Source organism: Pecten maximus, chromosome 9 (genome assembly GCF_902652985.1).
Source record: "Pecten maximus chromosome 9, xPecMax1.1, whole genome shotgun sequence".
Lineage (NCBI taxonomy): Eukaryota > Metazoa > Mollusca > Bivalvia > Pectinida > Pectinidae > Pecten > Pecten maximus.
The window spans coordinates 22,883,497-23,026,658 of record NC_047023.1 but is presented as its reverse complement, the minus strand read 5'-3'; the positions used below and the strand labels follow the sequence as shown (position 1 = coordinate 23,026,658).

General features: G+C 35.1%; 6 protein-coding genes across 9 annotated transcripts; 4 read left to right on the top strand and 2 right to left on the bottom strand.

Moving 5' to 3' along the window:
* Nucleotides 1-3,127: 3,127 nt before the first annotated feature.
* On the bottom strand, nt 3,128-26,410 carry LOC117335018 (putative ammonium transporter 3). Its single transcript, XM_033894909.1, has 9 exons — nt 26,080-26,410; nt 24,494-24,807; nt 13,170-13,719; nt 12,729-12,800; nt 7,505-7,564; nt 6,788-6,864; nt 5,738-5,886; nt 5,109-5,276; nt 3,128-4,111 (listed from the first exon to the last, which is right to left on the bottom strand). The coding sequence occupies exons 2-9, from the start codon at nt 24,624-24,626 to the stop codon at nt 3,725-3,727; spliced, it is 1,596 nt and encodes a 531-aa protein (XP_033750800.1). The 5' UTR covers nt 24,627-24,807; nt 26,080-26,410; the 3' UTR covers nt 3,128-3,724.
* A 24,328-nt stretch (nt 26,411-50,738) lies between these two features.
* On the top strand, nt 50,739-56,603 carry LOC117334041. The gene is made up of 2 exons (XM_033893462.1): nt 50,739-50,843; nt 53,741-56,603. The coding sequence occupies exons 1-2, from the start codon at nt 50,841-50,843 to the stop codon at nt 55,682-55,684; spliced, it is 1,947 nt and encodes a 648-aa protein (XP_033749353.1). The 5' UTR covers nt 50,739-50,840; the 3' UTR covers nt 55,685-56,603.
* Nucleotides 56,604-68,681: 12,078 nt separating this feature from the next.
* Nucleotides 68,682-69,899, top strand: LOC117333934. The gene has a single exon (XM_033893352.1). The coding sequence runs from the start codon at nt 68,682-68,684 to the stop codon at nt 69,897-69,899; it is 1,218 nt and encodes a 405-aa protein (XP_033749243.1).
* A 2,722-nt stretch (nt 69,900-72,621) lies between these two features.
* On the top strand, nt 72,622-73,626 carry LOC117333933. Its single transcript, XM_033893351.1, has one exon. The coding sequence runs from the start codon at nt 72,622-72,624 to the stop codon at nt 73,624-73,626; it is 1,005 nt and encodes a 334-aa protein (XP_033749242.1).
* A 9,455-nt stretch (nt 73,627-83,081) lies between these two features.
* Nucleotides 83,082-100,352, top strand: LOC117334040. Of its 3 annotated transcripts, XM_033893460.1 has the most exons (4): nt 83,082-83,172; nt 86,668-86,785; nt 96,357-96,418; nt 97,050-100,352. In XM_033893460.1, the coding sequence occupies exon 4, from the start codon at nt 97,117-97,119 to the stop codon at nt 98,632-98,634; it is 1,518 nt and encodes a 505-aa protein (XP_033749351.1). In that variant the 5' UTR covers nt 83,082-83,172; nt 86,668-86,785; nt 96,357-96,418; nt 97,050-97,116; the 3' UTR covers nt 98,635-100,352. The 3 variants fall into 3 exon arrangements, with proteins under 3 accessions (XP_033749351.1, XP_033749352.1, XP_033749350.1); XM_033893461.1 differs by lacking the exons at nt 83,082-83,172; nt 86,668-86,785 and adding an exon at nt 86,897-86,915; XM_033893459.1 differs by lacking the exons at nt 83,082-83,172; nt 86,668-86,785 and adding an exon at nt 95,065-95,159.
* Nucleotides 100,353-116,893: 16,541 nt separating this feature from the next.
* On the bottom strand, nt 116,894-141,793 carry LOC117334039. 2 transcript variants are annotated; one of them, XM_033893458.1, is made up of 2 exons: nt 141,643-141,793; nt 116,894-119,983 (listed from the first exon to the last, which is right to left on the bottom strand). In XM_033893458.1, exon 2 carries the CDS (start codon nt 119,907-119,909, stop codon nt 118,662-118,664), a length of 1,248 nt encoding a protein of 415 aa, XP_033749349.1. In that variant the 5' UTR covers nt 119,910-119,983; nt 141,643-141,793; the 3' UTR covers nt 116,894-118,661. The 2 variants fall into 2 exon arrangements, with proteins under 2 accessions (XP_033749349.1, XP_033749348.1); XM_033893457.1 differs by lacking the exon at nt 141,643-141,793 and adding an exon at nt 126,222-126,460.
* Nucleotides 141,794-143,162: the final 1,369 nt, after the last annotated feature.

The window sequence follows — 143,162 nt, the reverse complement described above, 5'->3', positions numbered from 1 at the left end:
CACAAACCATCTCACACACACAAACCATCTCACACACAAACCATCTCACACACACAAACCATCTCACACACACAAACCATCTCACACACACAACCCAGCGCACACACAAACCATCTCACACACACAACCATCTCACACACAAACCAGCACACACACACAAACCAGCGCACTACACACAAACCCAGGCACACACAAACCAGCGCACACACACAAACCAGAGCACAACCCACAAACCAGCGCACACACACAAACCAGCGCCCCACACACAACCAGCGCACATCACAAACCCAGCGCACACACACAAACCATCTCACACACAAACCATCTCACACACACACCATCACACACACACAAACCGCGCACACCACAAACCAGCGCACACACACAAACCAGCGCCAACACAAACCAGCCACAAACCCCCCCACCAAACCACCACACAAAACCCCACACCACAAAACCCCTTACCAAAAAACCACCACACCAAAACCATTTACACACACCACCCTCTCACACCACAAAAAATTAAAAAACCAAATCTCCCCACACAAACCTCCAACAAAAACCCCCCCACACAAACCAGCACACAAAAAAAAAAACCAGCGCACACCAAACCCCGGAAAAAAAAACCAACAACCCCAAACCAAGGCACACACACAAACCAGGCACACCCAAAAAACCCGCCCAAAAAAGCGCCACACCAAAAAAACCAGGGCACACCAAACCAGCCACACAAAAAACCAGGCACACACAAACCGCGCACAACACCAAACCAGAAACACAAAACAGCGCAACACAAAACCGCGCACCACACAAACCAGCCAAAACACCACAAACCGCGCACAAAAAAACCCGCCAACAAAAAAGCGCACAACAAAAAACAGGGCAAAAACAAAAACCCGCGCACACACAAACCATCTCACACACACAAACCATCTCACACACACACACCATCTCACACACACAAACCATTTCACACACAAACCCTCTCACACAAAACCATCTCACACACAAACCATCTCACACACACAAACCATCACACACACAAACCAGCTCAAACCAAAACCACCAACCCCCCCACAAAACCCCCAAAACACCAAAAACCACCACACACAAAACCCCCACACACAAAAACCACACACAAACCCACTCACACAACCAAAACCCCCAACACAACCACCACCACCAAAACCAACCCAAAAACAACACAAACCACCCACACCAAACCACCCCAAAAACACCCACAAAAACCAAAACCCCAAACCACACACAAAACCACCCACACAAACCACCAAAAAAACCATTACAAAAAACCATCCACACACAAAATTAAAAAAAACCTTTTAAAAAAAAAAGGAAACCCCAAAACCTAAAAAAAACCAAAAACAAACCAACAAAAAAAAAACCAAAAACCACAAAACCAACCCCCCACCACAAACCAGCCACACCGACACAACAACCCGCCAACCCAAACAAACCCTCGCAACCCAGACCAAACTCAACCCAAAAACCATTCTCACAACACAAACCATTCCCCACAAAAAGCTCAAAAAAAAAAGGGACAAAAAACCCCAAAACCAAAACCATAACAAAACAGCCACAACAAAACCTCCAACAAAAATCCACCCAAAACTTTTTACCCAAAAACATCCCACAAAAACCAAAATTTAAAAAAAACCCATACACAAACCCCTCCCCCCAAAAACCCAAAAACTTACCAAAAAACCCTCCACAAAAAAATCTAAAAAAAAATCCAAAAAAAAATTACAAAAAATTTTCAACACAAAATTCAACACCCAAAAAATTAAAAAAAATCTAAAAAAACTCCAAAAAAACCAACCCCCAAAAAAATTCACACCAAAAATTTTTTCACAAAACAAAAACAAAAAACATACAACACCCCAAACCCCAAAACCAAAAACCCCTTCAAAAACAACCCCTTTAAAACCAAACCGAAAACAAAAAAACCCACACAAAAAAAAAAAATAAAACCCCCAAAAACCAAACCCCCAAAACCCCGGAAAACCCATTGACCCCCCAAACAACAAAAAAACCATCCCATCATTTTTTTTTGGGGTTTCAACAGTAAAGCCAAACCAAAAAATTAACAAAAACCAGGTTTAACGAAACCGGCCCCACCACAAAACCACGCAAACAACCATTCCAACACACCCAAAACCCCCAAAAACCAAACCACAAAAAATTTTTTTTTTTTTTTTTTTTTTTTTTTTTTTTTTTTTTTTTTTTTTTTTTTTTTTTTTTTTTTTTTTTTTTTTTTTTTTTTTTTTTTTTTTTTTTTTTTTTTTTTTTTTTTTTTTTTTTTTTTTTTTTAAAAAAAATTTTTTTACCCCCGGGGGGTTTTTTAAAGGGGCCCAAAAAAAAATTTGGGAATTTTTTTTTTTTCCCTTTTTCCTATTTAGATAAAAAAACCCAAAAAAAAACATTTAAAACCCAAAAAAATTTTTTAAAAAAAACGTAAATTTTTTTTTAAAAAAAGGAAAAAAAAAAAATTTTTTTTTTTTGAAATTTAACCCCCTTTTTTAAAAAAAATTTGTTTTTTTTTTTTTTTTCGGGGGAAAATTTGGTAACCATGGTATTCTACCTATTGATACGAAATCAGCAACACAAACATATATCATCTTTGGGCGTTAGTTTCAATTGCTATAGATATTTGGCGTGGACTACTTGTCGAAGGCATAACTTTTTTCACGTTTGTATAGATCTTATTCGTATTTCATGTAATTTTCGTTCCCGAATTTCATTTATAAAAATATTAGTACCAGGTGAGCGATTCAGCCCCTCTGGGCCTCTTGCGTGATGATGAATTTAAAATCCTAAAAATTGCATATAGAGCAAAGAAGACCGCATGCTATGCAAAGTTGAAATGCTTTTAATTAGTAAGAATGGGGAGAAAAATTTACTTTAAAGGGGGTTATAATGAAGGTTACGTTTCGGTCGAAACAGGGTCAAAAGCGTCATAACATTGCCTTCTGAACTTACTATTGTTTGCAGCCAATTGAGAATGGATAGAAGGGGTATCTTCAAATAGGCTCCACGTCTTATTATCATTTACCTTTAAGTCAATACAAAATGTTGTTTTCTATGGGGCACCGTTTTACTTTTTATTCCCATTTAGTTGCATCGTGTCAAATTATCAAACTCGTTTTATGAATTACATATAACATGGACACGCAAGATCAACCATGTAATGGAACATATACAAAGTAATTAAACATGGTATATCTGTATCGCAGTACAGATGAAGGACACTTTTTAATCTAGTGTGGATACTCACACAGAAAACACTTACTATCCATACACAACCATCCATCAGGACCGTTTTGCCATTTTGTGATTGAAACCGCTTGTTTCCAATTGGTGAGTCATCAAGTTTGAGTTTAGAAGTGCTGCATATGATCTTACCCGTTTGTGGTGCTTCAATTTACTACTATGTTGATGATGAGAGACACGTCCTTTGTGCTAGAATAACACTGTAGTCAGTAAAATATCTTTACACGATGTTCAAATCGTATGTGAAAAGGAATTGGGTCACGTGCCCTTTACGATTTTCTCACTTTTTAACACGCACACATCCAAACAGCATCTGGGTTCGTCCGTCCAATTCAAGCCAATCAAACGTAATTGTTTTAAAAATAAATATTACTTTAGCATTTGTGGAATATTTCTCTTCCTCTGAAGATACCATACACTTTAAACATTAGCGTGATTACGAATTGATAACTAGTGTTCGATTCGTATGCTTGCAGCAAAAACAAGCAATTTGTGGACATTTACGTTTTGGTGTACTGTCAGTTGATATGACGGCCTGATTCTCGGCAGATTCGATGCTTTCCTCAAGGAAGTCAGTTATTGCAATAACATCAGATACCGAGGTTTCAGTATCCGGAATCACGTGAGTCCTCTCACTTGTTGACATTTGATCACAGACAACACTGTTTAGGTTAGTTCTACTGGCTAAGATTCGATTACGTGCAGTTGATGGACGAGAAAAGATGATATTGGTTTCCTTATGTTTTATGTTATGCTCTACATAGTCTGATCCGAGGAGCTCTTCGTGTGGAGATAAACGGATACCAATAGTCAACTTGATGGGCTGAAAAACAGAAAATGCAACGGACTTAAACTGTACATTTTTTTTCTGAGATGTGTAGTGTGTCGTCACACTATGTCAATATTCATGTAATTGCACATTTGTAACTACAAAGAAGTAGTTTGAAGGCAAAGTTACATAACAAACAATACATATATGTATGAATCATATCAATACAACAACCATTGAACAGAAATTCTGTAAGTACATGAACAATATCATTTAGGCACGCATCTTATACTTTTTCACTCTCCCCAATTCTAGGGACTGTTTAAAGAGTAAGCAAGAGTCCACTATAAGCTGCAGTTTATCCGAAGACAGGATTCTCGTCAACACGTTTAACAATCCTCGGCTTTTTATACAGAGGACAGTTAAAGAAAACATTTCTTCAATTTCATCAAATCTACATTTCTTACAGTCAAAGCTGCATCATGCAGCAATTTCGTCCGTCAAGGACCTGTCAGTGATGCTCGAGGAGGGGAAAATCTAGAAAGTGAGTAGGTGAAATCAAGATGGACCTAAACAATTGTTAACAGAGAAGCAGAAGACTGGGAGTAACTAAGTGTAACACGCGGGCTCTATCTGCAGAGCTTCCCATCCAACAATCTTCTTGGACTTTACAAAATCATGAATGCAGCATTGTCAAAATGAATGAAAAGTCGGGTAAGGTAAACTACAATAATGTTTCAGTGATGTTCAAAGATACCTTTTGTTGAAAAATGCATATAAGATACAGATTAAATAAAAAATTGTATCTCCAAAAATTGCGAATAATTTGCTGCCAATTGCTGTTATTAGTATTGAGTATTTTCTTCTTAAGTATTCGCTCTCTGTGGGTTACTGTGGATAAATTAGGGGGTAAATACATGGGTTAACCTATCCGATAAGGAGTTCTTTGCTGAAAATCTAACATTTTGAAAACATGGATTTGTAACTGAACTTATTATAAACCAGTACTTCTCCTTATTGTAAAACAAACGGTCTGTATTAAACAGCTTACCATTAGGAGAAGAAATGTGCAGAGGGATGCCCATAGAGCGAGAATAAGAGCTGCTAAGATTTGAACTCCCAACAGGTAGAGACCGCCCCCATGAAACAGGCCGCTCCGTCCAAATGTCAGGTTTTCTAAGTGATCATTTTCCGTGAAAAGTCCTACTACCAATAGACCCTGAAAAATAATGAACAATGAAGGATAAGAAATCAAACACGCTTCTCAAATAATACCCCAATACTTGTAATATTTACGTCATGTCTATTATACGATGTTAATATATTAGACAAGGAAAGCACAGTGATAAAAATAAAACGATATTTAAACGAATCCGTAATTCGAAATAATATAACTGCGAAAATATGGAGAAAAAAAGATTTACATGGAGACGCTTCTATAGTGCATGGATATTAATACCATATCATCCGGAAGGGTAAGCGTCTTCTGTTTCAGCGATGACGTCATGCATTTAAACAAACTTCGTTGACAACACCTGTCATTTTCCGTGTATCACATGTTTAATATAAAATCTTACCTTTATTTGTAGAAACACGACTCTGAAGCGTTAGGAGCAAAAGAAATAATATATTCATGGTAATTAGACAACAACTAATTACGTTGTTAAAATGCCATGTTACCCATATACCGACGACTCCGTGGATGGACACAGCGTCCACTGGATCATCTACCCTCATCCAGTTGATCAGTTTAGGTGCGTATATCGCGATTAGTCCCCCAATGGCTCCGGCGATAAGGGCCTCCCACGGTCTGATGATGGCACAAGAAGCTGAGCAATATTAAAAAAGGTACGACTCATGTATTGTATAATATAAGTGTCTCCTTTACATGTTTCTATATAAAACAATGGTTTTGATTATATACAATTCGAACAATATATTGAGATTTGTAATTACATTGTAACCTTCCTAAGCCAAACAATACTTAAAACAATGCTTAACATGTATCTCTGCTTATTATGAGCTTTATTAAAATAATCGGATTTCGCCCCGCTTTACTTCCAAAATGTACATCAATTTTTCCAATTAAATAACTCTTTTTGGTTCGAATTCAACTGCTCGGTCATTGAAAAAATAACGTAAAATAGAAAATAATAAAATATACAAAAACCTTGCATCTAAAAAGAATTTTGGGGAGTCTAGCATTATTTTCATTGTTGTGATCGATACATCAGTGTTAGATATACATGTATAGGTAATAAGTCTCCTGTCCGCAGGTAACAATGTGTCCCTATTGTTGTTCCAGGTTAATGGTATTGTGTGTAGGCGAAATAAAATAGCGTATTTGATATGGTATAATGTGTACTAGACATAAAATAGTGTATTTGATATTGTATAATGTTTACGAGACATAAAATAGTGTATTTGATATGGTAAAATGTGAACGAGACATAAAATAGTGTATTTGATATGGTATAATGTGAACGAGACATAAAATAGTGTATTGATATTGTTTAATGTGTACTAGACATAAACTAGTGTATTTGATATGGTATAATGTGTACGAGACATAAAATAGTGTATTTGATATAGTATTATGTGTAGGAAACTAATATATAGTGTATTAAATATCTGTGGTGAAATGATATTGTCTTCATTGTATTGTTTGATAGAGATGGAAACATACATTTAACTTTAATAAGATATGATATGTTAATTATCTTTAATTACCTGTTATCGCAACGAGGCCTCCGAGAATACTGTTTACTATGTATTCTATTTCAAATTTGCCCTTTCTTGTGAAGAAACTATAAAAACAAGAAAAACAATTACTACAGAACAAATACATTTAAAAAAAAAGCCATGTAGTATTGATTTTCAAAAGTTTTGCCTAGAATTTTTTTTGTCATATACTGATGAATCTTATGTTATGGCAACCGTCAATATTTTTTATCAAGATGCACAATACCAGTGTGGGTTGATATCGATTTTCTATAGCCATCAATCATCTTGTTTACGTGATACTGTCTGACAATAGCTATCGTCAATCTCATTGCAATGTAATAACTACCGTGAAATTCGTTTTTATTGTCCTAAAATAGCTACAAACGAACCTTGTTACCTTGAAGCCATTTGGGTCATTAATAACTTAAGATATCCCGATTATATTTTATACATACTTTTTTTCTGTCGGAACGTAGTTTTAATTACTTCGGGTAAAACATGTGCTTCGAATTATCAGAGTTCGGGAATTCAATCTCATTTTACATAATATTGATGTTTGACAACCGTCATTGTTCAATGTGTGTGTAGGTAATACTTTCATTGTTGATTTACATGTGGGTTTAAGCTGTTCAAATTATTAAACCAAACATGGGTATCAGAATCATTTAGCTTCTCAAATAACGAATTAAATAAACATATCTGTATAAAGATAAATCAATTTACCTGACAGTGATACCAATCACACCACCTCCAATAGACCCCAATAATGTTACAATGGCACTTCTGTAAGATAGGAATAATGTCAACACGCAAAGTATATTTCGATATTGGTGCACGTACAGGGGAAGAGGAAAAGACATCATAGATGGTGTTGAGATAAAAACAGGAGAAACAAGAATAGGAGCAAAGAAGAAGCAAAAGCAGAGGGAACGATAACAACAAGAACAGGGGAGACACCAAAACATGGAAACGACAACAACAAGAACGGGGGAGACACCAAAACAAAGTGAACGACAACAACAAGAACGGGGGAGACACCAAAACAAAGTGAACGACAACAACAAGAACAGGGGAGACACCAAAACAAAGGAAACGACAACAATAAGAACAGGGGAGACACCAAAACAAAGGAAACGACAACAACAAGAACGGGGGAGACACCAAAACAAAGTGAACGACAACAATAAGAACGGGGGAGACACCAAAACAAAGTGAACGACAACAATAAGAACGGGGAGACACCCAAACAAAGGGAACGACAACAACAAGAACAGGGGAGACACCAAAACAAAGGAAACGACAACAACAAGAACAGGGGAGACACCAAAACAAAGTGAACGACAACAATAAGAACGGGGGAGACACCAAAACAAAGGGAACGACAACAATAAGAACGGGGAGACACCCAAACAAAGGGAACGACAACAACAAGAACAGGGGAGACACCAAAACAAAGTGAAGGACAACAACAAGAACAGGGGAGACACCAAAACAAAGGAAACGACAACAACAAGAACGGGGGAGACACCAAAACAATGGGAACGACAACAACAAGAACAGGGGAGACACCTAAACAGAGGGAACGACAACAATAAGAACAGGGGAGACACCAAAACAAAGTGAAGGACAACAATAAGAACGGGGGAGACACCAAAACAAAGTGAACGACAACAATTAGAACAGGGGAGACACCAAAACAAAGGAAACGACAACAACAAGAACGGGGGAGACACCAAAACAAAGTGAACGACAACAATAAGAACGGGGGAGACACCAAAACAAAGGGAACGACAACAATAAGAACGGGGAGACACCCAAACAAAGGGAACGACAACAACAAGAACAGGGGAGACAACAAAACAAAGTGAAGGACAAAACAAGAACAGGGGAGACACCAAAACAATGGGAACGACAACAACAAGAACAGGGGAGACACCAAAACAAAGTGAAGGACAACAATAAGAACAGGGGAGACACCAAAACAAAGGAAACGACAACAACAAGAACGGGGGAGACACCAAAACAAAGTGAACGACAACAATAAGAACGGGGGAGACACCAAAACAAAGTGAAGGACAACAATAAGAACAGGGGAGACACCAAAACAAAGGAAACGACAACAACAAGAACGGGGGAGACACCAAAACAAAGTGAACGACAACAATAAGAACGGGGGAGACACCAAAACAAAGGGAACGGCAACAATAAGAACGGGGAGACACCCAAACAAAGGGAACGACAACAACAAGAACAGGGGAGACACCAAAACAAAGTGAAGGACAACAAGAACAGGGGAGACACCAAAACAAAGGAAACGACAACAACAAGAACGGGGGAGACACCAAAACAAAGTGAACGACAACAATAAGAACAGGGGAGACACCAAAACAAAGTGAAGGACAACAATAAGAACAGGGGAGACACCAAAACAAAGGAAACGACAACAACAAGAACGGGGGAGACACCAAAACAAAGTGAACGACAACAATAAGAACAGGGGAGACACCAAAACAAAGGAAACGACAACAACAAGAACGGGGGAGACACCAAAACAAAGTGAACGACAACAATAAGAACAGGGGAGACACCAAAACAAAGGAAACGACAACAACAAGAACAGGGGAGACACCAAAACAAAGTGAACGACAACAATAAGAACAGGGGAGACACCAAAACAAAGGAAACGACAACAACAAGAACGGGGGAGACACCAAAACAAAGTGAACGACAACAATAAGAACAGGGGAGACACCAAAACAATGGGAACGACAACAACCAGAACAGGGGAGACACCAAAACAAAGTGAAGGACAACAATAAGAACAGGGGAGACACCAAAACAAAGTGAACGGCAACAACAAGAACGGGGGAGACACCAAAACAAAGTGATCGACAACAATAAGAACGGGGGAGACACCAAAACAAAGTGAACGACAACAATAAGAACAGGGGAGACACCAAAACAAAGGAAACGACAACAACAAGAACGGGGGAGACACCAAAACAAAGTGAACGACAACAATAAGAACGGGGAGACACCAAAACAAAGGGAACGACAACAATAAGAACGGGGAGACACCCAAACAAAGGGAACGACAACAACAAGAACAGGGGAGACACCAAAACAAAGTGAAGGACAACAACAAGAACAGGGGAGACACCAAAACAAAGGAAACGACAACAACAAGAACAGGGGAGACACCTAAACAGAGGGAACGACAACAATAAGAACAAGGGAGACACCAAAACAAAGTGAAGGACAACAACAAGAACAGGGGAGACACCAAAACAAAGTGAAGGACAACAATAAGAACAGGGGAGACACCAAAACAAAGTGACGACAACAATAAGAACAGGGGAGACACCAAAACAAAGGAAACGACAACAACAAGAACGGGGGAGACACCAAAACAAAGTGAAGGACAACAATAAGAACAGGGGAGACACCAAAACAAAGTGAACGACAACAACAAGAACAGGGGAGACACCAAAACAAAGGAACGACAACAATAAGAACAGGGGAGACACCAAAACAAAGGAACGACAACAACAAGAACAGGGGAGACACCAAAACAAAGTGAAGGACAACAATAAGAACAGGGGAGACACCAAAACAAAGGAAACGACAACAACAAGAACAGGGGAGACACCAAAACAAAGTGAAGGACAACAACAAGAACGGGGGAGACACCAAAACAAAGTGAACGACAACAATAAGAACAGAGGAGACACCAAAACAAAGGAAACGACAACAACAAGAACGGGGGAGACACCAAAACAAAGTGAACGACAACAATAAGAACGGGGGAGACACCAAAACAAAGGGAACGACAACAATAAGAACGGGGAGACACCCAAACAAAGGGAACGACAACAACAAGAACAGGGGAGACACCAAAACAAAGTGAAGGACAACAACAAGAACAGGGGAGACACCAAAACAGAGGGAACGACAACAACAAGAACGGGGGAGACACCAAAACAATGGGAACGACAACAATAAGAACGGGGGAGACACCAAAACAAAGTGAACGACAACAATAAGAACAGGGGAGACACCAAAACAAAGGAAACGACAACAACAAGAACGGGGGAGACACCAAAACAAAGTGAACGACAACAACAAGAACAGGGTAGACACCAAAACAATGGGAACGACAACAACAAGAACGGGGGAGACACCAAAACAAAGTGAACGACAACAATAAGAACGGGGAAGACACCAAAACAGAGGGAACGACAACAACAAGAACGGGGGAGACACCAAAACAAAGTGAACGACAACAACAAGAACAGGGGAGACACCAAAACATAGTGAACGACAACAACAAGAACAGGGGAGACACCAAAACAATGGGAACGACAACAACAAGAACGGGGGAGACACCAAAACAAAGTGAACGACAACAACAAGAACAGGGGAGACACCAAAACAGAGGGAGCGACAACAACAAGAACGGGGGAGACACCAAAACAAAGTGAACGACAACAATAGGAACGGGGAAGACACCAAAACAGAGGGAACGACAACAACAAGAACGGGGGAGACACCAAAACAATGGGAACGACAACAACAAGAACGGGGGAGACACCAAAACAAAGTGAACGACAACAATAAGAACGGGGAAGACACCAAAACAGAGGGAACGACAACAACAAGAACGGGGGAGACACCAAAACAAAGTGAACGACAACAACAAGAACAGGGGAGACACCAAAACAAAGTAAAGGACAACAACAAGAACAGGGGAGACACCAAAACAATGGGAACGACAACAACAAGAACGGGGGAGACACCAAAACAAAGTGAACGACAACAACAAGAACAGGGGAGACACCAAAACAGAGGGAACGACAACAACAAGAACGGGGGAGACACCAAAACAAAGTGAACGACAACAATAAGAACGGGGGAGACACCTAAACAGAGGGAACGACAACAATACGAACAGGAGAGACACCAAATACGAGGGGAAGGTAATACGAATAGGGATGGCACCAACACGAAGGAAAACAACAAAAACTGTTTTGATACCAAAACATAGAGAAGCAATAATCAATCCTTACAGACAGAGGCAAAACAGTGACCAAAAATGGTAACTATTTCCTATCCAAACACATTTAGTCGTATAAGATGTACTACCACAATATTTAATGCATCGTATATTATGACAAAATTGTTTTAAAATTGTAATTTGTTTTTATCTTAAATTAACACACTGTCAAATGATGTTGTCAATGAAATAGCAAATTTTTATTCCCCACTTCTTCGTCATTTCGTTGTCGTTACATGTAGTACAATACTTTCTGGGGGAAAGGACACGATGATAACCCTGAACACTGGTGTGGTATTAGTGTGCTTAATAACAGAGCGCTTTATCTCCACAGTTGTCACCGAACCGTGGTATTACGTATACAATAGTTGTCTATGTTATAGATACGCTGTTGCTAAAACAATTCTAATCCCGGGTTGGAGGCGTAGTGATTGATCCCAAGGGTAGTTTACCATATAGTGTTTATTTATCATTTCAATTGAGTAGCTGCTAAATACAACACTGTTATTATCAGTCTGACTTCATTAATAATCAAATAATTGCTCTTTATAGAGGAATCACTGATGTGAAAAGCTACGGACTATCTGGCATGGCTATTTTAACGTCACAGTCAACAATTATTTGACATACAAAAAGGTGTTGATGAGGTAGCTGACTAGATTAATTTTACAAATTAGGCTTTCGCTTAATTATAAAATCTATAAATAATTATGATAGTTTTTCAAACGACTTAATATCAGTAATAATTTTGGAACTAATATTAGCGTTGTCATTTGTCTTTTTTTAGGTCAATTGAACTCTAGGTGCACTTAATGACCTATTATACCTATTGATGAAGATAGGTAATATGTAAGCATAGCCAGTGTACCAACAGACCATATCGACTATACTTACTTAGCAGCCAGTTTCCACTTTGCACCGGATATACCAAACGTACTCCCACAGTTGAACCCCAGCCAGCCCCACCTATTGACCGGAAATTATATCACATTTGAAATTAGTAGACTTTGATTCATCAAATAAACATTATTATGTTACTGAAGAAAATTGATAGATATAGCATTGTTTCACATGTCGTCTCAGTCTATATAAAACGTTACGACACGTTCTAGTACCTGGCATGAATTTAGACGGTAGTTATTTCTTTGTAAGAAAAATATCTCGCGCGGGTTTGATATACACGTTTGCGTTCATTTTGAACAATACTTTAAAGTTATTTCATAAGAATACAGTATTGCCAAGTAACATCAAAACCTGTTTACTTCTGAATTTAAGTGTAAAACACACACTCTTTCTTAGAGTTTTGATATTTTATTCAACTATTACGGTACTAACCACAGCATGAATGTTCCGAGGAGTGAATTGACAGGATTTCCCATAGGTAGCGATTCTGTTCCGTGGTCATACCTCCCTAACCTGGGTTTAAGCAAGACTGCTGCCACAAACGCGGAACTACCTCCGATCAGATGTACACCGCCGGAACCGGCAATGTCTACAACACCGAGTTTGCGTAGGAAGCCAATTTCGTCCCATAGCCAGTGCGCAGGAATACAATACACCACTGTATTAACACAACTGAAGATGATATAGGATGAGAGTTTCGTTCGCTCCGCCATTGCGCCAGACACAATTGTTGTAGCGGTTGTCGCGAAAGAAAGTTGGAACACAAAAGTAGAAAATATGACTCCCATTTGATCATCGTCTGCGTCGACAAAGAAGTGTCCTATACCACAAAACAAATTGGCACCTTTGTCCTTTCCGAAACTGAGGCCGAACCCGAACGCCCAATACGTCAAGCCACCGAAAATGACGTCAGCTGCATTTTTGACCATTATGTTCACTTCGTTCTTATTGGTCACGGCTCCAGCCTCTAGTAAACCAAACCCTGTAATAGTAAGTTTTAATTTTCATACAGATAAACACATATAATCATAAAACACTTGATGTTATTGGTTTATAATTATTTCCGTTACGCAGAATTATTTTAAAATGTATAGTAGGAATGGCTCATATCTTTGTGAAAGTGTTGCTTTTTAATAGGAAAATGCTATTTTTTGCTAATGTTTTAAGAGGAGTGCCTGTTTTGGTCCTCTGTTGGAAATCGCTGATCACTGTTACTCTTATACATTTCGTCAAAATTGGACCAATCGGGAAATGAACTCCACATTATCCCCTCTTGGAATGGTCTCTGACCTCATCTTAATTTCATGTCATATCATGACCACATAACATCAAGGTTTTTATATACAAAAAAATAACACTTATCGGCGATAGCAACCATTGGGCCCAAACTGAGACTTTTACTGCCACGTGTTTAAAGCACCAGTCTACATTTGTATGATTCTATATATATCCACTAATTTTGACCTATGAGGATTAAACGTGGGAGAAGAAAATCCAAAATGTGGAATAGAATGTTTTACTATATCAAGACAGAGGAGAGACCAACAGCACAATGTTTAGGTACTTATATCATGTAGTCCATCCCTGTGTGTATGGACGATCAGACATTGTAATCAAATACCTTTCCGAACACACGCTGTTCTTACCAATGATAATGTTTGTAGTTGATGAATCATTATGTATCTGAATCACAAATCAATAGACTTTTTAAATCAATGCATATTATGGAATATGATCCATTTTTTGTTAATAAAAACATATTTCAAAAAATATGATTGAAGAAATAATGACCGTGGGCAATAAAAATACATATATTCATCGAGTACAACTCGGACAGGAAATTCAAATCTTTATCTTCGGATCACCAACACATAGTGCATATCATACATTGCGCTAATTATTTGATATATATATAATAGTAACACAATTGACGAAGGAAGACAATTTTATGACTCGTGCCCTGACCGGGCCTCGAACTCACGGCCTACGGCACCCAATCGCCTGGCCAGAAATACCCGCAGCTTATACCGCTGCACCACATCGATGTTCTTAAAAGAAAACGTTTCACTGGCGCAGTGATGGTCGGCCTGATACACTGACATGATCATACATATAGTAATACTAACTATAACAAGACTACGCACTAACTACAAAGTACGAATGTACCTAGGATGTAAATTACTTCATATATATATGTATGATCTATCAGCGATGTCCTATTTCAATACGTTAGATCCCCTTTTATATTCGTCAAAAATCGATCAAAAGTATTTCTGTCGTATTCATCATCATGTCGAACATTGACTTCTTTGATAAGTAAATAAATAAAAATAGTAACGGAAAACATAAAAATAGTAACGGAAAACATAAAAATAGTAACGGAAAACATAAAAATAGTAACGGAAAACATAAAAATACTAACGGAAAACTTAAAAAATACTAACGAAAAATACAAAAATACTGAGGTAAACCACAAAAATACAAACGAAAAACAATAAAATACCGATGTAAACCACAAATAATTCTAATGTAAACCACAAAAATGCTAATATAAACCACAAAAGTAATAATGTATAGCACAAAATATTAATGTAAAGCACAAAAATACTAACGAAAAAACACAAAAATATTAACCGAAAACATAAAAATACTAACGAAAAACACAAAAATACTGAGGTAAAATGCTCATTTGAACCACTAATTTCCTGTCGCCATAGTAACGGATTAAGTTTATATGTGAATATATTGTCCCGTCGTCATACTAGCTAATTATATTTTTGATAGTATATTGTCCTGTCGTCATAGTTACTGATTATATATGTGATAATCTATTATCCCGTTGTCATAGTAACTGATTTTTATTTTTGATAGTCTATTGTACTGTTGTCATACTAACTTATCATTAAATATGTGACATTCTATTGTCCTGTTATCATAGTAACTTATTAAATGTGTGATAGTCTATTGTCCCGTTGTCATAGTAACTTATTAAATATGTGACAATCTGTTGTCATGTTGTCATAGTAACTTATTAAATATGTGATAGTATATTGTGCTGTTGTCATAGTAACTTATTATATATGTGACAATCTATTGTCTTGTTGTCATAGTAACTTATTAAATATGTGACAATCTATTGTCATGTTGTCATAGTAACTTATTAAATATGTAATAGTCTATTGTGCTGTTATCATAGTAACTTATTAAATATGTGACAATTTATTGTCATGTTGTCATAGTAACTTATTAAATATGTGATAGTCTATTGTGCTGTTGTCATAGTAACTTATTATATATGTGGGCGCATTGTCTGTTTAATCTTGTTTGCCTATCTAATAAACCTTCGTTGATTGTGTTGTAGATCAATAGATCATGGTTTTGATGTGGATGCATGTTTTCAATTAAATATTAATATTCTCTGATCGATAACTAATTGATATACCTAGAAAAGTCGACATACCTTTGAATAATTTAAAGCAAATATATTGGAGATATCGCCCCTTAGTGATGGATAGGATCACCGAGTTATAACATGAGATGAAAATGTATATTACTTCATAAAACCGATATCACAAAGTGAGGGCTGATAAAAAGAAATTGGTAAGATGTCTATAAAATAAGGTACAAACTATATCATGTTTGATAAATTGATGATATAAACAATTGATTCTGTGACAACAAAGGCATTATCGACTACACCTCAATATAACAAAGCTGCTTAACAAACACAAAAGCATTATCAAAACGGAATCAATAGTCTGATCCGAGTATATAGATGTACCGAAGTAAACGAGAATTCAGCATATGGCTATAGTACTTGTTCATTTGGTATCCTACCAAATACAGTATTCATTTAAAATATCCTTAAATATTGAAATAAAAATACGACTTATTTCTCTTTATTTTATTTATTTTTCCCATTATCTTTCCACTTAACTATAAGTAATGAAGAGACCTGCGTCTCCTATTGCGTCGCTTGACCACCTCGACAGTCTTTTATAAGTATCAGGATTTTGTGGATGGATGCATCAATAGTGACCCAGGGTTTTCTAACAGACATGTTTAAATACACGCCGAAAAATAAAATGATGAAATGCTTATTGCTATCAAATGGAGTTTGATGATGTAGAAATGGCGGATTTGCGGGTATATTTCCCGGATGAAAAGTAAGGTCAAATTTATGATAATTTTGTTTCATTGTGTAATCAACGGTGGTCAACGGTTTGGTTGTTTCTAAACATAATAATATTATTCAACAATGCCTTCTTTACTGGGGTAAACTAAATAGTTGCTTTGTATTGTAGTTATTCTTAAATGTCATGTTGCATGTATAATGGCATGCATCCCTTCAAGTCTATGATACTGACAAATGGCCAGAAAACGCGGTCTGTGCTATTATTCAGCAACCTAGCTAGTGGAAGATCAAATTGCCTTTAAACTCATATCAAAAGGCAGTTTAATGTTTAATATACCAATAAATGTGATTTAGTTAGAATTGATTGAGATAGATGTTGCTGAATTGGTGGATTTACTTAAGGCATACGGAATATCATATTTGATAAATTGATGATATAAACAATTGGTTTTGTGACAGCAAAGGGATTATCGACCATACCTCAGTGTAACAAAATAATTAGATGTATAAATATCACCTCCAATAACGTATAATAAAAGGTCATTCCATGTCAGCCAAATCATGTCATACATCAATAAATATACACATTTCATTGATGAACCAATCTCTGCATTTAAAAAAAAAAATAATTGTTTATTTTGTAATGCATGTTATATAAACCCTTTCATAAATATTTATTGATATATGAATTATTGATTTTCTATTCCCTAGATCCCTACACTTCGTGCGAAAAAGAACTCGTCTATATTGAATTTATATTACTCTACCGTTTCAAAACAAATTATTGAAGTCATAAGCATGTCAAACAATGTTTCAATATGAAAATCATTTGTAGAGGCACAGTGATCTAGTGGTAGGACATAGGGCTACATTACCGAAGGGTCGATAGTTCGAGTACCGGCACGGGGGCTGTAGTGTATCATTGAAAAAGATACTTTACTCCGTTGTGTTCCAGTCGACTCAGCTGTAAATGAGTACGTGATATATCGTGTGTAAGCCGTTAGCGCCGAAATGGCAGCTCCGGGAGTCAAGAGAAGACTATGTTGCTGTGATACAGCAGTAATTATAACTCCAAATTATTTTTATTATTCACTTTTTGTAACCACATTTAACATTAATAATTTTTTATATTTATTCTTATTCTGACACTGGAAGAAAACATATATTTGAGAAGTGATATGTTCCTATTTAAAAAAGTATCTGCATATGAGTCTTACACGATGGATATATAACACACGTTCATGATATACAGTCGAAGTCATTTAATAAAGCATATAAAAACATCTAGGTATCCGTGTATTCGAGGTAACCGAGTCTATTTTACACATAATTTCCATCGTTGGAACAAAATATTTGAGATAATTTTGGTCTTCCAGTTATCAGGCCTCGAGATAACGATGGTTGACTGTATTTCCAAAATACGATATAGATTAAAATAACGGGCTTGTTAACACCTTTCCTTCATTGTTTAAACTTGTGTTTAGGTTCATTTTTATTCTCTTCTGGGCAGTTTTGATTTACAGCATTACTGATGGTACTAGAACAACTTTATGATGCAATTTGAAAAAAGGTATATTTGATTTGAAACATATACTGCTTATATGATATATCTAATCCTGTGACTAGTGTGTTTTACAGAATCATTTGAAACATATACTGCTTATATGATAAATATTGAATCATGTCACTTGTGTGGTTTACAGAAACAATTGAAATGTATACAGCTTATATAATATATTGAATCTTGTGACTAGCGTGTTTTTCAGAATCATTTGAAACATATATTCTAAATGCTTATATGATATATTGAATCATGTCACTTGTGTATTTTACAGAATAATTTGATACATATACTGCTTATATGATATATTGAATCATGTCACTTGTGTATTTTACAGAATAATTTGATACATATACTGCTTATATGATATATCTAATCCTGTGACTAGTGTGTCTTACAGAATAATTTGATACATATACTACTGAATTCATATATATTGAATCGCGTGACTAAAGCCAGTTGACAATGCGTCATAGGAGAAAAAAGACGCACTATTGATACGGATAACAATGGAACATCTGAAGTATATGTTTTATTGATCAGCAGCAAACAAAGTAAAAAGTGATGTTGACATCGATACCAGTGACATGTGCCTGCAGTACAACTAAACACCATCGATGAAGCATGTCTGTGGTTTGTTGTATCAAATTTATCAGTTCTGCTTAGCGAACCATAAATAGTTAAAGTAAAATCCAGGACAATTGGGTGATAAGTATGTTTGAAGTCATATCAACACATTTAGATGATTTCGGGATAACATTGGTAGTAAAATAGTATACAATTCAAACACTTCTATGATATACAATGTGGTTCGATTGGTGGAAAACTGTCAAGGAAAGCTGACATGTCTTTAATTGGGGATAAAATCCCGAAGGAAAATTGTACGTAGAGCTTGTCAGCGTGACAGAGCCAATTTCATTTCTGTGCAAACACACATCTGATGTAACTATACAAACAAGTAATTACATGACGGAGATTGATTAATCTTATTATAAGGTGTACCAAGATGTGAATTACAATCTTCATTTGAAATTGCTATATTTTTAAGGAACGGCGTTAACCTTTTGTAAAACTGGTTTACCATGCTGTAATATTGTGGTTCATTACGAGTGGAATGTTTTTATTGTTAAACAGTGTTTGCACCCCTTAAGCGCTTAAGTGTGTAAGCTGTTTTCAATACAAGGTTAAGGATAATATACAGCTAAGTGGATCAAAATATTATATAAGAAGGGTTGGCCTGATTGCGTGACAAAAATAAAAGTAAATGTAATTAACAATGTCAATGCTTATATTTCATTAAGTTTTGGGATTAAAAAATGTAAACTTTATTTATTTTACAACAAGAGCGAAACAAGCTACATATATATTAACTTGCATCAATCACTCTTGGTAGACGGATGGAAGTGTTTGAAGGAGAAAACTGGGGAAAAAACCAGTGAAAACCCACGTGGTCAGGCAGGTGACCTTTTCCGGTTCAATCGGGATTAACTTATCGTCAATATAACAATACATAACCAAACACGTAATACTAAATTTGTAGTTAGTATACAACTAGACCTAATACGAGACTCAATGACACATTCAAGATGTTTAACTTTTTTTTCTTAGTAGTAACATACCAGTCATCAGTGAGTTTTGGTGTTTTAATATCAAATGTATTTGCTAGACTTGGCTTTAAGCATATCATTTTCTTAGTTTCTTATGCAGACGTTCTTTATGTTACATACATTGTCTGAACGTCTCAGCTTTATATACAGATATCTGAGTCTTACAAATTTAATAACATCGTATTGTAAACACTTACAATAAGAGATTAAAAATGAAAGTGGTGCAGAAAACAAACCACGCAATATGTTTCTGTATATCAATACTGCCTTTTAACATGAAAATTTCTCTCAATAAAAAATCCACACTAGATTGATTTCAAAATTTTGTAAACACGTTATCGTGTTGTCATTTAAGGCCAACAACCACTAAACTTAAAACATTTTTATATAAATTTATGTAGGTATTTTTTCTGCAGATGATATCATAGCCATAACTAGACTGAAAAATGAGGCGTTCAATCAATGAATGAATCATACGGAATTGGCTGTTATATGTCCACTGACTAGAACCTGACTAGGTTTTAAAGAAATATGGATTATCACCAACATTTGAAGACCATATCAGGGTGGCTATCCGATCTGACCGGAAGGGTTTTTAACAGTTTATCAAACAGAGATATTGAATTTGGATGTCTGTCTACGATAGGGAATTATGAGTGACTGTACGTGGTATGTAGGGAATATGATCACTAATAAACTACATCACTTTAAATGGCATTAATTAACGGTAGAGATAATGCCATTGATACAGGTATCGTGTACGTGAACCATGCCTAGGGATGTATGGTAGATGTCGGCATACGGGTCCTCACCAGCGGGGATTAATAACTTCACTATCGACATGGACTAAGCACTTGTATAGATAGGATGATTAAGTTCATCAATAAGAAATAAGTCCATTTAATCTTATCTATTTCGAATCTCTCAATATTCATTTAGATTATGATTAAATTCTTGCCTGTTGTGTTAGATATTGTCTAGTCAGTCGCGCCGCGAAGTGTACAGAAACGGGTTCTATACTAACAATGGTCAAACACACTGCATCGAGATGTTTACGGAACTTGTTGTGGCCATAACAAAGTAAAGCAAAATTAAATTATGTGTGTTAACTAGAATGTAGAATAGTATATCTAGCTACTGAGGTTGAGGCTGAGAAAGCGACCTATAATACAGCTTAGATTACTGTATATATAACATTAGGTGTTTGATAAGGCGTATGGTAAATTTTTAAGATTAATTTATGAATATGTATCCCCATCTTTTTACTTATGGAATAAGAATTGTGCAATAAATATTTGAATTGAATTGTAATTATCTTGATGTTGGGACAGCGCATATAATTACAGAACCACAGTCTTGGTGTCGTTGGAAGCTTGGTTTCAGCTTATTGATGACATTTTTTTTTAGACATAGCTGAGCAATAGCATTGGGCATAATAGCTAGTATATAATACATAATTGTAGCTAAATTCTACACTTTCCCAAAATTATTTATTGCCTTTTGTTTAAGTAATTGTTTCGTTTCCCCCTTGTTGTATAGCCCAAGATAGCCAGTACCTATTTAACCGAAGAATGAAACTGGTGAGGATACTAGATTACATGGGTTACAAGTTCAAACAAGTCCTAAAATGATTATTTTCATTCGTCATATTTATTAAGTAATACTGGTAGAGTATATATAGGTAATGCAGACATCTGTACATGTTAAATCAATTACTAGCCACAGGTGCTGTCCATTACCTTGGGGGAAAGTGGTTCATCACCTGTTTGATTAAAGTGCACCTGGCCTATCTATTGTCTAAAACCACTCTAACCTTTGTGCACTACGATTTGTATACAAGGATGTGAATCTTAGTCACAACCATGCCTATACAATATGTATCGTGTAATTTTCACATGAAGTTGTTGAAATCATTGCTCCTATGCAATATGCATCATACAGGATTTTCTCTCTCTCTATGCAATATACACCATACAAGATTTATATCTCTCCCTAAAGTTATGTCAAAGTCGGCCGTGGGAGTAGAATGAATTGCATAACGAGTGAGGGAGGAAGGCGTGGCTGTCAATTAAATCGCCTCTATTAGTTTGTGAACAGGACACCTACAAAATGGTTACGTTAGGATGTATAATTTATATTCATTTGACGGAGTAATTAGCTAACTCGTTATGTCTCGTTGATTATGTAACGTGCTTTTCGTTATCGTCAACAGGCAATCAGATATGCATCAATGTTGCTTTTACTTTCAAATATGAACCTATTTCTGGTTAATTCTTTTTCTATTGGCTACAAGAGAAGCTGGTGAGTTTACTTGTATATATACATACATTTTAATCTTGGAGACCATAAAATACATTACCCGTAGTTCCGTTTCTATAACTGAGAACATCCTAATAGATACTTATTAACCATTCTAATTAAAATATAGATTTTCATTCTCACTACGCCACATGAACATCTAACGACATGGCATATATGAAGGGGTCACGTTCTGGTGACCTTTGTTATCTCAATATTGGACTTTCAGGTCGAATTGTCAATTTGTCGATGTCATCGATCTCACCCATTCGTCACATCATGCATCTAAGATAACCATTTCAGTACATAATGCATATAGCTATATGCTTCGTTGGACGTAATTACTTGAAACAGGTTGATTATGCAAGCTATGCACTCTAGTCATGCTATATCGCACATACGAAATTCAATTCCAAGATTGTGTAAATAGTAATTTGATTGGTTAATCCAAAAGGTCATCCTGACATGACCACTTATGCGAAGTCGTAAGATGTTCATGTAGCGTGGTGAGAATGAGCATCTATATTCTAATTATATTGGTTGATAATATACATAACCTAATGTAACGTGCTGAGAATGACCATCTAGATTTGAATTAGATTGCTTATTAACCCATCATTTATATCTTTATGTTTTTGATGGAGTAAACCATGTTTAATCCGAGGTCAGATCAATCGTATACCAGTCCAATATCTTACAGAACAAGAAGCATATACTGCCCTGTAGTATATCCTTGGTCGTCAAGATTGTTATGATAAACAATATATATACGTGTTTTATTTATAAGTCCGTGTCCTCATAACTGGTACATTTGTTTGTTTGTATGCTAGGTTTATCGCCCCACGAACAGCCATTGTCATCTTGAAGCGAGGTCCCATTGTAGTAGTTGGTGAGTACCACACTGAACAATATATACGGGATACCCGTCACATGCCACCCTGAGCAATTGGGGTAAAGTGTCTTGGCCAAGGACACAACCACGACAGCACAGACCGGCCCGTTCTGAGAAACACATTCGGCACGGAGAGGGAGAGTCGAACCACGCACTTCGGATCATCACCTGAGGTTACGTGGATGGCACTCTAACTGAGCTATCGAGGAGGATGGATCACATGAAAACGAACATTGGCAACACTGATGATCGCTTTTATTTCTTAGTGTCACCACACTGCAATGCCACACCTTAACACATTCCACTGACATGAAAATGCACGGAGTATGGATATGAGCATTTGATTTATTAAGGGTTTGAGGGTATGTCTCTCCGACAGGATGGGCCATTTAATGAGTTAATCATCATAATATCAGCTTTAATTATTAACGTTCATCAACGTGACGTTACATGGATTTGACGTAGAAATCAGGACACGCTTACTCTTCCGGATCACCTGGTCTTCAACGATCTTCATGATATATTTTGTTTATTGTTTGCCCTTCTTTTACCCCACTGTTTTTTTTATATCCCAAGTGATTTCATTCTTTTAAATATCTAGCATTGTCATCGCACTGTCGTCGTTGTCCATCAGGGAAAGTGGTGATCAGTAACAGATGTATAAAAGAGACAAACATCACCATGTTCATTTTGTATTTTGCGTAGGAATAATCAGACTATTTTCAGTTTCACTCTAAACTTAAAAATACATATTTATGATTTTTTACCAACGATCATATTTTAGCTTTTTATTAAAAGTGTATCATATTGAAAAAAAAACCCAACAGTTTCTGTATATACTGTATACATATCACCACGCTAACTCATATTCACCACGGTATCTTCAGAACTCCCTCATTAAGACCTCACGAAAAAAAAACAAATTAACATGGACCAATAAATGATGTCATTGTACTTGTAATTATCTTTCTCCTTCAGCATATGTTCATATATATCATTGCATACATTCTAAAAGAACAATTATCTACCTTTGTATTTAAAAAAAATGCAATATTTTCCAACATGATGTATTTTGAAGCTTGGATATGTATACCTTTAATTCTCCTATATTAACTTTGTGAAAAATAAAAATATGAGGTAAACTGGGAAAAGAGCTGAAATGTGGCTATATGTGGTGTTTGTCACTTTTCCTGAAGAGGGTCACACAATTCCTGACATTTTAAAAGTATCCTGGAACTGTGAGGGGTGACCACCCATACTTACCCGACTGCATGGTGAATATGATGAAAGAACTTGTAAGAATCCACGTAGCATCGTCCCAAGTTATTGCAACCTGGTCAGTGAAGGGGGCTGAAGTAGAAGTATTAGTAACAACCAATACATTGGAGGATGTCATTTTCAGACGATCTTTAACACAACTGATTGATCAATCATTGCCGTCAGGAATGACTTCATCAACCATTGTCTCCACAAAAATTAAATCCCATAACAACGATACAAGTAGTTTCTCTTTGTGACTTCAAGTCCATGTATGGCTCCTGTGATATTAGAGTTGCTTCGATTTTTATCACTTCTATCTACAATATGAAAGTGGATTCGAATTACTTCCACAATGTCGACAAAGAGTGCGCACACACACCCTTCCATACACACGCTTCATCGCATGCACATACACCCTCTCAAAGACACATCCTCTCATACACACCCCCTCCTCTCTCTCACACACAAGTACCCTCTCATACACACCCCCTCTCTCTCTCACACACAAGTACCCTCTCATACACACATCCTATCACACCCATCCTCACAATAACGAGTGTAGTCTACATCAAAGGTCAAGACAGTAACTGTTTATTTGTTTAATTGCTTTGTTATGGTCTATAACGTGAACAGATCTAGCTTTAATTTCATATCTGGGGCTCGTATTCATGAAACCGTCTTCGTGCTAAAATAGGAATGTTGTTTTCAGACTTAAATACGTTTGGTGGTAAATTTGACATATTAATTGGTCTTTAGTTTACCTGAAGGAATTTTGGAAAGAGTTCAGTTGAGTTATTATTTTTAACGTTTAGGTGTTTCTTTTATGTTTTAAGCGAGTTGGATGAAGCACAAATCTCATGCTTAAGCATGGTTTCATGAATACGGGCCCTATTTTCAACTCTCTTGAATGGACTCTTTCCTCTGAAAAATTATTACGCAGCTCTATTAGTCAATTAAGAGCAACGTTACAAGTAACGATGTTATGTTCATGTTATCGGGTAAAATATAAAGACTATAGTAAAATCTAAAGATTATTTACTTGTATTACTGAATGGTAAAAAGTGCGATAATCGGAATATTGCAATATTTTACAATATGTATTTTCCTTCTGTAATCTAGATATAAAATATTACAATACATTGACATGTCGCCTAAGTGAAACACTCGTATTATCATACTGTAATATACGATATCGAAATTCCACAAAACATGTACTAGTATTACGTATCGCATATTACTAGGTGTCACAAATAACAAATGTAATATTAAAATGTTTCACCATATGTCACTTTTATGTAACAAACGTAAATTCTGATATTGTGATGTATCACAAAATATCGCTACTATTTTAACAAAAGTGATATATTGTATCACAAGATGTCTATTTTACGTAATAAAAGTAATATATGATATATTTCTAGGTCACCATATAAGACAATACAAGAAATGAAGTATTTTGAAAGTATATTTTGTGTCTATATTTAAAACACATTGTTAACTTGGTACAACATACAATGGTGTTGTTTACAATGTATGACAATAATAAATTTCCTATTGTTTTAACACATTTTATTCTTATCATCACTTACCTATTGTATTTTTAGTGATTGCCATATCCCTTTTATCCATTTGTGTATCATTCCGCAGCAGTAGGACCAACATAGACTGTACAGCGTGCAGCTTAGGAATGGTAGCCAGCACAACTATCTAACACTTCTATAACACGTCGTGTGTATCAAAGCGCAAACAATTCCACAATGAAACATTCCCAGCTTTATACAGGTAAGTATATAAGTATGCATTGTTATTAAAAACGAATCAAATTGATAGGAACAATTACTCAGTAAATCGAATATACGAGATAATTATCTTAAGTATCAATTACGCGTTATTTTCAACGTCTAAACCATCCAATTATGAGAGAGTGACACAGGTGTGTAACAGATATGAGATCGATTTAGCATGTTCGTTATAGGAAACTGGTGATGGGAGCTATATACAAATCATACTCTGTATAGATATATGAATAATTTATATGCTTCTATCGTATATTAATATAGACAGTTGGACCAATGTATTAAATCATTAAATTCTATTCATCACATTGACCCATTCATATCTGTTTGCCAAACGAAACTTTGACAGACTATATTTTATCTATGACAAGGCATACAATATATATATAATACAATAGCATGTGATATTTACATGGTCTAAGCCTTCTTTTTTATGGTATAGGTATAAGTTGGGCTTTTTAAAAGTTGTTTAAGTAGATATATTCTCCTTAGTTACTAACCTCTGTTTCATCTGACATCAATTGTACATAAGTTTGAATAAGTCTTGGAAGAATTTCTCACTTCCATTTTATTTCTCATTTGAGCACATTTTAAGAACCTGGCCACCTGTCTGACCTCCATCGTTGTCACACGAAAAAAAAAAAATAAAAAAAAATAAAATAAAAAACCAAAACAAAATCAAATTTTAGGAGTTGGATACGGGGAAAAGTTGACTGATTTAACAATCAAATTATAATTTTTGTTACACGTTTAATTGCATAAATAAACCGTATCCGGGACTGGTTACAACACATGGCGCCAAATACTAGTACTTGGCCCAGGTACTCGAACCTTCCTACCTACAATGGCCACAGTGTAGTACTAACTCGACAGCAATCGATACTGCCTAGGAATACCCATGTCAATCGTTGGATGTGTATCCCTTTGTGCAGCCATACCTTTCAAATTGTAGATGTCAGTAATTTGTTCTTGTGAATAATTTAGAACAGTGTTGTGACATCTTCTGCCCCTTGAGATTTGGTTTGTGGGGGATCTCGACCACACAGGTCTCCTGTGTATTTTTAATGTTCTAATCAGGCTATGTGAGTTATTTTCTAGTCATTTTAGGTGCACGTGTCATCTCTAAGTACACTAGTCAGTTGAATGTTCACAGTAGTAATGTTTTTGATGCTTGTTCTAGTCAGGTTAGTGTTTCGTATTATTCAGTTGTCCGTTTTGCGCACATTAGTCATTTTTCATTGTTCTAAAAATTAATTTTGCTGGTCACCTTCTTGAATATTAGTCATTGTAAAGCGCATTAAGCTAATCTTGCTACTTAGCTTTTTTTTTGTGTATTATACATTTGTAAGTGTACAAAGCTTATCTTGCTACTTAGCTTTTTGTGTATTAGTCATTTAAAGTGTACATGGCTAATCTTGCTACTTAATTTTTTTGGTGTATTAAATATTTTAAAGAGCACAAAGATAATCTTGCTAATTGAACTTTTTGTATTAGTCATTTTAAAGTGTACATAGCTAATCTTGCTAATTAGTTTTTTGTGTAATTATAATTTTAAAGTGTACATAGGTAATTTCTCTAATTAGATTTTTGTGTATTAGTCATTTTAAAGTGTACATAGCTTATCTTGCTAACTAGTTTTTTGTGTATTAATAATTTTAAAGTGTACATAGGTAATTTCTCTAATTAGATTTTTGTGTATTAGTTATCATAAAGTGTACATGGTTACCTTGAGCATTGTACATTTGCTGAGGTAAAGCTCATTCATCAACAATTATTTGTTAGCACTCCATAAACTTTATTTATCAACAGATTTATATGAACCTTGCTACAAATATTCTACACCACAATAGCTCGAACAAGTTCGTATTACGGAATTTCGTGATTATTTTTGCCAGAGTCATGCCCCCTTTATTGCCAAATATTGGCATTGTGTAGAAAATGCAAGAAATTTTCTATTTCTTATTCAATTCCTCTAAGATTTTGTTCACTGCAACAAGAAGCAATTATGTTCAACATATATAAGGGGTTTTATACGCCCTGAAACGACGCTACAGTTTCCTGTGGTAGCTTTTCTAGTGACGGGCGTATCATGCTCCCGCTTGCGGAGCTCCTCCGTGAATTAGTCATTTTAAAATGTACATAGATAATCTTGCTAGTTAGCTTTTGCGAATTAGTCATATAAAAGTGTACAAAGGTAATTTTGCTATTTTTTTTGTATTAGTCATTTTAAAGTTTACAAAGGTTGTTAGCTCTTGTGTATTACTAAGTCATTTTAAAGTGTACATAGCTAATCTCGCTAGTTAGCTTTTTGTGTATTAGTCATATTTTAGTCTACAAACCCAATCTTGCTAGTTAGCTTTTTGTGTATTAGGCATTTAAGCTGTACTCTACATTTAGAAGTACTGTAATAATAATAATAATAATAATAATAATAATAATAATGGTTTTATTTGCACATTACAGGCCTCCAGCCCACAGTACCATTTCAATATACAATACATTTTTGACATCACATAAAATATATATACAATTGTAATATGATATAATTACATTTTCCAATGCTCAATATTTCATTTCATCTTGGAATTACACTGTACTTCAGTTAATTCATGCTATCTATAGACTATTCTGGTTTCACAAATGGATATTGACTTCTGTCTCTTAAAATGTCATATTAAGTTAAATGTTTGTTGTAATTGATCATGAGTAATTCCAGAATTAGTTATTTTACTGGCATAATGTCTGAGGACTATTATGTCATGGTTAATATTTCATATTTTACATCATTTGCCTTCTTAATAAAGATTGCAACATTTCTCAATATTAAGTTATCATCTGACCCGAGTAATTTCACCAAGTTACCTAGGGAAGGGTTTACATAGCACCAACGGGGAATGAATGCAACTCGTATATCCCTCAGTATTGGGCACTTCAACATAAAATGAAGTTCATCCTCCACCTCCTTAGAATTACAGATTTTGCACAGCCTCTCCTCACGTGGAATGCCTATTTTCCTACCTAGATCAATTTCTAGTCTGTGTGTGGAGCAGCGAAGATTGGCAAGGGCATACCTTAAGGTGAACGACATGTTACTTAAATATTGCTCTGTCATAATATATGGTTTGATTTTGCAGTAAAAATCACACTTTGACGAGTTATGAATGTATTCTGACCATTTTTGTAAATTGATGTCACAGAGTCGACGCCTGAACAACTCCATAAATGTTTTGACATCACCTACATATTGGAATTGCCACACTAATCCAAAACCATTGCTAAAAAGGAGGTGTTTGATTTTGGTGCACCATGTAGTTTTCCCATGTTGATCCAGGTTGTGGAGCATCATATAACATTGTTTAGGGAGACGATTTTGGTCCATTTTGAATAGACGCAATAAGTACTTAATAGGTTTACACATGTACTTCACACACAACTCGTGACGTCCACACTCTCCAATGGCTATATTATTATTGGTGTTGATACCAGTACATAGGATCCATTTACAGAATCTTTGATGGACAGCTTCTATGTCCTTTTGGTATTCAGTTCCCCATATTTCAGCTCCATAGAATAGGATCGGAGAAATCATGGAATCAAATAGTTTGAATGCCACCTTGGGATCTCTTCTACCAAGTTTCACGAGACAACTTTTTACCATATTTAATGCCTTGGACGCTTGTTGGGCAAGCGTTTTACATGCTTTACTCCATTTCAGACGACACGAGAAGAGAAGCCCTAGATATTTATAGTAACTAACATTTGTGATGGTGTTACCATTATAAAACCACTTTTCAGATGCTGAGAGATGTCCACCATTTTTAAACACAATCACATTGGTTTTATCCAAGTTGACCTTCATATTCCACTTCTTGCAGTATTTTGCCAGAATGTCAAGTTTTCTCTGTAGACCAATAACCGTATCACTTATCAGTACTAAGTCATCTGCGAATAGCAGGTGGGTTAAGTTTCGGAACACATCTGATACACAGATCCCTGTACGATACTCAAATTCCTCATTTAGCATGTGTGAAAGTTCGTTAATATAAATGGCAAATAGTAGTGGATTTAAAATACATCCTTGCCTCACTCCAGAACTACAATCAAATGGATGTGATAACGAGCCGTCAGACAGTTTAACTTCAGCCTTAACATTCGAGTACATGTCATGTAGCACAGATAATATCCGTCCATGTAGATTGTTGTGTATCATTGCATAGAATAATTTATTTTGGTCGACACAGTCAAATGCTTTGGCAAAATCTACAAATGCACAATAAAACTTATTTCCTTTTTTAGAAAGGTATTTCTGTACTAAAGATTGTAGATTGAATATTTGGTCCACTGTTGAGTAACCTTTGCGGAAACCGGCCTGCTCTTCCGGTAGAATATTGTTCCTTGCTGTCCAGTTAGTTAGACGTGCACATACAATTTTTGTAAATATTTTACTCATCACTGATAATAATGATATTCCTCTGTAGTTGCCAGTGTTATTGACATCGCCTTTTTTAAATAACGGAATAATGATACCTGTGTACCAAGCTTTTGGGACTTTGCCATTACTAAGGATAAGATTGAAAAGTTTACAAAGTAATTTGCTCATACCTACATGTAGAGTTCTTTTGTAGAATTCTCCAGGAATGGCATCCTCACCGGGTGATTTACTGTTTTTCAGACTTCTGACTGCGGCCGTTACTTCACCATCCGTTATATTGTCATTAAGTGGTGAATTTAAGTTGGAGGCAACACACGTCTCACAGTGTTGATTATGCTCACATAGAAAGTCTGACACACTCGTGGTGAATTCATCTTCAACAGATTGACCTACTGGATTCAGAAGATCTTTAAAATAATTTCTCCAATCACTTGGGTTGATATTGTTAGTGACAAAGTTCCCTCGTTTGAGAATACACTTTATTTTATTCCAGAAAACACAAGAGTTTTTGTTACTTGCAGATGTTATAAGCTCACTTTCAAGTGTTGCATTGTAGTCTTTGCGTTTACTCTGGCACATAGATTGATATGATTTTTTGGCATTGATGTACTTTTCAAGGAATTCCGGACTATTAGTCTTTCGAAAGTCATTTAAAAGTGTACACTTTCTATGTTTTAATTCCTCGCACTCTTTGTCGAACCACAAGGCATTTCGGACAGTAGGCTTAACCTTCGAACATTTCATTTTGGCTTTAGTACCCACATCCCAAAGTAATTCGGTGATTTCACAAGTCAGGGTATCTACATCTGTATCATTGCCTAGCAATACACTGTTAAACCTCTCTTTAAATTCATCGCTATTTACTTCTAATGAGAAGGTAACTGAATTTTCAGGTTTCCACTTAAATTTGTTGTATACAGTACTACCAGTGTCTGTAGATGGGTCATTATCTAGAGGACTGTCTGCAATTTTTATCTCAAAACATACAGGGAAGTGCTTAGAAATGTCACAAGACAATACATCTAATTTTTCAATATGCCTAAACAATGACCCATCCGCAAGCACATAATCTATCTGACTACCACTCGTGCCACTGATATATGTAAGATTTCCTTCGTTGTCAGGAGGGATTCTCCCATTTGCGATCAACATATTATGTACAGCACACATTTCAACTAGTTCATACCCAAAGTTATTTAGATGTGAGTCAGTATTGTTACGGATTGTACGCACATTTTGTGTGTCTGTATATGCATACTCTAGACCAGGAATATAGTCTGTATCATCATCAATAATAAAGTCTCTTAGGGTACCTGATCTGGCATTTAAGTCACCAGCTACTACAACATCATAACCACTAAATTCACTCTTCATATCGTTAATGGCAGTTTCAAGCATTGTTATACCACTATCACTTTGTTTATCATAATAGAACACTGAACCTTCAGGTGGTAAATAAACAAACCCAATAATAATGTTCGAAGTTGCACCAGTTCTGTTTAAGTCGATCTTTAACCATATCATTTCATCATATTTCTCAGGCTTTATTTGCGTCACAAATGGTTCAAGTTCGGATTTGATAAATACAGCCACACCTCCAGATGCTTTATTCAGATTAAGTTTTCTCATATTTTCAAAAGCAATACACCCCTTAAAGGCATTGTTAAGTTCCTTAGGTTTCTTTTGAAATGTTTCAGTGAATGCAAAGATATCTGTATCTTTTACCACTTCATTTAATTCATGAAAATGATGTTTGAGTTTATATAATAAACCTTCAATATTCCACACAATACATTTCAAACAGTTTTTATCCGAGTTAAAAGTAGCTGGTACTGCACTATTTACACACTTTGGACCTTGGCCTCCCCGCTATTTATCCTGCACATTTGACCGTTGTACTGGCACAATGTTGTCCGAATCCCTGCTGTACCTGTATAGTTTCCCATCAATCAATAGCTTGTCATAGCGCATTGCTACTTTAGATCCTTTCTCTCTGGCTTCTGCAAAAAACGGGCTCAACTTCCTCCTCTCCTCCTTTACTTGGAATGGGAAATCTTCATTAATTCTAATCTGAGAAGTACTGTACTCTACATGGCATGGTGTACATCTCTGTTCCAACTACACACTGGTGCACGAGTCATATTTTAGTTACACACTCGAGATTAATGTGAGCAGGCTTTTTTGTAATCACAACCAGAACTGTAATTTTATTCCTTGCGTTATGGTGACTACGCTCTCTTACCTTCATCTGACAAGGAAGCGATGTTCGGGAAATAAGAATTCAGAATCCGTCGAGTAAACGTTTACATTAGAACGGGCGTGTGTGCTATCCCTATAATGAGGTTAATTTGGTGTAGGTTTAGCTGGTGTACAGGTCAGAGTCTGCATTGAATTCCCCTTGGTGACAATGATGTTGATACACGGACACTTTTTATTTTATGTTACGTCCTTTTAACAGCCAGGGTCATTTAATCTTAAGGTAGTGCCAGGTTTTGGAGATGGAGGAAAGCCGGAGTACCCGGAGAAAAAACCACCGACCTACGGACAGTACCAGGCAACTGCCCCACGTGGGTTTCGAACTCGCAACCTAGAGGTGGAGGGCTAGTCATAACATGTCGGGACACCTTAATCACTCGGCCACCGCGGCCTCTAACACAGAAATTTTATTTCGATTTTATTAACATTTCAAATTTTTTATTTGATTTTCATTACATTTTATTGTCTTACAATCTATGAACAAGTTATCTTAATGTGGGAAGAAACCGGAACATTAAAAAAAACAAACCAAAAAACAAACAAACCTCACGTTGTCGGTATATATTTGCTGTATCGATCGATTGATAGCAGCATTGAACTATAAGCATGGCCACCATCATATACATCAGTTTACCTGCTACAAATCTATCTGTATAGACATATCTGGCATTGTATCTAATTTTGATGAGAAGCGAACCAAATAAAGCATATGCTAAGTGCCGTTAGCTTCATATTGAATACACATTACAATAGATGAGATTCAGACGTCTGTGACACTTAATCAGGAATATTCCGTCTATCCTATTTCGATCTGAACACCTAAGTGCACCCAAGAGAAGTTTTACCATAGTTTACCATTACACCTACAACCCTTGGGTGGTCGATACAGTAGTGACAAAATTCCCTTTTAACTTAGCAGTCTGTGTTCAATTCCCTGACCGGAAGTGAAAAGCTACGGGACCACTTGCCTGGCCACGTGGGTTTTCTCCCCAGTACTCCACGGTTTCCACCCACAGTAAAACAGGACGTAATGCTTCCATCCGGGCCAACAAGAGTGATTAATGGAACTTGTTTCGTAATCATTGTAAAATAGATTTACTTATAACCCTCCAACCTTACATACCAAGCAACTCACAGGAGAAATCCCTGATAAGGCATGGCGTAATTTGTGTATGACTCAATGTCACTACGTTCTAGAACAATATGGAAGTGTTATTAATGTCAAGTATGACAAGAAATGAGCCATGGAACCACAGCTACATGTTCTTGTTAGAAATTGTGTAGAATTATAATGGATATCAATAAAAGTCGTTAATGTCATTTACCTTATCGATCAAATTCAGTCTTTAAGGGCAAGACACTTTACCCTAATTGATTTGGTTGGCATGCGACTAGCATGCCGTATACTGTTCAGAGCGGTATTCATCAACTACTACAAGAAGACCCTGTCTCAAAATGACCCTTGCTGTTGACAGGGCGATAAACAAAGTAAACAAAAAAGTTAGCATAGTCTTTAAGATCGGTTATCTAATAATATTTGATAGATATATTCAAAAATGATCACACTGGAAAATTTTACTTACGTAGGTTACATGACCGTGCATATTCCTTTGTGCCTATGAGGTTTGGACATTGAGAACAGAACCACAGAAAGAAAATTACATGTTTTGGAGAATGACGATGACAGCTCCTTAGTATCATCCAAAGTAACGCTTATCCAAAGAGGGGACGTGAAACGGAATTTGACAAACCATCAGGACACACGAAGACCAATCGACACAATTTCGGATAGTACGGTCACGTGACGAGATGTGAAAGGCTTGTTAAGACCGTCTTATTGCACGGAACCAAAAAGGAAAAGAAGTGGATAGAAAAGGGGAAGGAAAGACAAGGAATTTACAGACATGAAGTTTTGCCCAACCATAAAGAAGAAGGCAGAAAGGCGAGAAGGATGGACAGAGCTGGTTGCCAGATCATCTGTGGCGACCCAACTGTCCATCAGATTACAGGATAGGTGAAGGTGTAATTAATTCAAATCAAAATAATAAAGAAAAAAAAATATCAATCAATCAATCAAAAAAATAAGCGGCTGATATATTGAAAGGTCTGTAGTGTTCTCTATTCCAAGATCTGTAGTATATATCCCATCGTCAATATGCCTATAATTCAAACTAAAACACTGCACAAGATGTTTGTTACTTGTGCTAATAAGCTCTTCAATGTAACAATACAGTCAGTCTCGTTTCAAAACAAAAACAATTCTGCAAACAAAGGGGAATACTCTTTTAGACAATCTATATAAATTATAGATATAACCTGACTGTACACCTAGAGCCTTAGTAATACATTATAGATATACCCTGACTGTATACCTAGAGTCTTAGTAATACATTATAGATATAACCTGACTGTACACCTAGAGCCTTAGTAATACATTATAGATATACCCTGACTGTACACCTAGAGCCTTAGTAATACATTATAGATATAACCTGACTGTATACCTAGAGCCTTAGTAATACATTATATATATAACCTGACTGTACACCTAGAGCCTTAGTAATACATTATAGATATACCCTGACTGTACACTTAGAGCCTTAGTAATACATTATAGATATAACCTGACTGTATACCTAGAGCCTTAGTAATACATTATATATATAACCTGACTGTACACCTAGAGCCTTAGTAATACATTATAGATATAACCTGACTGTACACCTAGAGCCTTAGTAATACATTATAGATATAACCTGACTGTACACCTAGAGCCTTAGTAGTACATTATAGATATAACCTGACTGTACACCTAGAGCCTTAGTAATACATTATAGATATACCCTGACTGTATACCTAGAGCCTTAGTAATACATTATAGATATAACCTGACTGTACACCTAGAGCCTTAGTAATACATTATAGATATAACCTGACTGTACACCTAGAGCCTTAGTAATACATTATAGATATAACCTGACTGTACACCTAGAGCCTTAGTAATACATTATAGATATAACCTGACTGTACACCTAGAGCTTAGTAATACATTATAGATATAACCTGACTGTACACCTAGAGCCTTAGTAATACATTATAGATATAACCTGACTGTATACCTAGAGCCTTAGTAATACATTATAGATATAACCTGACTGTACACCTAGAGCCTTAGTAATACATTATATATATAACCTGACTGTACACCTAGAGCCTTAGTAATACATTATAGATATAACCTGACTGTACACCTAGAGCCTTAGTAATACATTATAGATATAACCTGACTGTACACCTAGAGCCTTAGTAATACATTATAGATATAACCTGACTGTACACCTAGAGCTTAGTAATACATTATAGATATAACCTGACTGTATACCTAGAGCCTTAGTAATACATTATAGATATAACCTGACTGTACACCTAGAGCCTTAGTAATACATTATAGATATAACCTGACTGTACACCTAGAGTCTTAGTAATACATTATAGATATAACCTGACTGTATACCTAGAGCCTTAGTAATACATTATAGATATAACCTGACTGTACACCTAGAGTCTTAGTAATACATTATAGATATAACCTGACTGTACACCTAGAGCCTTAGTAATACATTATATATATAACCTGACTGTACACCTAGAGCCTTAGTAATACATTATAGATATAACCTGACTGTACACCTAGAGTCTTAGTAATACATTATAGATATAACCTGACTGTACACCTAGAGCCTTAGTAATACATTATAGATATAACCTGACTGTACACCTAGAGCCTTAGTAATACATTATAGATATAACCTGACTGTATACCTAGAGCCTTAGTAATACATTATAGATATAACCTGACTGTACACCTAGAGCCTTAGTAATACATTATAGATATAACCTGACTGTACACCTAGAGCCTTAGTAATACATTATAGATATAACCTGACTGTACACCTAGAGCCTTAGTAATACATTATAGATATAACCTGACTGTACACCTAGAGCCTTAGTAATACATTATATATATAACCTGACTGTACACCTAGAGCCTTAGTAATACATTATAGATATAACCTGACTGTACACCTAGAGTCTTAGTAATACATTATAGATATAACCTGACTGTACACCTAGAGTCTTAGTAATACATTATAGATATAACCTGACTGTATACCTAGAGTCTTAGTAATACATTATAGATATAACCTGACTGTACTACCTAGAGCCTTAGTAATACATTATAGATATAACCTGACTGTACACCTAGAGCCTTAGTAATACATTATAGATATAACCTGACTGTACACCTAGAGCCTTAGTAATACATTATAGATATAACCTGACTGTATACCTAGAGCCTTAGTAATACATTATAGATATAACCTGACTGTACACCTAGAGCCTTAGTAATACATTATAGATATAACCTGACTGTACACCTAGAGTCTTAGTAATACATTATAGATATAACCTGACTGTATACCTAGAGTCTTAGTAATACATTATAGATATAACCTGACTGTACACCTAGAGCCTTAGTAATACATTATAGATATAACCTGACTGTACACCTAGAGCCTTAGTAATACATTATAGATATAACCTGACTGTACACCTAGAGCCTTAGTAATACATTATATATATAACCTGACTGTACACCTAGAGCCTTAGTAATACATTATAGATATAACCTGACTGTACACCTAGAGCCTTAGTAATACATTATAGATATAACCTGACTGTACACCTAGAGCCTTAGTAATACATTATAGATATAACCTGACTGTACACCTAGAGCCTTAGTAATACATTATAGATATAACCTGACTGTACACCTAGAGTCTTAGTAATACATTATAGATATAACCTGACTGTATACCTAGAGCCTTAGTAATACATTATAGATATAACCTGACTGTACACCTAGAGCCTTAGTAATACATTATAGATATAACCTGACTGTACACCTAGAGCCTTAGTAATACATTATAGATATAACCTGACTGTACACCTAGAGCCTTAGTAATACATTATAGATATAACCTGACTGTATACCTAGAGCCTTAGTAATACATTATAGATATAACCTGACTGTACACCTAGAGCCTTAGTAATACATTATAGATATAACCTGACTGTACACCTAGAGCCTTAGTAATACATTATAGATATAACCTGACTGTATACCTAGAGCCTTAGTAATACATTATAGATATAACCTGACTGTACACCTAGAGCCTTAGTAATACATTATAGATATAACCTGACTGTATACCTAGAGTCTTAGTAATACATTATAGATATAACCTGACTGTACACCTAGAGCCTTAGTAATACATTATAGATATAACCTGACTGTACACCTAGAGCCTTAGTAATACATTATAGATATAACCTGACTGTACACCTAGAGCCTTAGTAATACATTATAGATATAACCTGACTGTAACCTAGAGCCTTAGTAATACATTATAGATATAACCTGACTGTACACCTAGAGCCTTAGTAATACATTATAGATATAACCTGACTGTACACCTAGAGCCTTAGTAATACATTATAGATATAACCTGACTGTACACCTAGAGCCTTAGTAATACATTATAGATATAACCTGACTGTACACCTAGAGTCTTAGTAATACATTATAGATATAACCTGACTGTATACCTAGAGTCTTAGTAATACATTATATATATAACCTGACTGTACACCTAGAGCCTTAGTAATACATTATATATATAACCTGACTGTATACCTAGAGCCTTAGTAATACATTATATATATAACCTGACTGTACACCTAGAGTCTTAGTAATACATTATAGATATAACCTGACTGTACACCTAGAGCCTTAGTAATACATTATAGATATAACCTGACTGTACACCTAGAGCCTTAGTAATACATTATAGATATAACCTGACTGTATACCTAGAGCCTTAGTAATACATTATAGATATAACCTGACTGTATACCTAGAGTCTTAGTAATACATTATAGATATAACCTGACTGTATACCTAGAGCCTTAGTAATACATTATAGATATAACCTGACTGTACACCTAGAGCCTTAGTAATACATTATAGATATAACCTGACTGTATACCTAGAGCCTTAGTAATACATTATAGATATAACCTGACTGTATACCTAGAGTCTTAGTAATACATTATAGATATAACCTGACTGTATACCTAGAGCCTTAGTAATACATTATAGATATAACCTGACTGTATACCTAGAGTCTTAGTAATACATTATAGATATAACCTGACTGTATACCTAGAGCCTTAGTAATACATTATATATATAACCTGACTGTACACCTAGAGCCTTAGTAATACATTATAGATATAACCTGACTGGATACCTAGAGCCTTAGTAATACATTATATATATAACCTGACTGTACACCTAGAGCCTTAGTAATACATTATAGATATAACCTGACTGGATACCTAGAGCCTTAGTAATACATTATAGATATAACCTGACTGTATACCTAGAGCCTAAGTAATACATTATAGATATAACCTGAGTGTACACCTAGAGTCTTAGTAATACATTATAGATATACCCTGACTGTACACCTAGAGCCTTAGTAATACATTATAGATATAACCTGACTGTACACCTAGAGCCTTAGTAATACATTATAGATATAACCTGACTGGATACCTAGAGCCTTAGTAATACATTATATATATAACCTGACTGTATACCTAGAGACTTAGTAATACATTATAGATATAACCTGACTGTATACCTAGAGCCTTAGTAATACATTATAGATATAACCTGACTGTACACCTAGAGCCTTAGTAATACATTATAGATATAACCTGACTGTGTACCTAGAGCCTTAGTAATACATTATAGATATAACCTGACTGTACACCTAGAGCCTTAGTAATACATTATATATATAACCTGACTGTACACCTAGAGCCTTAGTAATACGTTATATATATAACCTGACTAGTGAAGCAGAAGAACACTTTGAACCGTTGAGATATATTAGTAGATTGTAGACGGATAAAAGGATGCATTAAATCTACATAAGATATTTTCCAATTGATCACATCTATAAATTTTCTGATAATTATCACAAACGAGAAAGTCAGTACCAGTTATTTATCAGATTGAAGGACTATTTTACTGATTTTGCGTTGGCATGCCAGTTTCCCCGAATAATTTTGAACATAGTTCATTTATGAATTCGAATGTATGAGCTTCCTGGAGTCTTCAACCAGCCGCTCCCAGGCCAAAATAGCGATACAATTTAAACCATACATTATTCATGTCTATCACTTGCTGGTACACCTGTGTCAACAAACTGATAACAGGCAAAAAAAGAATAACGACTCTGTACTATGACGAGCGAAGATGTCATTTATTCATGGAGCAACGCTCCAAATCATATAAGATATTTTATATAATATATAAGATATTTCATAAAGAAATGATTATCAGATATATTATGTAATATGTAAGATAGCATACATTTTTGGTGAGATTTCTTATATATTATATAAAATATCTCATAAAAGTTGAATAATAATAAACGTATAAGATATCTTATATAAGGTAAAATACTGAATCAACATTGCTCCGCGAATAAGATTAATTAAGCTATTCAGAGTACAAAATGTAAAGGAACTGTGTGCTCTAGGAAAATATATACATGAAGCTACTAAATTAAGAAATTATTACTAAACCAAATCATTGATGTTATGATGTCTCATTCTCTATATGTTATGTACTGTTGTATACGCCGTGCTATAATTTATGTATTTCATGTACAATGTTTTTGTGACTGATAGGCCGTACGGCCGAAAGTAATAAAAGAATTGAATTGAATTGAATAAATGACAACTTGGCTTGCCATACTTTACAAATTAACTACTTTGATAATGCTGTTTAACTTCTCCTAAGCTGAAGAAGCAAAATATATTACAATGTGTGGTTAGCTCATTTAAATATGCTGCAGGGCCTACAATGTATACACTTTTTGTCACAAAAGTGTATCAATATTTCTAATTAACACCAAAAAATGATAACCTTTACACAATAAATCAAATATAGAGTCGATGTACTATAGAATTTATTCGAGATGCAATTAATAATTGATTTCTTTTGAGTGTAAAATATAAAACTAGAAGCTCAAACTGTCGGAAGGCGATGACAGCGAAAAGTATCAAACTTTGGTAATCTATGAAAATGTAACAGCCTGTTATTTTTTATAATTCTATATACTAGTATCTTTCAAAATTTCTCTTTTGTCTTCGAAGCAGTATTTGTGTATTGTTTGTTGTGCGTCATTTTATAGTAGCTCTTAAGGTAGCGTATAGATACACATAAAATCACACGAATCTTTACCTTCCCAGATCCTCACTCGGCAAGCTTGACGTAAGCAACTAGAGAAGTGCTTGAGGGTGTCACGTGACTGTTTATAACCGTCTAGGGTAAACAGATCACAGCTAGATGCGGTTACTAACTGTTCAAATATACGTCAGTAAATTAATTTATTTCTTTTTAGACTCGTTCATTTTAAACCACACAAAAACTAAACTGCTGTTTTCCTCGCTAATAACTACTACTTAATTAATAGCATGACAATTGTATAATAAAACAATTATGTGACAATATGTGTAATGACCCAAATGACCTTTTCATTGTTGTTGGTTCGTTGAAAATATAATAAACTAACGAGCAATGCGTTATACGAGCCATACGTTAGATGAGCAATGCGTTATATGAGGAATTATTTATATGAACAATGAGTTATATAATGGATACGTGATATTAGAAAAGAGTTATTTGAGCAATACGTTATATGAGCAATGAGTTATATGATCAATTAGTTGTATGAGCAATGCATTATATGAGCAATACGTTATATGAGCAATGAGTTATATGATTATTAAGTTATATGAGCAATACGTTATATGAACAATGAGTTATATAAGCAATTAGTTATATGAGCAATGAGTTTGATGAGCAATGCGTTATACCAATAACGATTTATATGAGCAATGAGTTTTATAATCAATGAGTTACATGATCAATACATTTTAATTTTTATTAACAATGAGTTATTTGAGCAATAAGTTATATGAGCAATGAGTTTTATGTTCAATTAGTTGTATGAGCAATACATTATATGAGTATTGAGTTATTTGAGCAATGCGTCGTATGAGAAATGAGTTAAATGAGCAATTAGTTATATGAACAATTAGTTATATGAGCAATAAACTATATTAGGAATGAGTTATATGAGCGATGAGTTATATCGTTGTCCAAAGCAAACAGCTTCCGAGCTGTACCATGAAATATATTTATATACTCCACTTCTTAGACGTGGGCAGTGATGTGTGATACTTGGTTTGTTTTTTTGTTTGTTTTTGTACAACGTCCTATTAACAGGTTTTGGAGGTGGATGAAAGCCGGAGTACCCGGAGAAAAACCACCGGCCTACGGTCAGTACCTGGCAACTGGTCCACGTAGGTTTCGAACTAGCAACCCAGAGGTGGAGGCTAGTGTTCAAGTGTCTGGACACCTTAACCACTCGACCAGCGCGGACCGCAGATGTGTGATACCAATAAACATCTAACCCGAGTTTCCTCTGGGCCTGACACCATTACCGGACATTGTACCAGAGCCAGAGGAAACTCGGTTAGTAAAATCCTTACAGATACTTCCTTCAACAACAAACAATAATTGCATATTTATTATTAGACAATAAATCAGTTCGCTGAAATTTGCTGTCCCCTGTGAGCAATTCTTATATATTTGGTCAAATGATATACTTTTGACTTTCTGTGTACAATTGGATTTAATGCTGCAATCGTGCACAGATGTCATTTTCACGACTTCATACTTTAAGCCTACAGGGATTGGTCAATCAACGGAAAAAACACGGAAACCCGCCACATCAGTAGATTATATAGTGTAACAGGCTTATTTCCTGTAAATATACATAATACCGCTGTAACATAACCGATTTAATGTGTTTCTGTTATACTCTTATATTACACAACTAAACCACAGGTCGACTAAGTGAATGTCTGTATACTGTTTATAATTGTTTAAGGGGTTTAACGTCCTCGCGACAGCTAGGGCCAGATTAGGAAGGGTGTCATGAAATAGACACCAACTGAGAAAAACAAAACACAGAAAGACAGCAATGGGAAAAGAAAGACAGGGCTTAAGATCTTAAGTATTGCAACGGGGGCAGAAGGTCTATTTTTAGTATCTTCAATGTCTCCTAAATAGAAGACACGGAGGAATCCATGATTCTTCCGGGGGACCACTTTTAGTCGCCTAGTCGCCCGGTACGATCTACAGACAGTAGGGTAGAGTGGGTCCCATTGTTTGGCTCTCCAATGTTACTGTGTCTGATCAGAAGGCTTTGGTTTGGTTTGTTTGTGTTTAACGTCCTATTAACAGCAAGGGTCATTTAAGGACGTGCCAGGTTTTTGAGGTGTAGGAAAGCCGGAGTACCCGGAGAAAAACGTAGGTTTCGAACTCGCGACCCAGTGGTGGAGTGCTAGTGATTAAATGCCGGGACCCCTTAACCACTCGGCCACCGCGGCCCTCAAGAAGGCAAAGGGGAGGAGGGGCACAGAACCCCTAACGACATGAGGTCTTTGTCAGGTCCTACACGTTGTTTTTTTTTCAAGTTGATATCATTTTTTTTTTAAATATAAATGCATATTCATAAACTTAGTAGATAACCTTTATTTTATCACGTACAAATGAAGTCATCTTCACCCTCGATATAACATGTTTACGGATATTGTAGCGGTACTCAATGGGCGTTGTTACTATGATTGTTATTGCTCTGGAGAAGGCATTGCCAATCCTTTTATCTGCAAAGTATCCGTCACAAAATAAACAAACAAAACAGAAAAAAAAAAAAAAAAAAAAATCTCGTCTGGAATACATTGGAGAATACAAGGGATGTGGGGTATTTTGTTTGTTTGTTTGTTATATAACCGTCTTACTTAACAAGTCTAATCGATTTGGTTTAGTTTGGTTTGTTTCCTTTTGTTTAACGTCCTATTAACAACCAGGGTCATTTAAGGACTAATCGAGTGCAGCCTTAGGAAAGTATTAGTTTAAACAGGAAAATGACTGACATGTAATACCTGAAAACAACTGAGTTACAAAACTGCCGCTGTGTCCTGCTTTTGTTTTATATATTAAAGGAATACTTGAAATAATTGTAACAGTATGTGTTCAATCAGGTTGAATTATGTTGATGAATTCAGCTCAAGAAAATGACGGATTAATTTTAAACAAATATATACATATTTTTCTCTTTATCTTAATCATATTATCAAGCGACAAGTTCCATCGAGTTCAATAAAACGATATACTCCTGTTCAAAGAAATTTCTAAGGAAATAGAAGGGTGCAAAATAAACAAGTTGTATATTATTCAATATGAGAATTGTATTGTTCACGATATGTAGCTATATAACACGGAAGCGGGAGTGTTTTCTCCTCACGAATCGCTTCACGGTTTGTTTAGAGTACCCTCTAAAGCGTTTTTGTGGTGTTTGTGTTTTTGTTTTTGTTTTATCGTTTTTTGTTTTTTTGTATCTCCGAAATATAAGAAATATTAAAGTTAGTCCTTATAGATATATAAAAAGCTAATCTTTATTTTAATCAGATTGACATGTAGTACATTGCTATCTATAGTATGTTTTGACCTGCCACAGGAACCTCTGTTGATAGCCGGGTTATATTGAGGCATACTACAGTAATTATCTGACACTATAATTGTGTCCATATCTCATGAGTTATATAACAATACGTACATTTATACAAAATCTATAAGATATTTCGGTAATATAGCCTCAATTATCAGCCAAACTATTCAGTCCATTTATCACTTTTCGGGAAATGTGAATTTTCAATATTGATGACCTAATTCGAGTTTTCCAAGAAATGCGTCTCTCCTTCGGACGCGCACGTACGACCAAGGGACGCGCACGTGCCCTATGCATGATACAACATGTGTCAGAGAAATTGACCTTGACTTTAAGTACATATTCAAAATAATTTAGGATGTAGCACAAGTGCCTACACGTACCATAATTTATTTATTTATTTGTTTTTTTGTTTATTTGTTTATATTTGTAATTTATTTTTTATAAAATTTATTTACATAATGATTTATTTGTTTTATCTATTTATTGATTGATTTATCTATTTATTTATTTATTTATTTATCTATTCTTGCTATTCGACTATATATTGATAATAATCTAAGTCCGTGATATTAATAATACAAATGAAATACATTAAAATGAAATGAAATATTGAACTGGAGTACATTATTTAATTAACATTATCATCATTTAGTCAATTAATTCTATACATTGGGTCATACTGGAGGAACAATGCGTGTAGATGATATGAAATTAATAAATACTCACAAAAAAATTAACATTCCAAATCAAAATACATTATATTTGATGAAGCAGTCGAACATTAATATTTCTGAATAATATAACATATTTGAAAATGTTTTGTTTAATTGTTAAGTTTTATAAGAGTTAGTGTTAAGAAATAGTGAATTATGTGTAATGTTTACGGGCGACGGCTTCAGAGAAAGTCCTCGACACAGTTTATATACAGTGTACATACATCATTATAACATGCGAACAGACAAGGACATTAGGCATATATATACGTCACTATTTTTAGTGGAAATAACGGATTGCTTGCATCACGTGTCAGTAATCTAATTAAAGCTTCACGTGAGCATCTCCGTATATACTGATGAGTAATCAATATAAGGTAGGATTAAGTACATGTAAACTAAGGTCCAGCCTAGATCACGTGACGTCACACACGGAATGCGGATATCAGCGGTGAGGAGAAAGTTTGAACGACGTACACGGGTTTACCTTGAAGGGCGAGGCATGACCTGTATTGATCCGTGTCTGGCTGGAATGTATGGACGAGTGGGCGATCGTGGCGGACAATGAAATCCACAGGGAATAAAAGTAAACTTGTCTCACTCCAGTGACAAATCAGAATATTAAAACAAAAGTAAATCGAACGAAAGCGTTGTATTGCTCCCATTGTGGTGTTTTTATGTCCTTTTATAACTTTGAATTTTCTTTTAAGTCTTTTTATATACATTTATGGTAGTTTGGCATATGAGTATTATTGATACCTCCTCCCCCCCCCCCCCCCCCCCCCCCCCCCCCCCCTTTTGTTTTTGTTTTACCATTTTACAAGGTTCAAGGTTTGTATTTTCTCGCAGTGAAGCTTACAAGAATTCAGACATAACATAAATATTAATAAAACTGTACAATTACAACAGGAAATTTAAATCTTTCACCTTAGGATCTACAACATATGGAACATATGATACATCGTTTGTTAATAATTAAATATTAGACCGTAGAGCATAATTATCAAAAACGACGAAGGAAGACAATTTTACGACTTGTATATAATTATTTACTTATATATAATCGATCTTATTGTTATCACAAAATTAATATATGGTTCTGATTAAAATTAAAATACCACGTGGTCCCTTAAATCCATGTATGATGTTTCATTGTAGTGATTGTAAGGTAAAATCAATTCTATAAAATCATGTGCAAACATTTTCGTAAGTACGTATTTTATCTGGTTTTCTCTAATTTATTTTCGAATAATTAATGTAAAATAATTGTTCGATTTTACACTTTGATGTCGACGGAATGTTTTCTTGTTTCTTTGATTGTTAAGGGTGTTTCTACAAAGATTATGTATATCTGTATACACTTTCTCATGTTCTATGTCTATATGTGATCGTTTGAAATTTACTTATATCTTAATAAAGACACGGAATGCCTCGAGCATTCGACAGCCTACTTGTCTGTACTGTCGTTATTGCTATATGATCAATTATATATATATATATTACATCTAATATATTTGTGTAACTAATCCATGTTCTATGTCTATATGTGATCATTTGTAATTTACCTGTGTCTTGATAAAGGGGCGGATTACCTCGAAAATTCGACAATTTACTTGTCTGTACTGTCGTTATTAGTACTTGACAATTATCTATTTCTAGTAATAGGCATCCAACAAACATTGTTTGTTAGGATCCAGTACCTACATTGGATTATACCGTCGTTATTACTTACTAGACCCTATCTATTATATAACATAGTAACACAAATAACGAAGGAAGGTACTTTTATGACTCGTGCCCTGGCCGGGCCTCGAACTAACGATCTACGACACCTAATTCCCTACCCAGAAGTACCCTCAGTTTATACCCACAGCTTAATCCACATTCTTAAAAACAGAACGTTTTACTTGCGCAGTGATGGTTGGCCCGACACCCTGACGTGACCATAGTGACAAGTTGTCTATTAGATAGTATGCATACCTGGATCGCAATGCATATATACATATATGGATGCGAAACGGTAGTGTTAAAAAATCGCAAACAAATAAACAACTGAAGGGTTTGTCATATATTTTGATAAAATTTTTTACCACGCAACTGCCAGTTCGATCAACATCACTAACATATAAAGCAGTTATATATGCTCCGTGTTATCGTAATGTTATCAGAGAAATGACTCCCGTCAAGCTAATGATAAAATAATGTGATTGTATTAGTCAACCCTAACCAATAGAACTGCGACATCGATAAGTCACACACTTAAAACCCAACATCCGGGAAACTCACTAAAATTTGCATTGCATCACGTGTGTACCACACCCATTGCTGGTAAGCTAACAGCAAACTGATGACTCCAGGCATTTATCTAGTTTAATTTCAATTAACACTCTCGATTGATATTGTCCAGTTCGAAAGGCATGTAGACAAACGTCATTAAATAATATGTCAATGACAAAGCATGCTGATACAATGTACGACATACGGGGTTGTAAGCGAGATTCGTCATTCCTCATTTCTCAAGGACGTGAGGAATCTGTTTATACATCTGTATTCGAAAACAAGTTTTTTTTTGCAGTATTTTATGATAATGATTTGTGGCTCCCACGAGTGGTGGCTGATAACGGCCATCTCTTGTTGGTGATTTGGCGTGTGGGCGTGTTGGCGCTTTGGCGCGTTCTCAAATCAAAGCGAGTTTTCGCGTTTTTAGATCGCAACAAGGCGCCAACACAGAAACACGCCAATGCGCCAACACGACATTTTGAACACGCCAACACGACATTTTGAACACGCCAATACACAGTTTGAACACGTCATTTTTAACACGCCAACACAACAGTTAGAACATGACATTTTTAGCACGCCAATACAACAGTTTGAACACGACATTTTTAACACGCCAACACAACAGGTTGAACATGACATTTTGAACACTTCAACACGACATCTTGAACATGCCAACACGACATTTTGAACACTCCAACACGACATTTTTAACACGCCAACACAACAGTTTGAACACGACATTTTGAACACGCCATTTGAGACGGCTGTGATCAGTCCCCATACACACGTTACCATTCTACCGTTGCTTTATTTGCACTGACTGATTAACTCCCGACGAGTTCAGACTGTCTGTCCAAATGTTTTATATGTTGTAGTTGTGGGTAGATCGGGTACCTTAGACTCTGAACAGGATTGAACTCAAGCAAGATAATATCAAATATACGAGTCATCTAGTTTCATTTTTATTAGCAGAATGCTGGTAGTTAAGCAAATGATAGCTTTTGATAAAGCCAGTTTGAGGAGAACTAAGCCATATTGAGAGTTGCTTTTAAAGTAGAAAATTGTCAAAAATAAAAAAAATCACTTTCACTTTGACACACTCATTAATGAACGGTAGTCAAAAACACTCTCTTTTTTTAAACAAGCTGTTTTGGTGACCTTCCCTTTGTCGACATTCAGCCAACGTTTTAAGAAACTCCCAAAAGAGCGATCACTTTAATTATGCAATGGACAATTAAATTACAGGTTATATGAGTCCTAATTTTTAAATTAATGACGAAAGTCATATAAAGACCATTAAAAACCTGTAACTCTGATGTTATCATTGTGTCTAAGCTGCAGCCGTTGCTATTTCGGTTTGCTTGTTAATAAAAAAAACAATTTGTATATTTTATTTCAGTCCTCCCATGCTACAAATTGTATAGTTTCATTGCAGTCCTCCCATGCTACAAATTGTATAGTTTATTGCAGTCCTCCCATACAACAAATTGTATATTTTATTTCAGCTCTCTCATGCCACAAATTGTATATTTTATTCCATTTTACACGCCCTCACCTGTACGCCTGTTTATCATCAGTATGTTTTCCTATATTTTTTTCAAATTTCCATACCAAGTATTATAAGTTTTTGTTATGCCAAATACTGTTATGTATATGTATTGAGAAACGCAATAAAATATCAATTAAAAAAACGGTTTAACGATTTGATGGAACGGCGTAGAGAAAAAGGTTTGGTCATTCCTCATTCCTTTCTGCCGATGGCCGACATTGTCAACAAAGAAGATGATGCAATCAATGGGAATCAGGGAGACGCCGTTAAATCAGCATCGTTCTGGCTATGGTACCGACGGGAAGAACAGCTTGATGGACGCCATTACTGAACAACCAGCTGGAGGATGTTGTATTGGAAGTTCCGAAGATGGCTTGACACCATGACCACATGATGACTTCAAAGAATGCTGTAAGATAGATTGACACAGGTGACATATGACAAACCAAAGATGTCACAACTAACAGAGTGTTATACGACCCAAAGTTGGTTTGGTTTGATTTGTTTACGTCCTATTAACAGCCAGGGTCATTTAAGGATGTGCCAGGTTTTGGAGGTGGAGGAAAGCCGGAGTACCCGGAGAAAAACCACCGGCCTACGGTCAGTACCTGGCATTTATATTTGCTTCTTACATTGTTCCATGCAGGTACAACTGACAATGACGATTATTTTGCATGTTATATTCAATCAATTAAAAAATCAACATTTATTTCTTGTAAATTGATGCAAGCAGTAGGTCTAGTGTCTGTCAATTTCATTCTTTAAACAAGATATATGTTTCCCAATAATTAAGACCACATTTTAGAATATTATATATTTGGTTATGCATTAAGTATGTTAATCAGATAAATTATTATATATTTCCTTTGCCATAATCTGAAAACATGTTGTGATCACTATGCCTCATGTTTATGTGTTTAAAAAATCTGAATAAAATTATAAGTTACAAAAAAAATAAAAAATAAAAAAATATTAACACACTTTCGTTAGGACTCGAGCTTTTAGATTTCTCAAAAATATTAATGAATTTCCCGTAAATTTGCTTTAGTGAACAAATGTGTTATTATTGACAAAATAAGAAAATGAAAATAAATAAATAGATAAATGATAAAGTAAATAAATGAAAACGTTTGTATTGACTGTTGTAAAGATTTCCGATTGATAGGTTAATATCTCTAAGCCTTGTAAGAAAATGAGAGCATTTGTCATAAAATTGTAAATGTATTGTGAAAACGAAAAGTAGGGTTGATTTAGGTACATGTACTTGAAAAGAAAATTTCATATTTAAGAATACTACGAAAAGTATAGTCATACAATTATGAATAGGGTGAGATCTAATAGTATATGATGCGGTACGTGAGACTCCGGCCATACACACAAAAACAAGACCTCACCTTGAGATTATTACATGAAAACGGATTTAGATAAAAGTGATATCCGGAATGATACCACAGATTTTGTTCCGAGAAGTCCACGCTAGTAAGCGTGTTTAAGTTTGTGACGAACAGGATACGTACTGGATATATAACTAGCCTGGTAAGCCTACCTTGCCATTCCGAGCTCAACTGATCGCGCTCACATCACAACCACTCACAGAAATGGTAAGTGTGGAAACTTAATACGCTTGTCAAAAGTAAGGCTAGCATTTAGATTTGTATAATTATAATATCAAAAATATTTCTAATTGCGAAGATGATAAATTAACACATAAATAACTTAATATTTTTTGTAAGCCTCAAACATCTCTCAGGGATTGTATTTATATAATATATGCGTTGATTTGAACGTATTTAATTGTTTAGACACAATTGGATAGGACAGTTTTTAACATCTTATAAAAGTCCTCTCCACAAATATATATTACAAAGTTTGTGATAGCGACACAGTATACTGATTATAAAGAAAGAAAAGCAAAGAAGAATGACAGGAAGAGAGACAGATCTAGAGATCTAAGAGTAAGATGAATGTTGCTGCACTATGATATACTACAAATTAGGGCTCATGAACGATGTACACAATATTTATGCGTTATCATGGCTATCAACGATCTGATATACATCTAATACACATCCAGTAGTGTCGTTAACAGCTTACCTTGGCAAAACAAAAATGATTGATAATAAAATCATCATAATTTGATAGCTAAGTACAACTGCTAAAATATACAAATTAATTTATAAATCCCACAGAAACGCGTCTTAGTTTAGCAATACACGTTATCTATCTTTATAAATTGACGCTTAATATGAGTAATGCTCAGTTACATTTTTATTAACTACAGCTTATAGGCTTACATGTTAAACAATTACAATGATATATAGAAGATATCTAACGGTGTCTTCAGTAATACCAAACAAATTTCACGAGTGTGGCTTATATTATGATATTTTTCACGACCGCGCAGCACGAGTGAAAAAAATATCAAAATATTAGCCACAGAAGTGAAATATATTTGGTATTATTGAAGATACTGTTAGATATTCGGTTTATTTTTCCCGATTATCATTTGTAAACAGTGTTTTAACTGGAAAAAATATCATTTTATAGGATGAATAATTTCCGATATTTCACTGGTAAAATGTAATAAATATTGGTATTCGTATCCCGGTAAACAAATACATGTAAACGTAGTTTTATTTAGACAGACATACTTCTTGTATATCTATAAAATAATCTTAGTTATTTCATATATCTTACAAATTTCTTTAAATACAAAGTAACAAAAAAATGCTTATAACGAGAATAATTGGGTCTCTGATACAGGTGTATATTCACGGATGCTTATTGGGGCCATCACAAAAATATATCTCAATATTTTGACTTAATTATCCCTGGTAAAGAACTACATCTCCTCATCTTGACTTATTGTATTTGCAATGATATATATTTACAAGTACTGATCGTAATATAATTATCTGAATTTTTAAGTTTTAACTATTAATCTAGCTCACTTTATAAACTATGTAGTTATAGCTATCTTATACGGTAAGTATTGAACAAAATATAACTACTAGATGTTTATATCATAAAACAACTTAACGTATATTGACAAACAATTACAATTGTAGCAGTATTAAAATGCTTTGCTCATTTACATTTAAATTCTTGTAACTAACACAACATAGATATCTGACTTTGCAGACGAAATATTTTACAAGTCTAGAAAAACAGAACTAATGAATTGAATAAGGAAAAAAATCTACAAAATATACGGAAGAGCATTAAGTAAAAATATTGAGATATAATATTCATGTGAAAGCCCTTATAAGCTTCTTCAGATACTATCACACTCTTCAGTCACTTCCTACATGCATATTTAAAGGAATATGCATACGGAGGCTTTGACGTAAGGAGAATGTGATTATCACACATCAAATTATAATACTAATCACCTTTTGAACAACACAACCCGGAAGTCTAAGAAATAATGTAATGCATGTATACAACTAAAATACATCACATTGAAGTGACACATTAATTTATTGTACGCAGACGAGGGTTTTAATATCTGTCTAATTAGATAGCGATGTTAAATTTATATTAATGAATACAATTTATGTTACTGTATATTATGACAACAAGAATAACATTCTGAGATGTCTGAATTTAATTTATTATTTTCTTTATTTTACCATTTAATATATAGAAGCTGTAATTATAATTGAAATCATATATCTAGATACATATGCTTGAAACATTATATAAGTGTAGGATAACACTATTTGATTGTTGTTACAATGATAGTATCAAATAATAATACCTACTTTAATTAGTCTAATTCAGAGAACATTTTAACGTAGTAAACCATGGCTTTGATCTTAATATAGAAAGTACTTGATTATTAATGCTTTTCTATACATATTTTGTAAATTATTTTGAATAAACGTTTGAGAAAACTGAAGACAATCTATCTAGGGAGGAATGGTGGCGGAAATGATAAGTTATTGAAGTTTGTTTTCCATGGTACAGGGGCGTGACACGATGCTGGAACACCAATGAAATAAGATAATCACAAAGATCAACCCTTGATCATTTAATATTGACAAGTTATTAAGGGGGTTATTTTTAGTTCTGGGTCATATGGATGTGTCAAGTCTTTGTGAATTGAGGTTAATGTGTGCACACGTATATGTGTACCAAGTATTATGAAATATATTCTAAACATTAAAACCAATCTATAATCCATTTCTTTAGACTTGATCCATTAAAATCATTCCTGCTAACGATATATAGCATGTATTATTCAATGGCTATGTACATATAAAAATGTAGTTTTAAACTTATTTTCCTGGTTATTAGTAAATATTTGTTCATGAATATCTGTTACTTATACTCATAATATACACTAAAATTGTTAAGTATTAAAACAACTATGAATAATAAGGAATAAGTATACAATTAACGTAGAAGAATGTGCATACATAGATATATACTTACTTCTTTTTTTATTAATTAATCTGTAAAGGTTTTTGTTAAGTACATTATTTTATCGTTTCAGGCTGAGAACATGTGTACTATTGGTATAGGGAAATTGAGGAAAGTGGCACTGGCCTACCTCCAGGATGTTCTACAGAATGTCTACAATGTAAGGGTAAAAATCGATAGTCAGACCGAGCCCTTCCGGTCCGAGAGAGAACTTCCGGTTAGAACGGCAGTGGACTTCAGCACCGTTAAAGACCATGTGTGTGAGAGACTAAAACACATCTCCCCTGGACAGGATAAGTGCCAGGGTCCATTCTGGGACATATGCGAAAGCATGATAGAAACAAAGAAAGTCAGATGCATTATGTCCGACGTGGAGAAGGCAGGAAAAGAGGCAACCAAGGTGATAGAATCCTGGGGGGTAGAAAACGAGTTATACGTGGGCATGATTCCGACCCCTCGGGATATGTCCCTATTTGAGGCGACTATTGACGATGACAACAACAGAGTCCACCTTCACTGGGACAAGGAGACGCTGCCAAAAGATTACATGGCTTCTGTAACTAGGATGGCACAGATACTTCGTGATCAGAAGCGACAACCTACTCCCGTAGAATACTTCGCCTTCCAGTTGGCGTACTACAACCTGTCCCATGGATACCAGGGGCACCACCAAAACGCGCGAGGGTTGGGCACCCCAGGGTTCCGCCCTTCTTCACAGACCTACATGTCCCTCACCGACCCTGGAGAGGGCCATGTGTTAGGAACCACCCGATTTAATGAATGGATGGAAGGTTCAATTGTCCACGTCGAACATTTGGAGCGTCCTCGAAATCTACCGCGGCAGAACATCGAGTCGTATCGAATTCCGTCAATGCTCGATTTCTCCAAAGTAAGATTACACGTTGGTTCCAGTGCTCCAACTACATACTTTGTTGGACGAAGAGTGAAAGATTCCGGGAACTTTGAAGAGGATTTCTTGAAGCTAGTCAATATAACTGCAGCGTCTGCCACGGCAGCGTTTTTACAGGGAGCAGCAGAGTGTAAGGTCTCTATGGAGGGACTGAGCACGTCACAGGCCGTGCGATATATGCAGTCACTCAGGGGACAGGTTCAGAGAAACAGGAAACAGTTCTTGTCAGCCGCCTGGAACCTTAACCAAATCGTTACAGATGACTACGAGCAGTCTCCGCCCTGCAAACTGAATGAGAGAATGGCTATAGCTTCAAGAGCTATCGAGATTACGTCCATTGGTGGTTTTGATAAGATCACCTGGGACGGCGCTAGCGACACCTACCCTTCCAAATGCATCATGTACCAGTTGACATTTGAGGAGGCTCTGACAATTGTCCATGAGGCCCACATCAGGGGACTTGTCACCTATTTTTCTGCCGGGTTTAAATTCAACGAAATCAAACATGCTGTGTATGCTGGTGTGGACGGTATCGGCATCGGTGGGGCCCAGGTACTCAGGTTCATGGACGGACAGACAGGAATGCATGGCCCCTACACAGAAGAAAACATCCCAAAGATTCTTGAAAGTCGAAACGACGCTGCAAACACCACACGCGGACGAGGTGTTAAGCTCCTAGCCCGACTAGACACAATGTACTTCGAAGGATCCATCACCAAGGAATATGACGCCCTCCGGGAACAACTCTTCACTGCTCTCAAATCTATCGACGAAACTCGCATCGCAGAACTGCTGGATCAACTTAAAGAAGTCGTCAATATGTCAGAGGAAGGAAATTCGCCTCTTATTGGAAGAGCAAGGCGTCTTGTGAATAGCACTGACCCGTTATTGAAGATTCACACAGAATCTGAAGAGGAATGGACGGCCCTGAAAAAACTCCTCACCAGCCTGATCATTGCTAAGGACGAAGAGTCCATCGCAGAGGAGTACGAAAGTGATCCTTGGCTCGTCATGCGCAAGGGGTACCGGAAGAAGCAATGGGAAGACAACCGATGTATTACACGTCAGACCTCGTTTGATGTGACATGCAAATCGTTTCACTATTAAATCAGTAATCAAGGGTGAAATGTGAAAGATTATTACTGAAATATTTTTTGAAGAAAAAAAAGAGAGAAACAAACAAACAAACAAACTATTTTGGTGTTTTACAATATAAGACTTTACTGTACAAAAACTGTCCATATGTTTTGATCTCATCTTTAGACATTGTTGATACCTAGCATCACTTGTTTCGCAATATCCTCTCAAGTACTGATGTGGCGTTAACTGCAGCCCAGCTATCAAACGTATTTTGCTGTGAAGTATAGGAAATGTCATTAAGCTTACCTGTGTCTTTTATGTCGCTACATTTGTCATTTTGTACATTATCCGAGTGATCTTACTTATTACCACGTGACGGTACACTTGTCAATGTTGATCACGAGATCAGGACCTGTGTTTTTACCAAATGATTGAAGTTGTGTCTTAATATTTGTGTTAATTATACAATTTAGCATATTCCATTTCATATCAATGTAATATGAAATAAGATTCTGTTTGAAATCCAACTAATGATAATTATTTTAAAATACCTATACAACCAAATCCGGTTGCATTCATATGTTTATCGAATTTCAATATATTTCTCGTAAATAGGTTTCGGTATACTCAAGAGACTAATATATAATATTGTACTAGAGGATATTTATAGTAAATTAGAGTTGAAAGTGTTATATGTGAGAACGTGGATGTGGTGCAGTGGTATAAGCTGCGAGTATTTCTGGTTAGGCGATTAGGTGCCTTAAATCGTGAATTCGAAACCCAGTCAGTGCATAATCGAGTCATAACATTGTCTACCTTCGTCATTTGTGTTGCTATATTTTTATATGTAAGCAGTTGTTTATGATTTATCTTTCATTTATGATATTGATATATTTTTATGTTTTTCCATTGACATGTTTTGTTATTAAATTGATATATTCTAAAATTTGTTCTCAGTGTTGTGAAGTATCTGATTAAAACACCCAGGTTAATATAACCGATAAACATTTCTGTCAGTCATTTAAAGCAATTGCAATCCCAATGTTGAAACACGTAGGTGCATTGCTTAAAAGTCCATCTAAAGAAAACTTTGACTTGATTGAAACGGACTTGTTTTTATTTCAGATGTTAAATGGATAAGAAGACTATCTTTAAAAGAAACTATTTACGGTCTAATTCAAAATTTCAAAAAGTCATAATCTAACTCTGAAAATATGTAATTTATTTTATCGTTATGTACATCATAGACAAAATATTTGCGGCCCACCAAATCTGTTCACGAACTCCCTATAAGTTACTGATACCGAGGGCGTGTGTATTTGGTTGATGATGACCAGGTGATTCGTGCTCAGATGAATCGTGCAAAGTTCTCATTAATCAAGGGATTAGACAATACTCTAACAGTAAACGGGTGTTCAGCTGACACCTTGCGTAGATTACATGAATCCTGACACAAGGGACATAACTCTCACAAATATTTCATTTTAGGTTTTGTACGAGTTATGCCCCTTATTGTCACCAGGGCCCAGTTGTTCAAAGTGGAAATCTCATTTCCCCTTTACTTCCAAATCTGTGTTTATGAATATACCTTAACATAGAGAGGTAGGAAGAGACTAATGCGTGCTATAGTTTCATAAACTTTTGTCAAGTCAGTTTAAACAGAAACAATTTAATCAGGATTTTAAAATTGTTGTCAAGCTGTGATTAGCTAATCCCCTTTTGAACAACTGGGCTCAGGTAGCGATATACACACAGTCATACAAGACAAAATTGATGAAATGAACAAATTCCCAACGAAAGTTTTCTTGTAGTTTTCTTGTAGATAATGATCTGATTTAAAAGGTTGCAAGTCAAATCAGCCCGTTGTTACCAGGTAAAGAGTAAAGCTAAAAAACATGTTTCCCTTTTGTGACCCCTCAAAGCTAATTCTGACTGCATTCACAGCCGTTATCAACAGTCCCCTCTAGTATGGCCCCTATAATCAATTAAAATTCAACAACTCATTATGATTATATGATTATCGTGAATTTCATCCACTTCCTTTATGACTGTCAAAAATTCATTACAAACGACATTTCAGTATCAAGATATCTTGTCTATTAATAGAAAAACTGTGTAATTTTCATGACTAATTAACCGATAACTGTTCCAGTAGTGATATTAACCAAATTATCTGATTTGAACGTATTCTATTGATTAGATTGGGCACAAATTTTTAACAGCTTATAAAGCCCTCTCCACAAATATATATTACAAAAACATCAGAGGGCCTAAAATTGATCCTCGTGGTAGATCAGCTGATATATTACGCCAATTTGACATTTTACCATTTAAACCAGTTCTCTGGGTACGGTATGATAAGTAATATTAAAAAAAAGTTCAATAAATTTCCACTAATGCCAAAAGAGGATAACTTTAAAGATAAACCACGATGGCAAACTATCTTTCTTTGCCTTTATCTAACGCTGATGTTACCTCATGAACAATAGAAAAAAAACTGGTGTTGAGGCGAGTCTCCTGTTCTGAACCCTGACTGATTTGGTGATAAAAGAAAATTTTCTAAGAGAAAGTTATATACATGTATATATATGTAAACACGTCTTTCCATAATTTTACCAACTATAGACAGCAGGGATATCGGTCTGTAATTAGATGGGGATGATTTTTTTTCTTAAAAACACGTACACAATGTATTACATTTACCTGTTTCCAGAGTTTAGAAAGAATAGAACAGATTATTTTACTCAACGAAGTTCTTATAATATCAACAGCCTCTTTTAACAGTCGTGCATTGATAAGGTCAGGTCCAACGACTTTGGAACAGTCAAGAGTTTTAATGAGGTCACTTACGTCTCTAGGAGAAATGTGTATGTCGGCTAGACGCTTTTCATTTATGGTAGGTACACTGTATATGTGGAAGTGAAACATTTGAGTCGTCAACAATAGGTTGGGAACAAAAATAATCATTGAAAATGTTAGCTTTGTCTTGGTCATCATCAAATATTGAATTGTTGTTGGGGATAGGAGGGATAGGACATTTTACTGAGTTGGGTAAAAAAAGGTTTTTATAGATCTCCACCATTTTTTAGAGTCTGCAAATTGAGTAATGTAGAGTTGTTCTGCTTGGAAAGACGTATAGCGTTAACAAATGAGTTTCTAATGTGCCGACATTTTGCCCAGTAATGTACCCTATTTGTCATTTTAGCCTTCTTGTGTACCCGTCGTCTTTTACTAATCAATATCGATATACTAAAAATTAGGGTTTATTAAAGATGAACTAAATATATATCTTTAATACACTTAAATAAAACTAATTAAAATATAATGCATGGCACATTCTAGCTACAAATAACACGTTACTTATCCAATGTCCACAAAAAATAGCAAAAATCATGTAGATGTACTTGTTCACACGAATGTTTTGCCAAATCCTCTACTTAAGATTCGGACAAAGTTTCATTCAAATATAACTTGAGCTTTTACTTCAAAAGCGATTCTAAAGATGGCGGTTATCTCTAATTTCATTTTCACTGAAAACGTGAAAGAAATCGATGATTCACCTGACATTTCATCAAAATTTGTCATGGAAAGTTTACAGACGACGGATGCAGCCCCAAAACAACAAATCAGTTGAGCCATAAGGCTAAGGCGCAACAGTGTCTTGCTGTAAAAATAATTAAAACTAATTATAAGTTTTATAAACCCCAATATATTTCTGAATGAATGGATATTGATTCACACTGGCTGACTGCTTAACGATGAGAATAATAACCGTATGCATAACACCATAAATGAAATATTAGTCAATTGCGACTATTGCTCTTCGAGTTATCTCCCCTTACTCATTGGTAATAACTTCGATCGCTAGCAAAGGAAAAGGAGAGTATCGTATTGAACACCCTTGGCTAGCGAAGTTGTACTGGTGCTGCAGTGAGGTGTTTCCGTTACACACTCAAGCTTACACAGATGTTTGTTCTCCTCCAACATCAATTCACACAGATATTTGCCCTCCTCCAACATCAACTCACACAGATGTTTGCCCTCCTCCAACATCAACTCACACAGATGTTTGCCCTCCTCCAACATCAGCTCACACAGATGTTTGCCCTCCTCCAACATCAACTCACACAGATGTTTGCCCTCCTCCAACATCAACTCACACAGATGTTTGCCCTCCTCCAACATCAGCTCACACAGATGTTTGCCCTCCTCCAACATCAGCTCACACAGATGTTTGCCCTCCTCCAACATCAGCTCACACAGATGTTTGCCCTCCTCTAACATCAGCTCACACAGATGTTTGCCCTCCTCCAACATCAACTCACACAGATGTTTGCCCTCCTCCAACATCAGCTCACACAGATGTTTGCCCTCCTCCAACATCAACTCACACAGATGTTTGCCCTCCTCCAACATCAGCTCACACAGATGTTTGCCCTCCTCCAACATCAACTCACACAGATGTTTGCCCTCCTCCAACAACAAGTCATACAGTCTAACCTTACTGTTCAGTAGTACTGTAAAGGTCATGCAAAAGATAACCGTAATATTGTTTAAACGGTTATATGTAAATCAGTTTACTATTAATAATATTCCGGAACGAACACAAATCAAAACAGCTCCTATCACCATGTAGTCTTCTCAGCCGGCATGAGCCGATTCCTAGGTGACTGAAAAGAGTGTCTCTGTGACTAAACAGATTATGTCGTTGACTTAACAGATACTCATGTGACTAAATAGATTATCTTTGTGACTAAATATATTATCTCTGTGACTTAACAGAGTATCTCTGTGACTAAACAGATTATGTCGTTGACTTAACAGATAATCATGTGACTAAATAGATTATCTTTGTGACTAAATACATTATCTCTGTGACTAAATAGATTGTGTTTGTGACTAAATAGATTATCTCTGACTAAAAAGAGTATCTCTGTGACTAAATAGATTGTGTCTGTGACTAAATAGATTACCGCTGTGACTAAATAGATTATCGCTGTAACTAAATATATTGTATATACCTGTGACTAAATAGATTATCTCTGTGACGAAACAGATTATTTCTGTGACTAAACAAATTATTATGTGATTTAACCTTGCTTCTCTAGAAGAAAGCATTAACACATATTCCATATATAATCAAAAGAAAAATTAAATGTGCTGATGAGAAGTTCCGAGACCAAAACATTCTTTTACACTGAGTGATTTGTAAGCTTTACCAGTTTATATAAATCACGATTGTTGGCCGGATGGACGCACGCGAGGGATCTTTCCGTTGGAGAAAACTGGTGTACCATGGGAAAACCAACCAAGATGAAAAGCAAGTGTGTAACCAAGTGCACTGTACCATCCGAACGAAAGTTTGGTTTTATAATATTGACTTGAAATTTAAAGGTGCACATTAAAAATATATTAGGGAAAAACGATAACATCGTGTTCTTTTTCAAATCACAATTTGACCCCATTTTATATATTGATTAACCAGCCTTAAACGTTCAAAATTAAAACACCTATAACAACAATCGTGTAAGGCCCGTTCATATGAGTATAAGAGGGATGGGGTGACAGAAGCGATTCCAGACTTTTACAAGGGGAAATCATCAGCAACACCAGGCAAATAGAGCATGTGACGTCACCTTCTCACCGCGAAATCATACCAATAAGGCAAACAAATATCACTGATATCGATACCTCTATGCCTCTCAAAATCCTGTGTGTAACGCAGAATATATTTAACATGGAATTCGCCTTGTTTTGACACAGTTGTCTGTCTTCGAAATTACTTTTCGTATTTCTGTTTTCCTTTTCTTCTGCAAACATTATTTTTCATAACTCAAAACACTTTCAAGCAGGTCGAATCAACCTGACCTTTACCGTCGTATACAATGTATTGGTGAAATTAAAACGAAGCCTATTTCTACATGTGAAACAGAATCAAGAGACAGGTTACTGCGTACAAAAACATCCCCAATTAAATAAATATATTCTACCATCACGAACAGTTTCAAGGGGAATAACTCTTGAAAGCTCATGGCAAGATTTAAATTCGACGGTACAGTACGTTCATATAATGGTAACAGTTAGTTGTAATGTACACAAGGGGAAGTTTTAATTTTGTCTGAAGTCTAAATCCAGATTACCCTATCGTGTCCTCCTGGTACTTTTAAGGCCTCCATACAAATCTATATTCTTTGTTCATATCATGACCTCGTTTTATCTAGAATTCCGGTATCGTTATTTTGTCGGTATTATCTGTTGTTTTCGAATGTCAAATTTGTTGCATTTTATAATGGTATGTTTTCGCTGTATTTTCTAGATAATGAGTCTCTGGTCTTTTGTTTTAGATATTTACTTATATATCTAGCTGAGAGGGGCCTATCTATATATGGACATTGCAATAGTACAGGGAGCACTATCGAAGTTAACGACAACAGGATCTTAACATCCGAGGATAACAATACAAAACGAAGAGTGAAATATCATCCCTGTCACGTGATTTTTCATGTCAGTATCACCTGACAGTGCTCACTGACCAACCATTCAGCTGATGAAGGTCATGTGATATGGCCGAAATATCCTAATTAAGGTGACTTGATTTGTTCCGTTTCAGTGGATCGATCTAAAACAATACATCATCCAGAACAATAGATCACCATCCATTGTTGTCTCTCGACATTGTAAACATGTTCTATTTCTTCTATATTTGGAAATGTAACCCTGCTGAATACAAGCCGCAATGTAACGCTGGGCTAGATAGAACTTCTCTTTAGCTCGATCGGTTCAGCGTAAGTACTCATGTCCCCCTGATAAATATATATAGATATAAAAGTTCAGCTCGAGGATTTAAGGGAAATGCGTACCATGTCTTAAAAAAGGTATTTCAAGGTTTAACCAAAACATGTGTTAGTCATCCCGTAAACAAACAACCCCATTCATAGTTTCTTTATGATTCGCGTTGTAGGATACGAGTTACGGTCAGGTTGGCAAGTCCTTTTACTGAATTATAGAATTCCTGGTGAGTTAAGTGAGATATGATCTCATGGACAACCATTTTAGAGTTCTAATGTCTCATTAATTTATCATCATTTGAAAGCGAACTTAATCATGCATACAGAAAACTCCAATTAAACACTGTACCACAAACTGAAAGTCTACATTCTTAATTTGTCCGTACTTAACAAAATTATAAATAGACGCCTACATTTCAGATAAATGCCTCCAAATAAAAAAGTTTCATGAAGGAATGTCTTTCCCTTAACAGACACTATCAAAGATCAAAGATTTTTGTATATCTGTATCATATATATATGTAAGACTAATGCTTTGTCTACTAAGGTCATTACGTCGGGGTTAATGGGTATATATTTAGGTTGTAATGATAGCTTTGACTACGGTGACTTTGTGTAATAGCCAGTACCGATCACAAACCACTGCGTTAGGTCAAATCACCCGAGTCACGTTATCGTTACAAACAATAAAGCAAAGCACAATTAAAATAATTTTCGTCTTATTTCCGATATTCAGGTTTTAAAATGCAGCGTATGAAAGACAATTTAAAAATATTATCGGCCTAAGAAAATGTCTCTTTCACGAATATTTGAATGATACTAGTTAAGTGTAATACGCAATTATACACTTTCTTCCCTTTCATCCCATTGGAACTTTATTAACTCGACAATATTCATTTCGGGTCGGTAGATGCTCACTAAAGGATAATTTTCCTTGGACACTCGTTTCACTATGAAATATGATATGAAATTATGTGAGATCGAGTAATAATGTTTGTTATATATATGTTTTACAACTCGAGATAAATAAATTATCTGATGGTACTGCCTGGTCATAAGTAGGAGAGGTTTAAAGACCCAAGTAAACTGCTGTTAATCACTAAGTACTTCAAAATTATCTCGGACATTTTCTGTAAAACTATCCACTCCAATAGAGTATTTATCGTGCTGTGAGGAAACGCATTAACGCCATCATCAATCACGCTAACAACAATATTACATGTATATGACACGAAACAATCGAACGTCTTATAACCTCCAGGAATGTCCGATTTCCCTTACTTCGTCTGGGTACATGTTTCCACGAAAGGGATAATTTAGATAATGTTACATATCAAGACCAGTCAGTATAGATTTGCAAACATGACGATGCACATATCAAATCACTCTCAATAAATTTTGGATTAATACTTTATTGCGACTGTTAAACCGTTTTTTTCTAACAGTTTATGATATTTCTTCAATACGCCGTTTTTGGAGTATTCCTTGCTTGTATGTAATGTATTATAAAAAAAATATCATACCTGAAAAGAGGACGCTGTGTTACTGTGATGTTCTTTAAATATCATTTGAGATAATAAATGTATATTGCATTACATTGTTATCATTTTATGAAACAAACATATTGTACATAGTGTACCAAATACTGATAATACGCTGGCAACCAATGATGCAGTTTATAGTTCTTCAGTGAAGGAACACTCGAAAACATTAGATCGAGTCCTGATTCCAAAATTTAAAAATGCCGTGGAAAGAAACTTTAACAAAACGATGGATGTTAATTTTATGTGTTAGTTTATGTTCTTGTGAGAGCAGCTATGTACAGTGACAGCATGATTTGAAACTGACGAAACTTGGAACAATTAGTAGGAAAAATTGGAAATCCTAGCCATTATTAAGATAAGCATTGCGCATCTACAAGATTTCTGTCTTTGCTTTCAGACCAGCGTCATCTAGTTCTAATAAAGGTTTCCAAAATGATAAATACACTTCCATGTGTGAGGAGGTAGTTAAAGGTGTACGACATGTCACTTGATAAATACTTACTTACTTTATCTTGTTGATATTTTATTGGATTTCCTTTTGAGGTAGATAAGTTGTTTACTACAGTACATAATACAGATCTACCTGATTTATAACACTGTTTTATCCACCGACTGATATTCTGTGTGTCTGTGTTTACCGGGCTGAGATAAAGGTCAATACACCCAGCGAGTCTGTTACCTACTGGACGATGATGAATGTCAATGTACCCAGACTGGTCTTAATAGCGATTACACGTACTCTTGAACTTACACTATCGTAAACATATTATTCCGTGTTAGTAGTCAACAAACAGTTTTGGTGTTAACCCAGTAGACAGTCCATATTATGTCATTACAGCACACCATTTTGATTTAAACATGTTTTATTGCCTTTAAGCAACGGGATTGGGCACAAGTTGTACAACTTATTCCAAGCCCTTTCCCTACCATGTACGTGTTTTCCACAATAAATTAATTAAAAATAAAAATAAAGTTAAACCAGGTGGGTAAACGCCCACTGCCTCATCGAAAACACATACAATGCTAGTCTTGGTTAAATACACATTGTAGGCACATTTGTAATGTAACGTTCTCAAGAAGAGAACCGCAGTGATGAAAATCGGACCAACAGACACATTAGCGAGCACTAAAAACTTCATATCACACAGGTGAATGGACAATTGACCAATAAGATCAGGATATTGACCATACCAATTATCATGTTTGTCATCAATCTATTTTTTTCTGTGAGCGACCGGCTTCTACCACACCACAAAAAGGTGATTTGGGATAGCCGTCTTAACAGAGCCACCTTAACGGTAACTGGCTAGTGTCACTTATTTGTAATGCCGCAGACACAGTGATGTGACATCTTTCCTCGTCAATTATGACGACACAGAATTTGGTCACTTACATTTCCTTGAACAATCCTGTCATGGCTGAACATCTAGCTGGGAACAGAAAATAGCATTTTCAATGATTTTGGAATGTAACGACCTGGGAAAAAAACCAATATCATTCCTCACAGAGTCAACGCCAAACACCAAATGTGAAGTAGGGTCGAAGGAGACAATTTATTCAGAATGGGTCATCAAGAATTACATGATTTCTCGCTCCTTCCGAATATTGAAATCATGGCATCTTGTAAATTCGTACGCCCTACCTATCCTACCAGGGACTTGTAATACGTTTTGATTGGTTTAATAAAACAATGAACTCATTTTGACATCATTTGTTAAAATATCAAACGTTGCAATTGTTTGTGAAGTTATATAAAACACGCTGGTATTTGCTGCAAATGATACAATCTTATCACTGTGACGTCACAAGCAGTACTACGTCACTGTTAAGTGGTAAAAATCACATCAATGCAAAAATGACAATAAGAGATATATTCTTCCATAGGAACTGTTTTATTTCAGACTTTGGCTCACCCATGTATCTTTAACTGTTATATTACTATATATAAAAGTATAAACCAACTAGAGTAATTTTACCAAGATCAGGATCGAAATCAGTCCCTTTAACAAAATTGATTTATTTCATATTTCTGTTTTGATTTTTTCATACAACAATTATGTATCAATCATATTTGTAAAGTCTAGCATGATAACGTTAAAACACATTAACAACATTTGTATAGTTAGGTTGAGTGAGTACCTGGATATCCAAATTCAGGTGAAATTAATCACCATTAGCGGTGAGTATACAGGAGCCAAGATCCATAATGAGATTTGGAAAAATACCTTACAATATCTAAGATATATCCTATCAATATGCACTGTAACAAACGGTCGGTTCTTGAGGATAACAACCCACCATCATACACCTTATCTATATACTGACGACAATGGCTGTTTAATTACTGCAATCAATCTTCTGTTCTCAACACAAAACAACTGTGACGAAATTAATTAAATCGCTTAGCCGGGGTGAATGACCTCAAGGTCAACGTGTGTCCGTTCACCAATTTCAGAAGGTAAATGTTCTAGTGAAGGTCACAGCCGCAACTTCCACAAATGAGTTTTGGACGTTTATCCGAAATCAATATTTGACAAGTCCTATTTAAATCAAATAAAGCTTTATTATTTTGTTTGATGTGATAAAAGTTAATGTAATTATTATTTAATTGACTTGTATGTTTGTATATTTAATGAATCCAAACCCTGCGTTGTAAGTCGACATCTTTCACGGAAACTGCGATATTGGTACCCGCCTTTCAATCCCTATCAAACTTTATCGAAATAGTTTGAGAGTCAGAAATGTCTCTATCTAGAATGATAATTGTGCTGTAGTGAAATTGACAGTATCATGATATAGTTTAGTTTTACTGGTTGGTTACGCTGTAATTAAAGCACTAGGTTAGTGGCTGAATTTGGAAAAGTCTTTAGTGCCATTCATGGTGTTTTTATGCATAGATATCAAAGTCAACACGTTAATGTATTTAAAAGTAAAATGAAAGGACTTTACAAGAACAAGTCGCCCAAACGTTTGTTCCCATTAGTATGCCAACAGATTGTTGGAAAATATTGTCACTAAACTCAATAAGTAAAAAATTCGGACCAGAAATTTGGTCATTCCAGACAAACTTTCATATTCCAATTTTAAGGACTCAAGGAAAAAAAGGAAGCCATGTGTTGTCATAAAAAAACCCAAGAGTTCTCTTACGACTTTTGTTTTTCTATCTCCACAGCTTAGACATCAATTCTGCAATTTTACACAACAATTAATCTCCTGTGTGTTTCGTGAAAAACTGGAGCCGACTAGTTTTTTTCCTTGGGTTTATTTTAACCTGTCATCTTATATCTTTTCATTTTTGTTTGCAACGTCATATATGTAGGTCATATCCTGAGGAGGTATATGTCTGCTTTACAAGCGTGTATAAGATTACGTACATATTGAACTTTTCTCATACACGTCTTTCTTACACAAAACAAATACAATTTATCCTATTTTATCCAACTAAAACCAAGAAACAAAGGTCCTTCTCACTCAAACCTAAGCAAATATTTTAATCTATAAGGAAAGGGCGCGTTTACAAATTTCATTCATGATGTAAGATGTAGAGAGTTTAAGTGCTTGCTAAACAGATAAAATAATTTAGCAGGAGGTGCATTTTTCGGTTGATGTATAAAAACTGTTATGCTCTATCAGGTAACATCAAGTGATGCTGATAACAGCTTTCAATGATTGAGAACATACAGTTGTTGAAGGCAGCGTGACTTATATAGCTATTCATCTGATGACAGAAGGAAATGTTGGAACATAACTGCAATTTTCTAAATGGAGCTTGCTATAGTGGTGGTTGTCCTTATAGTGCAAATGACTAGTGGTCAATTCCTACCTTTTCATCCTAGCGATGGACAACGTAAAGAAAATATCATGTGTCCTTCATCGTGTCAAAGTAACCATTATATTGATCGCTGTTGCGCATGCAATTCCCAACCAACATGGATTTTAAACCGGTCCGTCCCAATTAGAAATGTGTTCGTCGAGTACGTGTCTGTACGATGGGCTGCAGGACTGATTAACGTTACAGACAGAACACCACAGTCAGTGGATTCTGTTGTACACATATCCGGACGCTTGAAACGCTTTCCGGTAAATATTTGCGATTTTCCACATTTGGTGACCATTGACTTCACGGAAAACCGAATAGAACAAATGTCAAATATATCATGTCTGGTTCATCTCGATTCGTTAAAGTTGAAAGGAAATAAGCTGAGATACATTTCAAATACGACTTTCATCAACTTGATAAATCTACGAGCTGTGGATTTTTCTCACAACCTGATCAAAGGAATGGATCCGAATGTTTTTAATCTGGCGAAGACTCATATCTACCACATGGACTTTTCCGAAAATATATTTCAAACAATGGACGTTACAAATATAATGGAAGAAAAACCGTTGTTCTGTGAGTTAAACTTTAACCATAGCATTTTTGGGGAATTCACAAACGTTAAGAATTATCGACTGAACCCTAATACAACTTACGGGAGTGGAACAGTTCGGCTATCCTACAATAAGTTTATAGACCACCCGTACAATGTGTTATTGGCACACCACCCAGAAGATTACTCTTTAATCTCCAAAGTAATTGTACATGGAAGATTTGTTATGGATAAAACGCCAATAGTGTGTGATTGTCATGTAGGTTTAATGCTGACACGTTATAATGTAATTAGTGATTTCGAAAAGCGTTTCTTCGTGATGGAAAGTATCAAAGATGTTTTCTGTGAAGCCCCACCCAAAATGACAAACTACAGTATCTCTAGTATTATTCATAACAGAAGCTTACTTCATCTTTTCGAGTGTGATGTTAAAGTGGATTGTCCAAAAAGTTGTACTTGTGTAGACCAACCGTCGAGTTATCGCCTTAATGTTGACTGTCAAAATTCTAGTCTGCATTCTCTCCCAAAGCGGATGCCTGAGAGTATTCATCAAATACAGTTACACCTAGCTAATAACAACATTTCACTCCTCGAGAACAGAGGATATCTAAAACGTGTATCAGTTCTAGACTTAAGCGACAACCCCGTCACAACATTAACAAAAGCTGCCGTGCATTCGCTTGGAACAGCAACACATGTGAGTCTGAAAGGTCACAAACTTCAAGGTCTTCCTGAAACAATAAGACTTCTAGATCCTGATCAGTTTGAGTTTGGGAAAGCTCCTATTCCTTGTGACTGTGATAATACTTGGATAGGAGAGTGGAAGAGAATTAAAGGAGACAATTTATCAGGTAATCCATTGTGGTGCTCCACGAATAAAGTTGTAATGGAAGCACAGGAAGTCACAGACGAATTCTTACACTGTACAAAAACTACTTATACACGGCTTATCAGCATAATGGATTCTGTATTTGGAGTGTTTATGCTTGTTGTAACGGCGATACTGGCAGCTATTTACTTTAAATTCGAGATACTTCTTTTCACCAGAAGACTGCGCATTAAGAAGCAGCACAGATCATGGATGCATGACATATATCTCTCCTTCGACGATGAAAATGATGATGTTCGATTTTTTGTATTAACTATTCTGCGTCCATTTCTTTTAGAAAAGGGATATGAAGTCTACACACCATGCTTGGATACTGATGTAGGAAAGGTAAAGGAAAGCGAACTGAAATTCCACACCTATCACTCCCGCTCGGTTCTTGTAGTCCTATCAGAACACAGTCGACTTAATGTATTTACAGTAATCGAATACAAATGTGCATTCTCCTACTTCACTATGGACGGCAGACGCAACATGATACTTCTCGATTTCGATCACGCGACACCTGTGAACAATGGCACTCTGATAGGATCCAAGGCTTTGAAACGCTTTGGATACTATATTGCAATAACTGATAGAAACATCAAGGTCTGTAACAAGCTTGTCCAAATGTTTGGACCACCAACCTCCAGAGCTGAGAAGGATGAATAGTGTTTTGATCAGTGTCAAAAACTTATTTCGTAGCTAAATACTGACCTCCTTAACATCAATAGTATTATGAAGACATTGTTATGTGATGATAATAAATGTGCATCAGATTGTATTACAACACGTGGTTGCTTTGTGGCTGATGAAATAGTAAGTGTTTAGAATGATATTTATGATTATAAAATGACATTTTTCACAAATTTGGGTCGGCTGAAGTAAGGTCATATGACTCCGTGTCAAAAACAATATCGACCTTACGTACTAAACGTGTTAACCAAAACAGCTAATTGACTGGATGCTTCTTAAAATATATATATATAGATTATATGTTGTCAATTACTTCCCCTTAGCATTGTCAAACAATGTCTAATGTCTTGTGTTTATTTATAACGGAGACACTTCCAGAGACGTAAGGATTATGTAATCTAAAAATTAATACATAAAATGTATATTATATGGAGTGTGAAGTGTTTTAAACTTGCATTTTTTTATTTGTAGCTATCTTTTTAAGTGATTATCTTCAGGTTGAAATATCTTTCATTTGACATTTTCTTGCATTCACCAATATTTTTGACAACCATTCTATGATTAAACTGATTTAGTCTTGATTTCGGTATATACATACATTTTGTAGTTTTATTAACCAGATAAAAACATTAACCTCGTATCTTACACTACTATCAAACTGCTTTTATGCAAACCACTTCTATTGAAGTCCATTTGTGTTGATAATCAACGAAAAGATTTCAGTATTAGCATGTGTGTTAATACGGCAATTTACTAGTATTCTTTACTGATATTTTAACGAAGCGTAAAGATATGAATACAAAAAATTGACTTTTTGGTTTCAATGTTTCTTAACCTGTCTTTATAATATGACCCTTATTTTACTTAATTATCTGACCTTGATATAATTTAGTTATCTTACCTTTATTTGACATAATTATCTTACCTTTCTTTGACCTAATTATCTTACATATACATGTATTGATACTCTGGATAAACAATGTCTGATATCAACTATTATGCAAGTGTTCAAGCCTTTCTGTGTTTTACCTGGGGAGGTATACGTCTGCTTTACAAGCGTGCACAAGCTTAGGAAAATCAACACAACAGAAGAATGTACATATTGAACTATTCTCATATACGTCTTTCATACGCGGAACAAATTCTAACATATTTTTGTATCAAGCTAGAACTAAGAATCAAAGATCCTTCTTACTCAAACCTGACAAAATTATTTCTCAGCAAACATTTGAATCAATAAGGAAGAAAGAATAGCGATCACATACCTATTAAAGGGCATCTTTACAGACTTCCTTCTTGTTAAAATTCTGATTGAAAACAAATGTAAGATGCACAGAGTGCAAGTGCTCTGCTCAACAGATAAAAAAAATCCACAGGAAGGACATTTTTCAGTTAATATACAAAATGTGGACTCTTTACTTTAAGATTAGTTCAAGTGGTAGCGATAAAGGTTTCCATTTATTGAGAACATACAGTTGTTGAAGGCAGTGTGAGTTTTAAAGACTATTCCTTTGAGGAGCAACGGAAATATTTAAACGTGACTGTAGTTTTTCAAATGGAGCTTGCTATAGTGGTGGTTGCCCTTATAGTACAAATAACCAAAGGTCAATTTCTGCCTTTTCATCCTAGTAATGGACCACGTAAAGACAATCTAATGTGTCCTTCGTCGTGTCAAAGTAACCATTACATTGATCGTTGCTGCGCATGCGATTCCCAACCAACATGGATTTTAAACCGGTCCGTCCCAATTAGAAATGTGTTCGTCGAGTACGTGTCTGTACGATGGGCTGCAGGACTGATTAACGTTACAGACAGAACACCACAGTCAGTGGATTCTGTTGTACACATATCCGGACGCTTGAAACGCTTTCCGGTAAATATTTGCGATTTTCCACATTTGGTGACCATTGACTTCACGGAAAACCGAATAGAACAAATGTCAAATATATCATGTCTGGTTCATCTCGATTCGTTAAAGTTGAAAGGAAATAAGCTGAGATACATTTCAAATACGACTTTCATCAACTTGATAAATCTACGAGTTGTGGATTTTTCTCACAACTTGATCAAAGGAATGGATCCGAATGTTTTTAATCTAGCGAAGACTCATATCTATCACATGGACTTTTCCGAAAATATATTTCAAACTATGGACGTTACAAATATAATGGAAGAAAACCCATTGTTCTGTGAGTTAAACTTTAACCATAGCATTTTTGGAAAATTCACTAACATCAAGAACTATCGACTGAACCCTAATAAAACTTACGGGAGCGGAACAGTTCGGCTATCCTACAATAAGCTTGTAGACAACCCGTTTAATGTGTTATTGGCACATAACCCAGAAGATTACTCTTTACTCTCCAAAGTGATGGTACATGGAAAATGTGTTATGGATGAAACACCAATAGTTTGTGATTGTCATATGGGTTTATTTTTTACACTTTATAAGGTAATAAGTGATTTCGAAAAGCGTTTCTTCGTGATGAAAAATATCACAGATGTTTTCTGTGAAGCCCCACCTAAAATGACAAACTACAGTTTCTATAGTATTATGCATAACAGAAGCTTACTTCATCTCTTCCAATGTGATGTTAAAGTGGATTGTCCAAAAGGTTGTACATGTGTAGACCAACCGTCGAGTTATCGCCTTAATGTTGACTGTCAAAATTCTAGTCTGCACTCTCTCCCAAAGCGGATGCCTGAGAGCATTTATCCTATACAATTGCACCTAGCTAATAACAACATTTCTCACCTCGAGAACAGAGATTATCTGAAACATGTATCTTTCCTGGACTTAAGCGACAATCCCGTTGCAACATTAACAAAAGCTGCCGTGCATTCGCTTGGAACAGCAGCACATGTGATTATGAAAGGTCACAAACTTCAAAGTCTTCCTGAAACAATAAGACTTCTAGATCCTGACCAATTTGAATTTGGGAAAGCTCCTATTCCTTGTGACTGTGATAATACTTGGATAGGAGAGTGGAAGAGAATTAAAGGAGACAATTTTTCAGGTAATCCATTGTGGTGCTCCACGAATAAAGTTGTAATGGAAGCACAGGAAGTCACAGACGATTTCTTACATTGTACAAAAACTACTAATATAAAGCTTATCAGTATAATGGCTTCTGGATTTGGAGTGTTTATGCTTGTTGTAACGGCGATACTGGTAGTCATTTACTTTAAATTCGAGATACTTCTTTTCACCAGAAGACTGCGCATTAAGAAGCAGCACAGATCATGGATGCATGACATATATCTCTCCTTCGACGATGAAAATGATGATGTTCGATTTTTTGTATTAACAATTCTGCGTCCATTTCTTTTAGAAAAGGGATATGAAGTCTACACACCATGCTTGGATACTGATGTAGGAAAGGTAAAGGAAAGCGAACTGAAACTCCACACCTATCACTCCCGCTCGATTCTTGTTGTCCTATCAGAGCACAGTCGGCTTAATGTATTTACAGTAATCGAATACAAATGTGCATTCTCCTACTTCACTGAGGACGGCCGACGCAACATGGTACTTCTCGATTTCGATCACGCGACACCTATGAACAATGACACTCTAATAGGATCCAAGGCTTTAAAACGCTTTGGATACTATATTGCAATAACTGATAGAAACATCAAGGTCTGTAACAAGCTTGTCCAAATGTTTGGACCACCAACCTCCAGAGCTGAGAAGGATGAATAGTGTTTTGATCAGTGTCAATAACTTATCACACTTCTAAAGACTTACCTCTTTAACATCAATAGTTTTATGAAGAAGACATTGTCTGATATGTGATGACAAATTCTGATTGGCTGAAATAACGTCACACGACTCCCTGTCAAACAATAACGACCTGTCGTAATGAAAGACTACACCATAAAAGATAATTGATTTGATGCCTCTAAAAATAGATTTCATTTTATGAATTACTTTCCCTTAGCATTGGTTGGTTGACTGGTTTTACGTCTCCTTCCACTGCGTGTGCTGTTTTAAGGCGACGTGAGGGGCTGGTGGTCGGGTACCTACAGTGCATGTATCCTCCTAAGGTGAGACTTGTTCTATCTATCCGGTACGCCCACAGGGCTTGACAGCTCCCTGGGACGGACTTGGGCGCGGCTAGGTGGTCCTTCTCGGTCCGATGTCGAACTCCATATGCCTTAGCATTGTCCAACAATGTCTGATGTCTTGTGCACATTTATAACGGAGACAATTCCAGACAAGTAAGGATTATGTTATCTATAAATTTATACTTTAAATGTATATGAAATGGAGTGGGGAGTGTTTTAAAGGTATATTTTTCATTTGTAGCCGTCTTTGTCAGTAAATATTTATTCTCGTTGGAGTTCCTTTCAGTGAACATATGCTTACATTCACTAATGTTATTAATTACCATTTTATAATAAAACATGTATGGTCTTTTTGGTTTTACTGACCAAAGACAAAATATCTGCGAAATGTCTTAAAATAATATTAAACTGATTTTATTCAAACCACTTGAGTGATTGTATGCTTTGAAAATATTGTGCCTGATTCATTCATAAAAATATTCTGTACTACATTTATGTGTTTAAAAAGATACAAGCAGAATCACTATGCAAATGGTTACTATATTTAGTACGTACAGGAACTTGTCACTCTCTACCAGCCGTCACGATCACTACGGTCGGAGACAGAATCCTTGTTATGCGTTCTAAACTATCGTACTCTGACTTATGGTAACCACTGCTTCGGAAAAATAGCGGCCACTTTGTGATACAGCTTACCATTTGCTACCAGGAAGTAGAAAACTCTTACCAAATTCAAGAAGGATGTTAAAACGCACCCGTTAACGATTGCTTTTTAGAGTCTTTCGCAAACGTCCTGCACACGTTATCATCGTATTAGTCGAGTGAATATATGTTATATAAGCTATGTTCTATACATTGTGTAACAATTGAAAACAATTTCAATTTTATTATGTAAAGAAGAATGCATAGGAGTAAGTTTGTAAATTGGATTGTGCGGTATATAAATGTTGTATATCATTATTCTAATTAATACTTTAAGAGTAAACATGTAATGTAAAATTGTTAATTTTCGTGATGGTTTTATTATAATTTTTTTTGGTGTTCAATCTTAATCCACGAGGTTATATGTTACGAATAAGTAAATTGATAAAATTTAACCATAAACTGTTTTATTGAAGTTCGTTGGTGTTAATAATCAAAGAAGCGATTTGAGTACTAGTTTGTGAAGAAATTAAATAGCAAGTTAATTTTTTTCTGATATCTTATTGATGTGTTAAGATATGAATGAATAACGAATTTAACTTTTTGATTCCTTGTTTCTGAATCTGTCTTTAGTATTTTTCTCTGTTTTTCTTTGACTTAATTATCTTACCGTTCTTGCAATATTTTATTATCTCACCTCTCTTAGCTAGAGCAAGGCTAAAACTTTGTCCGACTTAATTATATTACTTCTCTTAGCCAAACTAAATTATCTTACTTCGATTTGTCTGACTTAAAACATCTTAAACTTTTTATCTAGTATGGCCTGACCTTAACTAATTGGGTCTTACTTAAATTACAGTATCTTACCCAACGTAAATCAACGTATATTTTACCTTAGGTTAATCTTGTTTCATTGTTTAAAAGGAATGATATCATAGGACGCTTGTTATATAATTAATCATTTTACTTCGTTATCTATCGTATTCTAGTGCTTGTGAATAAAATGTAGCGATTATACTCCACCGATCATAATAAAAATATAACCCGTACTCAATTTTTGTGTGTTCGTTTATTTGTTTTTCTCCTTTTCAACATTTTAATTCATTTTAAAGAATATTTCATTGCACACATAATATATTTTATAGGATTCTAGAACTACTGAAACGAATTCGTCTCATTTTAAAAACAAGCGGGGATGTGACAGCATTGTTGTACATACTTCAGTAAATATCACATCGCAAAGTCATGATCTGAAACTGGGAATCTTTATACAATGTTATAAAAAACTGCATGTTGCTATTTCCAGCGTTCATGTTTAAAATTTTTTGAACGACTTAAAAAAGCCGGCGTTGAAGACAATTTTGTGGTGAATAATTGTCATACCTCCTTAGTAATTGTAAAAAAAAACTGTCTCTATATTCGTTTTCAATAACATGGAAGATTATTAAAAAACACTTTTTTTGTTTTCTTCTTTAGAACAAGATCACTTTGTGAAAATGCACTGACAAAGTGATGTTATTGATTGTTCACACATCGGAGGATTTTATTAATTGAAGGGAGCATATGAATATAGATATAGTATATACGGATTCATTAATTAAGGATATGCATCATACAGTCATACAGGACTCGTCAGTGATGTGATGCTAGGGACATCGTACAACTGTTCCGTCCTTGTGGGAATCGTCATTAATGCTAGGGACATCAAACAGCTGTTTCGTCATTCAAGGACTCGTCAGTGATGCTAGCGACATCTTACAGATATTTTGTCATTTCAGGACTTAATCAGTAATGCTAGGGACATCATAGGTTTTTTTCAAACCGTATTCCTATTTTAGTGACTCTTTAGTGATGTTAGGAATATCATACTGCTGTTTCGGCCTTCAGAACTCTTCAATGCTGCCATGAAATCATACAGTTGTTTCGTCATTCAGGACTCGTCAGTGATGCCAGCAACATCATAGTTCCGCCATCCATACTGTATTCCAATTTTAAGGACTCATCAGTGATGCTAGGGACACTGATCGTGTAACAAGACAATTCGAAGCGTAGATAGACAAAAAATGAAGTATACAGTCTTAATGTACAATATCACATTAGTCCAGAAAACGATATTAAAAGAAGTTTAAAAGACAGACAACTATACAGAATATATGCCTTTAAACACTATTATATTCATATGATTTTTCCATTATGATACCGAAATATTTTAATTGCAAATCAATAATCTATTGCTTTTAATTCCTAATTTGTATACGTTCACTAACGATTCATTCAAGGATGCAAATGTAGTATGACGTAATACTGGTCATTGTTAAGCATGTGTTGTATATATATATTTGAATTTATATCTAAAAGTACTAATTTCCTGTATGTCTTTTGAAAAATCAATTTCCTTTGTGTTACATGGCCATAAAAACATACTTGTTTGATGAGTAAAATGGGAAAGACCTTCACAAAAACCGCCCACAGACCTCAATGGGGATGTTTACATACATGTACAACCCCTCGTCTTTTCTTTGACATACAATTTGTTTTGGAGCGATTCAAAACCAAATTTGAATGTAGGAGTAAATGAAATTAACGTGATAGTATCGGGATTTAACTCGGTCAGTACGTTATAACCCTGATGTAGTGCATGGTGACTGTTATCACAGGTCGTTCCGTATATTGCCCTGTATGGTGTAATGTATGGGAATGAACGGGCTTCGTACTCATAAATACATCGACCAGTATTGATTCATACCCCGATCTTGTGGGGTTGTCGCATATGCTCTTACTGACCCTACCAAATAAAACATAAATCAACACTATTGAAGATGATACATTTCGAGATTTTTATTGAAAGTATTAATTTTTCTACTGCTAACAAAATATGATTCAGAAGGGTAATTATCCAATAAAAGTAATTAAATATATTTCAACTGTATTTTGATTCATTTAAAAATTAGTCAAGACAGCAATATGATAGTCATCACATTGACACAAGGAAAATGTCCAATCTACTGATTATTATCTTTTATTCGAAACCTTAAACATATATGTTTTCAATTATAATATGAGTAAATTGCCACATTTGTCAGCATTTAACGTACGAATACAATACAGTGTAATTCGATGCTGCAATGACGTAATAACACCCGACATATTATTGTTGCAACGAGTCGACAATAACGCAATGCCAATTAGTTTCGTCTTCAAAACTCAAGAGACATGACAGCATGCCAAATTATCACGTTGAAATATTTTATCTGAAAATTAAACCTTTTCTGGAGCTGACAAGAAACCTATTGAATTAACGTGGGCAGTTTATAAGCAACAGTATTTCATTTCACTTATACCACCAGTTTGACGCATTTCTGCTGATATTTTCGTTACAAACAGTTAATACCTTGATTTTCTTTATAAGGATCACCTGATTGTACCAATTACTGGATAAGTATTAACTAAGTTTAAGGATAAGAATGAAGGCCAGACCGTTTTTATGTGACTTGTCGGGTTGTTTTCTGGCCGCCTTGGTGAATTACATACTTTTCAAATAACCTTTTCAAAACAAGATTGAGAAGCACGTTCCAATTACGTCACAGGCAGAGCTGAAGAAAAAATATGACAGACATATTGATGTTTTTAATGTCCTTGACAGGAATGATGACGTCTGTTATGCGATTTTCATTATAACAAATAAAGGTTCAGATTGTAGCTCTCATAAACTATTGTAGACAAATCGACGTGTCTAGTTCATTGATTGATTAGAACAATTTGTTTGTTTGTTTTTTGTTTAGCGTCCTATTAACAGCCAGGGTCATTTAAGGACGTGCAAGGTTTTGGAGGTGGAGAAAAGCCGGAGTACCCGGAGAAAAACCACCGACCTACGGTCAGTACCTGGCAACTGCCTCGCGTAGTTTTCGAACACTCAACCGAGAGGTGGAGGGCTAGTGATAAAGTGTCGGGACACCTTAACCACTCGGCCACCGCGGCCCCCGATAAGAACAAAAATAATGAATTATTTAAATAATTAAATACGATTGATAAAAAAAACCCACTAACGATTAAAACCAAATTACGAATAGAACACGTTAGATTGCATCTTTTCTTCTTTAACCAATTTAAGCACAAATCTCAGGTTTAATGTTTAAGGTAGCATTTATTCTAGAGTCTGACACAAATCACATCCATGATGTTTAAGGTAGCATATAACCTTAACTCTAGCACAAATCACATCCATGATGTTTAAGGTAGCATGTAACCTTAACTCTAACACAAAGCATATGTATACTGTTTAAGGTAGTATATAGCATTTACTTTAACACAAATATCAGCCAAAACATGGTAAGAAGGACATAACATAATTCTAGTACACCTCACAGGTTTATTGTTCGTAAGTATATACGTAATTCTATCGCGAATCACATGTATAATGTGCATGATACGAAACGATTTCAAGTGATGATTGCACAAATATTAAAAACGGAAATGAGTTCGAAAAAAAAAACAAAAAACAAAAAACCTCAAAAAACAATAACAAAAATAAAAGAAAAAAAACAACAAACAAACAAACTTAGGCATTACATTATATATTAATCAAAAATAGGTATTAAACTAAAAACTATAAAACGTATATTTGATTTAATTTATACAAGAAAGTTGTTATAATAAAATACCTTTATTAAGTGATTGATATTTAGCTTCTATGCATTGGTTCATACTGACGTAGATATTGGCGTACATATGTTAAACGATTGCACATACTTTTGAGCTTGAACTGTACTTTGTACCGATAAATCTGTTTGTATATCGACTAGTAGGACAGGATACAATATGTTGCACAATATACAGTGTTTACCGTAATGTCAGAAGTGAAAACAGGGATAATACCATGCTTCAGCGTACTTTGTGTTACCTTTCATCTCGTGAACGAAAACAATATCGGTATCGTAGATGTTTACTGTTTTACGTTGCTTGTTTACTTGTAGTGTGTCGACAATGCCTGGAGAGGGATCCGATATCACGATCTATCACGTGATTAATGTGAAATAGACGCCATCTCCGCACGCCCACTTCTACCTGTAAACATGTTGACGTGTACAAACACGGATATTGATTTGCTGACAAATTCTGATTAATTTCCATTTAATGTTATTGTTGTTTATTTTCTGATAAGATCAGTGTATCTTGAAAGCAAATCTCGATTTCCCTATAAAACAAGAAATCCTGTTTATATCAACATTGTTAATTACATGTTTTAATGTCTTATATTTCTGTTTGATATATGTTATCTACTCAGTGATAAAGCGTCACCCTCTAGAAAACAACAGTAACATGAAAAAACACACCAAAAAACAATCAGTGAATTACACTCTATCTTCATTAATTTATCATATTCTTCGTAGGAATATCGTCTTTTTATCATTATGTAATAGCATTGTTATTCAAGAAACGTGATACGTGATTTTATATCTAATCTTTCTAGCGTACATTGACGATTTTATTTCTAGTCTCTCTTTTGTATATTGACATCTCTCAGGTAGGTAGTCATGCCTCAGGTAAAATGTAGGAATTCCTGGCAAAGCTAATTATTGGTAAACAATTATCAACTTGATTTGTCAACAGGTATGAAACAATGTCTAGGTTATTTAAAAGTTAAGAAATAGGAAAGCAGGGTCAAGTAGGTAATGTATCATAATATAGGAGACCTGATACAAATTGAATCTTAAATGAGCTTTCATTTCATAAGAGATCTTATAAAACAAGTCTAAGGAGTTTTTATTTTTTCGAGAATTGTTGAGATTTTCAGAAAATCTCATATGAAATGATACAAAAGAGATATTTTTAGGTCAGACTATCCACATTCAAAAAAATGATATTGTTTTAACATTCACAGTGACTATTAATACTGACTTTTACTGGGAGGAAGAATCCACTAACTTACTAACAATTTTAGTTTAACTGTAATGCATGCATACAGGGTCACTTCAGAGCAAATAATGACCATTTTCTCGGGGAATGTTTGAACATTCATTTGCAAATTATTTTAACTTTAGTAAGCGTATGTATCAAATAAGGAAACCAGACTTTTGTGTCAGGAACGCAGTATATATGCTATTTTCCGATTGGTTATGATAATGAAAACCTCATAATATATGTTGTACTAATATTTTAAGGAGATATAGATAGTTACTAAAGTTTAAAGGTCATATGATATCACTCTAAGCATTCAATGAACCATTCTATATTCGACCCAATTTTCAAAAAATCCAATTAACCAGGTACAACACCTGTTCTATTGTTTATATAGGAACAATAGGTGTATATAAGGAAACGTTTTCTGTATATAAGTTGATCGGTCGATTATACTGATAATTGAACCATACAGCTGAGACATCGTTGCACGCTTGCTACCTAGTATTGTAACCTCAATTAAAAGTAAATATTTCTACACATCAGTTAACCTTCAAAATTAATCAAAACCGTTTTAGCTGAATGTATCAAAAGGAAGCAATTATATCGTATACCGGGACAACCAGTCCTCTTTAGGCCACAGAACCCCCAACTTTGTTATACTTACCAAAGAAATAATTTAATGAAAATTATTCTGTATCTGAACAGGGTACATAAAATACAACAATACATTTAATCGAGTACGACTTGTCGATCGACCTGGCGTATTCACGGTGTTTTGGTATATATTAATATCACACGCCTATGGTCTAAAGACAGTTAGTATTGTATTGCTAACCAAAATCACCTTAAAGAAGTACATGGATTTGGAATAGCAGGGAGTATGTTGGCGAGTCAAACAAGGTAAGGACACTTAATTTTGTATTCTTTCATAATTATGCATTTTCCTTTGGTCATTTTCCAATTACATTTTAGCATTAAGATATAACGATATTTCTAAATTGTTTGCTTCAAGTAACATCGTTAATACGATACCGTATTCGAACTGGAAACAAACGTTTAACAAACAATGATTATGAAATATCCTTTCAGTTCTGATACTTTTTTGTTTATCTGGAAAAGAACAAAATATTTAAACCGATTGGTTGAAACTATGTGGATTATTATTGACATGACAGTGAATTACTTTCCAGGTGAAATGAAATTTGCTACTGCATTGTAACACACCTAGTCTGTGTACCTTTATGTTGTACACCTATGTTGGTTACTAGCTGTACGTAATATATTACTATCTACAAATGTATATATGATGGGATACGTATATGTTACTGTGTATTTGATGGAATACATTCGTGTTACTAAGTGTATATACGATACTAAGTGTGTTTACGATTGAATACGTATTTGTTACTGATTGCATGTGTGATGGAATAAGCATTTGTAGTAAGATTTAAGTCTCAATATAATAGTATACGTATTTTTTACTACCTTTGTGTAAGACAAGTTACGTATTTATAGTAAGGTGTATGTCTGATGAGGCTACATATTTATTACTACCTTTGTGTAAGACATGTTACGTATCTGCAGTAAGGTGTATGTCGGATAAGGTGCGTATTTTTTACTACTTTGTGTAAGACAAGTAACGTATTTATAGTAAGGTGTATGTCTGATGAGGCTACATATTTTTTACTACCTTTGTGTAAGACAAGTTACGTATCTGTAGTAAGGTGTATGTCTGATGAGGATACGTATTATTGCTATCTGTGTGTATGACGAGTTACGTATCTGTATTAAGGTGTATGTCTGATGAGGATACGTATTTGTTACTACCTTTGTGTAAGACATGTTACGTATCTGCAGTAAGGTGTATGTCTGATGAGGCTACATATTTATTGCTATCTGTGTGTATGACGAGTTACGTATCTGTATTAAGGTGTATGTCTGATGAGGATACGTATTTGTTACTACCTTTGTGTAAGACAATGTTATGTATCTGCAGTAAGGTGTAAGTCTGATGAGGCTACATATCTATTACTACCTTATTGTTAGACAAGTTACGTATCTGTAGTAAGGTGTATGTCGGATGAGGATATGTATTTATTACTACAATAGACTTAGCCTGATCGGATTCCTATATTATTACAGAACAAGTTTAAATCTGTATGCATATTTTTGTAAGAACTAAGTATGTCTATCAAGAAACCTACTTCTTTCAAATTAAATAAATATAAATATCACTTCGCTATATATATATATATAACTTGTTATCCCTTGAAAGATCAAAGTCGAATGTACTCAAAACACTATGACAATAATAAGCTGTAATCAAGAAAAAAAAACATAATATGAGTTAACGAAATAATTTAGGCGTTATCAAATTCTGTTTAAAGAGAAAATTAAATCAATGATAATGATAACGTCCATTTAAATGCAATCCAGGATTCATTCGTACATGAACTAAATTTTAATTCCTTTTACGACACAATAAATACCCCTACACTACATTTATTGGACTGTTGTGTGACTGGTTTATCATGTTAACATGACACCCTGTGATAGTACAGGGAGTTGTACGATGACAGTGTCTAGGGATTTAACCTCCATTTTGTAACCGGACCGGGATTTGTTTGAAATGAGAGCAGTAAGTTGCAGTTTCTTTTTATTTAAGCACTTCAATGTTCATTATACAATATTATAGCTTCGATCCAAATGTTTAACATGAATAAGTCAGATAGAATGGCTCAAATATCAAAGCAAATTTAACAGCTGTAAGTAGCTTGACATGGCGACAGAACACTATCTTTTCATGAATCATGGGTGTAGGATCAGATCATCAAATCAAAATGGCAGCCACTTGGCACACTTTTGACGAGGACTGATGATGTCTATAATGAATTTGAAATAATTTTTTAGGTGTGAAACACGACAAGATAAAAGCAAACACGGTTTAGATTATAACGTTATAGGAATTATAATCTGATGAACAGGTAATGGATATTTTAATTTTTTATTGTTGTTTACAATGTCCATTTTTCACGGAGCATTAAATACACAAGTTGGCTTAGAACTGCATTGGTTTTTATATCATTATCCGGATAAGACAGATTGTTTCATGTTTCAATTTCAATTCAAGTTTCAATTGTTAATTTCCCCTTTCTAGATAGTAACATTCCTGCAGCCCCTAGCTACGGTGTCTCAGCTGATTCAATATTCAAGGGCTTGTTCGCATTATCCCGATTTCCATGATAGATGTCCATTACTGACGGAGAAATTAATAAGGTTTCGAGAGATGAGTGTTGATGGCGACAATGGGAAAGTGTTATGGTCGACATCAAAATCTCATTTAGAAATATTCTATTTGGATGCGGTATGACGTCAGACGTGTTGATATGCCTAGTGGTCCCTAGCTCTCATTAGAAATTTTGACCTGGATTTGATCTAGATTTATATGGCGGGTGTCGTCAATGAAACAAAAGTCGCTTACTCTTCCGGAACATCCAGACTTATTCTTGTTCATGAGTCTCCATGCAACTCACTATAATCAATTTTGAGTTTGAATTATAGATTCGTTATGATGTAGGTATTATTTGTTGTTTTAAAAAAAATCTGATTGCATGTAGGTCGGTCAAGACAGGTTGAGTATTACAAATGAGGTAATCTGAATCTTCAACGATATATTTACATACGCACTTTTTGCACTTGTATTTAATTTTAAGTTAATAAATATATACAAAGAAAAGTACACCGTATATCTATATTACACGAGGAAATTGTGCAATATTCATGATTTAAATGCACCCTTTGTATATATAGCTTGTATCTTGATTAATTGAAAACTACCTTTATAATTTTTGAAATCATTCGGTTATACGGTTACTGCATCTTTTGTATTTTTTGGGTGACGAATCATTTCTTGTGACTTTCATGATTATGCAATATCAAGTAAAGATATCAACGTCGAATACTTGTTCATATAGCAGTGATATATCAAAGTATGAATTTTAAGTTACATATAGATCCTAACGATACCTACCTGGTGTATCGGTCACATATTTGATTTATCATTGGAAATATCACTTGGCTGATAATAGTCCAGCTTGATAAGTGGTAATATGAAGGGTGAGTGACAACAAAGCCACTTATTGTTTAGCTAATCAAGACAGTTATTCATCAAGACAACTTAATGGCAGTCTTATACCAATGTACTTTAAAACAAATTGTGTCGTTTTTGGCACTATAGCCCAACAGTGTGTAGAGTGGCATTTTCCTTCGAATAATTTTATTAAAACGCATTAACTCGTGCAAATCACTAAATGAACATTACGGAACTGAGCATAACATTAATAAACTTTAAAGTAGTCGTGTTCAAGCAAAGGGTTATCCCAGTGGACTTGGTTATGAAAAGCGTGTTCTTTATTCGTTCGCATTTCATCCGCATTTTTGAAAATAGTTGCTCCACATTTCCATTTTAGTTCGCCAGCGACCAGCTTAAAATAGAAAATATGATATATTTGTTGATATATATCAAGATACTAACTGAAATAAGATTCCATACATATAGTGAAATTCCGTCACATAATTACCAAGCTAATTGTAAGTCGATGTCAATTTTCATCAATATGCCTCCTTCGATATGGCAGCCCCTTTTACAGCTCTACCAACGGTGGCAGTGAAGGAAAGTTTTACTGGACAAGTAACGAAAATATGAAAATGTATTACGGGGCAACTCATAGCAGTTTAGCGAGGTTATAGCTGTAGAATTGTTTTACTGAAAAGCGATTGTAATATAACGAGGTTTTACCTACATGTACAAACGATGGCATTAAAAGGTGGTTGAACCGACAAAGAATGGCAGTATAACTAAGGTTAACAGATACACGATGGCAGTATAGCGATGTCTTCTGACAAGCGATGACAGTATAATTATGGTTCATTGATGCAAAATGACAGTATAACGAAATTTTCTGATAAGCTATGTCAGTGTAACGATGGTTTACTGACAGATGAGGCTGTTATGTAGATGTTAGGTTAGTTTTACATTATTATTTTACAATGTCTTTCCACGTCAGTTCGTCTATCGATCTGTAGCAGTAGCAGTTCGGCAAAAATATTTGATTAAATACGTGATTATCTTTTATGTAAGAACATAAGAAATCCTTTTATACTATTCATTTTTGATAAATATTTGATTCAGTTTCCTGTCAATACGGCTCAAATGGTACTGTCTACCACTCCTGGTTTCTCGTCTATAATGCAGGTGCCAGTTAACAAAGCCATCTTTTTTTGAGAAGCATTTGACATGGCGACCTTGCAAACACCTTTCGGAATGTTTGAGTGTGAGAAAAAGCTGTTTTACCATTGTCACAGTCAGCAGTTAAACCACTTACGCAAACAACGAATCCCTACTTCGTCGTCGTCTCGAGCGCATCAGGTGTTAAAATCAGTGTTCATACAGATGTATTGATTTTCGATACAATCGCGGCATGGTTGGACACAAAATATTTCGGTAAATTAAGATATTTTAAAATCAATGTGCATGACACTGGTAAGTCGCAAGCAGTAGATAGCTGTCAGTGTTTGTACATATGTATTATTTACCTGTGTTAACAATATTAAAATCAATCCAAAAGCTTGATATTAGTGGGCGCTTTAAATCCTATCACATGCAGATAGGTAAAAGTTACAAAGACGAGGAATCATATTTCTTAAAAACTATTATTATATAGAATATACGTGAAATTTCTTTCAACAGTTAATAGGGTTATCAGGCCTATAAATGTTAACACGGCCCGATGACGACTTCGACCTGGTGGTTTATTGAACCAGACATATTGTTATGTTATCGGTCTTCGATTTGTTATGGCTAATGAATCCGCAACCATAAACGAGGGATTGATTTAAAATAATCACCTAATGTAAAGCTTGAATATCTTATCAGATCACCGGGTACCTGTTAAAATCCTCGCTGTTGTATTTCACGTATCTTTTATACACCTGTACAAGTTATGAAGGCTTGATAACATATGTTTATGTCTTGGACAATTTGTGACACAATGTCGATATTTTGTGGATTTATGTGTTGAGGTTACTGCTTTATCGATTCCATGATTGAGGGTTTTGTGTTCTTGGTCATTAGCAGAAACATTGCAGTGACTGGCACTTAAGAGATATCAGACATTCGGAAAGTGTGGCTGGCGAACATAAGGATTCTTCAACTGCTCCTGGAACTCGGCACCTACCAAAATGGATAACAGGTATTTCCATATTCGTAATCAATAACTCCTTTTTAGATTTTGTAGAAATGTCGTTTACATTTTATATCGTTGTGTCGTAAAATAAACTGGAACTTTCCTGGAACTCGGTACCTACCAAAATGGAAAACAGGTATGTCCATATTCGTAATTAATACATGTGTAACTCCTTTTTAGATTTTGTAGAAATGTCGTTTACATTTTATATCGTTGTGTCGTAAAGTAAAAAGATCGAATTGCTTTCTAAGGAAATTAAAACAAACTGAGTTCTATGGCGGACATAATACAACAAAACTTTTGTCCCAATATACAAGAACATTTTCTTTTAGGAAACATAAATATAATAATTTAGTTCTTAATTGCAAAACTACATAGTGGAAACCATGATTGCAAAACTACATAGTGGAAACCATGTCTTTGTAATTACAAAAGCAGAAGTTTGCTTTAAGTTTACAATACTTTTTTATTTTAATTTTAAAAATACATAAAATAGATTAATCGCATGGAATAACGAATCATAAAATTATTAAATAAAGATAAGTGTATATTATTAAAACAATATTTACTTAACCGTGTCTTGCGTTTGTCTAATAAACTGTTGTTAAACTGTCTGAGGCGACCCCCTGAATTGGACGGAATAATTACATTATAGTTGGCAAGTATTTGATATCTTTGTATTTGCCAACTCCGACAGAAACATACCAAAGCTTGCTATTCACCAACTGTTAACGGTAACATGGAAATCGTCACAGTCTCTACCTCTATCAATCATATTAATTACCCAGGTCAACCAACCCTGTAATAAAGGTGTATCAGAAATCATGTTGCCGCTGTAAGAAATGTAATTTCCATTTTTTGTTTTAATTTTTTTATCGTATCACACTTACGATCGTGATTTTTTTAAACATTATTTATTATCAAATCACACTTACCATTCTGAACATTGATTAAATCTGACTACCTTTATTTTCTCTACAATGTTTGCCTCTTGATATTGACCTAGATTTATATGGCGAGTGTCGTTGATGAAGTAGAGGACGCTTTTTCTTCCGTATCATCTTGACCTATTTTTTCTTTTTAGTTCTCCTGTTTTCTCCTGTTTTTTTTATTATGAGAACCATTTCGTTTATCTAACTCACCACAGATCTATTTCCGTACCAGTGTAATCCTCTCAGTCTCTAAATATGTAAACAGTTTAATTGCATGTGTATGGTATTCCTCTGCATTTCATTGGATGTCAATACGATATTTACTTTTAGTTGTCTCCCCTTTATTTCTATTTCAAATTAAAGTGTCTTTGTTTGCTATTTCCCCGCATCTGTTTTACTCTCTTTTTGTATCGATTTACACTTCGTTTTCTTATGCGTGGAAAAAACAACACTAAACAACAATAGGACAACATTAAAACAACACTAAAACAACACTTAGGCAACACTAAAACAACACACAGACAAAATTTAACCAACACAAAGACAATACTAAAACAACACTGAGACAATACTAAAACAACACTGAGACAATACTAAAACAACGCAAAGATGTTACTAAACCAATACTAAGACAACACTAAGACAACCCAAACAACACTAAGACAACACAAACACCAAACTGAGACAACACTTAGACAACACCAAACAACACGTAAAAAACACAGACGACATTAAAACGAGACTAAGACAACACTAAACCAACACTAAACCAACACTAAAACAACAATTAGACAACACTAAGCCAACACAAGGACAACACTCAAACAACACTAAAACAACACTAAAACAACAATTAGACAACACTAAGCCAACACAAGGACAACACTAAAACAACATCAAAGCAACACTGAGACAGGTTACATCATTTCACTTCATCCCACTGATCAAGAGAGAGAAAACAATGAACAGCGCCAGCATAATAAAAGACTTTCATGTAAAATCGAAGCTAGTCAATTAGACAACTTAGTTTCCAAAATAAATACCTGTTTGAAGATTTGTATTACTCTAACGACACTTGCTGTATTTATATCATGCTAATCGTTAGAACACAATCCAACTGCCCAAAGGACCACATCACCAGTAATCGATACTTGTTTGGTCACCACATACCCAACACTAATTGTCTCTCGTGACGAACATCAAGTCAAATGATAATTGATAATCGATGGTTCACACAAACGACCAAGCTAATTGTAGAAAATTGCACAAAATATCGATTATTATTTTTTCCTGTAGGTATTTTCACACCACAAAATTCTACAAACATAACGACATAATTCATTTAGATATATCCATTTCTCCTACGAACATCAATGGTCGACGGTATTATTGGCTATCAATGTTTTGATCAAGGTATTTTAACTGGAATGCTACAAATCATGCTAATCACAAACATACAAAAAATAAACAGAGCATAAATCTCAGGCTTATAATGACCATTATTTCGATATCATTTAATTTTTATAATTCATATTTAAAGACTGCTAATACACCTTATGATTCTTCATAAATTATAACATTTCTAGCGGTGTAGTCTTACAGGTAATTTTCTGAAGACTTATGTGTTTCCAATATGCGGAATAATTCAAGACCAGACTGATTTCGAAGATAACACTGAATTTTGACTTATTGATATCAATTAGGATTGAACTCTAACCTTAAATTGGTCCCCTCGCGCTCCCTCTTAATACGACATGTAATAAATAATTCATCGTCATATGATTTCCATCTATGGGCGAATAGCGCTTATTATATATTAAATACATTCTCACAAAGCACTTTAACTTAGAAAGAAAGTTGCCGATAACTTGTTCTCGACCGACAGCAGACGTCCTGTCGCGTAGATTGAAGAAAACTATTAGCCTTACACAGCACCTGGTTATGAGTGCCGTTTCAATTGTAGGTAAATATTGCCATGCTTTCATAAGATAACACCAGATTTTCTTTTCTGTTTCCCATACTCGTAAAAAAAAATATTGGCATCATTTTGGTGTCTTACTTTCTATGTTGTTCTCTCATTTTACCACTGTATGTTCCATCACATGTTCTTTTTGAACTTGAAGTGATAATGATTGTTATGAATTCCCGGATTAAACGACAGACACTAAATATTCATTTCATTTTGGGGTGGTCTTGACATGTTCCCCGTATTGACAGACTTCTTTATATAAATTCATAAATGTAATTCTTCACTCACTGCTTTGCTATTATGAACATGGAGTTTTTTGTTGTGTTTGGTCGCATGAATAATATATTTTTATCTGATTTTGATCGAAGGAAATTCCTAACGATTACGTAGTTATCAAGCGGATTATTGTACTTGGTAATATGTTGATAATTCTAGTATTTCTTGTTGTTTTTATCCGTTATACATTTCATTTCGAAGTCTGTGGGGGTCATGAAAACGCATTAGAGATATCCACAGTATTCTCAAACAATTAAATATATTTACATAAAACTTCACTCTCAAAACGAATTTAGCTGGGTATTGGAATTATCAGAATTTGAGATAACGAAATTAGTCAATATGTAGCTTTTGTAACTATAACTAATGATAATATGACCTACATTTACTCGACGGTGTTATCGATGAGGCAGAAGACTCTTACCAATCCCGAGTACTTTGTTCTCATTAGTTTATTAATGTTTTCCATGTAAAATATGTTGATTTTATATTTTGCATTCATTTTGTCGATTTCTAGTTGTAATTTAGATTTCGTTATTATGCCAATATTTTCTGTTTTGGTGATCATATTACTGATGCTATGATCTGCTCTTTAGATAACAAAGCTCTGAATATTATAAATTTTGTAATCCAAATAGAAATTACCTTTTTGCATTTATTTGAATAACAAATCAAACTGATACCGCACTATGGAACTCCTTTAACCCATTATTACCAGTTTGTCTGGTTCCACTACTTTATCATACCTGATCTAGTCTACCCATTACATGCAAACTAATGTTTGACAAAGACATCCAATATTATGGATATGACTTGATGTCTGATGGGATAACACACATCTGTGGCGATATATATGATATGTATAAAGCTCGTCAAGATATATATTACACAGTGTTTAACATATTATACAACAACATACTTTATTTTACATCTGCGGTGTTAATCACTATATCTACCTTTCCAATGCAAATGATCTGCAGGTTACATGTATTATAGATGCAACCGATTTGCCTTCATAACGGTATCCCTCTATTAACTGCAGGCGTAGAAATAAAGAAGGGTTTCCGTCTACTAAAGTACAATTGACATCTGTCGCATATTATTTAGGAAAGTTTTATGATATACACCATGATCTAATTGGGGAATATTATCTTTATATTCTGGAAATGACCTAGATTTACATTGCAGGTATCATCGATAAAGCAGGCGACACTGACGATTCCGGGATGCATGACATTATTCTCTTCGTACATAGTAATTGGTCTCCATGTTTATCTAGCCATTCTCACGGGAAGCGAGGTTAATAAAATTTAGCGTTGACTCACTAGTCAACAGGTTACATGATATTCATGTAAATATCACAGAAGTAAACAGCTTTACCTTTTTATATGTTCTTCATGTTGTACAAACAAATCACACTTTTGATTCTTTGTCGGGAACAAGAATAAATTACAATGAAACTGTCATAATTCAAAGTCGTTACCATCTGTCCCAAGGTCTTCTTGTTGTCGATGTTTTTAAAGACCCTTCAGGGTTTACATTATGCACCTTTCATATTTTAATTTGCTTTTTATGTTCTATTTCTTTAATGAGATATCAAATACTCGTTAAAAAACATGTGAAACTTTCATGTTTACTTTTCCCAATATAAAAACATTTGTTTATTAAATATCTATCAGTAGTAAACAGCACGTAGCTTCTACGAAAGGTGAACAGGTCACACGTTCTTCTATGCATCTCAATGGTTACAAAGGCGGGGAATCTCTAGTGTACATCACCACCCTTTACATTTATCAATCTTACGATCAAGCAATTCTTAAGTATGTAATAGAGACATCCCGTGAATCATTGTAGTAGAAATGAGGCGGACGAATTGGATTAGTTTCGATGCTTGATGATGCGGTAAATTGGTGTTACCCCATTCCTACGTGTCAAGACAGTCCAGAGTTAATGGGCAATAACTGGTTCGACCTTGTAAATGCACTTTTTTTATCGCCACGAAGTCACACGGTCTGATTTTAGCTTTAGAACATTTCATCAACAAGGAATCTACATGAAATGCGTATCCTCAAACAAGATAGCACAAACATCAGAACTAGCTGTCCTTTATGTCGATTTTAATGCTTAAGTGCAAAAAGGTGTTAGGACACTTGAAATGTTTCAAATTCCTGCTCAAGGAAGGCAGGTATCGTGGGGGAATTATGGTCGTCCCAAATGTACCGAATAATATCCCCTTTGTATAAGTATTGGGGAAGTACTGGAATATCGAAGTTATAGGCTTCCATAGTCTGTCAAATAATCGCGTTACCTTACAAGTAAAAGAGTAATAACGAAGGGGGACAACTCTAACAAATTATTTTTTTTTCTTTTTTTTTCCGTGTTATTGGTAATATACATTTAATAAGTTTAGATGATTTAACTACAATTTAAATATTTGAATTTTGCAATGACTCTTGATTAAAAAACAGGAACATTATATTTACTGAACGAAACTCAAAATTGAAATTAAAGCTATGGACAAAGGAACTATCAACCAGGAAACTCATGGAAAATACAAAGGTAATCAGAGTGGTACCGTTAAACGACTTCAGCTTGGTTGATGACACCATCATATGTATCAGGGCCAGTAGGTCATGTCCTCAAAGACAGAACTGATTATTAAGGTTATGAATTTTCAATATCAATTTATCAATCAACTCATAAGGCAACCATCGGAAATGCATTACGTACCTGATGCGATTCATGAACAAGACAATGGATTTTAATATATAGGACATAGAGAGAAAAGATATTCATTATATAGCATATATCACAGAATATAATTTCTTTGTACTTGCTTTGATTTAAATGTAAACCAATGATACGTATATGATTTTGTTAATAATTATACTTCATTGGCCTCGTGCTTCACTTCCACAGAAATACTTCACAATGAGAACGTCGTTAGACAATAGGTTTTTAACGCCCCACACGTATGGGTAAACGTAGCGGTAGAGATTATGATATATTTAACCATATCATAATTGATTTATTATCATAAGTTAACATCTTATAGATATCTAACGTAACACCTACTGTGCTTCCTGTGGTAATGTTCAAACACTTAATCAGGTGTCAATGTGCCAGAATGGTTTAAACAATGCCATACATACACCCATGAGCTTTAATTACACACAATGTAACCTATAAATGGATATACATAAAATGTTTCAAAGCACGATTGAAATAAACCAATTATATATAAATTGGTTTTCTCTGAACAATTGTTTCCCATTTAGGATATAATTGATTCCACATCGTTAATAATGACCCCCACTCTATAAGATCGTGCAATCTTAACACTATCGACCATTGTCTTCAGATATGACACACAAGGGTACCCACTAGTCAAAGTGACACGGTGTTGATAAAAGAGGGTAAATATAGCCACTAAGATAACCACTTGATACCCCCAGCCTGTTATAAAGTCACTAATCGTGTGATAATCTAGGGAGACTATAATTAGATATGATAAAGGAGGATTATGACGAAATACATGACAGTATGTCTCCTGTACCTGTAGGTAGAGAGGATAAAGCACCGTGGTGCATTGCCTCCCCTGTGGGGTCACCTACATGAAGGATTCACTATTGAACAGATATGTATGATCTATCGTAATTCGTATACAAGTATATATCACTTTTACTCCATGATAAAACATAATAATACTTTCATATTATCGCTATTGTGTGCTGAAGAGGCATTGCTTATATAGCTCACTACGAGAGCATCCCCTTGAAATACTCATTTATTGCAAACTGGATATAGCAGATGTATATCTCTTTCTTTCCACTTTTTGGATCGCCTTTAATTGATGTTTTTAATATCATAATTTTCTTTTAAAAGATATATACATTTATTTACTTTAAGTTATGTCATACACAAACAAGGTATGAATAAAGTCATATCCTCACAATCATCGGCGATTTTTCTCAATGATTGGATAAAATCATTGTTGTCTGTTCTTTTGTTGTTGTTTTTTTTATTTAATTTTTTTTGTGTATTCTCAAGCAAAATATAACATTTAGGTTTTGTACAGATCTTTGTTCGAATATCTTGCCCGCCGATTAAAAAATCAGACATTCATATGTTTTAATGTATAAATAGAGAGCAACATACTATGGCGCCATGTTTCTATGACAATGTCGTTTTATATTTATTGTTTTAATTAATTAATTTATCTGCGATACAGTGCCTCAGCGGAGTACATGTACATACACTCATTATTGTGTATTACTTTGTTATTACATGTACTAAGTTTGTCCAATTTGTAATGCGCACTACTAGAAAACAATGGCATTGTGCCTCTTTTATGGAATTTAATTTCCATTAAGATGTTTGACTACATAACATAACTCACAAACAATAAATTCACAGAAAACGCGCTGTATTTTCAAAATACTCAAGTATTTGACGTCATTAGCAAATCTTTCTTAAGATGTGGTAAACCGCAGCCCACAGATGAAGTTTGATCCGAGCTTTTCGAGATCATTTGATTGTGGCGCCTGTCGTTTTAATTTAGCCGCAACTGTTTCACATTTCACAATCATCACAAACCAGAGTAAACGCGATCTTGACACCAGTAACGAAAATACAGACATTCACATACATATGCTACAGTACAAGACTACTGGAACAAAGCCATCGAATCTCTACTGTTGGGTTCAAGTAGTAAAAATCAGCAATCCAAACTTAATCTATTAGAATACTATTGGTATAGCGCACCGTCTATAACATTGTTACCCTACAATACGAACACTATAGATGATCAGGGATATTTAAATATTTGTAGATATAGATCACGCTACTCTGTATTGAGATCAGACCACGAGGTGTGCCTAGATAGCCCGAACCATAGTCCACTGCTGTCGCGGACAGCTTTGTTGTGATTAGTAATAGTGTATTGACGTCACGAAATCTCGAGTATGTAAAAATACACCTGTACGAATTCAGGGGGTGTGGGAGTTCCCTTTGATTGACAGCTGGGAAATACTAGTCTTTTATATGTAGGGTTATGGTTTTAACGTTACCCTGCTACTGCGAAAACAGACCAAAACTTCCGAGTCCTATTACACGTGTATATTTAAACACTAACTGTAGCATCTTGTTAGTCATAATACATCTGCCTTCCTAACAGAGAGGTCGTTCCTTACCGGTTTTATTTGTAAGTAAAGAACATCACTTACATATAAATATATCACGTTTACTTCATCATCATTAATAATAATATATCATCTTACTAGTTCATACATTTTCATAAAATACATGTATTTTTCATTTTGCAGATTATTTATCATAATTACACATCAGTTAAATCAATTTGAGTTCCATTAATATCAGTTTGATTTAAAGTAGGTAACGGTATAAAAATATTAATCAATTTCTATATTTGTCCTATGATGTTTAACCATTGTTTGTATTTGTGATGTGTTCCAGCATCATAATTATGCAAGATGCATTATGAAATTATTCTCGTCATTCATCGAACCGGCCATCAGTTATGGTTATAATATCATTATAATTATATTTTAAAGAGAACTATTTTATGTAACTATCTTATAGCTATTTTTTTTTTAGATCCGTCATCATCATCATTCAAGCATTTCAATGGGATATTTATACTTTTCACCGAACCCATTATGAATTTTCAACGCGTTAACAAAACGGTATATCTCATGTGATTCCATATAGCGATAGGGGTACCAGGAGGTCACCGATCGGGTAGAAAATGTCTTTTTATATATATTTCTTTTGATCGATGTTGACAAATACTGAAAAAATATATTATCGAAATGGGTAGTAAAGGGGTCGTGTATCGGTCAATGTTTTGTGAATTGTTCTGAAAAATAGATTCATTCAGAATCACATATTCTAATGACATGCTTCAATACGAAATGAGATTTTAAATGAATTCACGCACTACGGTTCCCCATTATTCAAAAAGAAAGTTTAAGATCTCTCCTTCTGGAGGTGAAAAATATTCATTTAAATTAACTTTATTTTGCTTCAGTTACTTTATAGGTTGAACTATTATAAGGATTAGAAACCTGCTGATACACTGATTAAATCACATAAGTGGAACGTAAACATGCTATTTAATGAATGTGTATATTGTTTACGTTGTTCCACACCTGTATAAACCGTTTAATATCAGTTATATTTCAGGCTTGGATGTTGCGTCTACGCATTATCTAGTTCAAAAAACGTTAGCTATTGGTAAAAAGCAAACTGCTAAAGTTCCACATACATATAGTGATACAAGTGTTTTAATTGAACGCTACATATTGTGCAATGGCTATTATCGTAATTGTAAAAGAAGTAGATCTTGACATAATTATATGCTTATTTTATTTTGTTTCAGAATCCTTTACGACCGAAACACTACTTGTTGTCAGTATCATACCACTGCCAGTCGTGATTTAGGTAAGCTTGCGATTCACATTTAACGCATAACTATAGTGTAAAATCTATTCATCGCATTCCCCATCGTAACAATGAGTAATCTAGTAAATAGATATAATCAACATTGTCTCGATAAAGTCCTCTTTTGACTAAACACATTTTTCGATTGACCGAATTTAGCTATCCAGCTTAAGTGAAACCCAAGGTTTCTTTTTCTTTAGGATAACCTGGAGCGTTTTAACTCCTTTACAATCCAAAGGATTATGTAAACTAAGCATACACTCTGGGTTTGTATTGAAGTGGCCTGGGACGTATTGATGACATTGACATAATTGGCGCGTCTAGTGTTTGCTCGATAGGATAAGTCTTCTATAGTGACACTATTGCCATTCTTTAATCCCTCCAGATAGTAACTATGATAAGCTACAACCATTTATCAACATTTTATTAGATTCCCTTGCTTAATGGCTTAATGAAAATCTGTAAGAAAATGTAGAGGTCGTGCTTATCGCCGAAACAGCCATATTTTGTTGTTAGATATATTGATTGGTATTACTTAAGCTTATGACTTGGACATCTCTCCAGTGCTGAAAAGTAAATGCCTCTGCCCAACAGTTACACTGTGAGCTAAGTAACTGTTCTTTATTTGTAGATCCCTTGGGCAAACGTCACGTTTCAGCCGGCACGGATAGTCCTTGGGACCGTCCTTTGTATTCAGAATGCGGGGTAAACTGCTAGCTGGTGGTAAACCCATTGCATGGAACCACAACACTAGTTATGTTGGTGCGTCTGGAGTTCACAGCGAGAACAGTCCACCCGCTATAGGACGTCGAAGGAAAAAGGACAACGATTTTAAGGAATTATTAGGTGCCATTGAAAACATGCATCGCAAAGATATGCAATCGTTTACAACCAACCGGAAATACTTGGAAAAGTCCATGATGGCATATAGTGAACGGATGAGAGAGATAAACAAAGGAAGACGCTCTCTTCCTGTTATTATCACGCCAGCTTCCGGTGAGAAACCAGTCCTTCCTCCACCAAAGAGATTTTCCAATACAATAAGACCGGATGCTGCATCTCCTGCGTCAGACTTACTTGGAAGTTCCAGGGAATCTCTCCTATCTGGAAATTATCTACATTCACCGCATAATTCTCCACGCAAACTCTCGCCAATATCAATTACACGAAATCGCAATCGCAAAATGACATTCCACGGCAGTGAAATAGAACGTCATCTACTTTCTCCAAATATGCATTCCTTACGCCATTCCATTAGCGGAACCGGAACCAGCCATTATTCCCTTCCATCGGAGGGAACGATTCGAACCCGTAAAATCAGTACGATATCTCCCCCAGATCCCTCTGATATCAGCCGAGCCAGAGACACTAGATCTACTGACAGTGCGTATGAAAGTTTCAATGGATCAGAGATGGAATATGACCATCGGGAAAAACATGATGAAATGGATGTGGATGTTCATTCTATCAGTTCCGTGAAAATTGCGTGCTTTCCGGACATTAAGGAGGAAAGGAAGCAGATCAATAGTGTATTCGGTGTTAATGATGAATCTAATGACGATGCACATATCCGAAAGAAGAACAAAAAAAGAAAGGTTACAAAAAAGCCTGCAGCCGAAGTCAAGGCGAAAAAGAACAAATATCTTAAAAGGTTCCGCAAAAACGAGAAAAAGGAGAAAAAAGAAGAGATAGCAGAAACCATCATCGAAACGTACGTCGAAGAAGATGAACAAGAGGAAGAGGAAGACATAATTGACGAACCTGAGAAGAAAAAGAGAGAGGTATGCTTCGGGTTTCGTTATTCTGTTGCAATAAAAGAACTCCTCAAAAAGCCTAATCCCTTTAATGTGTCAAAAAAGGAAATGGTTTCAAAAGTTGAGATGGAAAATGGACGCATTATAAACACGCTTGGACCTGCTGTGTTAAAAGTAGTAGATGTTGATAGACTTAATAATATTAGAGGAGTACCTCTCAATATCAAACGTGATGACCCTACTAGTAAACGTAAGAAAGCTGCAACGAACTTAAGTAGAAGCGTGTCGCGAAATACCCTCCCATCAATCTCACGAGGTGTGTCAGTGGAAGGGAAACACGAGGACTTTGATAGAGTGTTGCATTCGGAGAGAAGTCGGACTAAAACGTCGCTTTATGACAAGCCTATAGTGTCTTCTCATCAGTCACCGTCTACTGTGATGGTAATTGGTGCTGATGGATAGATTAATATGTCTTTACTGAAATCAGACAGTTTGACAAAAAAATTGCTGCTGTGAAAAGGATAATTAAGCAATACTGGTGTATACTTTATATCTTATACGCAGTATTTATGTTGCCAATACAGCAAATGTGCTCGTGATTTATTTCTGTGATATCGGTTTTATTTAGAGTTGAGGTACTTAATTAACATCTGTCGTTTTTGTCATTATCAATGCATTAAATACCGAGGACTTCAGCTCATGTCTTTATATGCTGAGATCTTAGGTGATTGAATATATGTTTTAAAAGTACATTTGTATAAATAATCAAAATAAACCGTATGCTAATGATATATGTATCTCGGATATCTGGATATATTAAAACATTTGCATATCTACCGGGAAAAAACTATCCACGTACAATAAGTTATTATGTAGATAAGGTATTTCCATACTACGCATGAGGTAAAACGATTCGTTTCTATCGGATTGTGTCTTTATTACAATATACTGATATTTATTGCTATTCCTGGGTCAGTGCTATTTTCGGGGTAAAAATAATTAAAAGTAGACGGAGATTTTAGATTTTCCTGTTTAGGTGAACCTTTTTAACTTATTTTCTCCCACAGATCGACTGGTTAGTGTGAGAAGATTTGTGTGATATTCGTCATTGGTTCCTTATCAGAATGGATGCTAAATGATTTTGATTTTCTTTATTTTTTCGTGTGTGTCGTTAAGGTTTCGTTCAGTTCGTTATTAGTTTAAAGAAAATCATTTGAAGAAGCATGCTATTTTACGTGTTGTGGTAATTTTGCTGAAAAGTCCTTCGTTTCGTTTCGCATTTTCGTACATGCTTTCGTGTATTTGTCGTGCATGGTGTATGTTGATGTAGCTTACAGTGTGTCATATCAAAGCTATGTTGTTGCAATCAAACGAGAGCATACAGAAAAAAGTCTCGATTTGAAAAAAAGATTGGCGTATCAAATACAAATATCTTTATCAATAATGACTTTTGGAAGGACGAATCAAGGTTGACCTCAACCAACTACGAAATAATTAGATAATTAATGATCTAACCGACTAATTATTTGTCTACTACCAACTGTTTTTTGCTGCTTAATTGTATACTTAGAGATGCATTGTTTTAATCATTGTGTCCACGACACAATAATTTAGGGTAAAATAATTCTGAAATATCTGTCGATTAATGTGTTGATATATATTCTGATCAAATACTGCATATTTAAAGCTGAGAATATTCCGGGTTATTGAAGCACTAAACGCTGTTTCTCGAAAAGATCAATAAACTTTTTCAGTTGTATAACTAAAACTTCATTTAATACGTTCAATATATGATTTTTACCCTTTTTGTGTTTTATGAAAATATTTATGCAATAATCGTGCATTAAGTGAAAAATAAACCTATATTGAAAAAAAGAAGTTTCGTATTCATGGAGCATAATTATTCTGGTACCACTCACGTATTTAAAATGACAAAAAATGAATGAACTATGTATTATAAGTAGTACTACTAGTCACAAGGGCGGGATTTTTCATTCCCTATGATTTGACAAGGGCGGGATTTTGCATTCCCTATGATTTCACAAGGACGGGTTTTGCATTCGTTATGATGTATATGTTGTATTGATCATTCGCATGTGATTTCATGATATTATTGATAATATGTATATTGTGTCATATTTGCTATATTTTGTAAAAATAAAATGTATTATGAAAACTTATCAACTGTTTTGCACAATTTGAGATGTTTTATTTAGGGATATTAATACTTTCTGTAAAGAATAAGTAAAATGAATGTAATACGTTTCTGGGACTAAAGACATACAATATGTTATATCAATCGGTTTAATGTTACCACATACAACTTGCCGTTATAAAAAATCTTGCGTGATAACATTTCATTGAACAGGCAAATGTGATTCACCACAAGCTTCACATTTAATATCTGACCTTCAAACTTCACGTCTCACGATTTTCTTTACATGAAGGAAAACATGGATAAATCAGACACAGAACAGGTTATTGAGACGAAACAGCGGTCACCAAACACGCACACAAGCTGCTACGTTATTCGAAAATCAAATGTCAGTTCTTCAAGTAAACGCACTTGCTTGGTATACCAAGTAACCAAGTAAGATTATAGGGCTTCGCGTTATATAATTGAGAATCATTTGAGTGTAGTGGACTAGCATACATTTTTTTTTTTTCAATTTACAAGACAATAGAATAGTTCCCATTGAGAGCATACTACAGTCATGAAACTTCCCTCATCAATCGACATCACTGGAAAAAAACATATTGTATTCTAATGTTCAACTGTCGACATCACGAAAGCTATGATATCGGGAAAATGTTTAAAATATCAGATCAAATGCTAGACTATGTGGAAGAAACATGTATGATACTATCCAAAAATGAGACGTTCACCACATTGAAAGGAAATAATCACGCTTTCATACAACAGAATAAAAAAAACTATTCATGTTGGTCACGTTAGTAACAAATATCGAAGAAATTCAACACTGAAGGCTATTACATGTATAATAAGTAAGCGGAGGCAGAAGCCACTCGTGCGGCAGGATATGCTTCCCCTTTCGAAACACATTAAGCCGTGTAAGATGTTGTATTAAGATTTCGTTTTTGCATAGATCATACATGTAGCTTTAACAGTAATGGCTTATTGACTTCAAACATTGTCTTTGTATAAGTTGACGCTCTGATTTGTTCTATCTGTTCATATATATAAAATGTATTGTTAACTATAGATGGCCTATGAATAATTCATAAGATAGCAATTTTTAGCTTCTGTCTCACAACCAATGACGTGGCAATATTCTCTATACCTTACAGCTGAACTTGTATCAGATTACACAATAGATACTAAGTTTAGATATAAAAATATAGCGATATGTACAAACGATTGTGGGAGGTTTGAATTTACAGACACATATATCAGGAAACCTTTAAATTATATCGATCAGATTAGACACAGTTCTAGTTAGCATATATAGGAATTATGATAACATTATCCAAATATTAAAAAATCCAATATCGTTTAATGGGAGAAAAACTTTCCGTCATTTTATTATTTTCAGTGAAAACACATATAAATGAACTCAATATTAAATTGATATTCATTGAACAATTTAATTAAAATCGGCAAAAAAAGCTGACACTACTCTGAGAAATAAAATATGTTGTTTATAGATAGTGCAAATATATATCAAATATCATGCATAATCATCAGACTGACAAACCCATGACAAGATCAAAACACTCGTGTCTTATTACTGTATTGACGTAAAGCAGGGCCTGGGATTATTTGTTTGTGGGTGTCATGCGGATTCTAATTACAGTTAAAACCCACACTTTAAATATTTTCACACAGAACCCCGGAAACAACAGGCACTGTAATTATGCTTATCTCTAGAGATCTTGACAGAGGGTCAATTTATGTAAAGGTCGATTCATAGACATACGATTTATAATATATCTTATCCACATGTCAGACAGGTGGAGTAAACGACTTGAAATGATTTAGATGGCCGCATATATATAGATATCAGAATCTAAATACTTATCCTACGGTATCGATGAGTACTTAGTTACAGGTTAAATCGAACAGAAAATTGTGCACATTAACAAAGACAAGAAATAAGCACTTATCTAGGTCTTAAACATGGACCACCTGAAAGGTTTGCAGAGAGAGAAAAAAGTAATGCTTTGGTTTTTTTATTCGTTTTATTTTTGTTTTATCATATATTTACATATCTTTTGTTTTTTATATTTAAAGAAATGATCATAGTTAATGAGATTGCTTTTTGTTTATTGTCTAACTATGTTCAATACACAACTACAAAGTACCAAATGGAATGTTCGTTCTGATTAAGATGCCTGTGCCATAAAGGGAAATCATCGAGTTGAGGACCCGGCTAACTACACTGTAGAGAAGTAGCATTATATACAAGAGAAAGTATTCCGAAAGAATACGACAATGTGTACTTTATGTGGAATTGTCATGTTCTGTGTCTAGGCTTTGTCCTAACGGTCCCTTTAAAACCTTTGTCAGAGATCAAGATCAGTGCATTTGTACTTTAGCCTCGACTTAAAACAGCAAGTAAACAAAATGATAATGTAAAATCCATTGTTTGTTCGTATGAGCCTAATCTGCTGATACAATACTTAACTTTAAATGATCAACCTGGTTTAGATCTCTGTTAGACTTTCTCTTAAAAACAGAAATAATCCAGTAAGGTTGTTCACAGGTTACAACTGTCAGTCATAATTTGCCTTGTGAGTAGACATACATTCGATACATTGGAAGACTCTCCTATGACTAATATTATCTTATACGCACAGCAGGAAATAATTAAATGACCTTTAGCTATTGATAGGACAATCAACAATAAAATCAAAACCAAATTAATACTGAAGCATTTGAAAAAAGTTGTTATGGGGAGTTTTTGAAATCACAATGCAAAAACGTAAAAACCTACCTATATACCTTTATAAAAAAAAACGGAGTTTGTTTTAAGAAGTACCATTATACATGTAAAAATGAACCTACATGTACATGGACACGTGAGCACGTGCTTAGGAGTTGTTATTTTAATGTTAATATGCAAACTGATCTTAAATCACATTGAGAATCCATGACTTGTCTTAAAACACAAAACTTGAAATTATGATGACCTCTATAAAAACGATTATAAAAAATGACCAACGCAAGGTATTTTTAAAAAACATACTTTATTCTGGAAAGTACCTATACGTCTTGTGATCTCTTTTTTAACCTTTGTGATTAGAGATTAGTATTTATAGGATTAAATTAAAACAACAAGTAAACAAAATCATATTATCACGAAGTAGAAAGCCATGTTTATTCAGATTATCGGACTACAATGACGTCATTCGGAGTTAAAGTCTAATTCTATAATAGCTGGCCTTTTCATTAATGCATCTGTAATCCTTGAGTATTTAGCGTTGATAAATAACAGTTACTGTTCAATGACTTACTACAAGGCCATTCCATCATACGTTGTTTGTTCGCGGACGGCAGACGGTTGAACTGACCTTCACCATACAATTGGAATCGTATGATCAGTCGAGTACAAAATAATTCATCTAGTGAAAACATATGTCGCTGATATTTTTTCGGATTTAAAATCCTCTCCTATGAAACGACATTAAAGTCGCATATAAACTAAAGAAAGTTATCGTAATGCCACTCGTAATTTTTGTTATATCAAAGAGGTTTGTTAAAACCAAATAAAAACAAGATCGTTAGTCTTTAATCCTAGAATAACATACTTTTGTCGAATATTTGATATGTATTGTATTTGTCTATAGATACACTTTTATATGGTTATTTTCATAACCTTCTTTTTGGACATTTTTGGGGTATTTTATCTTTGTATACTTCACTACATGATTGGGAAACGCTATGGTAAAAGCGCAGCTGTAACGAACCAATCATCTCGTTTCGTTTCTACAGGGAGTAAGCATCAGGACTACCCGGATGTAGATCACCTTGTTAACAATTCGGTACTCTAAAGGTACTGACGCTCTCAATTTTTAGCGCATTTCGTGCAATCATAATTTAGCGCCAAGATTCCAGCGCTCTGAGTGTATCATTTGCATGATTCGTATAAAGCAACTAAATTTGGGATATGATCTTTTCTTTCTTAACAAAATTCTTATGTCTCCCTTTACGCTTTGAAGAAAGCTTTGACAAAAAATCAGAAAACCGCTAAAAAAATCATTGTTTTTTTGTCAGCACATACAAACGCGATCGTGTCACCTGCGAGTTAAATCATCCAAAACAAGACTGTCAATCCAGATCGTATTTGGAACTATACTAATTCCTTATGCTATATGAAGTCAGACGCATTATATGCTTATTGATATTTCCCAATGGTTCCATTGTCACCACCCTAATTATCATTTGCGATGGTGACTGATCCCGGATTAGGCCTAAATTTTTATGGCGGGTGTTGTAGGTGAAACAGAAGACGTTTACTCTTCAGTAACTTCTGGTCCTATTATTGTATATTTTCAGGAGTCTTCATGCAAATCTGTAGTTTTGCTGTTTACATTTTGCCCTCGTTTAGTACATTTTTAATTTGAATTATAGTTTCGTCATCATGTTGGTACTCTTTTTATGTTCTCGTGTAAATAATTTTGATCAATTGCGCACATTTATTCTTAGGGTTCTTAAGATTCTTTATATTCAAGTTTTCGTATGATTTTGAAACAAAATGCCTGTAAATCATCACATGATTCAATGTTCAATCTGTCTCACATTTATACACAGTTGGTATGTCACTAAATAATGTTGGTAATGTTTTATTTAGCCGTACCTTAGTTCCTATCACTATTTGATATAATAAACATTTATGGACGATGTAGCGCCCTTCAGTTCCGTACCACTTAGTAATGGGACTACATGTTAGTTTAGTTTATATCATGAACAATTCACGAAACAATTATGGGGTTTTTTTCATATAAAAACCTTTTGTATCTGATAGCTGTGAATTTGAGTAATTTTAATTTTGTATGCCTCTTTTAATGTCGATCTAATAATAAGTAAGGTATTTAAATCGGCGCGAGTCAGAATAATAAAGCTTAAATTGCTTGCAAACTTGTCAATCTACTTTCACTGTTTATGTGCTTGAACTTGTAAGGTTTTATTATGATTACATCTCGAACCTAGGCCGAAAAAAATACATAACAAGTTATTAGGGTAAACCCTTTTACGTTTAATTACAGCAAAAATCCTACTACTTCGAATAGTTCAATACACAAAAGAGTGGGTAAAAAGGGGGGTAATTATATAAAGGCCATCATAGGCTAAAACATTAGCTTATCTATACATACAAATGAGAAAGTAATGATCCTGAGATTTATTGATGTAACGTAAATATTCGCCCTCTATAAAATGCACTAAGAGATAAGTATCTTACAATTGGTAAATTTTGCAATCAATCTCTGTCATAAGATGATTTCCCAAAATATCTGACATCCGTTTAATTTAAGATGGATCACTATTCTGACGTTAAGATCTCGAATTTCTTCATTAACATTTGAAATACCAATTTGTATTATGATAGACAAGTGTATTATGTTACTTTATATAACTGTTATAAATTACTTTGCTGATTGAGACATTATGCTGGAAGAAGGCATACTTAAATCTGAAATAAAATGGTATGTACTCACTATAATTAAAAAGTATTTAACAGTATACTTCATAGTATATAAACCATGAGCTACTTGTAAAGTGCCACGTGAATGTTATATCTTATGAATGACCAGGGAGATTTTCAGCAATGATGGACACACTTCTTTCATTGTACATAATAACAAATTTCCATTTTTGAATTGAAGGATGCTTTCACCTTTGAGCAGGAGAAATATCGTTTATACTTTAATATAATTCCGATAAACGGCGTCTTAACATGATAGGCACATATAAGTGCATTAAAGAATGCACCCGAAATAATCTGGACAGCGGTTGCATAATGAAATAATTTCTTAATGCATGTCATTTGAGTTGAGTTCTTACTAAGAGGAATTCCTGGTTTTATGGTAGGTACCATGGGTAACACATTTATGTCTATCTTTTATTTTATTTCATTCATTTTGTTAATTTGAATTTTTTTTTTAAATGTATGTCCAAATATTTGATCGTATAATTCATTAAGTATTGTTGGAGAAAATTATAAATATCATCAATCGAACACCCAACGTCATAAAAAAACCGTTTGGTTATGCTGTCGGTATACCTAGTGAATAGACAGGTGCGTTACTTCTACCAGGCGTTTGGTCAACTTACCAGAAATGAATACATCTTTTGATATAATACGTGACTCGAATGTCTTAAAACGTTTGTCATTTGTCATGTTTCTGAGAAATAAATTTTATGTTTATTTCAAGGGATTTTCACTCTTTTGTCAAAGATCAATTTGAGTTGTATGTGAAAACAGCGTTTTTGATTTTCAAGATTCTAATAGCTTACATTTTATACGTGAACACGATGTCGAAATATTGTTTTTTTGTCTTGTAACATTATTTGATGTTATACCTGTATCAATTATACATAAAAGACAAAGCTGTCAAAATTCTTCAAATATCTTTCTTTGTTAACGTTTTATTATTTATTTGTTCAGTGTTATTTGATTTCCTAGTGTATACCCGTTTACCAATTAGGAGTGACGTCAGAGTTAATGTAATAATTACTTTCACTTTTATTAAGTCTCACTCAGTTAATTGAAACTTTTGTTGGGGGTTTATGAATAATGAAGTTCAAGTATGCCAACTAGTGCATTCCTGGTGACACTGATCAATACTATGTGAACCTACTAACATCACAGTCCGTTCAATTCTTTACGAACTTTGATCCTGATCATGTTCTGTTTATTTCCGTAAAACCACCCGGAGTTATTCATCAGAAATTGTCACAGAGCTGAGACACACCAATATTACATTATTTTGAAGTAGACTTTCATATAATTGGGGTCATACTAGTAACGTGTTTGCTTTCAGTGTGTCATGCATCGCTTAATCAATATAAAAGACAGCACGAATGACACATTAACTAGAAATTACCACCTTTTAATACCGATTACCGTTTAAGGTGATTTTAGTGTGCAAAAATGACACTGGTTCGTATTCAACAATTTTTCACGGTAAGAGTTGGATATCGTAGAAACAAAATGAATTAAACTGCATCGTACAGCTGTTTCGTCCTTCTACGACGCGTCAGTGTTGCTTGGGACATCATGCAGCTGTTTCGTCCTTCTAGGACTCTTCAGAGAGGTTGGGGACATGATGCAGTTGTTTCGTCCTTCTACGACTCGTCAGTGATACTACATTTGTAGGGACACGATGAAGCTGTTTCGTCTTTCTACGACTCGTCAGTGATGCTAGGGACATGATGCAGCTGTTTCGTCCTTCTACGACTCTTCAATGTTTCTACGGACCTAAATTGTCCATGCCTACGTGTGAGAACTTATAGTCTAGAAACTAATTAGGTAGTAGAGATAGTATATTACACAATAAGTCTACTGTCACGTCACGTGATATCAAACCATATTGGTGTCACTATGTTTGTTTGTTTTGATTACGATATACTTTGTACCGGAGTGTCCGTTATGTTGTCATAACCCTGCCCCTCACTATCGTAAATATGTTTATGTGTTGTTAACAATATGTATATTACATTCAAAAGGCGTGATGATACTGAAACAGTTTTCTAAATATAGATTAATATTTAAACATTGGTAAATACGTATTGAAAGAAAATATATATACATTGTACATTGTAAAGATATATTTCAACATGAGGGATGGGCTGTGGATCACTCCCATAGTAAGATAATAACACCATAGTTTGATAGACAATTATATATCAACCACTGACTTTAGTCCGGAGTTTTATAGAATAGATATATTTTGATTAACCCTGCCTCTCGCTATTGTAAATGTGTGTTTATGTGTTAACGTTGTTAACAACATGCATATTGCATTCAAAAAGTGTGATGAAACTCAAACTGTTTTCTAAATATAGATGGATCTAAAGCATTGATATCATAGGTACGTATTTGTGGATCGGTCCCATGGAGAGATAATAGCACCATGGTTTGACAGATAATTATACAACGATGTAATATAAGGCTTGCTTCCAGCTTGTAAGAAAGTAATTTCAAATTTAGGTAATAGTGAGGGGAATATTGAGCTTAGGTACCGTTCAGTACAAACGACATTTTTGTACTGACGAAATATATGTACATATATTCATTTTGATTTGATATGTGATTTTGAAATATCATTATATTACAATTTGCTATTCAATCTTTACAAAATAAAGTACTACATTGTGCAGCGAGGCTTACCTCAATACATAGATAGACATTTGTTGAGAAATGCACCAGACACATGAGCTTATTGTGGGAAGGTGGGTCTAGTATAATCCAACAGGGCTAAGTGTCTGGTGAAGGAGCCGTCTTTAAATGAATTGATGAATTATTAATGGTATTATGCCGGCAGGTGTTTGAATAGCCAGGTGAGCGGGGGAGTAGAGAAAATTCTTCAATGTACATGTAGGGGAGACCGGGTCTGGCTCTTATTTTAGCTGACCTTTTTAAACTCTGATCGTAGTAACGGAATATTGGCCGAACATAAAGATTGACATTGACTTTGCTATAACAATGCTTTTTACAGGGCTAAAGCTTCATTTATTGGGGAGCCTGAAGTTGGTTCACAGTTCCGAGTTCCGTTTAAGTAAAACAGAACTCGGAACTGGTTTACTTAAACGGAACTCGGAACTCAGAACCAAATTCAGGCTCCCCATTTATTGTAACGTTATTGTAACATGGCTTGTATTAAGGGTTTTGGGGAAAGAATGATAAAGTCATTACATAGTCTTTCCGTTAACAATATTCTCTTTTTACCAATATGTTCAAGGTTATACGTTAAATTGCATGTCCGTAGTATATGTAATGTATTGACAATAACATATTTGAACTTGATTTCATAAAAAAAATCAATTCTACTTTGTTAGTTAACTATCCAGTTGTTCAAAGAGTGATTAATTAATCACTTGATTAGTGAAAATCTCATTTCTTCTTTATATCATTTCAGGAGTGTTTAAATTTTCTTAATAGGAAGAGATTGAAGAATACTGTACAATTTCATAAAAGTTATTTTTTATCATAAATCATTATATCAAGATTATAAACTTTGTGTTAAACTGTTATTAGCCCAATCAGCTTTTGAACAACTGGACCAAGGCGCCATGCAGTTTATAAAATCCTAAGCATCATTGGTCTTCGGCACCTCCCTTTTAGAAATCAATTTGATCTTTTTAACACTTCAGACTCTTAGCATCACTGACGAGTCCTAAAAGGACGAAACAGGTATATGTCAGTTTAATTCCTTTCTGCTGTACTGCATCTAAATCTTAAATGTTTCAAATGGTGCTATTTTCTTATATGTATCTTTTCTACAATCCACTGAAAGGCTAGATAATCTAGGGCCCGGTTCCTTGACATTTATAAATGTCTATTTTATTTTTGAAGTTTGGCTAGCACCTTTTATGCATAATATTGCTCTTCATTGTATTTTTTTATAGCTCTCATACAACTTGCACATTTCGAAAAACCTTCCAGGACTCGCAAAGCAAATCTGAGGGTTTGGAATACGATACACAACCTTGGGCTAGTCTTTTAGATTTATAACGCTACATAATTATGTAAATGGGTTAAACATTTTAGATTACTTCTCATATTAAAAAAAAAAAAAAAAAAAAAAAAACTAAGGTCTTTCCCACTCACTACACTGATAGTACTGAAGACTTCCAATCATTTATAATGGGGTAAGATATTATCCTTTTCCATTATCTATTGCATTTTAGACACTCTTTTCATTAAAAACGGTCGGAACATTTGCACACACAGTTGATGTTTTAGAGTATTCGGTATCATTTCGTTAGTGGAAATGCTTTAGAACAAAACTTAAGTCAGTGTCCTCTGAATGGATGTTTGGTGTATAATAAATAATTCCTGGCATATCATCATAAATTAAGAGGAACTGTTTTAGTCTGAGAACACTCACTCACTTTGTCATTAAAAAAAAACCCAATGCGTTTGACGATGATGCATGATATCCTTTCAAACGAAGTTTGTGGTTGAAAAATCGAGGTGGGTATTGCTTTTGTTTACGATATTTCGTTCTAAATTAATTACTCGTTTGTTTTTCAAAAGTTTCTTTACAAATTCATTCTTTGTCTAAACCTTTGTTTGTGTGGTGTTTGAATTCATATGTTAATAATTACATCCCTAAAACTAAACTCGGAACAATATCATCTAAGTTTGATTTATGTCTTTTAAACAATTAGTCACCTATGACTGATGAATGAAGTGCATAAAGGAAGACAGAATTGAATAATGACAAAATGATACAAGCTCATATTTGATCGCAATATTTGTTAATATGGATTACATTCTCTCACACACATCATACTGTAGGCTATTGTTTTTAGCATTTAATGGGAGGTAACTTTTACCACTTTTTATTACCATATTGAACAAAATTATAGGAAAATGTTACAAATTACATTTGCTGATCTTGCCAATAATAGTTCCATACTTTTTTTCCTTGACGAGAACCAAGTTTCTTTTTTCGATTGTTATCAGGGAAGGATATACATTGGATAGTTATTACTTGTTTTCTAAGTATAATTTATATTTTCGTCATGAATTTGATCATTTCGTGTGAGGCAATATAGCGTTGTATTGATTTTTGTTTTTTAATTATAAAAGAAATGTTAATTTTCTTCAGTATTGATTTATTTTCATGAGAAAACTATTTCCATTCTAAGAACTTAATCAACAAAGGAATACTATCATGTGTATATAGCTATTTTGTGCATATGTTTTAAAGGTGTAGAATCTTTTACAGGGAAGTAACTCGTACGTGCATATCCGCGAGTAACACTTGTAGGACCTCAAATTTAGATCGTAGATTTTAATGCACATACATATGGCCATTTCTTTCATTTAGGTCTCATCGGTGAAATTTAAGATAAAAAATAATGAAATATCGTATGTGAAGTGGTTAGAAATCAATACTAAACATATTTACACCCTTAATGATTCAATTTTGGGAATTGTCAGTCCATCAGAAGATCATTCACATCAATTTCATTCTTTAAAGTATACATGTGTAAATGTCAACCCACGTATTAGTATATCAGTATTTGGATAGTTTGTCTTCAGCTGCATTCTATCATTTCAGTATTTCGACCCTTGTAACATTCAATCTGTCCTGGTTTTATTCAGTCTGTCCTGGCTGTATTCAATCTGTCCTCGTTTTAGTCAATATGTCCTGATTGTATTCAATCTGTCTTAGTTTTATTCAATCTGCCCTGGTTTTATTCAATCTGTCCTGGTTGTATTCAATCTGTCCTGGTTTTATTCAATTTGTCCTGGTTTTATTCAGTCTGTCCTGGCTGTATTCAATCTGTCCTCGTTTTAGTCAATATGTCCTGATTGTATTCAATCTGTCTTAGTTTTATTCAATCTGCCCTGGTTTTATTCAATCTGTCCTGGTTGTATTCAATCTGTCCTGGTTTTATTCAATTTGTCCTGGTTTTATTCAGTCTGTCCTGGCTGTATTCAATCTGTCCTCGTTTTAGTCAATATGTCCTGATTGTATTCAATCTGTCTTAGTTTTATTCAATCTGTCCTGATTTTGTTCAATCTGTCCTAGTTATATTCAATCTGCCCTGGTTATATTCTATATTGTTACATTCAATCTGTCCTCGCTATTTTCACTCTGTCCTGAGCATTATAATTAGTTCCGACATTAATTATAAGAGTAAGTTTCATAATTCGCTATTGCAATGTACATTGGCATAATGAGACACTCACTGATAGATAGATTCGCACTTGTACAGAATATCATTAAAAACTCTGAACAATATCCTATCTTCCTATAGAGTTTTAATTAAAAGTCATTCTGTTTTAACCTCCAAGGTTTTCATGTTTGATAAGTGGTTAGTAATCTTATCAGTGGTGTCTGCTTAAGTTGTATAACATATTTACTCACCGCACTCTGGGAATTATGTAAATAGCGTGAATTTAGACCCGAGAATTAAGATTGTATCATGACTCTAAGACAGTGCACTGGTACTCCGTTTGTCTCCTGTTGTCGTGTTGTTTATATAAACGTCGTCCTAGCGACAATCCTCGCAGGAAACCATCATCGACTCGTGTGAGGACATGGGAGACAATCAATAATTTACGAGGTGTGATACCTGGGCATTAAAAACAAATTTAAATCATTTATGAATTATTTATATAGTGTTGTCACGTCAGGAACACACGAAATGACTCGTGTAAAAACAGCACATACCTGGGTATATAAAACTGATATGATAATATCACTATTTTGTCATTACTGGAGGAATTATAGAGATAACAGAAAAAAAAATAACGACAAAACGTCGTCTCTGATTGAAACAGTTAACATAGTTGTGATATATTTGGCAAGGTTTCAATTTCTTGATCAAGAATGAGATAAAGAGATAATCAAAGTAAGATATCTTTAATGACGACAGTGCTGGACATCGTAGTGGGTCATTATTCAGGGTTTTTATTTAACACAAAAATCACCTGAAATAATGAGTGGATCACTGTTCACCTGAAGTAGCTCGGAGGTACGAAAAGTTTAATCATTCCGCCTACATGAGCGTGAGATTTCAATACGCCGTGTAACTTAACAGTAGACACACCAATTACCACCGTAAATATACTCTAGAGGAAATTAGATTGTCACAGATTATAGACAGAAGATACTAACTTGACAAAGACAATTCAAACTGTAATTCAAACGATATAGAAAAATATACAACACGCCCATAAAGTGAACGAACTCGAATAACCTGCTCTTGTTTTTGGACCTTTTCATGGGTCTCCACGCAAATGTTGATTTATGCTCATTATGTTGTCCTCGTTTTTCCCATTTTAAGTTAGAATTATTGTTTCGTTTCTTATGTCGGTATTCTCTATTGTTTTTTACCCTTGTTATACCAGTTTTTAGTTAGAATATTGGATACATTATTATGTCGGTATTCTCTGTTGTTTTTCCTAGTTTAACCGGTTTTGAGTTAGAATTATTGTTTCGTTATTATGTCGGTATTCTCTATTGTTTTTCCTTGTTTAACCAATTTTGAGTTAGAATTATTGTTTCGTTTTTATGTCGGTATTCTCTATTGTTTTTCCTACTTTAACCAATTTTGAGTTAGAATTATTGTTTCGTTTTTATGTCGGTATTCTCTATTGTTTTTCCTACTTTAACCAATTTTGAGTTAGAATTATGGTTTCGTTATTATGTCGGTATTCTCTGTTGCTTTTATCATTGTTTTACCGATTTTGAGTTAAAATTATGGTTTCGTTATCAAGTCAGTATTCTCTCTGTTGTTTTTTTTCCTTTGTATGTAAAAACTGTAGTTGTTAACCGAACTAGCGACATCTGTTTTGATTATTCATTTTCCTTTTATATTAATTCGAACGTTTGACTCTACGTATGTGTTTGAGATGTGAAAACATAGTTGCTATATCATCTACGATCACTAAATGTCTTTCGCCAAGCAAATGGACCTTCAAAGGTTTCTAAACAAATACAAAAAAAAGCTTCCATTCACTCCATGTACAGAGAAAGTGTAAATTAAAAATCTAATTATCCCATCAATAATATATGTATTATATCATATATAAGTATGTGTCTACAAGAAGAACGTTGATCAGTAGTCCTTGTTAAAGCCATTAAGAATCTATATTGACGCCTTTTATGTAAGCTTTGACAGCACTGTACTATGGTGGTAGATAATTTAGTTACAAGTCGTGCTTGGTACTGTTTCTTTTATAAATTCAATCCAATCTTATCTGACAGTGCATGCATTGCAGTTGTTGGTAGATCAATACATTTCCACTACATACAGGAAACATAGCTTTAATTGAGGCGGTTTCTGCTTCTTCGTCTACGTATTTAAATTATGTAGTATTTGTCAAATGAAGACTAACAGCACTCATCTTGCGTATAATTTCTTAGTCCACACTAAAGAGGTTAATATATTTTCTCGCTAATAGATAGATGATTCCAGGCGTTATATCTGTGTATGATTGAGGTTTGGAAACTTTCAGTAAGTTATTATCAACATCAGAGACATATATATGTCTCTGTCAACATCTACTTCTTGTGAATGCTACAATACTCAGATGGTATCCAATTGATAACAAAGAAACATCTTCCATGACAACGTTTCCCCTGACAACGAGCATTTTAAGAAAAGCTATTCCGACAGCAATATTTCTTTACGTTATACCCTACTAAACCTGTTTGATTTAGTGAATAATCTCTTTTCTGTATAGACAGATGTGCTTCAACTAAATATGGTGTGCAGTAGATGACAGGACTGCACTTATTTCAAGACCTCTCTTCTCATCACGTGTCACCTGAAGTTAACTTCGGGTGTGTATTTCCTTTTGGTTCCTCTCTATTCCTTTCGATATACACCTACCCTGTCAATCGGAACACCTCGCCTCCGTCTGCGAACGTAGTTTCGGAGAAAATAACGAGGGGTTCCGATTGCTTCCCTGTGTGATATACACAGCCGTTAATACATTTGCTTGTTCTCTCTCGTATGTCTGTCCTTTAGTGGGCTTTTTCCTTGCGATACCATTCGGCATTTTTCACTCTTTAAGACATTTCCCTTTTCTATCAAACTGTTTTGGTTCTATTAATAACACTTGTATTTTCCTTTCCACATTTACAAAATATCAATTGATGGACCATCCATATGTTCCGCTCTGAACAAAGCGCCCATCACTCGGTACTCCAACATCGTTCCTGTCATTCTAGTTCTCCAGACATCGTGGCCACTTCTTCAGACACCGTGGTCACATGATCTGCTAAAACACGTTTAACTCCGCCTATTCAACATTGTTTACGACGTCTTGGCTAGACGATTTGCCTTTTTTGCCTGCGTGGCTGTGAATTATATAGTGTAATTTTCGAATTTACTTCCGTATATATGTGTGTGTTTAATTACAAATTACAAATCTAACCATTTCCCTTAATCATTCACAGAACATGACACATAGCGAATCGTCTTTCTTAAGGCGCCAGTGCAAAATTACACGAGTATTATTTTTGTTCCTTGCGTGATGTTAAAAGGCATGTTTGGCATGCATAACAAAAAATATATAATTCCTATTTTATGAAGTAGAAGTCTAAAGCATACTTTTATTTACACTGTTTCTTTAGGGGAAGCGTACTGATTCGAAACCTTTATTTAGCAAAGATAAATTTAAACGTAACAAAAAAGAGATGTGCGAGACAAAAACTACTTACAATCATAAAGCCAGATATATTATATGACAAACTTTGATCTACTGCACGAACCTAATGAACCTGACGACGTCATAGAAAACGAAAGTCTTTCTATTTTTATGACAAGATCAAAGGGTGTAAATTCATACTCGTTCTGTTGTATACGTATATAGACTAACGAGATACGACTTCTCTTTGATGATTATACATAGATAAGGCGTGGTTACTATTTTTGTACAATTTCAATTTCATGAATCAATTTTAATACCAACGGTTTGGATTTCTTAAGAACATAATAATAATGATGAAAATGTCCTTTGCTAAGGTTAATGAGAATGTTTCCAACACTTTATACTTCAATGTAATGAGCGCACGTGGGTTTTGAAATATTTGGCATTGAAGGAAAATATTTCTCGTACTGTGAAGACTAATTACAAAACCTAATCCCATTTTTAATTACACATAATTCTTGTCTTGTGACCCGTAGCTTGAATAATGAACTTCGTGATATCGTCTTGACTAGAACTGTCAAAGCCGGCGTCTGTGTGTAAATGGAAATTATTATAACCAGTTCCATTAGCTTGACCAAATTAATTTTCAAATTCTGGTTTTAACCACCAGGTCTAAAATGTGCTGAGAATCAGTATTCTGTTATAAAGGTGATTTTTGAACACAACTAATTAAAGTTTCTAATTACCAATATTCAAAATATAAGCGTACTCCGGGAATGGGTGAGGTTTATTTATACACGGTATATAGAAGTTTGAATGCTATGGTTTGTATATATATCTTACGTGTGCCAATAGAATATAATAGAAACAAAGACCGCTATACTATACAAAGGCCAGTTATTAAAGCTCGTCCTGTACCGTCAGGACGTGATGTAATTAACAACTCGTCAGTTTAAAAAGGAGACAAAGTTTGACTAGTCACACTGGAATATGGCAATCCCTGACTCACAGATAAGGCAGCTTTGTCGTTGACGCCACACACATGCATGGTATTTATCGATACACGTGCATACGTCTCTAAGACTGAGTTATATACATTTGTATCTAGATATAATTGATCTGATGTCGATTAATGTGCAATGCATATTGTTCTATTCTTGTCACAATAAACATTTTCTAATAAAAAAGTTATTAGTAATTTTTTAAAAGTATGTTTTAAAATGAGTATCAAGAACAATAATTGAAGACCACGAAAGCACTCTTCGTTTATATGAGGAATAACTTCAAACATCCCACTCGTTGTGTAATGCTTCATCTTAAAGGGCCAGAAACCAGCGCCATTGTACTTGTAAAGCACGAAGAATTATTTAAAGAAAGTTCTTAATACATCATCCTTTAATGATAACAAAACAGTTACGTTTGAACAATATAAGTGTTTATTGTCAGTGTTGAGTGCAAATAATCAGGATGGTGAAGAGTTCAAACACCGTTCTTTAGTGCAGTAACATTTGTCCTTGTTCTAGTGAGGAAATGTCAATGTCGAGATACCCATTGAACAATTCATCGTGTAGAAAGTGTTTTATAAACAATGTTACTGTGGACAAACCTCAGAGATTTCGGAAATAAATAAATATTAGCCAGGTTCATATAAGGACAAGTATCTAGCGACAAACGAACTGTGAAGGTCACATAAGGACTGTTATCTGAGGGGGACGCCAACAGTCAGGGTCATATGAGGACGAATGTGTAGGGGACACCAACAGTTAGGTCACGTGATGACATGTACCTGAGGGGGGACACCAACAGTTAGGGTCATATGGGGACATGTATCTGAGGGGGGCACCAACAGTTAGGGTCATATGGGGACAGTTAGCTGAGGGGGGCACCAACAGTTAGGGTCATATGGGGACATGTATCTGAGGGGGACACCAACAGTTAGGGCTATATGAGGATAGGTTTCTGAGTGGGACACCGATATGTATTGATTTGTCGTATCGTGTGCAAAACACATTCGTTGTGAGTATTGTCTCTAAAACAGCAGCATGGCGCTATATTGTCAGAATTTAGATAACAAATCTAGCAATGTATCACCTGCTGTAGTAGTATAAGACGTCGTCCTCGGTAACCCAAAGGTAACGTTCGCTCTCTGTATCTTTGGAATTGGAATATATGGCAAAATCGAAGGCTCACTGTTATCTTTTAAAGGAAACAGAAAGACAAGCTTGACCCTTTTTGGTGTAAAATAAATAAATGTCGGGGTCACCATACTGTTTAAATCATAGTATTATATTCAAACGCATAAGCTTAGCGATTGGTCAGTTTTGTTCCAATCAAATAGCACGGGTATCTGTATCCGGTTAGTAAATATTTAAAAGATATTATCCCACACTACTGTATATCAAATAAGGGTGGAGAAATATGTTTAAGTACAGTGGAACCTCTATAAACCGAACATGCATGGGACGTGGATATTTGTTCGGTTTACAGAGGGTTCGGTTTGAAAAAGTTTTATTTACTAACTGGGTGCAGGCGCCTGTGCAAATAGACTGTCGTGTGCCATAAACAATATGGTATTTGTTAATTTCACTTTAACCAAAAGGATGCAATGACGAAATCAAGGACAATGCTTACTTTTTGTTTTGTAACTTGCAGAGGTTAACGTGAAACACTAATTGTTCAATTCATTGCTATATATATTTGTGGTTATCGTTCGGGTTATTGCTTAAGTTTTTTGTTGAAACAATGTTAAGGTAATAGTGTGTAATTTGTACAAAGGTGCGCATGCGTAGATGTCCGTGCAATATAGTCAGCATAATCAATCAAAACAAACATTTCAGCTCTAATGAACAACGTCAATAAACAATTTAGCTTGCTAGTCTGTTAAATGTCCATATAATTTGAATTAATGTGAAACATTTTCATGTAATAATTCCAGATTACGAGATATGTACCAGTCAGCAGCTGTAACCCGTACGTAATGGTAATGGAGCTCACCTATCTGATACAGAATGGACATAACATGGTGTGTCAATACTCAACTGTGGAGTTCCACATTATAAATCTAGCAGACAGACCAGCTGTCTGTTTGATGTCTGTGCCATGTTTACCTCGGCGTTGTTGAAATCGTAATGGTACAGCTAACACTCACCACGTCACTATAAGTAAGACATAAACCACAAATCATTTTCATTCACGGTGGTACTTTTTCTCCGGAACGTCACGAAGATATATCAGTTTTCGAATTTTCTTTTGAGCTTTCATTTTGGTTTTTAATTGTGGATGTTCCACATGTGAAAGTGGTTCTAGTCTTACACCATGGTGAGTCTGATTTTCTTCCCTTCTTAGAGCCTTCGCTCTCTTTTTCTTATTCCAATATTCTTCATCCCCAAAGGAGGAATGTTCATACTCCGGGATAGCCGATAGCAAAGGAACAGTGTTCAAAATATTGCGAGGCGACTGTTTTGGAGGTGGTGAAGTCACAGACACTTGTCTTTTTTTCTTAGCCTTTTGAAAAACAATAGCATTTTCTGGAATAATATTTAGTTGTGGTTGATGAAGAGTCATCCGTTTTGCTCTCCGTGGTCTAATTTTTAAAGCGTCGAAGGAGAGCGCAGGAACGTCACTGTCAGAAAGCTCTCCACTTGTGGACGAGTCTTCACTGCTCCTTGTCTCTGACCTGTCGCCATCGTTTGAAGAACTACTATGGCTGACTACAGTAGGTTCGGCTAAATTTCCGTAGGAATCCTTTATTTTACCTTGACTGTCAATTTCATCGTCAAATGACGGAGTCGGTGAATCTGACGATTTAGTCGCCTTGTCAGAGTCTGGACGGTCTCTGTGTTTCGCGCCGTGTGGACGCATCGACCTTTTACTAAACGCTTCATTCTTCAGCATATTTAACGCCTCCTCTTTCGATGCTTTGTTTCTAATGCTGAAATCTACGAAGTCATAAAGGTCTGATGCACTCACAAAACTGATTTTCACATGATGCGTACGTTTGTTGAGCCGGTCAGGGAGTGCTGGAAGAGATAATTTACTTCCGGGTTTATTGTATATGCGTCTGGCTTTTTCAGCCTGACTTCCGATCAGGTCGTCAAGAGATGCCGGTTTTCTTTTACTTTTCACAACTGGAAATTTAGGAATATGTTTCGCATGTACTACAAGAGGCAAAGATTCCGGCGAAGAATATCTATCCGGCTCCACGAACTGGCGGGAATTTGCGATGTTGCGCATGCGCTCTGTATACGCTAACATAGAGTCTCTCAAAACCTTCTCTCGCGCACCCATTTTGCTTACGTTTCCGTCGTGTTCCTTTTCGTAACGAATTAGTTTTCTATCACACTCTTGTTTTGCACGAGAAATATTCGTGTTCACGTGACGGGACTCCCTGATGTATGACGTATTATGAGATGAACCAGACGATGTAGACATCATACAAGGTCACGTGTCCACCGTGCCCTTTTGTCTGCAATGGCTGCTTTCACCTCCATCGTCGAAAGAAACATGATCTGTAATATAAAGAAAAATATTTAATTCAAAATTACATTCGATGATTCGAACATTGCTTAATGTTTCCAGATGAGCCTAGTTCCACATTGTTTGTTTTAAGGGTTTCTCTTCAATCAGTTAACATCGCAACATACCTGCGACATTGCTATATCAAACGTTTCTTAAGTTATCGATCCTAAAATACACCCTTGCTGTACATGTGTTATCCTCTCACTATGGGTAACTCAGACATAAGCTGTGTGTCTAGTATAGTAGCAATTTACACCTCTATGTTGACATGTCGAATTATCGGCATGTTTAAGTATAGTAATATACACAAGACAACTTATCAAATGAACTAGCACCTGTCACGTATTACGCGTTTATTTGTGTGACGTAATTCATCTGGAGATTTAACAAACACACAAAACGGAGTGTATTATAAATATACCGCGAAGTAGTTTATCATGAGAGTACGCATCGCTTTTATGTGTGTCTGTTTGTTGCTTTGTTTCTCTACTTAAACTTTTCAACAAAATATATGTAATCAGCCCAATAGCGTAAAAATGACGTCGTCGTTTGTAACGTCGCTATTGATTGGCTAATACAGCGGCGTAATCATTTCTAAGTCAATGAAAATGCAATGCTTGTTACAAGCAAGATTAAACCATGTTATTACCTACTCGTTCGGCAGTATCTGTTCCTACACCACTTAGTCACAACAAAATCACCAAAAGAGGTTTTATACTTCAATCTACAGGAAACCATTCTCGATTTAATAGCTTACCTTTCCGGTCCGTAGTCAATCATTTAATTTATGATGACGCATAAGAAATTATATCTGAATGTATATCATTAAATGTCCAGGCTGTTTTTAAAAACACAGTAAACAATCAAATTATTTATATTGATAAAGATCTATAAAACTTTTTTGAATATGATAATTGTTCTTTGTATGTATATATGCCGATAAATCCGTCAGTAATACACAAGGACCCAATTCAGCGTAACGGGGTCCCAGTACCTCTCATACGATAGTCATTCTTCACAAATCATTACTGAAATTGGAAAATGATTATTCAAACAGGTATAATTATCTTGGCAGTTTTTAATTTTAAAATTTCTGTAATGATCATGATGCTCTGATAGTAACAAAATATGACAAGATGTTCATTTCATTTCTATGTAATTGAATATATACAATTGTACGTACTTGACATATGTAATATAAATTTTATGCCAGCTGACGTTTTTATAATAATCTGTGAATTTGCTCAGTGTATGGAGAGTTATTTCCCAAGCTTAATTAAGTATCATAAACTAAGGTATATACATGTACTCTTCAAAAAAACTAAGAAATAAAAAAATAAACAAATTCCCCATTCCGCTTACTTACATATATCAATAAAGTAGAATTAGGAATTATATAATTTGTAATTAGTATGAACCCTACCTGGCTGGTGTGAGATAATTCAGTATTATACATTTTATATTACACCTGTGTAGGCCATAGATCAGTACTTAATGTGTAGATCTATCTTTTATATACCGTGAGAAACAACGCCTAGTTCTGTATAGATTGTAGTTTATTGTAGCAACCACAGTTACGTATATAAGTGACGTAATACACCTTTCATGCCATTGTTTGCCAGCGCTTTCCTATTGTTTTCCCGTATCGTTTACATTGTATCCCCTTTCACCTCTGTGTTCACTCTATTGCTACTTAGGCAGATGAGAAACAGACCTGTCTGTGCTGTCATGGTTGTGTCCTTGAGCAAGACACTTTACCCGCTCTCGGTGGCATGCGATGGGCCTCCTATATGTTGTTCAGTGATGTAGTCACCAACTACTACAAGGAAACCCCGCCTCAAAAGAACTTTGTCTGTTCACGGGGCGATAAACCCAGCAAACAAACATCATATCCATTACATTAGATAACCCTGTCTGTTAATAGGATGTTAAACAAAAAACAAACCAAACTAACAAACATTAGATAACCGTGGACGCACTAAACATACAAATATTGTCTACAGTGACCGTGCTTTTCGAAGCCGGAATCATAATCACAAAAAACAAACAAAAACCAAACAAATATCCGGACAAATGAAGTAGACATACCCAGTGTCCGTACTATCGAAGTGACACTGGTCGTATACCCATGTTTCAGACCGTAGATACCGCCATGATGGAATTTAAGATAAATGATATAATGATGTACATGTACTATAAAATTAATTGGATTAGCTTTTACAATGCAACTAAGTGCCCAAAGTAACGAAATTTAGTTTAGTTTAGTATTTCTGAACGAGCACAGTCTTCCCTGTGAGCACGCGTGTGGTAAATGGGATACTGCAGAGTACATGTGTGGTATTAGAGGTACAGTTACTGACGACAGTTAGTTGTTTTGCTAGGTTTCGCTTTACCGACTATAGTCAGTGTTCTGTCGGTGATAGGTACTTTAGTTTAATAGTTACCGGGTTACCGCCTACATAACTCCACTGCTCGACCTAACGCGGTATCGTACAAACTGTTCGACCTAATATAGTAAAAGTTTGATCTAAAATACTTGTAGGAAAAAGATGTACGCTGCATACATTGTGCAAACTCCATTGCATGCCTATTGAGTTACAGTACTACCGTACTAAAGAAAAAATCACTGTTCATATTAAGAAATTTCTATACTGCCGCACTTGTTATCACAGTGTCCGAAAGGACGATGTAATACGATTTTTCGGAATAACGGGTTCGACAATGTTCAGTCCAGCAAGCATTTTGTTTATAATTACCATGTTTCTACAATAAGGCACCATTGTCCAGACTATTGAGTACCCCTAATTAAAGTCAAAACGTTCTAGATTTAATCTTGTATGTTTATCTATGCTCTAACTAACATCCGAGGTACGTGGTTCGACCCCCCTAACCGTGTCGGTTTGTGTTTCTCGGGAAGCTGAGAAACGGGCTGACTTGTGTTGACGCGGTTGTGTCCTTAGGCAAGACCCTTTACTCTAATTGCTCTGACATGCGACGGGTTTCTTGTATGTTATTCAGTGAGGTAGTCACCAACTACTACAAGGAAACCAGCCTCAAAATGACACTGGTTGATCACGGAATGATAATCTCACAAACAAGAAAACAGTATGATACATATTAACTGGATTAATGTCGTATACCTGGTCCATTATAAATGTGTGTATCTACATGGCGTCACGGATCTTTGGACCAATTTTGTTTATTTTAATGTAGTCAACATACATCCTATAAACAGATCCCAACGCGGAGCCAGTAGGGTTTTTAAATCCTCAAGTAAGGTTACTTTATTAACAAACATTTGTTAGTGTACTGTGACTGGTCATTACATAAACACAAAATACAGGTACAAACACAACACCTGAGTCTTATAGACCTCTATCGATCTACGGGTAAAAACTCCAACACGTCTCAGATAGCCGCCAATGTTGGCGAGTTAACACGTTGATATTCATGAAATATCCTGCTGATTTATTAGGCTGTATAATGAAATCAGCGACCGTACAACCGGGCTGTTTTTACACACTCGGCTGGAAAAATGGCCAAATTAATTAATACATATTCCATGTCGATTGGGACAATCAGCGAAGTCTTTAAAAGTTTTTTGACTGATTAAACCAGCTGGATAGGTAAAGATATTTGAGAGCCGTGAAGGCGTGCTATAAATAAGTAATCAAGATTTAATGTAGCCAAATAAGGTTTCCTTTTATACCTCAGTTTACGATCTTCACAGTTCAAGCTTATCGGTTTTATCGTATTTCTGACTTTGTAAACTGACCAGAAAGTCATCGAATAGTCCGATCGCTACGAACAAAGAGGTAAACAATACACAACAATGGATTTAGTAAGTCGTGGTACGGAATGGTTTTCATTATATATGCTATTAGATTAAAAGTTTTTTTTCTCATATTTTGTTATTAACATGTTCCCATGAGACCACAGATTATGTGATACTTTCATATACAATAGTCGTATACGTACTTATGGCGACTGTCAGACGACATGGTACAGAACCGATGGAAGATATCAATATAAAATGTATGAATTAAAATACTCTTTAAAGACAATTCTCCCTGACATATAACAAATGCATTACTACATATTTGTGTTTCACAACTTGGAATGTAATTGAAACTGGACTAGAATTATTGTATACGTTCAAGTCATTAACAGGTTTAGGGGTGGCACCTACAGAAAGTATCATCATATGGTGTTAGGGTGCTGAAACAATATCTGTCAGTAATGGATAAGTCCCCGTGGTTATACAAAAGACACACACACAGATATCATCTTTAGATAGGGATTTAGTGATGAATACGGTACGTGCCGAATTAGGAATATAAAACTGCACCATACTGATGTGTTGTCGTATAGGACTTGTCAGGGCCACTGCACCATACTGCTGTTTTGACATATAAGACTTGTCATCAGCCTTACTATACCATACAGCTGTTTGTCCTATAGGACTTGTCAGATTTACCGCACCATACAGCTTTTTTGTCCTACAGGACTTGTCAGAGTTACCGCACCATACAGCTGTTTTGTCCTACAGGACTTGTCGGAGTTACTGCACCATACAGCTGTTTGTCCTATATGACGTGACAGTATTACTGCACCATACAGCTGTTTTGTCCTATATGCCGTGTCAGTATTACCGCACCATACAGCTGTTTGTCCTATATACCGTGACAGTATTACCGCACCATACAGCTGTTTGTCCTATATGCCGTGTCAGTATAACTGCACCATACAGCTGTTTGTCCTATATGCCGTGTCAGTATTACCGCACCATACAGCTGTTTGTCCTATATGCCGTGTCAGTATTACCGCACCATACAGCTGTTTGTCCTATATGACGTGACAGTATTATCGCACCATACAGCTGTTTGTCCTATATGCCGTGTCAGTATTACTGCACCATACAGCTGTTTGTCCTATATGACGTGACAGTATTACTGCACCATACAGCTGTTTGTCCTATATGCCGTGTCAGTATTACTGCACCATACAGCTGTTTGTCCTATATGCCGTGTCAGTATTACCGCACCATACAGCTGTTTGTCCTATATGACGTGACAGTATTATCGCACCATACAGCTGTTTGTCCTATATGACGTGACAGTATTACCGCACCATACAGCTGTTTTGTCCTACAGGACTTGTCGGAGTTACCGCACCATACAGCTGTTTGTCCTATATGACGTGACAGTATTACTGCACCATACCGCTGTCTTGTCCTATATGCCGTGTCAGTATTACCGCACCATACAGCTGTTTGTCCTATATGACGTGACAGTATTACTGCACCATACAGCCGTTTGTCATATAGAACATGTCAGTATTACTGCACCATACAGCTGTTTGTCCAATATGACGTGACAGTATTACTGCACCATACAGCCGTTTGTCATATAGAACATGTCAGTATTACTGCACCATACAACTGCTTGTCCTATATGACTTGTCAGAGTTACTATATTATATACATTCTGTTTGTCCTATAGGACATGTCAGTATTACCGCACCATACAGCTGTTTGTCCTATAGGACTTGTCAGAGTTACTGTATTATACATTCTGTTTGTCCTATAGGACTTGTCGTCAATGTTATTGCACTGTAAGGACCACATACCGTGAACTTCATGCCCAATAAAACAAACATGGAAAAATCATTACAACAACTCTCTGACAAGTTGTCTCGTGCTTGTTTATGGTTGGAAGGGAACCGAGAGCTGTATACACATATATGTAGAACCTGATTTAATGACATCACCATAGCAACTATATACAGAAAGAGTGTTAAGTGATGGCCTAACGAAACGAAATGTACATTAAAAAGTAATTCTTGTGAGTTAAACTAATAAAAAAAATGTTGCATCTACTGGTACGCGTACCACACGAAATAAGATAACTTCCGACGCGTTTACTGGGACATGGATAAAATTGATGATTTATTTTGTCTTTTAATGCATTTCATCAAGATGATTGATGCAACCATTATAGTCAGCTGAAATTACGTGATTTATATCAATCATCTGATACCAATACAACGTTTGTCTGTGTCATATAGACAACTTTAGTCAATGTCAAAAGCCATGTAAATAGCTATGTTGGTTAGCGTATATCTATATGACTGTGCAAAAAACAATCTTATTCGAGACTTAACAAAAATAAAATACCGCTGTATATCTGATTGTACTGTTCTGATCTATACGTGAAGAATGGTACTCACCGGAGAACAGAAAAGACTAGAGATCCCAATGTCAGACGAACTGTGCGGCTTAACGTTCCTCACGAAAATGACTTGTATCCAGCACGATTGAGACTATTATACAATGTTAGCGAGAGGATTAGTCATTACGTCATCATCAGAGTATATACTATACTATCGTTCTGTAATCCTATTAATCCTCCAGGTATTTAAATGTGAGGGTGGATGTCTACTCATCCACTGCCATACTCATACAGGCTATAGATGTCTACAGCACTACGTACTGTACACCTGACAATGGTGCTAATTATTGACATACAGACGACTTAGAATTATATGGTTCAGTTGTTGGTGTGCTTGTTGGACAGTGACAATTTATTTAAGGGGAGATATTGTGTTAATACACCTAATCTGCGATCGCAATCGTGCGTGATCGGGTCATAATTATTCTGACTCTGATTAGCGACAGATAACAGGTTGTAGACTGCAATTGTTTCAAAGCTAAAAGCGGAAGTGATACTGTGTTAGATCTGATCATCAGTGCGCAGAATCATCCGGAAGTTAATAAGCCAATTATTCTTTGTGCAGTCATTTGATTATTGAACTGTAAGACGATATCAAATTGCACAATGGCGTAATGAACAGGACGATATATACATTTCCAACTCCGCGTCTGTCATTCATGATATGATAAATACATGCTGTACATTATAGATTGGATCAGAGCTTAACAAATTGTCTTCGCGACAGATGTACTTAAATATAATAATTATTTTGATTACACCGATGCAGTATAAACTTTATTAACTTGTTTGTATGTGTGTGTGTGCTGTTTCTTTTAAACTAAGAAGTGTTTAGGTAAGTTGGTGTCACATTTCATAAACTAAATTTCAAACAGAGTTATTTGGCCTCCTTTCTCGGACAGGTGTTGTTTTCTTTGAGAATAAATGTCACTGATAGTGTTGGTAGCTGCCACTCAATGTTTATCTGAATAACACGAAACTAGAGTACACTTAAAGAGTCTTATGGAGGACCAGTAATCAATCAAACCTTCAAATGTTTTAAAACTCCAGGTAACAAATGTTTGAATTGCAATTAAGAGACAGAGTGAAGATCGAGAAGGGTAGGCGCTAACCCAGATAGGAGAATTGACAGCGGGGATTACCATTTAACTGTGGGTCTAGGTCAAACTTGTACACAAACAACAAACACAGAGGCCGGAGATAACACCATTTGTCTTCACGAGTTGACGTGACGTTGCTAAAAATAAGGTATTTTAAAAACTTGAACAGCATGTGTACTAAAACTGACATTTATAACTGTCACACCAGTTCTCGCATCAAAATCGGATTGAGTCGAAAGCATTTGAAATATAATGGAACAAAAATGTGAGATAAACCCCAATAACTCTGAAGTACGTAAATTTATGACAAAGTATTGTCTAGGCATTTGTTGGCACTGCAAAACAGTGCGAGTCAGCGCATTATTCCCTCCAATTTCAAGGTTTAGATGCATTTTTATTACTAATGCATTATTTTGTAGGATAAAGTTCATTGTGGCCTGATACAACTCCCTATAAAACTATGGTGTAAGGTCTAAAGCTTAAGAACTTTGTTACAAACTATAAAAAAAATCATGTAACTGAAAGAAACTCCTTAATTACGACAGCTTCCTTTCAATATAGCCGTGGAATCATACAGCGCATTCTTGCAGCTGAAAAAAAACGAATTCATTACATACAAAACTGTATATACATTGATACAAGGAATATAGATTTTCCCCAGACGTATAGCAAAATTAGATTCAGTATTACCTACATATCTACTGAAGTCTCTGACATACACTGTATACAATTTCTATGGAATTCAAAGGCAGTCGCGACATTTTATCGGAGGATTCAGGTCCCGTATATAATGATCTGTCCGCGAATCAATACACCGATGCAGATTAAGCAGTGTGTTGATGAAAATTTACTTCCTTATATATAGAGAGTCACCTTTTCAAGTTTAAGAATGTTGAAAAAAATCTACTGCATTAAAAACAGTAATCGATACCAAGAGAAACCGCTCCCTATCGATAATTAACTTGTACTCGAGAGCCATGATGGACGGGTCTGTCAGGTTGCCAGACACTTAAGGAAGGCGTTAAAGGAACGATTGATAAGAATGGTAATTTAAAAAGAAAATATCGTCAGACATAAAAATAATAATAAAAAGCTTTCCTTGTCAAATTATCATATGTATGTGCGTAAAATAGAATTGAAGAATAGTGTGGGAGCTGTCATCTGTCGTCACTACAAGTGACAGTGATAGTTTACATTCGCTACCCCCAATTTCTGGATACAATTCGGGCGACTGACCGAAGGAAACTACATAGGCTTGCTTCTCGACAGGAAAATGACTGAACTGAATACTAACGGTTCCTTTATTGCGCAAGGGTCTTTTCGTCTTAATTGTAACATCTATCCGCAAATCTATAATTGTCAGCATTTTAAGCTTAATTCAATTCAATTATATTTTGATGCTTAAAGAATAAACAAGCCGTGTTTGTTTACAGATCATCGATGCGTGAACATGGCAGCCAACGAGAATTTTTTAATCTTTTGATAACGACTGATATTATAATATATATAAACGTTGAGAATAAATAGTGTTTTGTGGCAAGTGTAACTAAGCGTGAGTAATGTACCTCCAAACGCTAAAGAGTTCTAAGGCACACGCCATTCAACCATTTCCACACAACAAATACAGATAAATGAATGACTTAAATCAAATAAAATCAAATGATATAATATCTTTGAAATCTGAATCATGTATGCTTTCAAAGAAGTAGTCAACCAGAAAATGCAAAGTGTCAAATGTTGATTCATATACTCTTTCGTGAAGGCGTCCCGCTGATAAACAAACTGCAACACCAATAGGAGACAGTTTATTACCAATATTGATATATGCTCGATGATTATTACTTTTGATAGGTTTGTGATATATCTAAGCTGAAAAATATCGGAAATCATTCGTGTGCCATGACCTGATTTATGTCACATTCTTTCATGTGGTTTAAAGCGATGTAAATGACGGTAATGGTGATCGAAGAACGTTAAAACTGACACTCAAGTCTGACACGTTGAAGAGTTTTTATATCGAATTCTTTGCATTCATGACCAGGTGTTAGTTTTGCATAAGATACCAGATGTAGATTTAAAAGTAAAAAACAAAACAAAAAACCACCAGAAACGTTTAAGTATACAAATTTACCTACATAAGATTTAGATACATATCAATTAATAAAAATGTTGTTTTTTTTCGAACATGAAATGTCGTCAAACAACTTGACAATTTAAATGTCCAGATACTTGGGTATATGGAAGGTGTCATATAAAATGTTATCAAAAGAGTGAACTAAAATGGCCATGATGGCATCCAGCTCATTACGGTAGAACTTCAGAAACATTCTAGAAATATTTACATTTGTAGACAACTATCCGGTAGAACCAATTTTATGTAAGTGTTAGAATAATAGAATAAAGTTCTCAGGAAGAGGAAACGCCCCTTCTTCATCAACAACATGGTCATGGGCTTTGTGAATCTTTAAGTCAAATGAAGGTAATTTTACGTTCTCAAAAATAGAACCGTGGTAGTGAGAACAGCGCCACCATGCCCATGAATGACAATCGAACAAGTCAACTGTTATACCACACAAGGAAATATGTCATTTCACGACTATCATCAATTCTTCATCAACCTGCATCTCTGTACTCTTTTTTGTTGTCTTCACGTCGGAAGACGATATCTATTACAAAATTAGTTTTTTTTTCGGAGTAAGCCATTACATACAGAATCGACCTGCGGGAACCGTACACTTTATGTTCGGAAAGCAGGGATGTTGCAATCTAGAAATTGATAGTTCACAAAAGAAAATTGAAATGGCCAGGCTTACCATTGTTTGGAGTTGTAAGCTTCTTACTTTGTTTACATCATGCATGTTGATCAAGGATCAATGTTTTTTTCTGATTCTAAGTTCACTAGGGGATATAAGCTAATGTAAGTATTAAGCTAGAATTTCTTTACAAAAACGTAGGGGATGGAAGTCAACGTGATGGTGTCCATTATTTCAGGTTGTTAAGAAAATATCAATACATCTCTTGTTGTTTAAAGACAACACATCGTCAATACATCTAAAAATAGACATGACGGACACGATAAAAGATCTTTTTTTTACATTTTCTTGATAACATTACATTTTGCGAACTAAACTAGACGAAAATCCTTTATACGCAGAAAAATAGATCAAACTTGTGGTAACCAAACCTTTACGTATTAAATAAAAAACATGAACATAAATAGATAAATTAATCAAACATCCAGCTCTTTAAAAGAATGGATATAGTTTTGGTAAGCGGCATGTATAAAGGTTAAAGGTCATTATGCTAACAATCTAATGATCAGTAATATGCTGGAGAAAAACATTGATTACGGATCTGAAAAGCTTGTTGTGTTGAAACAGTATTTGATGTATTCTGCTACGTATATCCCGTCAATAAGTGTATAGACACTGTTTGTAGATCTTCGTCTGTCACGACATATCAACATGTTGTATTACTGACGTGTATTGTCATTAATAGTGGAAAACTTCCCCATGAAGATATGACTGATACAGCCTCACGCGAAGCAAGAATATTCCTGTTTTTCTGTGGTACGGATGTATGGAATTGTTCATCTCGGTCAATCAACTCGTAAAATTTTGGAAAACACACCAACTAGGAGATCAAATCGTGTGGATATAAACTACATGTACTATAACACAAAATCAACAGAGAATACCAACATAAAAACAGTTATTCTAACTCAAATTCGACAAAATGAAGACAAGGTGCATGTAAATAAGAATATATTTGTATGGCGACCCTTAAAAAAGTACAAGGAGATTAAGACCAGGTGTCCGGAAGGGTAAGCGTCTTCTGTTTCACCCGGTAACAAACCTAGGTCAATTACTAGTCAAAGATAATTTTAATTAAACAATAACATGCCAATTTGTTTAAACGTAAATAAGAACATTTCCAGGTATACGAGCCAAATGTGAATTAATATATTGTAGACTTAACCAAGCTAAAACATTGCCTGACATGTGAATGACACAAACAATGGTACTGAAATGTGAAAATGTGAACCAACGTAGAATATATTGTTGATATGAAATAAATCGTAAACAATCAGCTTTTTAAATCATAATCTATCAATTGGACATGAGTTCATGACATCTACATTCCAAAAACAAAACCTTGTACTACTTAACAAATATATATTTCACCTTAAACCCACTTCTCGGATTAATGGCAAGTGAGTGATACAGGCAAACTGAACCTCTTGTTTTAAATTGTTTATTTGTGTCCTCATCTAAGGAGACACTCGGTACTACCCTATTCCTTCCTAGGCTTGGCGTATGCGTGCCAATTTGTGTTTCAATATGTTTCACAAAAGTTCTCAGAAAATACAAATCCGTGATTCACACCCAAGAAAACTTAATATTGGAAAAGAGTTTCCTGTTTTTGTTCATTCATTCAGGAAATTTACCTCGTGTTCCCGGTAACCAAGTGTATGATCTGTATCAGTGCAATGTTTGTAAATGGATTCACGCAATCTTTCGAAAGCTTTAAAAATCAATCTGTAGAATATTAATGATGCCATAAAGTATTGTAACCAAGATCTGTTTCCGGGCAAACCGAATATCCATATTGATTATCCACACAAATGGCCATCAAGACATCTTGTTCGATTACAAGAAGTCTGTGTCTTTAACATGTATCTGATATATCGGTGACCTCTAGCCCTCTTAATGGGATTTGATACAGATCTAAAAACGTAGTCCATTACTTAAGATATTTATCACGAAAAACTTAACATAAACCCTGGACAAAGCGAGATAAGGAAAGAAAAAGCCATGCTTTAGTTTTGAATTACCAGATGGTTTGCCATTCCTTTTTTGAAATGCATAAATTATATGAGTTCAGATAGGGTAAGACGTAATTGGTCTACATACATTAGGCATTAAGGAAGGATGGAGAGTGCCCGGTTCGTTAATTTAGAATCAGAACTTTTATAAATCTGACAGGCGAGTACTTTAGTTTTTGTTAGGCACCGCTCGGAGGATGTGTTTAAGGAGTGTTGATTCGAAAAAGCTGCACGTAGCCCCTTAAAATTTCGGTCAAGATAGATTTTGATACCGATGACTGATGGTGTGGTATTTATATCTTATACATACTTTAACCTTTAATTTGCATTGAGAACTAGCCATTCACTGGCTTCCTGAAATGAATCCTTAATGAAATCGAAAATGGTGACGCCATTTGTTCATGATCAGAAAAAAAGCGTTTCTGATGCTCAGCATTGATAGAATAGAAGATATATTTCAAACAGAAATTACATTACATTCGGTTTACTTATTTCCAGTGGTACCAGTACAATATGAGACCGTCATTTGGAACCTTTAAATCATCCAGTGATCTGGATAGCTTGATAGGGTGATGTATGACTAGTATCAGTCCCCTACAGTACCATACCACTTATCTTATGTATGCGTCTTTCAACACGTACCCGCTACGTATAATATGTATGTGTTAACAAACTGAACACGATAACGAAATCACCACTGTTGTCAATCACTCTTCGACATCCAAAAACAGAATTATTATTTTTTTTTTTTTTTTTTTTTCACAAACCTGAATTGAGTATTGTTCGTCTTGGCAGTTAGGTTCCATGGACCAAAAACTACCAATTTGTCAACGGACGGGTTAAATTTATGCCCATAATTCATACTGAAATAAAACACAAATGGAACCTACTGTAGTATTCAACAGGAAAAACAAACCACAGTCCACCTCATTATTTGTTCTCACTGTCTTCTCAGATGTTTTTTTCTCCACTCTTCTACTTTTGTATCCCCCGTGGTACATATCCCGATTACTTATTTCTAACCCTGACGTTATAGGACGCCTTTTTGTTGCAATGACTCGTTACTCTAACATCTGAGACAAAGGAGTGTTGTGTGATGCCTTCACGCGTATAAACTCCTAAATGTTGCCGTCGTCATGTGACCTTCGATATCGTTGCAAAAGTATTTTAATCAACTAGCAAAAACCTCTAATTGACAATATCTTCACTTTTTTATTTATTCTATGTTAAGTGTTGTTTTGTTGATATTTATCTCTGAAGATCACTATGGCATTGTAGAATAAAAGGGCGTTTATTGATTATTTAACAAATACAAATTCTGATGAAGTATTTTCCTTCCCCATTCACCTAAGCCCGTGGTACTAGATAAATGTACATTTCTCTTACAATTCTAAGTAGTTTTTTCTCCTATCTGAAGAGCTTTTTACATAATTTTTTATTCAATATTGACAATGACGTCATGGTTTATTCTGAAACGCCCAAAATTTAGTTGAATTTCATTGAGTCAGGGAGACACTCTATCCCTACTTAAAAAATGAATGACAAGGTCGAGAAAAGGCTAGGTATTCCAGGTGCGATGCCTTTAAGATAAAGTCTTTATTGCCCATGTCATATACACGCTGTCAATCAACTTTTATCTCCATAACCTTTTCCCTTTTTATATGTACTTTTTACATCAGAAAGTTTTAAAACCCCAATGACTGTTAATGAATCTAATGCACGGGTTCGTACTAATGTTACAATTTGTTTCTATCAAATATCATTCCAATCAACCAAATTAGCTTGAATGAAATATTATACAAACATATCATGGGTACTGGTAATTGACCTTAGGTCTCGTGCAATAGAGCATCGGTCGATTACCAGGACCTCGTGTCAAATATTTTGGACTTTGCACAGACACCTATGATATGCTTGTTTTATTACATAATCACTAAAACACACTTAGAATCACAGACATCTCGACTTTTCTGTAGGCATAGAAAGGTGTTCATAGTTCGCACGTGACCAAATTCCGACACGTCACAGGTGTTCAATAGTTCGCACGTGACCGCGCAATAGTCATTTTAGCCGTGCAATGGTTCAAAATATAGCTCATGCGTATAGTTAAGAAAAATCAAACACATTATGTTATAAAATCAATTATAAGTTTAAATCGTCGTCACAAGATTGATTTAGTCATCGAATAGGGCAGACAGACACCAAAGTAATTCTGAACATTCACAAAATATAAAAGACAATGATAGACACTTTAAGCACCAGTTTAAAAAATAGTATGTTGTTTTCACCAACATCTTCGCTGTTTCGTCGAATAGATGAACGGCGGTAGGATAATTAATTACTGTTTCAATATTAAAACTGAGGCTTAATCATTCCGTTGAAAAGTAACGTTTTGGAAACAGTATCGCGTCGAACAAATACATATGTATGTTTATGCTAAATAAAAACAGGATGTTATATACTAATACAGTAGATAACGCTGTAACGTTTGACAGACCTTTGTCGTACATTCAAGTTGAAGACGAAGTTGTCTGACAGATATAAAACGCTCAATCATCATGGCGACATACACAAAAGGTAAAACAATATCAAATCGGTTAAATATCGAATTTTGCCTTCTCACATTTGACAGAATAATTCCTTCAAATATTAAATTCTTCCATCGTTACAAGTGACGAACTATTTCTGTCCAATATAGATTTTTGTTGTCTTACTGGATCATGCTGGCGATACGTTAATGATTTTGTACTTTATAATGTGTCTGGAAATCAGCCTTTCTCAAATCCTATATTTTTATATTTCAAGTTTATTTTTAGAAGTGATGTGTTTGTATATGGATATATAAAGATATAAAAAGGAGTAAAAAGGCAGTCAGCTAATGTTTTCTGGGTGATAAATGGTTTGATAAATGTACAATGTCATAGTGTATTACGTCAGTGCGTGTGATCAGACAATACAGGTCGGTAAGGTAAAGAAATAATTAAATCTATACAAACAGTACTCTTATTTGTTGTATTAAAAGTAAATAAAAACATAATAGTTGAAACAATTTACACACATAAATTGCGTTTGGATATTTAGAAAATATTTTAAATGCCAATATAAATATTACCTACTACAGTCGGCTAAGATACTAAGTTAAAATACACATATTTTACATATTCGCATACTTAAAAGATACGAATGTAAGACCCTTACGCCACCATCCTACTGACTGGAATAGTTATACTACTTCCGGTTGTTTGTCCAATCAGAGATACCGTGACTAAATCCATTAGGGAAGTTCACATCACCAAAGGATGCATGAATAATGAAGACACCTTCTTAAGGTTTCGATGATTAGATATACACATCATGTTCCGTAAAATATGAATAATTAACTAATTGGTCTGACCTTATTTTGAATGATTAACGGATCAAATCAGTCAAACTACATGCAGGGATCATTGATCAATTATTTATTTGTTTTTGCTAGTTTATCTATCTGTATATACTAGATGTGTGATATTGTACACTTGCTTGTCATTGCCTTTCTGATCTATCTCCCTTGGAAGATATATTGTATCCCCTATGATGCACCGGTAACATGATGTAGACGTTTGTAGGCATATCTGTGTCAATAATACGAAAGTATAAATACTACACTGTAAGTACCAAACATGGCTTTCCTTGCAAAGCCGGAGAAGCGTGTTTACATCAGCGTTAACTGCGTGCTAAGTCGGAAGACAATAAAAGGAACCGAGAAAACAATAAAACATAAAAGACAACAAAAGAAACTGAGGAGACAATGCTACATAACAATAGGATCCCAACAATACAAACATAAAGACAATAACATTAATTGAGACAACAACAAAGACAGAGGAGACAACAATAGGATCCAAACTGACACCCAAAAACAGGGGGGAACATGGGCGATTGAAGAAACACTATTCTATTGGATAAGCAAATTTTACGCTAGGGGTTGAAGCAATGTCACATTCTCAATAAGAGAACATGGGTAGTGACAACCGAATATATTGGGAATACGTCATGAAGTTGTAGTCTCTCCTTCTGAAAAATCAATTGTAGGGTTTTGGACAAAATGGTCTATCTATCCACTAGAAAGAAATTCTTTGACATACCAGTATATCAGTATAACCGATATAAAAAGAAGTCACATAGCCTCTTCTGTAATAAATTGTGGTAGTCACGTGATCTTCTCTGCACTTACGTACTGTAGTCACACATAACTACTGCCGCCCTAGAGCGTATCAATCACATGACCACATGCTAGACTGGGGTAGCACATTACAAATATTGCTATGGTTACTTGAGGGGAAAGTATAACATATGAAAAAAATAAGTTTGTAATTAAAGGTAACTAAGTATATCTTCCTTTTTTGTTAAAACATTTGTGTGGTGTGAATTCTGCTTCAAATTCTGCTTCAAATTTCAATACTGACACTATGTTTATTAACAAAATATTGTTGACTGAATTCAACTCCCATCGACCTGAAATAGATTATTCAGAATTTTACTTATTCCGTATGTATCTTGTTGTTATAATAGCATGAGTTTTATTCATTAATGTCAACAAAATATATTTATCATCGTCTACCAGGTAAAAAAACAACTCTATGATACTAGTTCTTCAATACTCAAAGCTGGAGCCACACAAATTAACAAAGGCATGCATACATTATGTATCAATTGCATGTTTATATACCTAGAAGTACGGTAAACAGAAGTGGTTTAAAGGGATGTTCTTATTTAAAGATATGAATCTAAGTGTTCATTTATTTATTTTTTCGCAAACGGCAAGTTATGTAGAAGGCACATAATGTATGTAAGTAACACGTGTACTGGATATGTTATGCATAAATATATATTTACCATTGTATGGCACTGCCACTATATAACCCTACCAATTCAGTTGCGAGTTCACCAGCTTATGAACTGCCAACTGAAATTTGAATTTGAAAATTTCAAAAAAAAAAAAATCGCACGATAAATAAAAAATCGCAGATGGTAAATATAAATATAAGCATTGAACGGCTTTCAGTTGGCATTCATAGTCAATATGAATGCCAACTGAAAGCCGTTCAATGCTTAAGTATACTGTATACACGTATTGAGATTTAATACGTTTCCAAATCAGCTGGTTGGTACGATAATCTTAACCTGTCTATAAAGACAAATTCAGTGTCTCCTTTGATCGTTCTTTCTAGACAGGTTTGACTGTTGATTTCTCTTTGTAACTAAATGAACTGGCCACACAATTCTTGTCACGAAATTGTGGCATTGTGAAATTCTATTCGGCATGTACATTTCAACATTGTTATAGTTTAATGAGAAATACACGTGTAATTGGTAACCAATACGTACAAATAAAACAAGTCAACAGTACACATATACTGACAATATTTGGTGTACGATTTATAAGTTAAGTGGGCCCGTTTAGTTATTATAAGTTTGTAATTCCCAACCGCTAAGATAAACATATTAAACTCTCGAGTATGCCAATATCAACTCCAAATAGCCCGAGGATAGAGTGAGGGTAAAGACTTTCTAACGGAATGTGTCTATGGGATCTTTCTACATAAACTCTGTTACTACCGAGGTTGTTTAACCATAACAAACATATCATGAATACCTCCAATAACAATCTTTGTGACAAATCCAAATCGTTTTCAGGTCGGCCCTTCTGTTTACTGGGTTATCAAGAGGTGTGGTTGGGAGTTTTATCAATAGTATCTTTCTTCAATTCAAGCAATTTTATTTGTGAAAAGGCGAATTCCGTCGGTAATACCGACGGCATATCTGTAATTAGGTCTGTGTTTACCTAAGGTATACTGAGCTTATGACTTTTGATAGAGCCAAGTGTAAGGTAAATATTCGCTGTTAAGTCGCGTCTTTAGACTTATCGTAGACAGGTGAATTTTTCTTGAATACACAAATAGGACACACGTTTTTAGACTTACCCGGTCAGGTAAAAATCCCTAAATAAACTTTCGGACACATGGCTACTTGATCTGTTGTCACCCCATGGCTTTTATAAACGATTACTTATCATTGTACATTGGCCAGCAGAGTCTTCTTCTGAACAGGGCAAACATTTATGAGATAGAAAATATGCCTAACTTCATAATAAAATCGGGAGAGGAGGCTGTATTTTCTACGTATCTATGGGTGTGTAGCACAGATTCTACAGAACTTTAAAATAAGCATACAGTACATATGAAATACCCAATAGACATATCGGTATGATTTGTTAAAACTTTCATTAAAAATTCCAAGGTAAACAAGTAGATTTGAATGCAGTTAATTATTTTGCACTTTATAAGCATCAAAAGACATTCTTCATTACGAACACCCATATTGGTTTAAAGGACTATGACTTTAACCCCCCTCCCCTTAAAAAATATCTTTGTTTACATCCATGAAAATTATCAAAAGGGAGATATCTACACATGCAAACATATAAATGTACTTTTTCCTGATAAAAACAAACACACATTGTAGTATATGGACAAATGGATAAAACGTCATCTTTTCTGTTGTTCAAACACTCTACAAGTATCGTTTGTCAGGTAACATGCGTATGTTTTGTTCAGAACACCATTGATGTAACATGGCTAAAACGCCACACACAAAATTGTCGATAACAACATTTTAATGATTGACATTGTTAAAATTTGTACGGTTCGTCACAGGAATGAAAATAAATCTGAACAACAATACGACTGAAATAGACGAGTCACAAAAGTTCAATTCCCTATCGGAGTTATAAAAGCCCATGTTAGCAATGCATTACAATTCATTGAACTAATTCTGCCTCGTTAAACCCGCGCGAATATCAATGAAAGAGAAATTGAACATTTATTGATTCCAACTAGCAGAGACAATATGGCATATTTATTCTGTTTCAGCTTTTCACAATTTACACGAGCTCATCGCATCAAGCACAATGACCGTTACAGGATTTACATATACTTAGTGTCTACGCCAAGGATAAACAATAGGACAGCCATTATTCTGAAGAATACATCAAACACTATCTGGGAGTTCCTACCAGTAATGTGGGACTTGCTATAGAGTGTTTTTCAGAAACAAATACCACCAAAGTGGGAAGGCCATTGATGGCAGACTTATATATACAATATTTGTCATATATCCCATTACAGTGACAAGCCTCTTGACGAAACCATGTTTGTTACAAATGGCATACAAGTGTAGAACCCATTAGTGGTATCATTACTAAAGAGTGTCACAAAAACGGTAGTTATATTAACGTTTACCTGACACTTCATTTAAAGGTACCAGTGACCTAATTATAGCACTCTGCATAGTGCCTGTGTCAGAACAATGAGAGCAACAATAACCAGTGATAAAACTGTCTTTCGTCAAAACTGGACTTGTCTCTGGTTGTCATGTCTTGCCTTATCTTACAATTCTGTAATGCCCCAAGAACTTGTAATATCATACAGTTACACGAGGGTTTGAAGGATATACAAAATGTAGCAAAAGGTTACTTGGCATGATGGGGGAATACAAAACACTTGCTATATCACTTTATACCATAATTCGATTGCTTTAAAATAATTTCTTAATACATTGAAACGAAACTTGAGAAAACATATGCACAGACAGTCCATAAAACCGTCTAGTTGAGGAAGGGCCTTGGGTTCTGTCACTTGGCCGAGACATGCCAGAGTCTTTAAAATGGTAGTTGTTACTCCTGCTTAGCATTCAGCATTTTGGATGTGGTACAACTGATTAGCCCGTTGTCAGTATAATGTGACCGGGTCGGGTGGGTTCAGTGATGTAGCACTATAAAGTCGGCATCAATTCCGCGCTATCACAAGGAAACAAACACGAACATACCACAACATTGCAAAGCACATACATCTACCACACACATGCATCTCGCACACCTTGAATGACCTTAGCTGTTGATAGGACGTTAAACATTACAAAACCAAACCAAACCTGTGACTTTTCAGTCTCATGCAAACGAAGCGTTCGCACAAATGCATCAGTATTTTAGCAATCCTGTTAATAACTCCAGAAACGAAACCCCATACAGAAAAAGTATAAAGGGTGGCCATTAGGAACCAAATAGAATGTAGTTTCCACTGACAGTTCTTTTTAATTTTAGTAATCAACTTCATTTTATTCATTTCAACTATCGGACATACAAAATTAAAATATAAGCCTCGAGTTAAAATACAGTCGAACCTCGTTATCTCGAAATATGTGGGGGTCACGAAAAAATTCGAGATTTCCCGAGTATTCTAGCTAAATGAGCATATCTTATATATAATTTTTACTATAAGGACTGAATTTTTAATTCGAGATAAGCATGGTTTCCAGTTATCAGAGTTTGAGATATTGAAGTTTTACTGTAGTTACATTCGCGTGGTGGCCATCTCTAATTCCACCTTACGTATTCAAATGTCATCCATTTTAGCTGCTGTTTACATGTCTCCAAATTATTCCGTTATTGATCCGACAGACTGCTGAACGAAACACAATATCCATTGTCAACATTCAGTATCAACATTAATTTCCTTTAATTTACTGCCAGGTCTAAAACCACTAATATCATCAATCGGTTAGCAATATGTCTCCGACTTCTGTAGTTAAGTCATCAGACAGCCTATATCATCCTAGACGGTTTTGGAATCATCACCTCTCTACCAATTCACAAATCAGTCAAGCAAAGCTTTGAGCTAAAAACTAAATTATTAAGTAGAAGAAGAAATCCATTATGATTTAAAATGCATTGATAATACAAGTAAATCTGGATTATAAGTTAAAAACTGTCGTTCTCTAATCCGTGTTTACAGAAAAGATCATGTTTATGTTATCTAGTGATTCCAGGGCGGATTCAAGAGTAGACACAAATTATCTGTTATACCTAGTCGTAGTAATGTTTTTTTTCACATGAATCCCTGGTATTTTTCTCACGAGCTCACGAGGTGTACTGGATTACCTATGTATGGTATATAGATGCCACTTACCAAGACTCAGTCGTGCTTGCTTTTTTTTCTTATACAATTTCATGTATCGAGTTTGTATTTAAATACAAACATTTATCAAATGCAAATACGTGTATATGTTAATCAGACTTGTTGAATGACACGATTTGTCCTGTTAGGGAAAGATTACATATCTATAGGACAGTATCGAACAAAAATATGTAGAATTTTTTCGTGAGATTTATCTGGTTCAAATTCATGAGTGTATGCTTATCTTCTATAATTATAAAATTTACACAATTCTGGATTGTCACGCTTTTGGCTGTGTGATGCAATTTTCTATTCATACTTGGCATATACTAGATGTACATCTTAATTTATGTTTAAATCGGTTACCTATATGCTTTTGTGTCTTAAGTACAATTATCTGCTGAAACTCAACCTCCTCCTATCTAGAACCATCTTACAGAATTACGTATCACTCAAAGACAGAACGATGTCGATAGATATAACCTTGTTTCTTTAACTTACCCCAGTTCCTTAGCGCCTACTGTGCATTTTTGTATGTCCATGTATACATCCAGTGACGTGTGTCCCTCGTGTCCAGAGATAGGTATAATCCAATGTCCGCAGACCTGCTGACCGGCTTCACCTAAAAACATGCATATCAAGTCCCGCGGAATAATGCTTCCTCCGAACGCTTTGATAGATAAACCGTACCTGTGTGTATAACGGTATTGATCTTCAGGTAAGTACAGGTAATACACCACAGGTAGATTTTTACCTGTCGTGTTAACTCTACAGAGACGGTTCTTTATTTACCCAGTTTACGGGATAATTAGAGATCTACCTATTGTTATGTACTTTTAATGTCAATGCATATGTTGCGTAGTACCTCTGTATCTATCTGTATACGTAAGAATACCAGCGTTGTTTCTGGTAATTAGATGTCTCTAATTATAACTGAGGAGGCTAGTTAATTATGAAAGTAAACTCGATATGGCATAATACTGTAATATATCTACGTATACGGACATATTCAATTTCCGCCATTAAGTTGTTTGAAGTTCAGTTATGGTACATTTGTAACATAATAAAAAGACTTTTGGGGTAATTATTCTAATTAAGACTACGCGAATTTGTGAAATACATTTGCACACTCAATATATTCATGAAAATTCACTCTACAATGATAGAACATGGAATACATAACCAATTATACTAAAATATAATCTGTCCGTCATACATTCCAGTATTGTTAATGATGTCATGACTTTGTATGGTCACGAAGGATCTGTGATTTATCATCGCGTGTGGTGATATTAGCTTTATACAGTGTAAAATATGTAAACAAAATAACTTTGAAACTTAACAGTCAAAAGTAACAAGTAGGCGCGATCTTCGATATAAAGCTTAGGGGAGACACTTGTATAGTCTGGAGGACCTTATACTGTACAAACTTTCATCGAGATTGTCTCATTGCTAAATAGTTGTCAATGGGGCGACTTTCATAAGGTAGATATAGCATCAAAAGCATAATTAATCAAATATCTAACACATGGTTTTGAGAACTACCATCGAAAATCTTTGAACCATTGAATACCCCGATGTTCCACTGTTTGTGAATACAGTTTAAGGTCGAATCAAAACCCTTAGCTCTCTTCATTGGGAATGCTGTGCAAGGTTCCTATTAATTTCTAATAGGCTATGTGTGGGTCCTTGCAGACTAGAGAAGTAATTAATCTCTGATGAATAATAATCAAAACCAACCCTGATTAGCCCGTTGCTTATAAACATCTCTTATTAGCCCGTTGTTCATGAACATCTCTGATTAGCCCGTTGTTTATAAACATCACTAATTAGCCCGGCCGTTGAGCTTTCTCAGTTCATCATAAATGTATCCATTCCTGTTTTCTACTTAACAAGTTTGTCAACCTATATTGTAACTGAGGCCTACTGCCGTAGACGCCCCGCAGAACACCTCGCCCGGCCAACGGTTAACCCTAAGCGTTAAGCAGGAATAGCAACTACCATGTTAGACTCTGGTATGT

Excerpts from the sequence above, each read along its gene's own strand:
- LOC117335018 (XM_033894909.1), bottom strand. The coding sequence starts at position 24,626 with ATGACATCCTCCAATGTATTGGTTGTTACTAATACTTCTACTTCAGCC. Across the intron at positions 13,720-24,493 it reads CATATTCACCATGCAGTCGG|GGTTTGGTTTACTAGAGGCT; the intron begins GTAAGTATGGGT and ends TTACTATTACAG. Across the intron at positions 7,565-12,728 it reads AAGTGGAAACTGGCTGCTAA|AAGTGCCATTGTAACATTAT; the intron begins GTAAGTATAGTC and ends CCTATCTTACAG.
- LOC117333934 (XM_033893352.1), top strand. The coding sequence starts at position 68,682 with ATGGAAAGTATCAAAGATGTTTTCTGTGAAGCCCCACCCAAAATGACA.
- LOC117333933 (XM_033893351.1), top strand. The coding sequence starts at position 72,622 with ATGCCTGAGAGCATTTATCCTATACAATTGCACCTAGCTAATAACAAC.
- LOC117334040 (XM_033893460.1), top strand. The coding sequence starts at position 97,117 with ATGCGGGGTAAACTGCTAGCTGGTGGTAAACCCATTGCATGGAACCAC.
- LOC117334039 (XM_033893458.1), bottom strand. The coding sequence starts at position 119,909 with ATGATGTCTACATCGTCTGGTTCATCTCATAATACGTCATACATCAGG.